Source organism: Perissodus microlepis, chromosome 9 (assembly GCF_051167445.1).
Source record: "Perissodus microlepis isolate ML-2025 ecotype Zambia chromosome 9, ASM5116744v1, whole genome shotgun sequence".
In the NCBI taxonomy this organism is placed as follows: domain Eukaryota; kingdom Metazoa; phylum Chordata; class Actinopteri; order Cichliformes; family Cichlidae; genus Perissodus; species Perissodus microlepis.
In genome coordinates, this window is record NC_140469.1 from 4,368,469 (window position 1) to 4,512,647 (window position 144,179).

General features: G+C 40.5%; 3 protein-coding genes across 3 annotated transcripts; 1 reads left to right on the plus strand and 2 right to left on the minus strand.

The window, feature by feature from the left end:
* Positions 1–5,324: 5,324 nt before the first annotated feature.
* LOC146379896 (uncharacterized) lies at positions 5,325–8,481 on the minus strand. Its single transcript, XM_084938706.1, has 5 exons — positions 8,335–8,481; positions 7,351–7,459; positions 7,094–7,213; positions 6,715–6,793; positions 5,325–5,809 (listed from the first exon to the last, which is right to left on the minus strand). Exons 1-5 carry the CDS (start codon positions 8,430–8,432, stop codon positions 5,718–5,720), a joined length of 498 nt encoding a protein of 165 aa, XP_084794832.1. The 5' UTR covers positions 8,433–8,481; the 3' UTR covers positions 5,325–5,717.
* A 26,558-nt stretch (positions 8,482–35,039) lies between these two features.
* Positions 35,040–88,890, plus strand: pde1ca (phosphodiesterase 1C, calmodulin-dependent a). Its single transcript, XM_084940355.1, has 17 exons — positions 35,040–35,124; positions 39,897–39,947; positions 40,115–40,274; positions 58,876–58,989; positions 60,012–60,194; positions 61,211–61,277; positions 61,559–61,675; positions 61,955–62,095; positions 62,572–62,672; positions 65,191–65,319; positions 70,948–71,049; positions 71,399–71,519; positions 80,519–80,600; positions 82,583–82,703; positions 84,786–84,946; positions 88,048–88,347; positions 88,730–88,890. The coding sequence occupies exons 1-17, from the start codon at positions 35,040–35,042 to the stop codon at positions 88,888–88,890; spliced, it is 2,196 nt and encodes a 731-aa protein (XP_084796481.1).
* A 3,302-nt stretch (positions 88,891–92,192) lies between these two features.
* Positions 92,193–97,753, minus strand: LOC146379898 (uncharacterized). Its single transcript, XM_084940404.1, has 4 exons — positions 97,679–97,753; positions 97,152–97,499; positions 93,290–93,805; positions 92,193–92,528 (listed from the first exon to the last, which is right to left on the minus strand). Exons 1-4 carry the CDS (start codon positions 97,751–97,753, stop codon positions 92,193–92,195), a joined length of 1,275 nt encoding a protein of 424 aa, XP_084796530.1.
* Between the last annotated feature and the right edge of the window lie 46,426 nt (positions 97,754–144,179).

Genomic DNA, 144,179 nt, shown 5'->3' on the forward strand with positions numbered 1-144,179 from the left:
TGAGACACAAATTTCTTCTTTATCACTGTAACCTTTTAAAGTAATCCAGAGTGAAAGCACGTTTTTGGACAATTAGTTAATGTCCGTCATGCAACTCTCTTTTGCAGTATGCAGAAGATTTCTGAATATAAATGTCATTTTATAGACTGCCACTAACAGACATTTTAAGAGACGTGACTTGTGAAATGCCATACAGTCATGTTCACTCTGGGTGTCACACCTTTCTGCTTCAGCTGGCTATGAACTAACCAGATGTTTCCTAGATGTTCATCATCTGAAATTAGCACTGAGCTCTTTCAGTCCACTTCACTTTAAGCAGATCTAGCCAGTGTGTGTATTGTCTGTGCATTTGGGTCGGTGACAGTTCAAAAAAGGAGATTGTTTTTGTTCCATTTCAGCTCCTGATGATGACCAGGTATGCTTAATTATTATATGCTTTGTTTGTTAGCAGGGTACAGTTACTGCTTACATTATGGTAAAAGAGTCATTCCTGAACCTGTGGTTGGTTTTTACATGTGTTTTTCTGTCAGAAACAACATGGCAAGTGAGATCAATAAAAGGTAGCTAAGGAATAATATTTTTTTGATATAAAACTCTTTTGCTGGAAAATTGCTGGGTTACTGCTGGGCATTCTCTGTATAAATCTAACAGCTTACGTGGAGCAAAAACTGTGGCACGACGTATAAAACTGTATACAGTGCAATTTGCAGTAAGTTGCCAAAACTTATTAAATAAATGTGGATATAATATAGTTTACAATAATGTTACCGACATATGAGTTAATATGTTAACCCATATCCAATTTCTTCCACCTATGCAGGTTGCAGGGGCAGTTTTCTTTGCAAAAATGCTCAGACCTATTCATTACTCATTGACCTACTCAATGCTCAAACCTACCCACGCTACTCATTACTGAGTTCATGTTTGTGACTTTGATTTCTGTTTTGGGGGGTTTAAGGGGTTTTTGGGGGTGTGGTCCTAAACTTTTGATCAACTGTTAAACAGCTTCTTTGAGTTTAAGCTTTGTTTCCAATAAAGTCCATACTCAAAAAATGTTTTGTCCGACTCCCATTTCCTCTTGTTGCTGAAGCTCTACTACTACTATTACTTTGAACCTTGTTAAGATCCAACCATGCAAAATATGATTTTTTGCCATTTTTCAAGTGGTCTTAAACTTTTGATCAGGACTGTATTACAAGGCCCGGGAGCCAGAGTGAGCGGGAGATGGATGAATGGTTGAGTTTTCCTTCCTGTCCTTAGATGGGGGTGAAACAGGGGCGAGCAGGGGGCAGGCAGGCGAAGTGAGGGAAATCCGTACTTTTTGGTGGAGGTGAATGAGAAGCCGGCACGTGGCTGCAAACAGTGACAATGATGAGAGTGGAGGTGATGGAAGCTGCAGGCACAACCAGAGGACACAATTGTCGAAGAATAAATCAAAAAGCGTTGAAGCCGTGTTGTCACCATAGGTACCTGACAGACCGGTGAGGAAGAGATGGCCATGACTTAAATGCAGCTACGCTGATTGCTGCTGACGAGCGGCGGATGGGTGAGAGTGGACTGTGTTCCGCCCCGGATCGGATCCAGGAAAACACAGGCAGGGACAGAAAAACACTAGCCGGTAACTTAGACCTAGACACTCGAGGCAGATGCTTCAGGTTTGTGAACCTTGAAATTATTTGCAAAGTAAAATGAGAAAAACGGTGCAAACTGAGGTGTGAACAGTTTGAGACTTACCTTAAAAGATGCTGCTATTTTTGCAAAAATATAAGGGATCTATATAATTAGAAACAGTCATTACATTATCTTACTACTACTATTGCAGGAGGATTTTTTTTTTTTAAATTGAAGTTTATTATTAGTTTTATATTAATTTAGATGCATACAAATATAGGACTTATAAATACAGGCCTCAATACATATTTCATTTATGCACTTTACAACTCTATGGACATTTTGCTAAAATACCATGTTTGTTATTACAGGTGCCTGCTAGTCAGTTGGAGTCTGAAAGAAGAGATACACAAGGGTGAATGGTTGGAGAACATTTGACTTTGGTGTGTGTGTGTGTGTGTGTGTGTGTGTGTGTGTGTGTGTGTGTGTGTGTGTGTGTGTGTGTGTGTGTGATGTTGCAAGGGGTACGGGTGGGAGTGGGGATGGGGGGTAGTGATGGATGGCAAAGCCCAGCTGAGCATATTGCTCCCTTAATAAAAGCTGCCCTGCAATCCACATGCAGCTGAGGGTGTATTTTCTCTCTGTGACTCCCTCCTCACTTCACCATCATTTTTAAGAGCGAAAACTGGTTTAAGTGTCAGAAAGAATGATGCCCCTCGTCATACTGCACCTCACCTCTGAGCAGTATCAACAGCTATATTCACACCATGTGGCTCTCTATTGGTGTGTGCTGTTTTCTTTTTTAACTCCTGTTTTTACCAAGGGTCCAGAACAGGCAAGTAAGACAGAAGACAATGTCAAACTTTCATCAAATAAGTTGTTACCCAAAAATAACGTTAGTCTTTTCTTTAAGACGACTTGGTTGGTAATAGATTTTTATTTTTTAAATGTCATCAGTTCTAGAGAGGAATTGTGACTTTGGTTAATATTAGCCCTCATTTTGAAGTAAGCTTACTGAGTAGCTAGTCAGGTTTTGTGTACATAACTTGACACTATAAGCGTAACAAAAATATGTGTTGTGTAAACAACTGAATCACTGAATTTACATTGACTATGACACCAGTGCCTGCATGTCAGCTACACAGAGGGCCAGAGAGGAGAGAAGCTGAATAAAAGTGACTGGAGTGACTGAGATAAAAAAATAAAATAAAATAAAAAAATGTTGTTGTCCTTTATAGTGCTTCACCTTTCATTCATTGATTTACATTCAATTTGATACCTACTTCTTTGTGTAATTTTCAAACACATACAGATGTCAGTGAAAATGTGAAGTGGCATGACACCACGATTCAGAAGAATTTTTTCTTTTAAGCCACGTATATAGTGTCAGATATCTGTTGAGCCTTGTATTGTTTTAGCTCTCAATGGTCATGACTTCTTTAAAAAAAATTATATAAAAAACATCACATTCTCTCCAATTGGTATTTTGAGATGAGACAAATTAATAAAATGCATTTCACTATGGGCTATAATAAAGTACAGTCAGTGAAACTGAGTAAAATCAATGTCAAACATTTTAGTAGACTTGAATAAAATAACTAGCATCTAAAATCAAACTGTAAGACTTCAGTTTGTGCATGAATTTGGACACTCAAATGTTATTAATTTGGACATAATTAGCTTTTCTGTGTTTTAAAACTATAAACTGCTTTTCATATTTAGCCTTCAACAGTTTGTCCACATGTGCCTAGAAGTCCCATAGGATGTTAGCTCGGTCATTCTCATTCTCTTCCAGGCCATACTCACCACAAATGTTCCAGTATACTATGCTAGCCATTTGGTTATGGCATCTCACTATGACATTGTACGCTAGGTGAAAGGAAGGTGGCTAAGGACTGATGCTGGCTGCACTGTCTTGTTTTTATGTCAGTGTCTTCTATCTATTCCTTTGGCCTGCAGATCTGATGACTGTCAGGGTGTAGGTGTTGATTGCCCAGATCTTGTTCTTCCCATTCAACTGAGTCTGCAGGACTTGGTGGTTGAGGCATTTCTAGTGGTCCCCTCATGATTCCCAGGTACGTATAGGTGTCCTTGATGTCTGCAATGTTGCCTTGCCTACTGAGGGGGTTCAGGCCTATGCAGAACAGTGGGGACAGAGCATCTTCTTGGTAGATCCTGTACTTGACGGTGACTTTTACTGTTGGCTTGAAGTTGGCCTCTGGTGTTGCACCAGCCCTTTGTGCTGTCTTGAGCTTGGCCTCTAGTCTCCTTCGTATGGAGTTCAACTCAATTCAATTAAATATTATTTCTATAGCACCAAATCACAACAGCAGTTGCCTCAAGGCGATTTATTTTGTAAGCTAAATATCCTACAATAATACAAAGAAAAAAAGAAAAACCAAACAATCATATGACGCGCCCTATGAGCAAGCACTTTGGCAACAGTGGGAAGGAAAAACTCCCATTTAACAGGAAGAAATGTCCAGAGAGACAGGATGATAAGTTGTGGCTGGACACTGGGTGATTAAATATCAACAACAGTGACTGGATGTCCAGAGAGAATTGATTTTATAATTTTTGACTTTTCCTCCCCCCCTTTTTTTCCCTGTCAGATTATAATTTCAAGAGGATTCGGAATTCCATGGTCTCCTACTGGATTACAACTTCCAAGGACTTGAATCCTGTCTTATTGGGTCATATCTACACAGAAGGGACAAGGCATGCCTATTCTCTCCAACCTCTCTCCTCTAAAAGATCAGAACAAAGTGAGCAATACCACAGAGTAGGTTAAATAGATAAGTATAATTCAAGTGATTTTATTATTTGTTATTACCATAATTATTACTTTTTATTTATTGCTTTGTTCCTGGGAAAATTGCTTTGAGAAATTATCCCACATTCAAAACTCTAAATTGTGTACATTACCTTCTTAACCCTTTGATTTTTACCTTTACTGCTTCACAGAGCATTAGTTTACATCGGTATCGATAGCACTTCCAGGTTACTCCAACCTTTAAAAGTAACAGACCCCAGGGACTATTTTCCAGACCACTAAACCCAGTCATGTTGCAACGAGCGTGGCTGGTAAAATTTGCAAGGCTGCGCAGGTTGAATTTAATGAATGAATGAATGAATGAATTTAATCCATCCAAAAAGGCTGTAACAAGAGAAACTATGGAACAGGTGAAGCACTGTGAATAGTTTCCAGATGGACTGTGCAAATAATAGAAGAACACAAAACATTAATTGTGATACTGTTAGTGTGCAATGTATGTAAATGTGAACGTGACTCTGTTTTTTTCTGCAATATGAATTGCAGAAATTCATATTGGAGAATTTAAATGACACAACTGACCATAAATTGCCACAGTCAGATTTTTGTGTCAGCTTTGTGTACAATATATTGGCAATGAATCTGCATTTATAATTACATTAATTGCAAATTGGTGATTAATTGCAAATCTTTGTCAATCTGTTTGAGAGTGATTACAGTCACAGTTACAGAGTGGAAGTGGGACAGGTTGCCACCCACTCTAAGTGATCTTTGAGATTGAAGGTGGTCACTGAGAAGTCAAGGGTGTTGTGTGCAAAACCTCTGGGTATCCAGCTGGCTGCTGCAGCTGGTTGCTGAGCAGACAGCAATAAATAAAACATAAAATAAATAAATGTGATAACTCACCAACCACTGTTTATTTGTACTTGTGTGACTGATATCTCAGGTATTGTTTTACATTGACTATTATTTTATATATAAATCCTTTATTACTAAAGCAAGACTTCATTCTGAAAGATTTGGAAGCATGTCATTAAAAGCTAAATAAAAAATATTTAACCGGGGGCCAGCCTTTGTTCATGTTTAAACAGGGTCCATTAAAACTATACTTGAATAAACTGAACATCTAAATGCATGCTATACATAAATTGTATAAGAGTTACAGATAATGAAAATCCTCCTTTTCAACAGTAGCAAACACGTAAGGGCACACTGTATAGATTCTTATACAATCTGCAAATGACTTCTTTTTGTTGTCAATAACTAAGAAGATCAAAACTGGGTGATTGTCCTTGCTTCACAATGATGATCTCTGTTTATTGTAAATATTCAGTCAGTAGACAGTACAATTAGCAGAGGAACGCTGGGTGCACAGGAAGTCACTGGTGACCTCTTTATAACCCCTGGATTCAGTTAGACCACTTCCTGTTGAACAAATGAGAAGAGAAAGAGGTATGAGCACACAGAACACAAAAGGCCTGTAGTACCTTGATCATTAATATGCAAATTGCAGAATCAACTTTTGGGAGACTTGCTTGAGTTCTGCTGTCCTTTCATTTTCATTTATAAATCCTTTATAAGGTATAGATCAGGGGTCCCCAATCCCAGTCCACGGGGGCCGGTGTCCCTGCAGGTTTTAGATGTGTCCTTGACCGATCACAGCTGATTTAAATGGATAAATTACCTTCTCAGCATGTCTTGAAGTTCTCCAGAGGCCTGGCAATGAGCTAATCATGTGATCCAGGTGTGTTGACCCAGGGTGAGACCTAAAATCTGCAGGGACACTGGCCTTTGTGGACTGGGATTGGGGACCCCTGGTATAGATGGTCATCACTTTAGATGAGGTCATAGAAAATACTGAACTAACAACTTGTAAATGCAGAAATAACAATTAATTACAATATGAAATAAGACATTATAACACATCTTTTAACACACAAACAACAAGCTCATCTTAATCATTATATGTATAAATGCAATGACTAGAAGAACTTTGCTAATGATTTCCTTGGCTTTTTAAAATGATACTATGAACCATTAACAGCTCCTAAATAACTTGTTTGTAGTGGATGTAATATTTTTTATAAACTTTATGTTTTCATTCAATGTTATATATGAGCTTATTAAGCCATTAATATCCATTCATATCCATGTAAATGACACAGTAAGGAGTGATGCTTTCTAGATGATTAATTATTTAATCAAACCTTACTTACCTTATTGCCTCCAGTAATATGTAATTACTTTTAACATGTTACCACTTGTAGGACAAACTTATCAGTGAAGCCCAGGAATTGCAAAAGGCTGTCACAATTTTTATCAAACCTTACCTTCAATCAGGTTATAAAGGTTGCAGTAGTTGGTGCCATGGTCTTTAATGGCATACCAGGTTTCAGAGATAGACATGCCCTAGAAATTAAGTAGATCAATTAATTAATAAAAAAGGCCATATTTGTTAAATAAAACATACAGATTGCACAGGCAAATGCAAAAGGTAAGCAATAACAAAAATAAACAGAAGGTGAGGTGGTGAGAAAGACAGAAAAATAAAAATGAAGACAGAAAAGAAAGGATGCATCAGAAGAGAAAGGGGAGAGCATGGTACAGTGAACCAAATATACAGAAACCAAAATTATTGACAATAGACAGTTTGCTAATTTTGTTTCTTTAACCTGTCATATAATAAATCAGAGAAGAGAGATAACCTACCGAAACATGACAGCAAGTGTAGAAGTGAAAGGAGACCAATCGAAAGTTAATGTCATACACATTCTTCTTAAAGGGAGTAGTGTGCTTGGCAGATATGAAGTGAACTGAGGCAGAGTGCAACTGGAGGCAGACATTAATTAATTTGTTAATCTATGTATTGTTTCTACAGAACAGAATTAAGGTTAAAGAGAACTCAATAATACAATTATATAATATTATATGTGTGTGTGTGTGTGTGTGTGTGTGACTTCACATACCTTGTACAGGCACTTTTCTCCTCCCATAGTGCAGCTAGCCATGGTTTCCCATTTCTTAATCTGTGAAACCAGGGATTCATAAACTACCTGACATGGTATCCCAAAGTACCTGCATGGCATAAAACAAGCATAGCTACTTTAGTGTAGTAATTGCTAGTGTTGCATCACCTTGGAATACTAAAACAAATGGGCCCATCTAGTGGAGATGGGTTGTGAGTGTTACTTGAGACTATTTGGAATTTGTCCATTGTAAGAAACAAAAGATGGGCTTTTTTTTTTTTACTGCTGACAAAAGGTAATTAGCACTATTTACTTCTTTTTGATTATTAAATCTTACACCATATATTTTTATATCACAAGGAAGCTTTATATGATGAAAGATCACCTGTATTTCATTTAATTAAGGCATTTTAAAAGTTTGCAAGTTTGTGTTATGACATTTTTAGCCAATTAAGAATGACGGAAAGGTGAGACCAGTGCTCTTTATGAAAAATATTGCCTCAATCCAGTTTATAGTAAACTATGGCTAAGCTCAAGAAGTTTCCAATTTGCACAATAAATTACATTTCGGTGGCAGCTCAGTGATTTTACAGGCCAGTTCAGTTGTTACTACCGAGAAATGTGATCTCATTATTTTTCTATAAAGCATACAGAGTTGTTTCAATTACAAAATAACCATTACATATGCTTTAATACTTTCATATAGAAGAATATAATATTTATACACATATTAATTATTGCATGTCTTAGGTTTACATATTGATATAGAAGATACTTTCCTCTATTGAGATTGCATTGACGACAAAGAAAGAAACGAAAGGCGAATTAGTGTTTACATGCAGAGGCAGACTAACAGTACGATGCATAAAAGAATATTTACTAAGCATTACTTCAGACACATGTTTATCACATTATTTTAAGGCAAAGCTAGAAGAACAACAGCAACAAAAAAAACAAATTGTATACAGAGAAAATACATCATACCATTCTACTTTGCACTGAGCATGGAGAGGTCCTGCATAACAAATCTCAGATGAGCCAACTGCCAGGAGAACTGCAATGACCCAATAAACTGAATGCATTTTGCCATAAACTAAATGAACAAGTTTAGTTTGGAATTCCACTGCCTGTAGTTCCAGTGACTTGGATATATAAAAGGATGAAAAAAATGGTCACAGGATGGTCATGTGCCTTTCTGAAAAGGAAAGAAGACCAAATTAGATTAACTTCTGAGGAATAGACAATAAACAGAAGCTTAAGAATCACTTGGCTTAGAGAGACATCTAGTGTCAGTATCTAATAGTGCAGGGGAAACACCTATTTTATAACCACAATATGGCCATTCTGTCTACTCTACCCACATACAGCTTTATTTATTATTAAGTAATCAGCACTTGGAAGAATCTCATTTTGATAAAAGATAATGTTACACAACTTGTCAACTATTTGACCTCTGTAACTTTATTTTTCTTTAAGCCTGTCCTGTCTGGCAGCTTTTGCAATCTGAATGTGATGTTCCAAAAAACATTTGCTTTACCAAGATGAGCTCTATTCTCATTAGGCTCTAATTCTCTATAGGCTCCTCTTGTTTATGTGTTACATGTGTGTTACATTTTTTTTGTTTATTTATTAGGTTAAATTTGTGTCACGTCCATTATTACAATTCATTTCCAATATAGCAATGTCCAAGCGAGCAGGTAGGGGAAAAAAAAGAGAAATCATTAAATAGCGTACAAGAGTAGAAATAGAAATGTGCAATGGATCTCTTTGGCTGCACCTGCAAAATAAGAAAACAAAAACAAAACAAATAAAACAACAAAACCTGGAACGGGAAAAATATAAGAAAGTATGCATACACAAATTAACAAGAGAGCAGCCAGCCCCACCACCACCATGGCACGAGCTGAGAACATGGCCCCAGGGCCCTAGGTGCCCAAGAACTGACTGCACCTGGTGAGACAGGGTATCTAGCTGACTTTTTTTGGGTTTTTTTGTATGTCCTTTCTGGCACTGTAGCAATCAGAGTTATTGTCTGAAGGCCAAGACAAATGCCCAACAGATTTACTTTCCCAAGTGGGCCTTTTGCTATACTGGTCCACTTGATTGTCATAGTTTATTTGATCTTTATTAGTTATTTTTATTCTAAGTTATTGTAATCAGGCCAGACTGGACTCGGGGACGGGAAAGAAAAACAAGAAGAAAAGTTCAGAAGAAAGTTAACAGAAGGAGAGGGAAAGAAAAAGGAGAAAAGAGATGAGAGAAAAGACAATGAAAATCTGCTTCATCACCTTTGTCTGTTTTTTCTTTTTATCTTTTTCTTTTCCTGGATCACCTGTTAAGAAAGAAAAAAGAAAACAAGCAGAAGAAGACTAGAGCAATAGCATAAACAACATCACAATGATATATGGGAATATAACAGTAAATACTAAATGTTAAACATTATTGTGCAGCACATAAGATCGACAGCGCAGTGTGCTTTAAGGTAGGAGCCAAAAAGGGTGTAGTTTGTGTGTGTGAGCACCCGTGTGTACACCTGTGAGCATGAACGCGCTTGTTTTTAAAAGGTTCCTACATGTAATGATGTGTTAGAGGGTGTGGGGAGCCACATCCCCGTCCACCAGGGCATGAAGCAGGTATGGAGGAGATCAAAACTCCAGACATCCGGAGGCCCTCAGAACACAAGAGACCAAGGAAGACCAACAGAGGGGCAGCTGCGCCACTATCCCAGAAAGAGCTGAGGAGAGTCCCAGATGAGGGGTCACTCAGCTGCCACGGAGCAGAAGCCAGGGGGGGTTGCAGTGACGTGCCCGGGAGCTCCGCCGGCAGCCAGCTGCGCCAGAGTGACCGAGCCCCAGGCCGAGAGGCCGAGGGCACCTGTCCCAATTCGTGATTGAGGTGAGAGACAAACGACCACAAGTCCAAGTACGTCAAAACAATGATTTTATTAAACACACGTGTGGAGGAAATACACCATCACAATCCTCAGCATAAATCCCCCAAAGAAAGCATACTCAGAATGTTTTATACGTCAGGGTATTATTACGCCCCTTCACGTGTCAAAGCAGATACATGACATGCATAAGTTACAATAACCACAACCTTTGACACATTCAAAAAGAACATTTTCTCCATCTCGACGCCAGATTCTTCCTGTTGATCTTCTTACTCTGCTTATTTCTGGAACATCAAAACCACATCCTACAAAAAACGGTCACTTCTGCAGGCACAAAATGCAGTTACAAGTAAAATATGTCTGAACTCTTACCTAGAAACGAGTCTGTATACTGTGTATGTGTGCAGGCAAACTGTGTCGAGTGCACTGAGGTCGAGACACCTCAGTGCACTCTGTCTCACCTCTCACCTCGCCAACTCGAGCTCACAACCAGACAGAGGCCACTCTCATATGTGTAGGAATCTAACTGAAACTATATATGTATATAATGAATAAATGCTTTAATCAAATGCCACTACTCAAAGCTTAATAAAAGCATATAAACAAATGAAAGGATATGAATGAATAAACATGAAATTAAAAATGATATAATCCCCACACACCCCACCCCCGAAGTGGCCCGAGCGAGCCCCAGGCTCCAGGCCCCGATAAGCAGCCACCAAGGAGTGAGCCGGTGTGTACCTGGACGCCCATCCCCGGACACAAAGACCCACCAACACACCGATGTCTGAGGGCGTCTGCCACTGGCAGGGGAAGTGGTGGGGGGGAAGATAGGCCTCCATACCTTGGAGGGCCTGAGATGTCCCCAGAGAGGTGGCGTCTGATACCCAACCTGACATATGGACACAGACATACAGGCACACACAGATACAAACATCCATTCCCACCCTCATGCTCTCATATGCGATTACTCAACACTCACCCAACGTGGAGACAGACATAAAGAGACACTGTACACACAATCACACTCCCCAAGCCCCGGGTCTAGGTACCCTTGCCCCTGGAGGGGGAAACTGCACCCAGACCCAGGTGGTGTTACCCTTTTCCCTGCGGTGGGGAGATGCAGACCGCCCCGACTCCGCAGCAGCAGGGAGGCCCCACATTCCAGATCCCAGTCGGACGGCCAACTCCTCCCCCTAGCCCCCCCGCTCCAGCAGGCTGCAGAGAACAGGGGTGTGAGAAGACTCCAAACCTCCCTCCGCCCGCTCATATGTAGTTGATGCATGTGTGTTCTAAGGTGCATTTAAAACCCAGGAGGGCATGGAGCTACCTGCCAGAGAGCAGCGGGTAAGTGCATAGCCCCTCCTGATAGCCCTCAATGTCTACATGTATTTAAAATTGAGAGGTGGGCAACGACGCCAAGGGTGAGGTGTACACCCTGATGGTAATTTGGAGTCCGTGTAGCATGCCCACCCCCAAGATCCTATATGTATGTGTTATGAGAGTGTGAATAATGTGAATGTCTAAGTTGTGAGATAAAATTGAGGCACAGGCAGCCAGAAGGGGACAGGGGGGGATGCCTCCCCTGCACCCTGGTGACACACCTTTACCCCAAGGCCCTGCATGTGTGGGTGATTGTGGTGGAGCGGGAAGAGGGAGGCAGCTGGAGATGGGGAGGGAAGGAAGGGAGGGGCAACTGACCCCTCCCTGAGGCCAGCTCCCCCGCTGACGCCAGTAGGCACCCCCATACTCCGTACAGCAGCGCCGCCCGGCCCCACAGAGCCCGGGACAGCCCACCCTACCCCACCACAGAGAAAACTGCACCCACCCCATCATCCACTCATCTTCCAGACTACACGAGACAATAGACGCCCAGGCTGAGATCTTCCTCCACCTCTCCTGTATCTCCCCCTCCTGCAGAGTGAGTATCTATCTGGCTTGGTGTTATGGGAGCCTGGGTGGTAAGAAATAGAGAAGTCATACTGGGCAAAAAACAAAGAACAGTGCCCCTGACATCCAGCTTTGCTAGCAGCAGTTCTGCTCCGCTAGGGATATGCCGTAGGTAAAAAAAAAAGGCACAAGGTTGTATCTTATTATTCCCTCTAAGATAGAATCACACCTACCCCAGTGTCGGAGGTGTCAACCTCAATGATGAGTTAACAGCTGTACTATAATTTCTGATAAAACGCGAGTAGAAGTTGGCAAAAGCCAAAAACTGCTGGAACCGTTTCAAGAAAGCAGGCATGGGCCAGTTCACGCCAGCCTGAATCTTGGGTGGGTATGCCTGAATTTCACTGACTTTGATCACATACCCCAGGAAGGAGACTCTCTGGACATGACATTCATATTTTTGTCATATTGACAGACAGTCTGTTTTCTAGGAATCCTCTGGGGAACTTGGTGAACAAGGCTCTGGTGTTCCTGGGAGTCTTACTTGATGTTCAGAAAATCTCAGGGGATGTCATTAACAGAGGCTTAGAAGATGGCTGGGGCATTAAGGAAGCCAAATGGCTTCACCAGATATTTGAAATGCCTCAGGGGAGTGTTAAATGCCACCTTCCACTCATCGTCATCCCAAATAGGGGTAGGTAGTAAGTATTTCTTAGGCTGAACTGGATGGAGGACCCGTGCAGGAGTTCAAAAGCTAATGCGATCAAAGAAAAATGGGGTAATCAATTTATGGGCAGAGTGTTTTGTCTTTCTTTTCCACATAAAATGAAACCTGCAGCTAATTGTGAGGAGAAGGAACAGTTACCGTTTACAGAGTCGTGAATGTATTTTTCCATAGCTTCCCTCTCTGACTTGGACAAGCTCTACAGGGAGTGCAGAATTATTAGGCAAGTTGTATTTTTGAGGAATAATTTTATTATTGAACAACAACCATGTTCTCAATGAACCCAAAAAACTCATTAATATCAAAGCTGAATGTTTTTGGAAGTAGTTTTTAGTTTGTTTTTAGTTTTAGCTATTTTAGGGGGATATCTGTGTGTGCAGGTGACTATTACTGTGCATAATTATTAGGCAACTTAACAAAAAACAAATATATACCCATTTCAATTATTTAGTTTTACCAGTGAAACCAATATAACATCTCCACATTCATAAATATACATTTCTGACATTCAAAAACAAAACAAAAACAAATCAGCGACCAATATAGCCACCTTTCTTTGCAAGGACACTCAAAAGCCTGCCATCCATGGATTCTGTCAGTGTTTTGATCTGTTCACCATCAACATTGCGTGCAGCAGCAACCACAGCCTCCCAGACACTGTTCAGAGAGGTGTACTGTTTTCCCTCCTTGTAATTCTCACATTTGATGATAGACCACAGGTTCTCAATGGGGTTCAGATCAGGTGAACAAGGTGGCCATGTCATTAGTTTTTCTTCTTTTATACCCTTTCTTGCCAGCCACGCTGTGGAGTACTTGGACGCGTGTGATGGAGCATTGTCCTGCATGAAAATCATGTTTTTCTTGAAGGATGCAGACTTCTTCCTGTACCACTGCTTGAAGAAGGTGTCTTCCAGAAACTGGCAGTAGGACTGGGAGTTGAGCTTGACTCCATCCTCAACCCGAAAAGGCCCCACAAGCTCATCTTTGATGATACCAGCCCAAACCAGTACTCCACCTCCACCTTGCTGGCGTCTGAGTCGGACTGGAGCTCTCTGCCCTTTACCAATCCAGCCACGGGCCCATCCATCTGGCCCATCAAGACTCACTCTCATTTCATCAGTCCATAAAACCTCAGAAAAACCAGTCTTGAGATATTTCTTGGCCCAGTCTTGACGTTTCAGTTTGTGTGTCTTGTTCAGTGGTGGTCGTCTTTCAGCCCTTCTTACCTTGGCCATGTCTCTGAGTATTGCACACCTTGTGCTTTTGGGCACTCCAGTGATGTTGCAGCTCTGAAATATGGCCAAACTGGTGGCAAGTGGCATCTTGGCAGCTGCACGCTTGACTTTTCTCAGTTCATGGGCAGTTATTTTGCGCCTTGGTTTTTCCACACGCTTCTTGCGACCCTGTTGACTATTTTGAATGAAACGCTTGATTGTTCGATGATCACGCTTCAGAAGCTTTGCAATTTTGAGACTGCTGCATCCCTCTGCAAGATATCTCACTATTTTTGACTTTTCTGAGCCTGTCAAGTCCTTCTTTTGACCCATTTTGCCAAAGGAAAGGACGTTACCTAATAATTATGCACACCTGATATAGGGTGTTGATGTCATTAGACCACACCCCTTCTCATTACAGAGATGCACATCACCTAATATGCTTAATTGGTAGTAGGCTTTCGAGCCTATACAGCTTGGAGTAAGACAACATGCATGAAGAGGATGATGTGGACAAAATACTCATTTGCCTAATAATTCTGCACTCCCTGTAGTAAAGGTGACCAGTGGCAAGAGACAGCCCTGAGGAGGTGGTCTATGGAGGCTGCAACCTTGCAGACGCTGGCGGAGGACCATCTGACAGTGTTGCTGGCTGTTATGGGTGGCACTTCAATGGACCCAGAAGCAGACACAATGCACAAGAGAAAATCGAGGTAGATGTAGGTTTATTGAAAACATAGTACAGGGGAACCCAAGGAGAATTTTGTGGGGCAGGATGTCTGGAAAGGGAGAGATTAGAATTAGCGGAGAGCGGCATGCACAGTAAGTTATGAATGAATAGTGAAGTGAATTTGTCTTACTTGTGATGTGGAGAAAGAATGCAGCGAAGGAAGTGGAGAGCTCCGTGGGGATCAGCAAATTGAGGTAGATCGAGGGGAAGCTTTAGGGGTTCATGAGCACGAGGGCAGGCAGGTATGCCACGTTTTCCAGGTAAACAGGTGAAGTGAGACAGGTAACCGTGCAGGTGAGTGGCAGCGCGGGAGGCAGGTAGCAGCTACGGAGATAGTGAGTATAGAGAGAAAACAAGGGAGTAGCCAGGATGCTGGTAATTGAGGAGAACAACAGAGAATTATTCCAAGAATCACACGAGGAAGTAATGAGGCAAGTAGGGCCGATTTAATGCCATAGATAGGCAGACGAAATCCTCTGTCGGATTAATGTTATGGGTTGCAGGTAGAGAGAGGTAGGTAACAGCCCAAGAATCAACGCCCCAAAGAGAAGAGTTGTTGAACGCTGATACCGTGAGCATGACAGCTGGCAACGCCACAGGGGCACCCACGGAGGAGAATCAGCTCGTCCCAAGGCTCGATGACATGGCACCCTATTGTTTCCCTGGCTTGGGCCACTGCTGCATAACAGGGGCCACAGGCCCCCACTAATCAGAGAAAAATCTCTTCCTGTCAGAGTTTGAGTGTCTTTTGATGGAGAAGGAAGCTGTACACTGACACCTTGACTTCCTTTGCAGTTTCTCTGTAGGAAAGACCTACATTTTTAAGTGTTATGATGCTCTGACTCTCTTCTATTGTTAATAGCCTTTTCTTTTTTTGTCAGTTTTGTAGCAACACACTGCTTTATGTAATACAATACTGTTCAACTGATGCTTACAAGGGTATGGTACAACAGTGTGTTCCAGCACTGCTTTTATGCAGACACAGGGGGTTGTAAGTAATCCAGAAAAGTTGAAACACCTGCAGGAATTAGTAGCACCAGCTTTCAAGGTTTGATCAACCTCCATTGCTGCAGAACAGCTTTAAATTTTTAACCCATTTTGTGTTCCCTAAAAAAGCTGTTTTTGGTATAATTCTGAAATGTACATTATTTTTCAGTTGTGGGTAACCTCACCTTTTTTTAACCTCTGGCAGTTCACCACTTAAATTTGTACCATTTCACTTGAAAAACAAATTCAAGTGGACTTGAAAGAAAAATTGGGGTGTTCTAAAACTTTTGACCACCAGTGTAGCTGTAACACTGTCTGTGAAGCTGGATTTGAAAAATAAGTGCCTAAAGTTAAAGTTTTACAAATATGTTTAGTGCCATCTTCTGTTAGTACAAAAATGTGATTGGTTAGTTGGCTGGTTGCTGCTAATAGACCTTTGTGACAGATTCGATAACTCCATGGCAAACTATAACTCTTCCTCTGCCAGCTCTCATTCCTCAAAGCTACCTCCTCACTTAATTATTGACTCCACTCCTGTGTCAGGCAAAACGGAAATGCCCAGTTGTTTTAATAAACACACTGTTACTTTTTATTCTTTGTTTATCACAGTATCTGATGGTAAACCTCTTGCATACAAATCTGCTAGCAGTTCCCTGGTTACAAATACCTTTTCATTTACACATTTCACGGTAGAAGAGGTATATAAGACTTTCAAAAGCCACAACACCAAAAAGTCAGCTGGTCCTGATAATCCTTTTCTTTTTATTCCTGGCTGCAAATATCATAGCTGAGCCAGTGTCTTATATTTTTAACCTTTCTATACAACAGAAAACTTAACCAGAGATATGGAAGCGTGCCTTTGTCCTCCCCCTACTGAAAGGTGGTGAGTCTTCAATGGTTAATAATTACAGTACGAATTCCAAATTCTCTGTCCTAGCTAAGGTTCTTGAAATGCTGGTAAATAATCAATTTAAAAGTTATCTGGATGAAAATAGTTGGAAATAGGTTGGTTCTCTAATTATCTTTTGGACTGTAAAGCAGTTCAGTTCAGTTTTTTTAAATGTCACTCATGGAGTACCGTAGGGTTCTGTCCTGGGGCCTACATTATATACTATTTCTGTCAACGGTTTGTGACAAAATCTAGATGCATATGTTCATTTTTATGCAGATGATGAAGTAGTACGTCTAATAGTACGTCCGTATCTCATATCAGCTCAAGGCATTTCTATTGAAAATTGTAGCCTCATACAAATGCCTAAGTACTGGGATTGGTGAAAATCTTAATAGTAATGTAATAATAATAATGTATACTTTATTGATCCCAGTGGGGAAATTCTCTGCATTTAACCCATTCACTCTGTGAAGCAGTGGGCAGCCATTAGTACCTTGCTCACGGGTACCTCAGGGTAGCCATTCAGTGGATTCAAACTCCTGACCTTCCGATTATGGGGCCACCACACTACCTACTGAGCTATCCCTGCCATCATTTAAAGCACGCATTGACCATCCATTATAAAAACTGAGGCTGAAGTTGGAGCTCTTTCTTAGAAACAGATCATGTTTTTACCCCTTCTGGATTATGGTGACATAATTTACAAGAATGCCTCTGCTCACGCTCTTCATCTGTTGGATTTTGTCTATCATGGTGCATTAAGATTTATAACTTGCTGTAAACCTTTAACACACCGCTGCACTCTATATTCTCTGGTTGAATGGTCCTCATTAGACTTAAGCAGCATGATTCATTGGTATTATTTTATCTATAAATCTATTTCTGGTTTACTCCCCGATTATTTATTAGAGTACATGCTATACAAACAGTTTAGTCATAGACTGCAGTCTCAGAACATCATTACACTAACCATTCCATCAGTTCGTGCAGAGCTTGGAAAGTATGTATCATGTAGCGAAAGGCGCTGGAGGGTTTGAAAATGCTGTGCCAGGAGTCCGCGCCTTGACCAGGGTGGGTAACAGGCATCTCTGAAAACGTTAGAGCACTTTTGCAAATATTTGATGTCTTGATAAATCGAGTAGATATTTGAAGTTTACACAGCAACATTCTAGCCTAAAAATATCTTAAAAATTTATTTTGTGATCCAGAAAGAGTAAAATTTTAAACCCCGCCACTCTGTACTCCTCCGCAATTGCCTCGTTTGAGTTTTGGACCAAATGCATTCTAGAATATTTGCCTGGGTTTGGCTACAGTAAATAGCGAGCTGATTGGAGACCAAAACAGCCAGTCAGAATTTTTGCATCCAACTCTGTGATTGGTTAGTTTTGTCGCACACTTATAACGGTGTAGTCAAGTACGCATAAAGCAGAGATGTTGTGAGCACGAACGACATACTGAGAACAGGTGTCTGTGAGCATCTGAGCAAGAGGAAATGCTAACAACTGAGCGAGAGGGCAGCAGCCTAAGCAGAGAAGCCCAGACCTCCTTCTCCCCAGCCACCTCCTCCAGCTTATCCAGGGGAACACCAAGGCGTTCCCAGGCCAGCCAAGAGATATAATCTCTCCAGCGTGTCCTGGGTCTGTCCCGGGGCCTCCTCCCAGTGGGACATGCCCAGAACACTTCACCCAGGAGGTGCCCAGGATGCATCCTTGTCAGATGCCCGAACCACCTCAGCTGGCTCCTTTCGATGTGGAGGAGCAGCGGCTCTACTCTGAGCCCCTCCTGGATGGCTGAACTTCTCACCCTATCTCTAAGGGAGAGGCCAGCCACCCTTCGGAGGAAGCCCATTTCCGACGCTCGTAGCCGCAATCTCGTTCCTTTGGTAACTACCCACAGCTCATGGCCATAGGTGAGGCTGGGCGTAGATCGACCGGTAAATTGAGAGTGTCGCTTTTACACTCAGCTCTCTCTTCACCACGACGGACCGGTGCAGCGTCCGCATCACTGTGGCACCTTCTTAAAAATGGGTACCACCATCCCGGTCTGCCGGTCCAGGGGTACTGCCCCTGATCTCCACGCAACATTGTAGAGGCATGTCAACCAGGACAGCCCTACAACGTCCAGAGCCTTCAGGAACTCAGGGTGGACCTCATCCACAACAGGGGCTCTGCCACCAAGGAGTTGTTCAACTGCCTCAGTGACCTCGCCCCCGCAAATTGGCGGGTTGTCCCCGTCATCCCCAGACTCTGCTTCCTCCTCGGAAGACCCGAGGATTAAGGAGGTCCTCGAAGTATTCCTTCCACTGCCCGACAATTTTCTCAGTCGAAGTCAACAGCGCTCTGCCAGCACTATATACAGTGCAGGTAGAGCACCACTTTCCCCTGCTGAGACGCCTGACAGTTTGCCAGAATCTCTTCGAGGCAGTCCGAAAGTCTTTTTCCATGGCCTCTCCCCGAACTCCTCCCACTCCCAGCTCAATGCAGCAGCTTCGGCAATAGAGATGCTGAACATGGTCCATTTCGGACTCAATGTCCCCAATCTCTCTCGGAATGCTGTTGAAGCTCTACCGGAGGTGTGCGTTGAAGATCTCACGGACTGGAGCCTCTGCTAGGCGTTCCCAGTACACCTTCACCCTCACGTTCAGGTGCACCGGGTTTGTCCAGCGTCCTCCCCCGCAACCTGATCCAACTCACCACCAGGTGGTGATCAGTTGACAGCTCAGCCCCTCTCTTTACCCGAGTGTCCAGAACATATGGTCGCAGGTCTGGTGATACGATTACAAAATCGATCATCGACCTGCGGCCTAGAGCGTCCTGGTGCCATGTGCACTTATGCACACTCTTATGTTTGAACAAGGTGTTTGTTATAGCCAAACTGTGATTTGCACAGTCCAATAACAAAACACCACTCGGGTTCAGATCAGGGAGGCCGTTCCTCCCAATCACACCCCTCCAGGTCTCGCTGACGTTACCCACGTGAGCATTGAAGTCTCCCAATAGGACAACAGAGTTTCCAGGTGGAGCACCTTCCAGCACCCCACCCAGGGACTCTAAGAAGGCTGGGTACTCTGAACCGCCACTCAGCGCATAAGCGCAGATGACAGTCAGGACCCGTTCTCCAACGCTAAGGCTCAGGGAACAAACCCTCTCATCCACCGGGAAGAACCCCAACATACAGGCAGCAAGCCAAGGGGATATTAGAATACCCATCCCAGCCCGCCGCCTCTCACCAGGGGCAACTCCAGACTGAGACAGAGTCCAGCCCCTCTCCAGGAGACTGGTTCCAGAGCCCAAGCCATGCATAGAGGTGAGCCCGACTATATCTAGCCAGTACCTCTCACTAACTCAGGCTCCTTCCCCACCAGAGAGGTGACATTCCATGTCCCAATTGCCAGTCTTGGTAGCCGGGGATCAGTCCGCCATGGCCTCTGCTCCTGGCAGCCGCCCGGCACACAATGCACCCGACCCCTACGGTGCCTCCTGCGGGTGGTGAGCCTGCAGGAGGCCCATCACCCCTTTTTGGGCTGTGCCCGGCCGGGCCCCATGGACTAAGGCCCGGCCACCAGACGCTTGTCCTCAGACACCTTACCGTTACCTCATAAGGGTCTTCTTAATCGCTCTTTGTCTGGTCCTTCACCCAGGACCAATTTGCCATGGGAGACTCTACCAGGGGGCAAAAGCCCCTAGACAACATAGCCCCTTGGGTAGCGATTCACAGATTTGAAACTCTCTCAATTCATTTCACTTGCCGATTTCAAAAGATGTACAAATGTTTTTGTGAAATCACCACTGGGAACTTGTTCTTGTTGTTAGTATGACTGCATACATTAGACAGATTTAGCTATTTGATTGGTTTTTTTATCGTTGTATTTTTTTTTAAAATGTTTGTCTGGATCAGGTGTCCCTTGTAAATGAGACAATGGGTCTCAATGAAACTACCTGTATAAATAAAGGTTAAATAAAAAAAAACCTTGAGAAATACATATACTTAGAAAATTGGTGACAGATTTAATGCTTATTATTCCCACTGTATGTATCAGACTGTTATGCTGAAGTGTGTAATGTTATATCAAACTTAAGTTATGAAGTTGTTCTTAAGTTCACTTCGTTCATAAAGATAGTTATATGTCATAAACTTCAATGTTGGGGTTTCCATCCTTCCATCCAATGCCCACAAGACAGTTCAGAAACTGCAAATTATTATCCTTTGTATCTTCCTCAGTGAACTTCATGTGTCTATCTACTAAGTTGATGTGAACAGTACTTGAATTTTGATTTTGATCAAGGCGTCACAGTTCGAGGCTGTGGTGGTAGTCAGTGAAACCACCGCTCCCTAGTGTTTCATCTCACCAATGCCAGATCCCTTGTCAAGAAGACTGATGAACTGAGGCTACAGGTGGCAACAGATAACACCGTTAAGAACAGTTGCATTCAGAATCCGGGCTTCATTCACTAATCCCGGACTTGGCTATCCAGCTAACAGGATACACAGTACAGCACCACGACATGACCAGTCACTCAGGTAAAAAGCAGGGAAGGTGGTGTTTGTGTATACATCAATAAAAGCTAGTGTACAAACACTGTCAAATCTGTGCTTCCTAAATTGCCATCTGTGCTTCCTAAATTCCATTAGTATTACTGTATTAGTATTCCATTACACTTACTGACACTGTCACTTTATCAATGCTTCCTCTGAAAATTGTCGGGCATACTTCTAGGACCTCCTTAATCCCAACACACGTCTTCCGAGGAGGAAGCAGAGTCTGGGGATGACGGGGATGACCCGCCAATTTGCGGGGGCGAGGTCACTGAGGCAGTTAAACAACTCCTTGGTGGCAGAGCCCCTGGTGTGGATGAGGTCCGCCCTGAGTTCCTGAAGGCTCTGGACGTTGTAGGGCTGTCCTGGTTGACATGCCTCTACAATGTTGCATGGAGATCAGGGGCAGTACCCCTGGACTGGCAGACCGGGATGGTGGTCCCCATCTTTAAGAAGGGGGACCGGAGGGTGTGTTACAACTACTACTCCTCAGCCTAGTCGAACCTCGGATACAGGAGGAACAATGCGGTTTTCGTCCTGGTCGCGGAACACTGGACCAGCTCTTTATCCTCTCAAGGATACTTAAGGGTGCATGGGAGTTTGCCCAACCAGTCTACATGTGTTTTGTGGACTTGGAGAAGGTATTCGACCGTGTCCCTCGGGGTGTCCTGTTGGAGGTGCTGCGGGAGTATGGGGTGTCTGGCCCATTGCTACGGGCCATTCGATCCCTGAACAACCGTTGCAAGAGCTTGGTTCGCATTGTCGGCAATAAGTCGGACTCTTTCCCGGTGGGTGATGGGTTCCGCCAGGGCTGCCCTTTGTCACTGATTCTGTTCATAATTTTTTATGGACAGGATTTCTAGGCGCAGCCAAGTGGCGGAGGGCTTTCACTTCGGTGGCCTCAGAATCTCATCTCTGCTTTTTGCGGATGATGTGGTTCTGTTGGCTTCATCGGGTGATGGCCTCCAGCTCGCACTGGAACGGTTCACAGCTGAGTGTGAAGCAGCGGGAATGAGGATCAGCACCTCCAAATCTGAGGCCATAGTTCTCAGCCAGAAAAGGGTGGAGTGCCCACTCCAGGTCGGGGATGAGTTCCTGCCCCAAGTGGAGGAGTTCAAGTATCTCGGGGTCTTGTTGGCGAGTGATGGGAGAAGGGAGCCGGAGATCGACAGACGGATTGGTGCTGAGGCCGCAGTGATGCGGACGCTGCACTGGTCCGTCGTGGTGAAGAGGGAGCTGAGTGTAAAGGTGAAGCTCTCAATTTACCAGTCAATCTATGTCCCTACCCTCACCTATGGCCATGAGCTGTGGGTAGTGACCGAAAGAACAAGCGGCGGAAATGGGCTTCCTCAGAAGGGTGGCTGGCCTCTCCCTTAGAGATAGGGTGAGAAGTTCAGCCATCCAGGAGGGGCTCAGAGTAGAGCCACTGCTCCTCCACATCGAAAGGAGCCAGCTGAGGTGGTTCGGGCATCTGACAAGGATGCCTCCTGGGCGCCTCCTGGGTGAGGTGTTCTGGGCATGTGCCGCCGGGAGGAGACCCAGGACACGCTGGAGAGATTATATCTCTCGGCTGGCCTGGATAAGCTGGAGGAGGTGGCTGGGGAGAGGGAGGTCTGGGCTTCTCTGCCTAGGCTGCTGCCCCCGCGACCTGGCCCCGGATAAAGCGGAAGTGGATGGATGGATGGATGGACCATGTGTACATAATTTCGTTCCACCTCATGTAAACATGTGATGAGAATGACAATAAAGCTCCTTGAATCCTTGAATTAGTGCATTAATTGTGGGACCAGAGGAGCCAATACACTGGATAAAGTCTACATGAACACCAAACAGGGCGGCAGGGTTAAACCACTACCATACATGGGGCAGTCTGACCACACTGTTTTTGATCCCGGCACACATTCCACTCAGTAAAACATAGACAGTCAAAACCTTTACACAGAGAGCCTATCAGCAGTTACAGGACTGTTTCAGCAGGACATACTGGGATATGGAGGTGTTTTGTGGCAGCGTACTGTGCTACATCAAGAACTGCACAGGCATTCTCACAGTGGATAAACACATTTGAACCTATCCCAACCAGAAGCCTTGGATTACCAGAGAGGTCAAGAGGCTGTTGAAAGGAGAGAAACACCACCTTTGGTTTGTAGTGACATGGCTCTCTGCATCACAGCTAGCCTTAAGAGAAAGATTGAGGAGCACCTGGACAGTAACAACAGCAAGCAGATGCGGAGGGGTATCGAGTGCTTTGCCAACTACAGGACCAATGTGATTTTCCACTGGCAAAGTAACTGAACCACTACTTTGCCCAATTTGAGGTTGAGAAGTTCATCAGAAACCACATAACGTGGTTCATCAGGTGGAAAATATCAGGACGATGCAACATCAGGCAGAAAACATTCTCTTTAACCTCCTAGGACCTGCCGTCCACATATGTGGACATCACATTTTTGGGTTATTTAGACAAAATACTCAATTTTGCTCTACAATGGCCTGATATCCACTTACGAGGACATTATACTGCTACTGTTCTATCGAAATTTTAAACGAATATCCTCATATGTGGCTCTCATTTTTCTTAGAAACAAAAATCAGGTAATTCTTTGTTTTTACATTCATCAGTCCCAATATGCCCAAATATCAAAGAGAAATTAAAAAATGCATGCCGTGGAAGAGTTCGGATCTTAGGAGGTTAAGCTAGGAGAGAAAGGAAAGGAACACAAAATATCTTAAAACACATGATTATACCAACTGGGCCTTTATCAAATGATGGTAAGGAATGGTCAGACACCAAGTAAGGAGAAACAGAATGACAAATGGAACAACATTGTCATCTCAGAAACACGGGAGAATTTTCTCCAAGTACAACATCCACTTCAACTCAGCATTTTCCAGGGGCCCAAATGGAGGGCACTGGAACCGGTGACCCTGTCCTGCGAGCTGTTAGGCGCTGGGCACCCCTCAAGAACCGCAAAATCAAAGCGGCGTCGGCATCGCTGAGCGACCACGGCGAACGGCCTTAATCACATCCACCAAACTACAGAGGGTAACAGCGGCTCTGCCTGTCTCTAGCTGGGACTGCATGAACTGCAGGATGGCATCTACTGTCGCACCATGGGGGTCCAGCCCGTGGACCGCGCACCAAGAAGTGAACAATCCCCAGCAATAGCAGTAGGCAGCCCTCTTGGATGGTGCACTGCATGGTGTTGATGACCAAGGCAGGAAGTCCTAAGGCACTGAGCCTCTTCCTCTCAGGTGCCAAGTCGTCAGCCACAGCCCTGCGGGGAAAGGATGGAACAGCGACCCGCCCGCCTGGGACAGGAGGTCCCTCCAAACTGGGAGCTCCCATCAAGACGGGGCAGGATTGCTGAGAACCAGGGCATGTGGGGCCAGAGAGAGGCCACCAGGACCAGCTGCTACCCCTCGGTCTGAACTCGGTGAAGGACCAAGTGGAGGAGGGAGAAAGGAGGGAAGGCGTACAGGAGGGGCCAGGGGTGGATCCACTGGGGCAAGGGGGGCACAGGCAATCTGCTCCCAGCCATGCATGGCAGCAAACCATTGATGCAGGGCGGCAGGGGCCTGCAAACCAGGTCCTGAAAATTGGGCAGCAACGGCACATATGATAAAAGGCGCTGTGGCAGCATGACATACTCGAATCTCAAGGTACCTTTAGAGGCAAAAAACTGAGCACGGACCTCATCATACCCATCCTCTAAAGGCATGGAATTGCCACACTCCAAACAATTTTGGGAAGTAGGGGCTGCCATACTTCTTGGCCAAAACAAGAGCCACCCGCTAACCTGGAAAAACACTGCTGCTAACAGGTACGCCAGCACGAGCTGCCACCTTATTTTCCCCTTCAACACAGTGTGTTTGCCCTACCACTCTGTTTTTTGGGCGTGCGTTCCCCCCCCCCCTTGCCTGTGTGTGGAGGCTTAGAACATTAGGCAACTTCATTGCCGAGCGAATGAGTGGGTCCCTGTGAAGTAGTCAGACTCGAACGTCAAGGAACTGCATGGCCATACAAGAGCCATACAAGAGCTGGAAAGGAGAAAACCCTGTTGAAGCTTGAGGTACCTCTCTATAAGCCAAGAGCAAGAAAGGAAGCCACTGGTCCCAATCCGCTCCTGTATCTTTCACAAACTTCCTCAACATAGCTTTAAGGGTTTTGTTAAAACGTTCAACAAGGCCATCTGTTTGTGGGTGGTAGGGAGTTGTCTTGATACCTTTGATCCCCAGCAATCTATAGACTTCTTTCATGAAGTTAGATGTAAAGTTGGACCCTTGGTCAGTAATGATTTCTTTTGGGATGCCTACCCTCGAGAACATTTGTATTAAGCAGTTGGCAATCTGACGAGCTTTAACCTTTTTTAAGCCTCGGGATACCTTGTAGCATAGTCACACACTACCAAAATATACCTGTGCCCTGCGCTGCTCCTCTCTAATGGGCCTATGATGTCCATCGCAACACGGGAGAATGGGGTGTCTATAACTGCCATAGGAATCAGGGGAGCCCTCTCACCTTTCCTTCCTGGTGCTGTTAACTGACACTCTGGACAAGACTTGCAAAACTGCACAGTGTCTGTAAACTGCTGTGGCCAGTAAAATCTAGTTGACATACGAGAAAAGGTTTTGGCTTGACCCAGGTGTCCTGCCCAAGGGACTGAGTGGGCTAACTGCAGTACTGTGGATCTTAAACTCTTAGGCACAACCAACTGGTCTCCCACCCTACTGCGGCGATATAATAGCTCACCCTTTAGGAAAAATAGCTCTCTGCCTCTCTCAGTGACCTCTATTGCGTTTGTGACACTTTTTGAAAACAGGGGAGTTAAAGATGGATCCTCTCTTTGAAGCTGAGCTATTTCACCAGGTACGACTGGTAATTCGTCACATTGTGGTACTGGAACTGGTTCAGTGAACTTTGTCCCCCTCACCTTAGCCTGTCGCCTCTGGGCTCTGCTCTTTCTTATGCGACCCTGACTTGATCCTTCAAAATCAGGAACATCACTGTTAGCGAATGGAAATTCACCCCAACCTAAACCTTCTCCTGCGTGATGCTTATGTTTTGACCTGGTGACTGCTACCATGGACTCAGCTGCAACACTTGGGTTGATTTCCCCTCCCCTATCAGATCTCGCAAAATGGGAAGATCACAGCCCAACACAACCTGATATGGCAGTTTACTCATAACTCCCACTGAAAGTAAATACAGCTTGCCGTCAATCTGAATATTAATGTTGGCAATTGGGTAATCCACATCATTACCGTGAACACACCAAACTTTTACCTTGCCGCAAAACGTAACATCCCTGGGAAGACATTCCTGCCTAACCAAGGTACGGCTGCTTCCTGAATCCAGAAGAGCCACACATGGCTTTTCCTCAATAAAAACGCATGTGGTGCGCTCATGCTGAGAAGAGGGCACTAAAGACTCAACTTCATGTTCCTGACTGTCATGGTCCTGGGTCGGTGACCCAGCACTTTATCATTTTTCTAGTTCATTCTGATTTTGTATTTGTTCTTAGGGTTTGAGTTGTGTGTTTCTATCATCCCTACCTGTGTCTCTCCTCTGTGTTCTGTTCGTGTCCCCAGTTGGTTGTGTAAAACAGTCTGTGTGTTTCCTGTTTTAGTTTGTAGGTTTGTGTCTCGTTATGTCCATTAGTTCCAGCTGTGTCCCCGCCTGTCTGCCATTTCCTAATTACCTGGTGTGTGTATTTATACTGCGTGTCTGCCTGTGCTCCTCGTCGCATCGTCTGTGTTCATTCCCTATGTTTCTCTACGTCTCCCTGTTCTACCGTCCTCATCTGCCATCTCTGAGTTTCTCCCGCTGACCTTATGTTCCAGGTTTGTTTGTTAGTTTCACCCAGTTTAGGTTTATGTTCAGTCCTGCCCTCACTTCTGTTATTTTCACTGTAAATAAACCTCCACTCGCATCTCCATCACCATCTGCATCTTGGGTCCTCATTTATTCATCACACGACTGCTGCCCCAGTCGTGACACTGACCTTCGACACCCCTTGAAGAAAAGCACATATGTTTTACTAACAGTCTGACTTGGACAATCTGCCCTAAAGTGACCTGTTTGACCACAAGAGTGACACACTAAAGGCCCGCGTTGCTTGATTTCCCTATCCCGACTGCTAGTGGAATTATGGGGGCCTAGTTTTTTGACTGTTCCCACTCTCCGTCCTACCTGCTATTACTGGGGCTAATTGTTTGGGACTTGCATAGCTCTTTAGTGGCCGACGGGCTGCAAGAAAAAATTTAGCCAGCTCTGCTGCTTGCTTAGACGTGGTTGGGTTTTGTTCCTTTATCCACGTGCGCAGTTCAGGATTGAGAACTCTCAGGAACTGCTCTAAAACAATGACATCACCAATTTCATCTTTGGACTTTTCTTTTGGAACTATCCACTTATCATACAGTTTTTTCAAGCGTGTCCTTAACTCTTTAGGTGTCTCGCCATCGCCCAACGTAGTGGAGCGAAATCTGAGTCTGTAAGTCTCTGCACATATTTCAAACTTTTCAAGAACAGCTTTCTTCACCTTTACATAGTCCATAATCTCATCAATGTCCATGGCTACAAAAGCAGCTCATGCCTTACCAGTGAGAAGTGGAGCAAGATGTAGTGCCCAATCCTCGTGTGGCCACTGGCACCCGGTTGCAATCCTCTCAAAAGTTGTTAGGTAATGCTCAATGTCTTCATCATCGTTATGAGGCTGCATTTTAGGCCCTTTCCAAGCTGGTGGTCTTGTTAAGGAGGCAGACTGAGTTGCTGTTGTGGCCTCCATGAAGTTAGATTGTAGCTGAGGCATTGCTGGATGCTCCACAGTAGGCCTCAAATGCGTCTCTGTGTCAGCTGTTGCACCTTCCAACAGCAGCTGGTGCTCTCGACGTTCTGATTGCACTTCCTGCTGGAGCTGAGTGAACTGGTGCTGAATTTTCCACCAGCGATCTTCCTGCCGCTGCTTCTCCAGTTTCCATCGGGCCTCTCTGTCACTTTGTTGCCTCATAAAACCACGCAGGAGGTTAGAAAGTTCAGCAAAGTTATGCGGTCAATACCTTGCTCTTGCTCTGCTTCCTCTAGCTGATTGAGCACTGGAGGCTCCTCACTTGCAGAGTCCATTGGCACTTGGTGCTTCTTTGGTCTAGTCCCTTTCTGCATTGCTGCTACCTACTGGCCTGGAGCCACTGCTGCCACCATTTGTGAAGTAGCCAGACTCAAACGTAAAGGAAGGTGGTAGGGAAGCAGACTACGCAGACATTTCAGATTTCCAGAGGTGAGCAATTTATTTACAGTGAACTTAATTTAATGTGTAACTTAACAAAACTTCCCCCCAAATCAACTCAATTAACAAACCTCAACAGACCATGGATCTGGTAACGCAGCTCACCTCTCCTCTCTGCTGCATCTGGTAGAGACTGGCTTTAAATAGGGCCATCAATTTCCCTCCAGCCAGTACCACTCACTCAAACTGAGGGATCTAAAACTCTACACAGATGATCTAAAAACACAAAACCTCTACACACTTCTAATATGCACATTTACACAACTAAATGGCAGTATTAACGAAAGGAAAAACATTCAACAAATCCCTTTAAACCTTAACACAAACAAAAGGAAGCATCTCTATGGAAAAAGAAACCCCTCCACTTGGTTTGACCTGCTGATGTCATACGTGACATCATCAGGACTTTAAAATGAGGAAATGCCAGGCGGGCGTTTCCCCACACCTGACCCTCATGAAGACTGAAAAGACAAACAAAGTAAGTATGAACAAATTACTTAATCCGTAACATAATAAAATATAAAGAAACATGTACCTGAGTATTTGCCTTAATTTGCAGAATGTTTGATTTGCTGGCAACAAAACGTTTACACAAACAAACCCGGGATAGTGAGTGAAGCAATGTTACTTGACAAATAGCAAATCATAGCAAATACATAGAAACAGAATAATGTGTACAATGTGCAAAAAAAAAGGTAAACACATATGGGACAAATGGAGAGCATTGCAACTGCTCCTCCACTTTGTCACAGTCCCCGCTGGCCGTATAAACCCTCGCACTGTGGGTAATACGCCAGACAGAAACCCGGCTAAGTAGACTGGAGAACTCTCACTCGCCGCAGTGAGGTCTGACTGGCGCATAAGCTGCTGAAACACCGGCAATATGCCAGGGGAACACAGCCTACCATAGCCACTTGAGCACAGCAGCTACAATTGCCTTTGCTTACTAAGTGAGATAGGGGGCTAGGAGATAGGCAGCCTCCAGGGAGGATGCCAAGACAGGCTCCCACGAGCGGACACCACTGCCACTGTCACACACAGAAACACACACATAGTACCAAACACAGGTACCACCTGTCAACCACACATGTACAAACAAGTGGAGATCAAACAATAACCGGTGTCACGTTTGCACAACTGTTTTATACGTAGCTATGGGGTGTGGCCGGGCTAGTCGGAGTGTCTTAAAGAAGTATCCACACGCCACTACCGGGAGTATTGAACACATCACCCATTTGTAAATACATTTCTAAAGATGCTACTGACTAGAAATTCTAACCACATTTCAGTAAATAACCCATCCAATTTTTACATGCAAGAAATCCAACCATAGATCATAAATTGAATTATGTGTAAAATTGAGAAATGATATGGAAAAAGTATTGAACACATGAAGAAAGGGAGGTGCAAACTAGATGAAATCTTTAAGTTCAAAATTCACACAGATCAGTGAAAACAATTATGACAAGAGTTGCTGAAGAAGAGAGCTGAAGAAAGACCTGGAATCAACAGGTACAATTGTTTAAAAGAAAACAAAAAGCAATGCACTCAACCACCGTGACTTGTATACACCACACAAAAAGAAATAAAAAAAGTATGTTGAAGTATGTTTAAAGTTTGCTGAGCAATATTTAGAGAATCATGTGAAATTCTGGGAGAATATAGAGTTATTAGAACAACTGAACTCTTTAAATGCCATAAGGTACACCATGTTTGGAGGTCAAAAGGCACTACATGTCACCCTAAAAACATCATAGCCTTTATTTTACCATATAGTACTGCCATGCTTCATTTAACTGAAGGAAGGATGAATGGAGAAATGGACCAGAAATCTGCTGCGATTAACCAGTATAATGAAGTTTTAACCAGGGTGGATGTTTTAGCAGGAGAATCATCCCAACACACAGCCAAGGAAACTCTCAATTGGTTTCAGGAAAAAAAAAAGGCTTCTTGAATGGTGTAGCCAATCACCTGACCTGTATCCAATTAAAAAGCTATGGAAAGAACTAAAGCTGAAAGTTTATGAAGGTACCAGTGAAATGTTTAGGATTTGAAGACTGCTTGTGTGGAAGAATGGGCCAAAATCACACCTGAGCAATGCATGAACCTAGCTTCTCCATACAGGAGGCGTCTTGAAGCTGTCATCACCAAGAAAGGCGTTTGTATGAAGTATTAAATAAATTTAGGTAACCGTGTTCAATACTTTTTCCCTGTGCCATTTCTCACTATTACACATAGCTTATAACCAGCAATGGTTTGAATTCTTTGCATGTGTGGATTGAATGGGTTGTTACTGACATCTAGTGAGAATTTAGTGTCAATAGCACCTTTAGAAATATATTTACAAATGGGTTATGCGTTCAATACTTATTTTACCTGCTGTATGTGAAAATTCTGGAAGAAAAACCTCAAGCAGTCAGGAGCACCATTTTCTCTTCCAACATGACAATGACCCTAAATTTACTTAACACTTGGTGAAGAACTATGTCCAGAAGAACAAACTGAATATTACTTACTGGCATGCACAAATCCTTGACTTGAATCCCACTGAAAATATGTGGGGTGAACTAAAGGCCAAGGTCCATGCCAGAAGACCAGCAAATCTAGAGGAGCTTGACAGCTTTTCCAAAGAAGAATCAGCTAGAATTTCTTAAACATTTTTGAGACTTATTGATAACTAAAACAAATGACTGCAGGCTGTTATCAGTCAAAAAAGGATACACAACTGACCATTAGCATCTGGGAGCCTAATTGTTTTAACTTGTCATTTTTAACTTAACAGTCTTTTTGTAGAAAAAAAAAAGAGTAAAATTAATTAAAACTTTGGAAAAGCTGTGTTAAAAAGTATTTGCGCTGTTCAAAAGCACTGAGGAAATACTTTTAAAAAATGAAATTTTCATAGGAGGGCTACTATTTCTGTCATCTGTATCATAAAGTCTCAGTGAAAGACACTTTTGTTTACATTCCAATTTTGGAAACAATAAGATATATCTGTCATAATTCTTATAATTGTAATCTGCCCGTGGAACTGTATTATAGCTTCAAAACAAAAAATTGGTACTCTCAATTTTTTTCTCAGAAAGGTGCCTTAAAATGTCTCATGCAGAAGATATGACAAAAATATGTTTTTTTTTATCCTATTTTACAGATTCTGATTAATAACATCAAATGGTATTGTGCTGCCTTTCTCATCTGAAAAAATACAATATGTCAGGTAACTGTGGACCACTTGGGGTTTATGGGTTTTAAAGTGGACATTACTTCTGTTCTTGTGTTTGAAAAAAAATGATGCCCAGAATGTTTACACTGAAGATAAACCCCAAAATTATCTTTGTGAAATGCACTGTAAGTAGCAATGTAACAGAGTAGCAGAGTGGCAATCATAAAAGTGTCATGTTTCGCTGTGTAGCAGGCAGGAAATAGGGTGCAAACGCAGTACTCATACATTGGGAGGAATGAAACTCAAAACGGCAGCTTTATTGCAGGGATCATACTAATACTGAAACTGAACACAAGGAACTACAAACATGAAACTCAAACCAAAGAAAAAAGCTAAACTGGGCACAAGGAACTAGGAAGCATGGAGGAAAACACACAGTGTGAGGGGACAACGAACGGAGGTGAGCACAAATAATAAATACACAAGGAGAACACGGCAAACAGGGAACAGCTGGGGAGACACGGCTGAGGGCAATTACACACGTGACAAAACGGGGAGGACACAGAGACAGCCTGGAAGGGGAGAGAGAGAGAGAGAACACGGAGGGGCACGAGAGAGAGCATGGACATGATGGGATGAGGGAAACATGGAACATAACATAACATTGTGCTAGAAAAAAAACAGAACTAGACTCCGTTGTTGCTTTTACTGCAGATAATTAACACTGTATTCTCTTTATCTGTTAAGTTGACTGCACATTTAAACCATTTATTAATGCAACATTATGACTTGTTCAAACAGTCATATCCAATAGATTCTGAAACTTGATTTTGAAACATCACTTAATAATACACTTGCTAACTCGTATGTATCCGATCTTTAATATAAATGCTTACTATGATATTTGAGGAAAAAACATGGCTTATCAAAAACATTCTAAAAAACTGGAAAAATATTGCAATATCATTCACTGACAACATTGTCAGTTGTCAGCCATTGAGCAAGTGGTTTTACAGCGAGACCTATCCTACAGTCTTTTTATCTACACATAAACACTCCAAGCACTTCATCATTAAGCAGGGGCAACTCGAAGTTCAGTATTTCACTACAGCAAATAAATTGTAGGAGCTGGGACTGAAACAATGACCTTGGGGTATCTACTGATGGGTAGAAAACCTGTTCCAATACCTGAGTCTTCAAGTCAAACACTGTTGCATACAGTTTAATTTTTGCTTAATGCAATGTGCATAAAGTTAAAAGATTAAAACTAGTGAAACAATTTTTAAGAAGAGGCTTTTTCATTTGATTCAGTTTCACATGGTGGATTATGCAGAAAAAAAAAGAATAGGGCTGAAAGGTCGAAGGACAAGAGAGGCATTATGGACAAAAACAAGACATCCCCCCATAATCTTTTAGTTACAATATTATATTTGGTTAAAATGGTCTGATTGTTCAAATATATTATTTTCTTTGGTTGTTGTAAAATAATGTGTGCCTCAGTCTCCAATAAGACATAGTGCGGGAAGGGTAGTTATTCCTTTGTTACACCACAAGAGGGAGTATCCCCTAAAATGAGCAGCTCTAGCAGGAGTAAATAAGCCCAGCCACTAACCATAATGCAGTGCTTCCTAAAAGAGCTGTGTGAGACTGTGTAAAACAAATGTGTAACAATGCACTGTCTACATTTGCAGACACAGTAAAGGTGAACTCACAAAGCTACACTGGTTGCAATTCCTTTCAATCCAAATGTGCAACAAAGGTCTATTACTTTATTAAGTATTCAGGTTGTGTAACATGTTTTTTAAATAGTAACTAAGTAACTAATTACTTTTGAAAATAAATAATTACTTTTTCAAGTAACTTGACCAACACTGGCTGTTAATAATAGCAATAAAACAGAAGTGAGTGAGAAAGGTGCTATTGTGAATACTCTTCCAGGATCAGAGTGGCTTTGAGAAATGAAGAGAAAAGAGTTAGGCAGCACGTGAAAACCTCCATTCCTTTTAAAAACTGTGGATTGGTGCCAGCAGAACTACCTCCAGATCAACACTAAAACCCAGGAGCTGGTGGTAGACTTCCGCAGGCACAAACATCCTCCACTGCAACCACTGAACATCCAAGGTATGGACATTGAGGCTGTGGACAGCTACAGGTACCTTGGTGTTTATCTGAACAATAAACTGGACTGGACTCATAATTCTGAAACCCTCTACAGGAAAGGGCAGAGCAGGCTGTACCTGCTGCAGAGACTCAGGTGTTTTGGAGTGAAGGACCCACTCCTTAACAGGAAGAGACTGAACAGGCTGATCAGGAGGGCCAGCTCTGTTCTAGGATGCCCTCTGGACCCAGTGGAGGTGGTGAGTGACAGGAGAATGGTGGCTAAGCTGTCATCCCTGTTGGACAACATCTCCCACCCCATGCAGGAGACTCTGACAGCGCTGAGTAGCTCCTTCAGTGGCTGCGGCACCCAAGATGTGGGGCGGAGAGATTTCGCAGGTCTTTCCTCCCCTCTGCTTTAGACTCTACAACAGCGGTCCCCAACCCCCGGGCCTCGGACCGGTACCAGTCCGTGAGTCGTTTGGTACCGGGCCGCGAGAGTTGAGGCTCAGGTGTGAAATGTATAGTTTTCAGGGTTTTTTATCGGTTTTCAGTGTTATTTTGTTATCGTTTTTATCGTTTACTCGGTTTTCCTTGGTCTTTTCACGTGTTGTGAATAAATTTTCTTTTTTTCGGTACCGGTACTAGTTTTATTTTGTTGTATTTATCCGCGACACCTTAAAGGCCGGTCCATGAAAATATTGTTGGGCATAAACCGGTCCGTGGCGCAAAAAATGTTGGGGACCACTGCTCTACAACAAAGAATTTGCAGCTGATCAAACACACAAACCCACAAATGTGCAATAAGACTAAGTGCAATACTCTTTTTCTGACAAAGTTGTATTTTTACTCAGTTGAATATAGCATTTGTATTCTATTTTTATCCTATTGTATATATTATTTTATTTTATTCTATTGTATATAGTATTTTATTTTACTCTATTCTATACAGTATATTATTCTTATTGTATTCCAGTGTTCTCAAATTTTTGCTATATAAATTTGCACTGTCCACTTTCTGCTGTAACAAAACAAATGCCCCACGTGTGGGACGAAATAAGGTTATCTTATCTTATCTCATCTTATCTTAAAACAACTGCTCAAAGCTCAGCACCACCTCCAGCATCTGAAATGACTATAAGCAAAGCCAAGGTTACACCCACTTGAGGGGAAAAAGCCTCCTGGCTCTCAAGCCTCCTGGGAAACAGTGATCTGCTTTCAACATTAATCCACTCACAAACAAGGTATTACAGGAGTGTACAGGAGAATCAAGAGTCACGATGGCAGAATCCAAATCTAAAAAACATGGATTTAAAAAATGTCGGAGTGCCACGTTCAGCATTGATGGCTTCAGCTTTACAATTGGTAAGAGACTTTAAAAAAAACCCATACATATGTGTATATATGTATGTGTATATATGTATGTGTATATATATATATATATATATATATATATATATATATATATATATATACATATATATATTTTTTTTTTTACACATATATACATGTGTATATACGTGTGTGAGCGGGTGGGGGGGGGCATAGAGCATTTTTTATTTGATGTTTTCAATATTTGACCTGTTGTTACTCATTTTTCTCCTTGCATGTTTTTCTCCACTGACTATGACAGATGGTCACTGGATGGTCTTTTCATTTGATTCAAAATAATACATGAAAAATGTTGAGTGCTGTGATTTGTCCTGAAGGCAGCATTATTTTTTCTAAATTTTCCTTTGTTCTGTCAAATTATCTCTAAATGTAAAGTTACATGATTGTGAAATTTAGTTGAATATGAATCATGTATAATGGGAAAAATTGCTATTTACAATCTCTTTTGCTAAAGTGTGCTGGCCCAGGAATCTGTGGTTCCAGGGTTTTGTTGACTTCAGGGTTCTTGTTAGACTTTACTGCTACTCTTACAATTGCTCTTGATGATGTAATGTTTTCAGTTTTCTGATATTAATGTTTTTTGGTTTCTGTCTTGATTTTTTTTCTCAGTGTCTCCGCACTGTGTCCTCCTTTTTGCTTCTCTCCAATTTTTCTCTGCCAGGCTGTCATTGTCCTTATGTCTTTCTAATTTTAATTTTCATGTATTGATTATGTTTACTTCAGCAGATGGTTTTCTTTTATGTCTTGTTTATGGTAAAACTCAGAATACACAACGAGATAAGAGAAAAACAAATAAAATTCGTGGACTCCTAAATCTCCTCAACCTTCCTCAAATGTTGGTTAGTGCAACAGAACCACCTGCAACAGCAGTTTCTGGGGCACTACAGTAGAACTCCCTTATTTCTTGTGTTATTTTGTGAAGCACTGATGGTTTACATTCAAATCAAGGAGCATATTGTACTTCTGGGATTTACACATTTACAAAAACTTCGGGCATGGGTAGCACGATTCCAGCCAGTCCCACTGAAATGACTGCAAAGCATAGGCGTTTGCCTATGCTTTGTCATTGTTTTTGCCTGTCATTCATAACTTACATTCCTTCTTGTTATCTGCCATTCAGACCTCAATATACAGTATGTCCTGTATGAACATCCCTTTGTCCTTTGCCAAGATGTTTTTTTTTATAATTCCCTGTTGTGGTACCTGTTTTGGCTCATGAGTTTCTGTATTCCTTGTCTTAATGCTTTCCTAGTTTCACAGCCTGTCGTTTTGGATTTTTATTTTTCTATTTTTTATTGTTATGTACGACTCAGATTATGATCTTTTTTATGATCTCTTCTTCACTCATAACTATTACGGGCATGGCTATATATCCCAAGAGCCTCACAGCCATTACCAGATGTGTGTTAGCACAAGTGCAGTCATTTCAGTGGGAAATGAGGGATTCTGTTGAAACCAAGCCACGGTTAGGTAGGCCACCAAACATTTCAACCACAGCTGCCAGAAAAATTTTTGGGGATGCAAAGAAAAACCCACAAACAACGTCAGCTGAAAAAAGGTGCTGTGACTGTTTCAAGATGCACAATAAGGAGGCACTTTAAGGCCTTTGTGGTTGAGTCGCTAAAACAAAACCATTACTATATCGATCCCACAAAGTAGCTCACTTTCAACATTCCAAACAGCACAGAGACAAGCGTCAAAACTTCCAGAACAAATTTATTTGGAATGATGAGACCAGAATTCAACTTTTTGGCCACAGAAAACAATTGCTACATTTGGAGAGGATTCAGCCAGGCCTATGATGAAAAGTACACCATCCCTACTGTGAAACACAGAGGTGGACTGCTGATGTTTTTTGGGATGAGTGAGCCACACAGGGAACTTGGTCAAAATTGATGAATGAATGCAGCATGTTAACATAAAATACTGCACTGTTTGGCTCAGAAGATGCGCATGGGACACACTTGGACTTTCCAACACAACAATGATCCAACACACAAGGCCAAATCGACCTTACATTGACTTTAGTATATAGTCATATAGTTTCATATTGTGTAATATACTGCAAAACAAACAGAAATATACTGATTTGTGTCATTCAAAGTTTGGATGACAATACTTGGCAGTTTATTGCAGGATAAACAATTTAGCTTGTTGTAGTTTCATTAAGTTGCTTATGTTGATTATTTTCCATGCTGAGCCTCTACAACAGATGCTAAACAATATAGGGACCGGTACTTAAACTCACATGGATGTATCAGGAGCAACTTGGGGATACTTGGGTGAGATATGAGCCACAGCTGCCTCTGATTAGGTACCTTTTCTGTATGCAATACAGAATAAAATAAAATAAAATAAAATAAAATAAAATAAAATAAAATAAATAAATAAATAAATAAATATGCACAAATTAAATCAGAAACATGTTTCTTTGCTACAGTTGAAATTATAAGAGAAATTCAAAATTGAAAAAAGTCAATAAATGTCAATAAATAACAATAAACTGATTTTGTAGAACTTCATTTTGATATAGTATTTTTCATAATTAGTTTCTAACGCTAAATTTGTTCTAGTTTTGTTTTTCACCTACCTACCATGCAAATTTTTTTCTGTTGTATCTTACTTCAAATGGAAAAGAAAAGCAGGTCTCTTGTTAGTGATTTGAATTTGACCAGTTCCATAAAGTAATAGAATGATTCCTAATATTTTAAGAATCTTATCATTAGAACAATAACTGGAACCCCTGATTGTAATTTAATGCGTAATACACGGTATGATCTCATATTTAGGTCTATGCAACACTGAAGCATAATTTCTGTGTTAATGCTTAGTAGTTTTATATCTAGCTTATGAATTCTTAAATGACTACTCTTTAATCAGAATGTGATTATCACAACCTTTTCAATATGAAAATTTTGAGATGAAATTATATTGTGAATGAGGTACTGCCTATATTTACATTAACAGAACTAAATCCCTCTGTGTGTGTGTGTGTGTGTGTGTGTGTGTGTGTGTTTGGTCAGGGTATAGATATTAGGGAATTTGTCAAATGAATGTAAGCCAGTATATTTTTCTCTGAATTGATGAAAACTACAGCAGAAAATGGTCACAAAGGATAATTTGCCTGTTCTTTATCTCTGCCTTCACTGCCTCACAATTAGTGATAATAACTCCCTGAGCTCAGTATCCTAACAACTGACAACACATATTTAATTGGACCAGTCAAAATGATGACATAGTCATTTCCCATGCCTTCTGGTTCCCATGGATACTGCAGTATGTAAACACAAACACACACAGAGATGTGTGCTTGAACACACATACTCACATAGACACATTTGGGGGCACACTATATTACGTATTCACTCATTCATCCACAATACTGATTCAGATTAGTTTGAAAACAGTGTTTGGGGAGAGCTTCATTAAATGGCTAAGCAGCTGCATCCAAGCCTTAGATCACCAAGCAGAATCCAAAGCATCAGATGCAGTGGTGTAACGCACCACACTACTGGAGTCTAGAGCAGTGGACACATGTCTTCTTGAGTGACGAATCACGCTTCATCATTTCGCAAATTGGATTACAAGTCTGGGTTTGGTGGTTGCCAGGAGAATGGTACTTGTCTGACTGCATTGTGCCAAGTGTAAAGTTTGGTTGACGGGGGATTATGGTGTGGGGTTGTTTTTCACAAGTTGGGCTTGGGCTCTTAGTTCCACTGAAACGAACTCTGCTTTAGCATAGCAAGACATTTTGGGCAATTTCATTCATAAATGGTATATGAACTGGTTCACTTCTCTATTCTACCTGAGCACTCAAAGCGCTCTATACAACCTGCCTCATTCAGCAATGAAAAAAGGCTTTGCATAGAACACACACACACACACACAAAATCACAGTGTTACCATTTTGTAAAACAAGGTTTAGACAACAAACAATAAACAACCCTCTGGGTTCTAGGGTAAAATTAGCTGTTCTTGATTCATTTTACCTCTATACAATCTCACGTCTGAACTTGCAGTTATTTTTTCAAGTTGACATACGGTATTAAGACAATTGAACTAAAATCAGACACCCCCCCCCCCCCCCCCCAAATCTGAGTATGTCTTGACACACACACAAAAAAACGAGTACACTACACACTAACTAGACACTTCAAACACACTAGATGTCACAAATCTCTCACATCTCAATCCAATAGAAAACAGGTGGGTTTTTTTGTTTTTGTCTTTTTGCTCACAAGCAGAGTGCTTGCTAGCGCTGTCCTTAGAAAGCAACTTTTTAAACATTTGTTCCTGCATTAAACGTGATGATAGCTTTTATGTGCGTTCCTCGACCCCACAGTTAAACAGCAAAAGCCTTTCTCTGTGTAAGGTAGTATTATGATTTTCATAAGATTTTTACTCCAAGCAAATTAGTTAGAAGTTTCATGTTGATACAAAAACGCTTTTAAGACAACTTGCATGTGTCTTCCAACATCTTTCATAAGACAAAGCTGTATCTTAGTATATAACAAAACAGTCTTCCGCAGTCAAAATGCATTGGTTAAGGTGTATCCATTTTTTTTTTTATAACAGACTACAAATTATACTTAATTTATTGGATGAATCTTGGACAGAAGGTCTGAACAGGCAGGAAAAATAGATTCAAATATCTGAATTATGAAAGTTTCAAACTTTTACATTTCTGATTTATATTAATTAAGAATTACAATTTTAAGAGTATTTATTACAATTATGCTTCACAGTTGCAAATGAGGCAGGGGACAACAACCAGCGCCCACTACCCCTCTTTTCACGTAAGTTCTGCACAGTATATGTAATTTTCTATATACTTGAAAGTGTCTTCAGGCCATGATGAATATATGTATTTTGCTCACTAAAATACATAAATGTCTCTGGATATTCAGGAGTTACGTTAATGTGGTGTGTGTTACTGGTAACAATCTGTATTAAAATTGTCCAGGCTCACGGTCCCAGAATGCACTGTGCACCGATGTCACAGCTCGAACAGGTGTCACTGACTCCAAAGAAATTCTGATCGACCCACGCAGTGCTGATGAGATCCTGGCTGATGAACTGCCAATCCTTGATGCACCAGACAGCATTGAGAAGACTGCTATAAGGTCAGATTTGGACACATACATAAAAATAACTATCAAATAGATAGACACACATCGTTTATTTCTTTAAATGGTCTTAAAGAATGTTTTTCTTGAACGGCATTCAAATCTCTTCTCTTCTTTCTTTGTTGGCTGCCTCTTCTTCCATTCTCTGTCTCTGTCAGATTGCTTCAGTAATATTGAAAATGTGTCGATGTGGTTTTTCACCCAGGAATAATGCATTGGCAGTGTGTTTTGGATCATTGTCATGTTAGATATTTAAGATACTGACAAAAAGATTCTTTCCAGTCAGTAGAAGTGTGCCTCAAAAATGCATTACAATATTTTTTAAAAAAATGCAATAACAATATTTTTGAAAATGTAGAAGAAAGAAATCCTGAAAAATGTTTTATTGATGCTTGTAGGCAGCAGCATTTAGAAATAAAAAATAAAGGTAGAGCATTTCTATTCTTTTTCTACTGAGTTACTGTCAATGATTCAATTTTAATCAGTTCAATTTATTTATTTATACAGCACCAAATCACAACAACAGTTGCCTCAAGACGCTTTATATTGTAAGGTAGACAGAGAAAAAAAACAACAATCATATGACCCCCTATGAGCAAGCACTTTGGCGACAGTGGGAAGGAAAATCCCTTTTAACAGGAAGAAACCTCTGGCAGAACCAGCAGGGCCATCTGCTGCGACCGGTTGGGATGAGAGAAGAGACACTACCCAATTTGAAGAGCGACTCTGTTGAAATAAGATGCCTGAAATTTTATATTTTGGTTCAGGCTTTTAAACCAGCTGCCTAAACCACTGCTTTTGCAACATGTAACCACATCAGTAATTTCTATCAACTTACTTTGCTATTCTTATTCTTTTGTAGTGCAACTAGGGAGTACTTCAGGAGCAGTTGGTGTAGTTGTCTTTACGTTTGCTTAGGACATCACCTCGTTCTTCATAGCCAAGTTTTACTCAATGGTGTTTATGCCTTAAGTGGTGAAACAAATTTGTTGTTTATACTTTTAACAGGAACCTTTTTTTTTTTTTTTGCATATTTTAGAAAATACTTGGTTGGCAGTTGTTAAAGTAGTTTCCTTTTAGTTACTACATTGTTGAAAAATGGCACATGACATTTGCTATCAGTTATGCCTGGGCTTGTTTCATTATTGTGAAACCTAGGTAACATAGGTTACCTAGGTTTCTTGGTGTTGATATGGCACTGATGTTGTAATATGACATTTTAATGCCACATAACATTTTTAATGAGTAATATTGTAGATCAGCCCTTTTTGCCATTTTCAAATTTTATGAGGTACTGTTACAGAAAAGCACCATCAGATTGGACAGGAGCTCTTCTCTAAATGGTAAGATAATAATTGATCATTCCAAATCAATAATTCAATAATAACCCATCTCATCTTAAAGAGCTTATAGTAAGTATGGTATCACAGATGTAGATCTTTACTCAGACTGCTGGCTCAGTTGTGGCTCAGGATATTTAAGTTAAGTTTAGTTTTGCTTCTCCTTCAACTTTTTTCACTCACCATTTCTTTATGCAGCACAAAGCATTCAGTCAACAGTTAATATTAACCTCTGGCTCTCTGTGGATTCTCATGTGTGTTTTCATGTTCTTGCTCAGATATGGTTGGATTATAAAAATACTTCCCTTTTTTGAAAATATGTCTTTGTAAGGAACTTAGCTTTAAATGGACACCCCCACTCCTGTTCTGTGCAACTGTTACAATGAACTCTATTTCTTTACCACCTATAGAATCTTTTTTACTTTGCATGACCTGTGCTATTTGATCAAGAAATAAATCCACAGTATAATCATTATCAGCATTTAAAACAGGCTGAACATTGCTGGCTACACTCCCAGATTGGGAGTCTTGCACTACATGATCAATGACATTTGCAATCCTTTCTCTCACTCCAATGGATACTGATCTGGATTATTAACAGTGATCAATGTTCCCTCTAATTTTTCACGTGTCTGAGCGAACACACAAACTCCCTGAGCGATCCCTTGGACCACTGTGAGCAACATCAGACGTGTGCACTGTGGTCACGCTGGCATCGAATCCATCCAAGTTACATGGTTTATTAAAATAATCAAATTACAGCATTTACATTTATGTTAGACTACTTTTAATTAACTGCTTTAGCCAACTTACAATGAAAATGTAAAAAAATCTAGTCGTTGACCTGTGTAGTATGTTAACACTATTGGAAGTAAAAATAACTTGAACTCCAATTTCGAAGACACAACTTTCTTTTTTCTTCTTTTTTTTTTTATAAAGCTCTGACTTGTATTATGAGTATGAGTCTGTGGTCTGGGAGAGAGTCCTGTCTGCAAAATATAGTATATAATGACCAATGACCAACCTTCTTCTTCAAAAAAGTAACTCAGTTTGGCAAACAACAAAGTTTTTTGCAGCTATTTTTTTTAAATGCAGCCAAGGCATTTTTAAATAAACATTTCAAACTATTTACAGAACAATCAGCTGTTCTGCATCAAATTTGATGCCACTCCAAAAAATAATTTCTGTCCACTATGAGATAAAGGAGAACAACAGCCTGATACCTGCAGGCCTGACAACAGGAGATGTATCATTCCTGTAACACCTGTAACATTCAGCAGTCGTCTCATTGTTCTGACACACAACAAAACGAAACTACACACTAACTACACAAGATTTGCGCTAAACGTCTCAAATCTCTCACATCTCAAAGCACTGCCGTCACTCCTAAAACTTCCCCCCGTTTCTTAACAACTAGATGCCACGTTGCCATATCATTTTTTGATTTGGTCGACATGGTACTTTTTTCAACCAATAGGAAAGGCTGGGGGTTTTTGGTTTTTGGTACTTTTTTGGACAAATAGGAAAGGGAGAGGGGGGTGGAGTTTGTTTTTGCTCACAGGCGGAGAGCGCTTTTGAGCCTTTTTTCTTATAAAATGCAGTTTTTACCGTTTATTCCCGCAGTAAATATAAACAACGATAGTATTCAGCAAGGAAACCAAACATTGCAGATATTTTTATCGTAACTCTGGTTTTACGTGGCCTATCAACACAATTTAAAAATTGGTATAAAGTCCACACTTTTTCCGTCAATTGTTCCATCTGTCCTGCTCACATCTCCAATGGTTGTACACGTTGTCATTAACGTGGCTTCACTCCACATCAGCCACGCCGCTTTGCTTGCTAAAACACCAGTGTCGGCACATAAGGACGCTGTCATAGCCTGTCAGCGACGTTGATTAGCTGCGTATATACGAATGTAAATCGCATTATTGGCTGGACTATGGGATAAGGTGGCATCGTTCTAATCCCATACGGGAGCAGCCAGTCACTCACTGACTAACACTGCAAAAACAGAATTGTTAAAGTATTAATTTTAATTTCAATTAAGGTTAGATTTTTTTTTGTGCGCAATGCAGATTTTCTGTGCGCAGAGACCGTGCCAGCAGTACGCAATTGCGCACGTGCGCAGCTTAGAGGGAACATTGACAGTGATGTCTCTTCAATCAATATGTGCATGCAGTTCTTACGTGATAAAAGAGGGTATATATTGCTGATCTGTGTGCTGCCTAACCTATTATGAACATCTGGAGGGTAAGGACATTAACTATTGCCACCACCTCTCTGCACACTAACATCTGTAGCTAATAATATTAGTGTAACCAGTATGGTGATTCTAAGTGCCGTTCAAGATAACGCCACTCCGGGGTAGCAATGCAGAGTCAACATCAGAAGTACTATAACCAGCAAGGTGAGACTTCGAAACAATACTGTGGTTCACGTTATCGAACCACACACACACACACACACTATTCCAAAAAAAAAGCAAAATTTTTATTTGCAACTTTACACAAAGTTGGTTATGAAAATTCTTTCATAAACTGGCTAAAAAATGTTATACAATTCCCCAACAGCTTGTGTCAGATCAAATGACCAAGCATCCTCCAGCTCTGTCTCCTGAGGGGCACCAGGGCAGGGATGCCCACTCTCCTATTCACAGTTGGCAATTTTTATCGAACCACTAGCAGCAGCAATTAGACAGGCTACAACAATTAAGGGCATAAAATGCAAGAAAGTAGAATATAAAATCAGTCTCTATGTGGATGACGTGTTGCTTTTTCTCCAAAACTCACAAACCAACCTTTCTGAGGTAATTACACTAATAAACTTGTTTTCAAGAGTTTCAGATTATTCAATTAACTGCTCAAACTCAACAGTTCTTCCAATTAATTGCTTCTTCCATAATTCTTCTTCTACCCCACTACAATCTGGAAATATTAAATATTTAGGTATTATTGTCTCTCCTAAGCTTGCAGATTTAACTACATTAAACCACATCCAACTTATAAAGACAGTAGAAGACAATCTGGCTAGATGGAAATCTCTACCCATATCACTCATGGGAAGAGTCGCTGCTGGGGCAAGAGTGGGCAATGCCTCCTTAAACAAACGTCCTGCCCCCTTAAGTCGAACTTTAAGAAGCTGAGAAAGAAAACAATATTGCCCACAAACTGAAGATGGACAAGATTTACTACAGTAGCTGAAAGATCCGCTGGAAAAGGCACAAATGAGATGATAGGTTTCACGTCTTGTTCTCTCTTTGCCTCCATGCTAGTGATGTGCGAATCATGAACGAATTGTTCAATACTCGAGAATCACTTTACTGACTTGTGAATCATGATTCACAAGCCCAACTGACTCTTTCACTGACTCATCCCTGTTGCTGTTAGCAAACTAATTGCATTAGTAGAAATATATTTAGCTTATAATTAAAATTGTGGGGGGGAAAAAAACAACAGCCATTTTCTTAACAGAAACATTTCTGCTCTGAACTGGAAGAAAAAACCTTGAGCAGAAAGCTCACATCAAGACAATAGACCCTGTGCACGAGAAAATGCTAACTTCCTGGTTTGAGACCGGATGTAGGCTTGTACATTTCCGGTAGCTTTACTTTGCGGTCAATCGCTACTGCGAAGATATACTCCAAAATCATGTCCAAAACTCGAAAACAGAAAGATCGCGTTAAGTTACAAAGAGGGGAAGGTGGGAACACTCACCACTGTTGTGTCACAAAAAAATCTAATGATCAATTTTGACGTTTAAAGAGTTTAGCTCGATCAGTTGTTTACATCACTCAACACAAGCAGAACTGCATTACTGCAGCAGATGACACATCGTCCACATTCAGAAGCACATCTCTGTATAGTGACTGGTCTTATGATTTAAACAGGCAAATGTTCAGCATTCAAACTATAGGTGAAGAATAGTCAAACCAGATGTTTCCCCGTTATGTTGATATCAGCTAGTCAAGTACACACCTACACAGCATTAGTGATGGGATTTCCGGCTCTTTTTAGAGAACCAGCTCTTTCGGCTCGGCCCACTAAAAAGAGCCGGCTCTTTCGGCTCCGAACTGGCTCTTCAGGTTGTTTTGTTGCGTTAATTAATTTATTATTAACAATAATATAAAATTATGCACAAAAGGAATTACTAATGTAAAAAAAATGGTTTTATTTATATATGTTTATATATAAATATATGCGGTGGCCCCTAGAGACAAAACACATACAAACTGCAAAACACATTTCTAGCGTTAACTGAACTTCCAAAACAGAGCTGCCTAGATCACTTAAATTACACAATTGAAAGCATATGTGTATTGTTTGTGTATTTATACACAAGCACTCATATATATTCAAATAATTTAAAAAAATATGTTCATTTACCTGTTACTACCACACACCAAATCCGGTCGTTGGTACTTGCTGGCTTGTGTAGCCTCTAGGTAACAAAAGCTCAACACTGCGCCCTAGCATCCTGGAGCACTTCTGTTGTGTTTTGTACGTGTTTTGGAGTTTTTACGTGGTTTGGAGTTTTTATGTGTTTTAGAGTTTTTACGTGTTTTGGAGTTTTTACGTGTTTTGGAGTTTTTATGTGTTTTGGAGTTTGTACGTGCTTCAGGGTTTGTACGTGCTTCAGAGTTCAGAGGGCCACCGTAAATACACTTTTATTTATTCACTCCACATAAAATGTAATAAATAAATCATATAATACAAAAACCAACTAGTCACATTTCAACTTTTAACTATTTAAATTTTCAGCTTTTTCCTTTTAAACAAATTTAAAATGAAACAACACAAAACACTGCAAACCACAACACAATTAAATATAAATTGAAATATGAAAATAAAAAGAAGATGCATATTCTCTGTCATATGGGCCTGCATGAATAAACTTTCTGAATCCTTTATCATCCGCAACTGAAAATAGTTGTGGATGATTACTATACCTTTCTAATGTGACAATGTTGTTCCTGGCTCTCTTTCTCTCGCTCTCCCTCCTGCTCTGTTCCTGTGCTACTGCGAGTGTAGCTGTGTCCCAAAACGTCGGCTGCAGCCTTCGCGGTCTATGTGGGCCGGGTCCTTCGAAGACCGGAAGTGCGAGGTTGTGAAATGGGACGGTCTGGCCTTCAGATTTGAGTCCCAGAGGAACCCACTCGATGGATTAATAAAGTTTTATTTAATATAATAATCTAATAACTTTGATCTCAGCCAAACCGATTTACTCCAGAACAAATAAAACACCGAAAAAAGGCAAACAGTTAAATTTTTAAGTTATCCGAGTGACTTATATCATGTTCAACCTGAGTAGCGAAAGAGCAGGGGTCTGAAAACGATGAAGCCGGGAGTCTGCTGCTCTCGCCGGCTGGAGTGACCATTTAACCCCCAGCTTGCTATCGAGCTGGTGGGTAACAGACGTCTCCGAAAACGTCGGCACACTTTTGCAAATATGCGATGCCTTGATAAACCAAGCAGATATTTGTAATTTACACAGCTACTTTCTCGCCTTAAAATATGTTAAAAGTTTATTTTGTGGCCCAGAAAGATTAATAAGAGTAATTTTAAAACTTAGTAGCGGCCGCCATTGTTGGCAGCTGAAATTTGGCTGGGCCGCGCTATGAATTCTGGGATATGGTGGGCCACAAAGGACACACCCGACCCATCCTTCAAATTCAGGGAAATGAAGGATGCATTTGTCAGAAGGAGTCAACGAATTGGGACAGCCTTCGTTGCCTGGCTGTGACGTAATCGGCCTTCAAATGCGGCCTCCAGAGGATGCAGCCGACGTTTTGGGACACAACTTGTAACTACCACCCCTCCCCCCTCTGCTCAGCGAAAATCACAAGGCTCGCATGCAGTGTGAACCAGAAAAAAAGAGCGAGAGAGAGGGTGAGAGAAAGAAAAAAAAACACTGCTTGCGATAAGGAGTCGGCTCGCGTCGTTCACGTCAAAGATCCGGCTCTAAGAGCCATTTCGTTCGCGACCGACACATCACTACACAGCATGTTAACAAACCGTGAAAAAAAGCCACACAAAAAATGAATGATTGCTGGTAACGGTTTCTATACATTAGTATTTACGAAGGGTATGTTGTGACTTACCTTCAAAATTACAGTGGTCCCTCGCTACAACGCGGTTCACCTTTCACCTCGCTATTTCGCGGATTTTTTAGTGCAAGTTTGCATGCTTTTTTTTTTTACATCACATTGTGGCCTGCGTCCTGATCACTGCAGACGATCTCCTCCGTGACGTCTCTCCTGTACAGTACAGAATCGCTGCATCAATCGCTAGCAATGTGACTCTGGAGTGCAGTACTGTATGTCGACGAAATGTTTTGCACCGTCAAAAAATAAAATTGGCTACTTGATTTCACCTATCGCTGGCTGTTTTTAGAACATAACACCCGCGATAAACGAGGGACCGCTGTTTACAGATCCTGAGAAATATAACATTTGAATCCCTTTTCTCTTTTGCTCTGAGGTGCGGGGAAAAATATCGACAAGTCGATGAACATCATTTACGGATATATTGGGTAAATGCCCAAGACATCTATAGAAATGTAAATCGCCGCTTGATTCATTCATTTGCTGAACTTGTTTTGGACCCCAAATATCAAGCGTGGTCCGGTGCACGTTTCGTGGTCCCATATATCCCACAATTCGTAGTGCGGCGGTGGGTGTGGATAATTTTGCCGCAAAATACGGCAGAAGGGAGCGGCCGAAGAGTGAACTGTCAAAAGTAAGTACTGAATATGATGTCACTTATTTATGTGCGAATGTTTAATAACGAAGAACATTAAAACATTACTGTTGGCCACATGTCGGCAAAGTTGTGTGACATTAGTGATGTTTGTACTTTCAGCGTTAACTTGGTTTTAAAGCCTCTACTTATATATATATATATATATATATATATTAGGGGTGCAACAATACTCTTATCGATATTGAACCGTTCGATACAGTACTTTCGGTTCGGTACGCATATGTATTGAACAATACAAAATTTTTAATTTATTTTATCAACTTTCCTTCTGATGATGCTGTCTGTGTTGAGCGCTCAGTGGATCTGCGCTCGACAGTGCAGCCTAGGCGGAGTAGTCGAACGCAGATTCACTGAGCGCAGGGCAAGCTAGAGAGACAGAAGTTAAGCTTTCCTTGCAACATGGCAAATTGAACCTCCCCCACCCTCATTCAGATCTGGCGTTTGGAACTATTTTGGTTTTCATGTGACGTATGACCCTGAAGGTAAGCGCTTCATGGACAAAAGTAAAACAGTATGTTGGATGTGCCACGTAATGCTCAATTACATTGGTGGGAACTAGTGCATTAGCGCAGTTAGCTCGTTAACGTGTTGACTCAGTCCAGCCCCACGCAGGGGGCAATCCGCGGTAGCTCGTTAACGGAGATTTGCCGTGTTGTGGCGTTAAGGTCATTTCAACGAGATTAACGCTGACAGCACTAGTGGGAACACAATGAATATGACTGCACATTTATGCCGACATCATCCTAGTGCAAAGACAAGTGGAAGCAGACAAAAACAACAAGCACGCATGCTACAAACTTTACCCGAGTCATTTAGACAGCCGTTAGCACATGATTCTCCTTATGGGGACCTGATATGTTTAATATGCTGCTGAGAATATAACCCAGAAGAAGCATATAGTATAGCTTTTATTTTGGAAAGAGCCATTTCTCTGTAATAAACTCTCTTTTCCAAAGATGAGTGAATACCTCAATCAGATACAGGGCTCGCAAAATCGCTAGCCCGACGTCCCGGGGCTAGCGATTTTTCCAGTCGGGCTACCAAAATCTATCTCAGCCCTGCCCGTCGGGCTATCATAGGAAGGAAAAATATATGTCAGTGCTTTTGCATTCTTTCAGAAATGTAGCTGGGTAATTATGTCATTGGCATCGGTGAGCCACTGTCAATATGTGACATATTGAAATCGCGTTTGAATTTGCGCTTGTTTTTTGCTGTCACTTTGCAGTCGCGCGAACTGTGTATAGAGAGCAACAGTACTGAGTGACGATAATTTGCGCACCAATTCCTCTGACATCGTCTTATCAATCGTTAGCTTACTATGCAAACATGACATGTGAAATCTCCCGCAGCAAGCTTAAACATGTGAGAGGTTGATCGCGCAGAGAATCGCTGAGCGTTATGTGAGTGCGTGTGTAAAAGCAGCAGGATATATATTTTAGTTCTGCTGAGCCAAATAAGACAGGTCAGGGTGAAGAAGTGACAGCCAAAGAAAAGCTTACCACAAAACGGAAAAGTTATGACAAATCAGACTATAAGGCAAAAAGAAAGTGCAGCTTTATGGTTTCATGGACAAAAGAATTTCTGTGGCTGCAATATGACGAGCTATATAACCAGGGCTGCACATAAGTGGTCCGCAGGTGCACATTCGCTGTCAAAATAAAAAACGCGCACAAGATAAGAAGTTGCAACGCGTGTTTGCGTACATAAGATTTTCTGTTGGAGGACAGACATTTGTTTAGAACTCTTAAAGATGTCGAAGAAGCTCCTTTAAGCAATTACTTTGGTGTTCCTCCACCTCCAAAGAAATGTCAGAAGGAGTCCGAACCACAAAAGAAGCGCGTATTCTCGGAAAAGTGGTTGCAGGAGGTGAGCTGGCTTCAAACAAATGATGAACGCACAGAGATTTGGTGCGGAATGTGCCGTGAAAATCCCACTCTAGCGGACAAAAACAGTGCCTTTTATATGGACGCAAACGCGCGTTGCAACTTCTTATCTGGTGTGCGTCTTTTTTTTTGAGAGCGAATGCGCACATGCGGACCACTTATGTGCACCCGTGTAAATAACATAATGTTCTGCCGGGTGTGTTGTTGGTTTTCCCTCGATTTCTGAGTCGACAAGCGCCTTTGTTACTGGGACCAGTCATTTTAAGAAAACCCCATTAGAACCCATTAGAAATGCAAGAAATGCATTATTGCTCAGTCTGCAATATCTTTCCCAGAACAAACACCAATTGCAAATAACATACTAAAAATAAACCTGAAAATCAGTTTAAAACAGCGTACTATGTTGCAAAGAGTGAACTACCACTGGCAAAATTTAGCAGTCTTTGGAAACTTCAAAAAGCAAATGGCCTTGATCTTGGCTCCACTTGCCTCTTACCCGTGACTTCAGTGGAAATTTCAAATTCAGGATCTGACACAGGCTGATTCATGTTCTACACCAGCGGTCCCCAACCCCCGGGCCTCGGACTGGTACCGGTCCGTGAGTCGTTTGGTACCGGGCCGCGAGAGTTGAGGCTCAGGTGTGAAATGTATAGTTTTCAGGGTTTTTATCGGTTTTCAGCATTATTTTGTTATCGTTTTTATCGTTTACTCGGTTTTCCTTGGTCTTTTCACGTGTGTTATGAATAAACCTTATTTTTTCGGTACCGGTACTAGTTTTATTTTGTTGTATTTATCCGCGACACCTTAAAGGCCGGTCCGTGAAAATATTGTCGGGCATAAACCGGTCCGTGGCGCAAAAAAGGTTGGGGACCGCTGTTCTACACAGTTCTTACAAGTTCATAGAAATTTCTGTTCAATTAGAACCAAGTATTTGAGTTGATGATTGTAATTTTTATACAATGTTGTAATTTGTTTTTCAACAATTTTTTGATTAATGTTTTGTTTCCTTTACAATATTATACTTTAATTTATAATATTGTAAAGGAAACAAAACAGGAAACAAAACATCAATCAAAAAATTGCTCTCTTTTTTATTCGGGCTACTTAAATTTATTTTGGGCTACCAAAAACTGAAGAGTCCCTGCCCGAAGGGCTACCAGAGATTTTGAAATTTTGCGAGCCCTAAGATACATTTTTTTTTTTATTACTTTTTTGTTTCAGCAACATTAAATTTAAAAACTGTACTTTTGAGTTAAAATATATATTTATAATTTTAATAAATGACAAATTAAAAAGGCATGAACATTTTTTTTGTATCGAAAAAATGTCGAACCGTGACACCAAAGTATCGAACCGAACCGTGAATTTTGTGTATCGTTGCACCCCTAATATGTATATATATATATATATATATATATATATATCATAATAATCTGACAATACTATAATATTGGCCATATTATATTTACATTACCACAGTGAGATGATTTTAGTCTCATGAACAAGATTAGGTAATTGTTATTTACTAACTAATCTTAAAATGACTGTTCAGTACAGAAATGAAGCCCAACAATCATGTTTTACAGTCCCGTGGTCTCAGCCTCAGATACTCAACTAATCAGTGATGTCATGACAAAAATGAATGACCAACAAAACATTTTTTCTCCTTCATTTCTGTCAAACAATGCTGTATGTAATGTTTCTCGCGGTTAGTATCGTGGTTGCTAGGCAACCTGAGCAGCACGACGAAGGCTAGACCGTCCCATTTCACAAGCCTCTCACTTCCGCACTTCTTGTACTTATAGTACGCACCGTACGTAGTACGCGTAGTGCGTGTACTTCAAGCGTGCAGACCCTGAATTGGGACACAGCCATCGTGGCCCAACATATCTCAGAATGCATAGCGCGGCGGTGGGTGTGGATAATTTTGCCGGGAAAAAAAAAAACGGCGGAAGAGGGGCGGCCGAAGAGTAAACTTTTAAAAGTAAGTACTGAATATTATGTTACTTATTTATGTGCGAATGTTTAATAACAAAGAACATTAAAACATTACTGTTGGCCACATGTCGGCAAAGTTATGTGACATTAGCGATGTTTGTAGTAACTTGGTTTTAAAGCCTTTAATTTAAAATATACGCCGTTCAATAGTTGACGTTAATCTTACAGGCTTTGAATCCATGGGTCTTCCACACAAAACTTGAAGAAATAATATCTTACTAAGCCTGCAAAGGCCTTTTATACATGTTATTTTTCTCTACGCCTTCCCTTGTTAACACCATCATCCCCCCGTGTGACATTCACATTGTCCAGTGTTAAGCCACACCCAGGTTTCCCCCTCATTAATGTTCCACACAGATTAACTAGGGCAGAATTAAACCATTATAATTATTTCATCACAACAGTTACACTTTCTCAGTCATATACCACATGTACGTATATATGCTGCAGCTCAATCTCATTCTCAATCACTGTTATGGCCCTGCTAGGGCCGTAACAATCACAATGAATGATTAAGAAAGGGTGGATGTTAAGTCTTTTCATTTTTGCACTTTTGGGTAAATATGACCAGGGACAGGACTGGGAAGACAGAGGGGGATACATAGAAACTCAGGGTATACAATATAAACTGAAACCAAGAACAGAGTCAATAAATATAAATATAATGAAAACCAGTAAATGCTGTAAAAAGACTTGAATGTCACGAGCATAACGACATATAATATTTCCACCCTGAAACAAAAGTAGTAGCTGGAATAATGCTCATAATGAGTTAGTTCAAATGTAAACTGTAACCCAGTGAGTCCTGGGTATGCCCTTACATTTGATAAATGGACTGGTTCCTTGTGTAGCACTTTTCTTCTCTTTCTGAGTACGTAAAGCACTTTATACAACTCATCCATATATGTGCTTTTTTCTACATCATTCCTTTGTATCTAACATTCACACTCCAATTAATGCATCAGAGGGCAACTTGGGGTTACAACCTAGTAGAACAACCAGGGATTGAAGACCAAACCCTTGGATTATGCCCTTCTCTACCTCCTGAGCTACTTTCTATCACATTAGTGTATTTTCACTATTTTTCTTGCTTTCAAGTCACCAAATATTGGTTAACTATTTTCTATTTGGAAAGTCTTGTTGTGAAGGGGCGAAGAATATTGCAGTAAGAGACTTAATATTTTCATAGTTTATTATTTATATCTCAGACTTTACATCAAGTTTAAGAAAAATCTCATAAAGCCATTAAAATTTGTATGTGACCTTTAAGTACATGCAGTATACAAAATATAAAGGGATAAAAGTGTATGCTCCCCTATTAAATTTGGATTCTGGGACCTAATGAGATAGCTGTGTGGTGTGCAGAGCTCTAGGAGGCAGCTAAAAAGCTGCACAAACTAAATCAGAATCTAAATACTGTATTAATCTCTGAAAAAAATTATGTGGCCACAGATGGTCCAAGACAGTAAGAACTGATTAAAATATATTAAATCATACAATATATTATAAGTTACAAAATATAACAAAATTGCTTTAATATATACAAATAGCTCAATTATAAATATTCAAGTATATAGCACAAATTAAATGTATGAAGTTGAAATTGAGCTGCCCATCTTATCAAACTGTAAATTGTGCAATAATATGTGCAGCACATGTTAATAAACTTCAGCTGCCCCATCCCCCCGCCACCTGTTCCTAGATCAAAGACTTCCTAACAAACTGGCCTTGATCAGTCTCAGCCCCCACCTCTCCTCGCCACTCTCACTCAGCACCGGATACCCACAGGGCTGCGTTCTGAGCCCTCTACTGTACGCCCTGTACACATATGACTGTATACCAACCCAGCCAACCAATGTCATTGTTAAGTATGCAGATGAAACCACCATGGTTAGGCTTATATCTGATGTAGATGAGACAGCGTACAGGGCAAAGGAAGAAAACTGAACGTCCTTAAAATAAAAGACCTCATAATGGACTTTGGGAGACACAGACAAGTCCACGCACCTCTCATCAAAAATCGAGAACATGTGGAATCTGTGTCCACTTTCAAGGTTTCTGTGCACCCTCATCTTATCTAAACTCACCTGGACCCACAACTCAAATGCCCTTGTAAAGAAGGACCAACAACAGCTGCGCTTCTTCCACGTCATTAGGAAGAATAAACTGGAATACAAGCTGCTGCTGGCCTTCTACTGCTCCTTAGTTGAGTGAGTACTCTCCTAGTGCATGATTGTTTGATACGCAGGGGCCACAACTGAAAACAGGAAGGCTGCCCAGAGGGTAATTAATACTGCCCAAAAATTCCTTTCTCAGGATAACCAGGACCATCACAGTAGACCACTTGCACTTGCACCACCTGTTTGACCCTCTACCTTCTGGTCGGCGGCTCGCGTCAGCTAGGCCCTTCTTGACTGTATATATTTCTCCAGTTTGTTATTTACCCAGCGCTCTGAGTGTATTTTTCTATTCTTCTCATGTTTGCTTTGTGATCATGTGTTATTCCTATTATTCCTATTCCTATTTAGTTTGGGTTAAAGGCAGCCATTATTTATTGTTTCCTTGGTTTCAATGTTTGGATTCTTGTCTAATTCATCATGTGTTTTAGGTCTGTGAGCCTAGTGTTGTCATGTCTAGTTTCTTGTTTTATTTTGAAGTAGATCGTGTGTGTTCTGTGTTCATGTGGTTAGTTTTACTCTCCCCTGTGTTGTCATTATGTTTGATTCTAGTCAGCTGTGTCCTCATGTGTCTCCACTTCCCCTGATCACCTCATGTGTGTATTTAAGTCCTGTCTTCCTGTGTTCAGCATCGCATCATCTCGTATCTCTCAGTCATAGAGTGTCATGGGTTTTTGTCTTCACTGTGTTTTATAGTTATTCAGTGTTCATGGTTTCTTCATAGTTTTTTCACTGAGTTTTATAGTCTTTTAGTTACACAGTGTTCACAGTCCTCTTTGTTTTCTTAGTTTCATGTTTTGTCTGCAACCAGCTAAATAAAGCTCGCTTTTGGTTAAAGTCACTTCACGTCTCCTGCAACGCCTCTCTCTCTGCATCTGCATCTGGGTCTTGAAGTCAAAACACTCCGGCGCACCTCACTGTGACAGTATCCCTGCTATCTTACTATTTATATTTTATTCCTGTACATTTAGTGTGGAGCTCCCATAATTTCGCTGTACATACAATTTTGATGATGTTTGATGACAAAAAGGGTAGGGGTGCAACGATACACAAAATTCACGGTTCGGTTCGGTTCGATACTTTGGTGTCACGGTTCGATATTTTTTCAATTAAAAAAAAAAATGTTCATACCTTTTTAATTTGTCATTTATTAAAATTATAAATATATATTTTAACTCAAAAGTACAGTTTTTAAATTTAATGTTGCTGAAACAAAAAAGTAATAAAAAAAAATCGATCTGATCGAGAAATCACTCATCTTTGGAAAAGAGAGTTTATTACAGAGAAATGGCTCTTTCCAAAATAAAAGCTATACTATACGCTTCTTCTGGGCTATATTCTCAGCAGCATATTGAACATATCAGGTCCCCATAAGGAGAATCATTTGCTAACAGCTGTCTAAATGGCTAAAGTTTGTAGCATGCGTGCTTTTTGTCTGCTTCCACTTGTCTTTGCACTAGGATGCTGTCGGAGTAAATGTGCAGTCATATTCGTTGTGTTCCCACTAGTGCTGTCAGCGTTAATCTCGTTGAAATGACCTTAACGCCACAACACGGCAAATCTCCGTTAACGAGCCCCCATGCGTGGGGCTGGACGGCCAACACGTTAACGAGCTAACTGCACTAATGCACTAGTTCCCACCAATGTAATTGAGCGTTGCGTGGCACATCCGACATACTGTTTTACTTTTGTCCATGACGCGCTTACCTTCAGGGTCATACGTCACATGAAAACCAAAATAGTTCCAAACGCCAGATCTGAATGAGGGTGGGGGAGGTTCAATTTGCCATGTTGCAACGAGAGCTTAATTTCTGTCTCGCTAGCTTGCCCTGCGCTCAGTGAATCTGCGTTCGACTACTCTGCCTAGGCTCCACTGTCGAGCGCAGATCCACTGAGCGCTCAACACAGACAGCATCGTCCGAAGGAAAGTTGATAAAATAAATTTAAAAATTTGTATTGTTCGATACATATGCGTACCGAACCGAAAGCACTGTATCGAACGGTTCAATATCGATACGAGTATTGTTGCACTCCTAAAAAAGGGCTATTCTATTCAATTCTGTTGATCATAATAAATGACTGCCTGGTATAATAAGAAGCCTTGTTTAGAAATGTGGAATGCTTCTCTGAGCCACTAGTTCACTGAATATCACTATCAAAGTTTGAAGCCTCAGTACAATTATCCAAAGCAACTGCTTTGGACATTTCATCCATTCATCCATCCATCCATCCATTCATTTTCTTCCGCTTATCCGGGGCTGGGTCGCGGGGGCAGCAGCCCAAGCAGAGCAGGCCAGACCTCCCTCTCCCCAGCCACCTCCTCCAGCTTATCTGGGTGAATACCAAGGCGTTCCCAAGACAGCCGAGAGATATAATCTCTCCAGCATGTCCTGGGTCTGCCCCGGGGCCTCCTACCGGTGGGACATGCATGGAAAACCTCACCCAGGAGGGGCCCAATGGGCATCCTTGTCAGATGCATAAACCACCTCAACTGGCTCATGAACAAGACCCACTTGGGACAGGGTCTTGTCACTGACCCGGAGTGGGCACTCCACCCTTTTCCGGCTGAGGACCATGACCTCAGATTTGGAGATGCTGATTCTCATTCCCACCGCTTCACACTCGGCTGCCATCACTTAATAAAGCCAACAGGACCACATCATCTGCGAAAAGCAGAGATGAGACAGGGGCCTCTGCTAGACGTTCCCAGCACACACCCTCACTATACGTTTGGGTGTGCCAGGTCTGTCCAGCGTCCTCCCTCGCCACCTGATCCAACTCACCTCATCAGTTGACAGCTCAGCCCCTCTCTTTACCCTAGTGTCCAAAACATATGGCCTTAGGTCTGCTGATACGATTACAAAATCGATCATTGACCTGTGGCCTAGAGTGTCCTGGTGCCATGTGCACTTATGGACACTCTTATGTTCGAACATGGTGTTCGCTATGGCCAAACTGTGGTTTGCACAGAAGTCCAACAACAAAACACCGCTCGGGTTCAGATAAGGGAGGCCGTTCCTCCCAATCACGCCCTTCCAGGTCTCACTGTCGTCTCACTGACGTGAGGCATTGAAGTCTGCCAGTAGGACAACAGAGTCCCCAGGAGGGGCACCCTCCAGAGCCCCACTCAGGGACTCCAAGAAGGCTGGGCACTCTGAACTGCCGCTCGGAGCATAAGCACAGACGACAGTCAGGACCCGTTCGCTGATCTGAAGTCGAAGAGAACAAACCGTCTCGTCCACTGGGAGAAACCCAACATACCAGCAGCAAGCCGAGGGGATACCAAGATACCCACCCCAGCCCACTGTCTCTCACCAGGAGCAACTCCAGACTGAGACAGAGTCCAGCCCCTCTCCAGGAGACTGGTTCCAGAGCCCAGGCCATGCGTTGAGGTAAGCCCAACTATATCTAGCCGGTACCTCTCAACCTCACGCACTAGCTCAGGCTCCTTCCCCACCAGAGAGGTGACATTCCATGTCCCAATTGCCCGTCTTGGTAGCCGGGGATCAGTCCGCCAGGGCCTCTGCTCCTGGCCGCCGCCTGACTCACATTGTACCCGACCCCTATGGTGCCTCCTGCGGGTGGTGGGCCTACAGGAAGATGGGCCCATGTCCCTTTTTGGGCTGTGCCCAGCCAGGCCCCGTGGACTAATGCCCGGCCACCAGACGCTCGCCCTCGGGCACCCTCCCCGGGCCTGGCTCCAGGGCGGGGCTCTGGTAACCCTGTCCCGGGCAGGGTGAACTGTTCCCTCGATGGTCTTTTCATAGGGTTCTTCTGAACATGGACATTTCAGTGTTTCACAAATAAGAAATACAATTTTGTTTAATTCTGCACATCCCAGTTCTAGTCATAATACTAAGCCATAAAATTTAATCACATCTGTTTTCAATACAAACAATTCAATTTTATTTATATAACACCAAATCAAAATCAAAGGCACTACTACAGTAATACAGAAAAAACACATCAGATGACCCCCTTTTGAGCAAGCACTTTGGTGACAATGGGAGGGGAAAACTCCCTTTTAACACCTTCAGCTGAACCAGGTTCAGGGAGGGGCAGCCCTTTGCTGCAACCAAATGGGAGTAAGGGGAGGGAGACAAGACAAAAGACATACTGTGGAAGAGAACCAGAGATTATTTATAAATTTGGCCAGATTTCTGCAGATGAGAGCTGCTCCATTCAAACTGAAATGGATGCCACTTATCCTAACAAGACCAAGGTTTTCTCAAAATTTCTCAATTATCTATAAAGCCCACATCATTTTTGGGAGGTTTGGAAGAAGGTTAACCCAGCACTATCTTCAAAGGAATACTCCAGACCTTTCTCCCATTTGGTTTTGGCAATAAGTGATTTGTTCTCTGGGAGAGTTAAGATCTCAAGCACATGGTGTGTTAATAGTTTTGAGGTGATACTGAGATATGGGCTATTTGTTCTAGGTTACGATGTCTTGTTAAACAGCTGGAGAAGGGAGAAGCATCTGTGGTGGAACTGAAGAAAAACCTGGAGTTTGCTGCCTGTCTCCTTGAATCTCTCTGTTCTGAGGAAAACAGGTAAGGAGCTTTTAGCTAATTTCCCCATGTATAGACTTTAATCAGTGGTGGAAAAATAAAATAGTCAGTATTTCAATAAGACAATGTAATACTCACAATGCAATAAAGCTTTTTTATATGTTGCGCTATGCCAAACATATTATGAGGCCTGGGAGCTTGAGGGTCCTGCGCAGTATCTTTGCTGTTCCTAGGAGTGTGCTCTTCTGGACAAAGATTTAGGATTTTGTTCCTGGGATTTGCTGGAGTCAGTCACCTAGCTTTAGGGTCAGTGCACCAAATGCTCAAATTACCACAGGGACCACTGTTACCTTCACCCTCCACATCTTCTTGAGTTCTTCTCTGAGCCCTTGGTACTTTTCCAGCTTCTCATGGTCCTTCTTTCTGATGTGTCTGTCATTTGGTATGGCTACATCTATCGCTACAGCCATCTTCCTCTGGTTGTCCACCACTATTATTTCCGGGTGGTTAGCCATCACCAGCTTGTCCGTCTGTATCTTTAAGTCCCACAGGATCTTAGCTTGGTCATTCTTGACTAGCCTAGGGGGCGTCTCCCATTTTGACCAGTTTTCATGGCCTCAGGTATGACAGGTATGACAGTACTGCTCCTTGTGGCTGTCTATCTTGTATCCAAGCATCTACTGTTCACTGTGGTGTGGTCTTGGTTACATTGGGGGGTCTAGCCTAGGGAACTTTTCTGGATAAAGATGCTCTGGTTGGGAGTTGAACCCCTGACCTGACCCTGAAGTTTCAAAGGTGTCTCTTTTACCAGCATAGAGGATGGCACTGGCCACAGCATACTCATAAAAAGTCCTGAGCATTGTCACTCACAGGTTTCTCTACAAATTATTTTATTTTATTTTATTTTATTTTGTCCTTAATGTGAAGCTCTTTGGTCACAACCATTTTAAAGTGCTGTTTTAATTAAACTTGGCTTGGCTTGGTTCATTTAAGATGAGGATGATAGATTAATTATTTTAGAAGATGAAAATGTACATTCAGTGTTTTTGTGAATGGTCTTGCAGACAACTGGGGCACCAAGATGATGAGCTGAGTGATATCCAGTCAGACTCTGTACCACTGGAGGTTCGTGACTGGTTGGCCTCCACTTTTACACGGCAGAGAACCCTGTTGCTGCACCACAGTGAAGACAAACCACACTTCCGCAGCATCGTCCGTGCAGTACAGGCTGGGATCTTTGTGGAGAGGTTTGGCTTAAGACAGCTATAAAAAATACAAGTCAGTTTAACAAGTCAGCATAGTAACAGGACAGAAGCCTAGGTAGCAATAAAAAGAGTGTACATTTGTTTTTCTATTTTCTTGTCTATTTATTTGAAAAAAAAAGCATCACACATTTCTGTAACTAAAACATATGTTGAGAAGTTCGGCCAAATGGTACTTTTTTCTTGTAATGGTTTCGATTAACATACAGTGAACAATTTGGATAAGGCCCTGAGATGCATCATTTTGTTTCCATGGATAAGACACAAACAATAGAAATGGACTGGCATATATATTATTTCTCTAGAGTTGATGAACACTTGTTGCACTACCAGTCACATCCACCAATTAGAATTAATCTTAAATCTATCTTGATGTTCTTTAGCTATCTTACATCCCAAAAGTTAATTAAGAATCAGCAGTTAACCTAACAACTTGTCTCTGAGCTCTTGGGATACTGGAGTGATCAGAGAAAATCTATTTAGTATCTAGTAATAGCTTTGAATTACCCTTTTACCTTTGAATAGCATATCATGGCCGCAACTCAGGTCAACAGATATTATATTAGAATGGCTTAGGAGCCAATCTGAACCACTCAGTACACATGTTATTCTCAAAATAAATTACGCAGATTATAGAAGTAATGCCAGAAATATAAACATTACTTTATCAATATAGAAAATGAAATGGTAAAAAAAAATTGAGGTTGACAAGGCTTTTATAGAATATATTTATTTTGCCCCTTAGACTGAATAACAATTTAGAATAAACAAAAGTTAATCTTTCTTTATTATTTTGCCTAATATTGCAGTACTGCTTCAAAACTCTGGGGATCTTCTATTTTGGGGATGGATTTTTAAAAAAAATATTGCCTTTGATTATTCCTTCTCCAAAATAAATGTAACATATTCAAATTAATAAATGAGTTACTATACTGGGCATAGTGCATTAGTTCATTTGGTGTGTGCTTGTGTTGCTGTGTACTTTTGTCTGTGGGTTACAGGATGTTCAGACGAACCTCCAACATGACTGGTCTCAGTTATTCCCTAAATGTCATCACTATGCTTAAGGTATAAATGCACATGTACTTGGTGATTTCTTTAAAAATAAAATCAGTGACATGTATGTGATTCTGCATTCAGTTTTAATCTCAGTATTAAAATGTCATGAGCAAGTTATACAATAGAGAGTTAACAGATTAAGGCCAGGGAAAAAGTTTTCTATCTACCATACTAATATGCAGGAACAAAAACTGCCATTTTGTGTATGACTTAGGTAAGACAAGGTACACAAGGACACACTCGTTTATGTTATTCAAATGATAATAAAACTGGTTTCTATGTGTCTGTAGCATGTAGATATGTGGTCGTTTGATGTGTTTGCACTGAATGATGCCAGCGGAAACCATGCTCTGAAAATTGTCTTCTTTGAACTGCTCAACAGATATAACCTGATTAATCGTTTCAAGGTAAACTGAAATAAATACAGCTTCCATGTATCATTTAAATGATTGACCCTCATATTATTTTAAGTTTTAAAGGGAATTTCTAATTCTAAAACAACACGGTCTGCATTTTTGTTTAAGAAGTGCAATACTTTAATAACCTTGTGAAAAAAATTTCCCATACAGACTATAAATGACTTTTTGTTTTGTTTTTTATGTGGCGTTATCTTTCAAAGTAATGTAATCATATACGACTTAATTTAGCAGTCATCATGCTTCTCTCCTGCATTGTCTCAATATCAGATTCCTACCTCTGCACTCACATCATTTGTGGAGTCACTGGAAATGGGATACAGCAAATACAAAAACCCCTACCACAACTTGATACATGCTGCTGATGTCACACAAACGGTCCATTACCTGCTCATTAAGAGTGGAATAATGGTAAGTCTTGCTTGGTTAATGGTGATTTAAAATGTAACCAGGAAAACTGCTTTGCTTCTTTCGAGTTCTCGAAGAGAGACTTTTTCATATCTTGAAGTAATGGACTCTTTTTTTTCTTTACTGTTATGACCTGCTAGCAAGCCACAACATTTAAAACCTTAAAACTACCCCACATCCAGATAAAACATTAAAGGGGAAACACTGCTGCAATCCAATAGTCGGTATACCTTTGTCTTTTTTGTACAGATTTTGATCATTCTTTAGGTTTGTCTTTGGGGAGTCCATTAATCTTGCAGTTCAAGAAAGGCCAGTATACTTTTAAAGCAAATCTAAACACAGAACTCCTGAAGCCTTAGATTTAAGTGGCTATTGAATTTTTTTTTATATTAACAATTGTGTAAAGCAATATTATGTACATATTTATTGCTTGTTTGTTTGTTACTACATACAAAATGCATCATTTCACTTTCTTTCAGCACTGGCTAACTGAGCTGGAGATCTTTGCCATTATTTTTGCAGCTGCCATCCATGACTATGAGCATACAGGGACTACTAATAACTTCCATATTCAGACCAGGTAATTCCTACTGAGCAACATTCAAATTATTGCAGTTTCTGAGGGGATCTAGTGTTATTTAAAAGTCGTAAATAATTTTACTTGTAAAACGCCCTCCCAGGGAGGCCCCCTCTTCCTGAAGGACCAGAGAGGGGTCTCTCTAGCCGTCTATTGTCTAATGTTGCCTGGGTGTCCCTGTCTATATCTAACCTACTCTACAATACTTAACCACGTGGAATAAAGTGGGTGATCGTGGCTCAAGAGTTGGCAGTTCGTCTTGTAATCGGTTCGAGCCCCGGCTTGGACAGTCTCGGTCGTTGTGTCCTTGGGCAAGACACTTCACCCGTTGCCTACTGGTGATGGTCAGAGGGCCCGGTGGCGCCAGTGTCCGGCAGCCTCACCTCTGTCAGTGCGCCCCAGGGTGGCTGTAGCTACAATGTAGCTTGCCACCACCAGTGTGTGAATGGGTGGATGACTGAATGTGTAAAGCACTTTGGGGTCCTTAGGGACTAGTAAAGCGCTATACAAATACAGGCCATTTACCAAAGCACATACCTATAGTTTCAGGTATATATGCTATTGTCAGAACACGTTATCAATACATAAATTAAAAAGGAATTTCCATCACATATGATAATCTGATAATCATAATATTGTTTTTATAAAAAAAAAAAATTCCCCGCTCGCCCCTGTGGGCGGTCAATCCTTCAAGCTCGGGTCCTTGGGAGCTTGAGGGACCTGCGCAGTATCGTTCCTAGGACTGTGCTCTTCTGGACAGAGATCTCCGATGTTGTTCCCGGGATCTGCTGGAGCCACTCGCCTAGCTTGAGAGTCACTGCACCTATATATATATATATATATATATATATATATATATATATATATATATATATATATATATATATATATACAGGGAGTGCAGAATTATTAGGCAAATGAGTATTTTGTCCACATCATCCTCCTCATGCATGTTGTCTTACTCCAAGCTGTATAGGCTCGAAAGCCTACTACCAATTAAGCATATTAGGTGATGTGCATCTCTGTAATGAGAAGGGGTGTGGTCTAATGACATCAACACCCTATATCAGGTGTGCATAATTATTAGGCAACTTCCTGTCCTTTGGCAAAATGGGTCAAAAGAAGGACTTGACAGGCTCAGAAAAGTCAAAAATAGTGAGATATCTTGCAGAGGGATGCAGCAGTCTCAAAATTGCAAAGCTTCTGAAGCGTGATCATCGAACAATCAAGCGTTTCATTCAAAATAGTCAACAGGGTCGCAAGAAGCGTGTGGAAAAACCAAGGCGCAAAATAACTGCCCATGAACTGAGAAAAGTCAAGCGTGCAGCTGCCAAGATGCCACTTGCCACCAGTTTGGCCATATTTCAGAGCTGCAACATCACTGGAGTGCCCAAAAGCACAAGGTGTGCAATACTCAGAGACATGGCCACGGTAAGAAAGGCTGAAAGACGACCACCACTGAACAAGACACACAAGCTGAAACGTCAAGACTGGGCCAAGAAATATCTCAAGACTGATTTTTCTAAGGTTTTATGGACTGATGAAATGAGAGTGAGTCTTGATGGGCCAGATGGATGGACCCGTGGCTGGATTGGTAAAGGGCAGAGAGCTCCAGTCCGACTCAGACGCCAGCAAGGTGGAGGTGGAGTACTGGTTTGGGCTGGTATCATCAAAGATGAGCTTGTGAGGCCTTTTCGGGTTGAGGATGGAGTCAAGCTCAACTCCCAGTCCTACTGCCAGTTTCTGGAAGACACCTTCTTCAAGCAGTGGTACAGGAAGAAGTCTGCATCCTTCAAGAAAAACATGATTTTCATGCAGGACAATGCTCCATCACACGCGTCCAAGTACTCCACAGCGTGGCTGGCAAGAAAGGGTATAAAAGAAGAAAAACTAATGACATGGCCTCCTTGTTCACCTGATCTGAACCCCACTGAGAACCTGTGGTCCATCATCAAATGTGAGATTTACAAGGAGGGAAAACAGTACACCTCTCTGAACAGTGTCTGGGAGGCGGTGGTTGCTGCTGCACGCAATGTTGATGGTGAACAGATCAAAACACTGACAGAATCCATGGATGGCAGGCTTTTGAGTGTCCTTGCAAAGAAAGGTGGCTATATTGGTCGCCGATTTGTTTTTGTTTTGTTTTTGAATGTCAGAAATGTATATTTGTGACTGTGGAGATGTTATATTGGTTTCACTGGTAAAAATAAATAATTGAAATGGGTATATATTTGTTTTTTGTTAAGTTGCCTAATAATTATGCACAGTAATAGTCACCTGCACACACAGATATCCCCCTAAAATAGCTAAAACTAAAAACAAACTAAAAACTACTTCCAAAAACATTCAGCTTTGATATTAATGAGTTTTTGGGTTCATTGAGAACATGTTTGTTGTTCAATAATAAAATTATTCCTCAAAAATACAACTTGCCTAATAATTCTGCACTCCCTGTATATATATATATATTACCAAACAAGAAAAAAATTCTGTGATGACTAATGTTCTGTGGCATTTGCAGGTCAGACACGGCACTATTTTACAATGACCGAGCTGTTTTAGAGAACCATCACGTCAGCGCTGTCTATCGCCTTCTACATGATAATGAGGAAATGAATATTCTCTCTAATCTTTCAAAGGAAGAGTGGAGGTAAACAGTAAACAGTATTCAAATATTCTCAATTTGTGTAGCTGCTCCACATCTGTCATGGTCCTGTCCCAGTTTTTGAGTTTCTGTTGTGGACTTTTCAATTTAAGAAACTTTTCTTCAGTGCTTGTATTATTTGGTCTTAATTTTGTACTTCATAGTGCTTTTGTTATCTATATTTCTTGTTCTTGATTCTTGTTTGATTGTGTTAGTACCCTTATGCCTCCAGTCTATCCTAATCTCTTTTCTCTATTATGTCAATGCCTCCTGTGCCAGTCAGTCATGTCTCATTGTCTAACTCTAAGTCAAGCTCATGCATCTTAGTCCTGGTCCTTGTATTTCAAGGATCAGTTACCTCCTGTTACCTCCTGAGAGTTTACTTTTCTCACGTTTCCCAGCGTTTCCTATTCCTAGTTTATATTTCCAGTTCAGGTTCCATAAGTTTCAGCTTTTTTGTTTTCCTTTTCCTTTGTTGGAAGTAAACTTCATACTGCATACATCTTAAGATATGGCTAAAGTCAACAAAGAGCAGCCTGGTGTTACTCCCCTGTTGTTCCAGGTGGGATATGGTGGTGTGGAGCGTTGTAGCAATAGCATCTTCAGTTGATCTATTATGCCAACTGAAGTAGGTCGAGTGCAGGTGGCAGGCAGGACATGATGTGGCGTCAGACCAGTTTCTCGAAACACTTCATTACAACGGGTGTTAGAGCAACTGGTCGGTAGTCGTTGAGGCTGCTAATGTTGGTCTGTTTAGGCAGTGGGACGATTGTGGACTACTTTAGGCATGGCAGGATTGAAGCATTGAAGATCTTAGCAAAGACTTAGGCCAGCATATTCCTGCACCATTAGGCTTGGGCTGCTCCTGCCTTCCAATGTTTGCATTCATGTAGATGCATACATAAGCATAAACCCTCTCCTCTGTTCTTACTGGAGTGGCTGTTTCTGTCTGGACAGTGCAGCATGCTAACTCAGTAGCCAAGTCTGGTATTGATTGCTGTAGCCAAATCTCTGTGAGTAATACAATGCTACTGTCCCGTACACAGTTGTTGACTGGAGCCCGTGTTCTCAGTTCATTGATTCTGTTGATTATGGACTTAATGGAGAGGAAAATGCTCAGAAGCAGTGGCTTTCTTTAGCCTTGCTAGTGGGCCCACCCTGCGGCCTCGCCTTTGCCTCCCGTGTTTACACTTCCTCTGCTGGCCACTGGGAAGAACCAACCATGGACACTGTGGAGTTCTTATTATATCCTCTGGAATGCTGTGGAAGTGATGATAGTCCCACTTGATGTTCCTGGCACAGTGTAATCCCAAACTCAGAAGGCCCTAACGACCTTGCCAGACATACAGTAGTAAAAAGCCACATACACCCGCACATATACATGTATAAAATATAGAAAACAAAGCATCAAACATGAAGAACAGTAAGCCGCTGCATCTATGCATGCTGTCATCTTAACTGTACTTTTCATTCATATTTATCTATAAAGTGTCCCTGCACTTGCCCAACTTCCCAAGAGGAATGGCTGAAATCACAGCATCCTCTTTTTCGACAAAAGGCGGTGGCACTTTTCTCCTCTCCTCCTCCTCCTCTCCCTTAGCTTCCCTGCTTAGCCTCTTATGTCCTTGTCTAGTCGCGTGTTTTTTTGTATTACTTTTCCCTGGAACACTCTCTCACAGTCTGTTCTCTAAAACCTAAAAGAGGAATTATGGATTTGATCAACTGGTCCCTGAATGCAATTGACACCCCTTTCTCAACGAGAAGTTTGGGCTTGGGTGAGCCTGAGTGCTGAAGATATCTACCTATTCGGAACTATGGTAACAGGGTTCTTGCTGATCGGAGCTGGCTTGGCCCTGACTTATCGAAGAATTAAAGAAGCGGAACCGGCTGTTCAAACCCCCACAAGGCTGCCCGCGGGGATTGAGACGATGGGAGAGGCGTGAGTTTCTCAAAATGGGCTCATTGAGTGCAGCACGGATAAGATCTTGGAAAGGCTACGGCTGCTGTGAATACTCAGAATAAGATCTCTGAGTGCAGACTGGATTACATCTTGGAAGGGCTCGCTCGGAATAACATCTCTGAGCGCAAATTCAATTCAATTCAAAATTTTATTCGCCACATGCAGTGGCAGGTTGCCCTGCAGTGGAATGAACCCGCCCCCCGACCTTACACACACAACACAGACATCACATGGGGATACAAGTCAGAGAACGGTTGCATTACAGAAAAACCACTGAAATGGACACTACAATGGGAAAAGTACAAGAGGAAAAAAAGAGACCTCTACTCATGCTGGGCTACAGGAGGACAGCATGAGAACAGGAAACAAAAAAACTCCTCTGCACAGAAAAGCACATAAATGTCCACAGTACAACATTATAGAGCACGTGACCACCAACAGGGTTGGGTAGGGGATAAGGAGTAATCCCAGGCAACACAGCAGCCATCCTGCCACTGCCCCGACTTTCCAGCGCGGGCCCAGACCCGCCTCGTGTTCCCAGGAGGCAATAAGCATCGAAGGCATTGGAAGGGGAAGGGGGATGTGTGAATGCTTATCAGTGTAAGTGTATGTGTGTGCGTGTCCATAGTTCAGCCGAGACGGTGTCCTTCACCCTATCAGGCTAAGTAAACAGTCTGCTAGCCAACCCAGGTGGCCTTGCATGGGATGGGAAGAATAGTCATCACACAGTCGTTATCAGGGAGTTTTTTTTCGGCTCCAGCCTTGGGCCCGTGCAGCTGGCGCCGTGGTGTCCGCATGTTGATGTTGTTGATTTTTCTTTTATGCGAGCAGCTCAGGAGAATTTTAAAGCTCTTCTTTAACACTCCGACACTGGTCTCTCAATCTCCCGTTGGAGAGCCGCGAGCCTCCCCGTGATGGTATCAAACTTCTGTTCCGTGGTGTTGTCATTCTTTTGATTCTGAGACCCCACAACTTTCGCTCAAGGGTCTCATTTTGAGCAGGCCTCTCTTTGATGTATCCCAACATACGCTCAATGGTGTTATTTTGAGTCTTCACGGCAGCTGTAAGCGTCTCCAAGGTGTTAACCATGCTGCGTTCATTGTGAGAGGTCGCGCCTCGTCCCATCGCTTCGATTCCAGCGGGCAGCCTTGAGGGGGTTTGAACAGCCGGTTCCGCTCTCTTAATTCTCCGATAAGCCAGGGCCAAGCCAGCTCCGATCAGCAAGAACCCTGTTATCATGGTTCCGAATAGGTAGATATCTTCAGCGTCCTCGATCGACAGTCCCGCCAGGCACATGACCCTCCAGTTCTGCCACCCGTCCATCGTGTATCCGGCAGGGAAAGTCCCTCCAGGGCACTCGGGCTCTCCCGAGCCCAGACTTCTCGTTGAGAAAAGGGTGTCAATAGCATTCAGAGACCAGTTGATCAAATCCATAATTCTCTTTTAGGTTTTAGAGAACGACAGTGGGAGACTGTTCAAGGGAAAGTAATACACACGAGACAAGAAAAGGACACAAGAGGCTAAGCAGGGAAGATAAGGGGAAGGAGGAGAGGAGAAAAGTGTGACCGCCTTCGCCAAGAGCCAAGAAGAAGAAGAAATTGGATGACATCTTGGGAAGGCTCACTGTGGTCGTGAGTTCTCAGAATCGGCTCTTTGAGCACAAGAATGACAACATCACAGAGCGCAAGTTTGATAACATCATGGCGAAGCTCGCGGCTCTCCAACGGGAGATTGAGAGACCAGTGTTGGACTGTTAGAACTGCTTTGAAAGTCATATGAGCTGTTCGCACTAAAGTAAAAAGCACCATCATTTCATGCGGATACCCTTTCGGCGCCAGCTGCGATCGCAAGGCTGGAGCCGAACAAAAACACCCTGATAACGACTGTGTTTAGTCTGTTCCTTCCCATTCCATGCAAGGCCACCTGGGTTGGCTGGTAGACTGTTTACTTAGCCTACATACATATACACTGATATGCACACACTCATCCCCCTCCCTTTCCAAACGCCTTCGATGCTTGTTCCCTCCTGGGAACACGGCGGGTCTGAGCCCGCGCTGGAATGGTAGCGCTGGGCAGGATGGCTGCTGTTTGCTTCGGATTACTCCTCACCCCCCACCCGACCCTGTGGCTTGTCACGTGTTCCATAATGTTGTGCTGTGGACATTTATGTGCTTTTTTGTGCAGAGGAGTTTTTTTGTTTCCTGTTCTCATGCTGTCCTCCCAGGAGCCCAGCATGAGTAGAGGTCTCTTTTTTTCCTCTTGTACTTTCCCATTGTAGTGTATATTTCAGTGGGTTTTTTTCTGTAACGCTACCGATCTCCGACCTGTATCCCCATGTGATGTCTGTGTTGTGTGTAAGGTCGGTGGGGGGGGTCCTATTTCACTGCAGTGCAACCTGAACGTGGCGAATAAAGCCTTGATTAATTGATTGATTTTTTTCATGTAAATAGACTGCGGACTTCACAGTCCATTTACACCTACAGGCCAGTGGTCACTCTTTTAATGATGAGGATTTGTGAGGAGGAACACTGGTTTGAGCAGCTAGTCAAGAAGGCCATATATGTGAAAAGGGAAAGACCATCTCTGAATCGAGGAGGGGGCCTAAGAGTACATCTTTCAATGCTGTGATTCCAGCCCTTCCCCAACTCTCTGTCAATGGCACTCATGGCCATTGATCACTTTGATCAATGATCAATGGGCTTTGATCAGTCGTTGTAGATGGTCATGAGAATTTGCAATGATCAAGGAATTGACCTCACAGCCCATTGTTCATTCAGTGGGCTGGTTTCAGTTATTGTGCAAATGTATTGTTTATAAGAATGGGGAAACCTGCAGTCAGCTGAGACTGAAGAAGTCACTTGGATGAGTGATGAAACGTTTCTCCCACTGAAAACTCTACGTCCAAAGGAACAAAATCAACCTTTTGGGATTTACTTAACTGTATGATTGAGCATGCATCAAGACATAAAATAAGGTGATATTTTAAAAATAATAATGATTATGTATTTCTATTTGTATTATTTTTCTGTTATTTTACCAATTTTGGTAATATAGCATACACCATTTATAGATTACCGTAGTTGTACCTTTTGGCATTTTACTAATTCTAGTAGATGTTATATACTCTTGAAAAAAATCATTCATATCATTTCCCCACCAAACTTCTATAATTTCACAACATACCTGTTAGTTAACAAACCCACATAAAATTACAGAAACTTCACTTCTTTTAGTAGCATTTTGGGGTCATTTTACGCTCAATGCACCAAATGTGCATTTGAATGTGTATTTACTGCACAAAATTAGAATTCAACAATTTTATCTTTTAAATAAACAAGGTAAAAATATATGAAATTATGTTAAACTTGCAACTGTATTTTTGCACTCTTTTTCTGTGTAAAAAGTTTATTTAAAAATGTAAAACATGTTTATTTACAGGTACAGTTTTTTTATTTTATTTTTCATTACTCATGTTAATTTACAGACTTTGACAGTTTTTTTAAAATAATCGTGTTGATATTTCACATATTTAAAAATAACAGGAAAATACTGTATCATTTATGAAAAATTCTGTTAAATGACAGATTTCAGATTCAGTTCCTGAATCCTAATCCTTTCAGGTTGCTATTATTTCTATTTTTGGAATATTTTACTTTCTACATTTATTTTTTCAGAGAACTGCGAGCCTTAGTAGTGGATATGGTATTGGCCACTGACATGTCCTGCCACTTTCAGCAGATCAAAGCCATGAAAAGCCTCCTGCAGCAGTCTGAGGCGTGAGTAATGGCTTCCAAACTCTTATTATAATCAGCAGTAATGTATGAAAGACTGGGATAAAGATATTTTTGTTAAATACTGTCAGCAACGTTAATGTGTAGCTATCATATTTGATGGATGTTTGCTGAAAATCAGGAAAATTCTGATCTTATTTACAGAGTCTCTATATCCAAAAGCCAATGGCCAATCTTTAGCTTTACTTTCAATAATTCTTTTTTCCCTTGGAAAAGATGAAACTGATTTAGCAATCATGGTTTCTCTCTAGATCTTACTCTTGGAAGTTTCATTGCACTCGAAAAGTACCAGTAGTTAGTCAACCACCAGTGACTAACTACTCTTTATTCACAGGATTGACAAACCAAAGGCTTTATCATTGCTGCTGCACACTGCTGACATCAGCCACCCTGCCAAATGCTGGGACCTCCATCATCGCTGGACAACATCCCTGCTTGAGGAGTTCTTCAGACAGGTAGTCACCTGAAAAATTAGCACCTACCTCCTAGTCCCTCTGTATAAAACCCCTAAGATTTGTGTATATAGACTGTTCCACGGACCCCCTCTAACCACTGCTAAGATGGTACATTCCTCCCATCCTTTGTTTGTGTTTGCGCTGGTTCACCGTGATAGCGCTGGTGGAGCTGGGCTGTTGTACTGAACATGTGTCGTGCGTGTGCGTGAATGATAAGTAAGTGCCTTGTATTTGTTTGTTCTATGGTTGTAACTTATCATATACTTGCCTATGTACATTGTGTGATGCTTTTATAGAGTTTTCCAGCGGTTTGTGTAGCCACGAGACACTGTATATTCACGCTGATTTGACCAAAATGGCGCCACCCTTGGGAACTGAGCTGCCCAAAGTAAAGATGGAGTCTATCCCTGTGCAGCAGCCCATTTGTGTCCACCAGGGGGTGGTGTTTAGTCATTTCTGTTCAACCCTTTCTGTATTATTTAGACCAGTTTGGTTGACTTTAATTGTTTGCTAATTGTAATTTCTGTTATTTTACAGAACCACACACATATATATACTCACACAAATTCACTTCTGGAGATGCTTTGGATTAAAGGAACCCTAATTATCATTGCTGTGGACCCTCTCTTTCATCATATAAATCACCTGTGCCTTCTGACCGAGGATAGGAAAATCCTGCTGTAATTTGCCAGTTTATTAAGCACACACATGTCCAGTTCAAGTGGTCCTTCGAGCCGGATTAATTACAGCTTTTCCTAACATGGCGACATCCCGATATGATGAAGAACAACAAGGTGCCCGGCCCAGGAGACCACATAGGGCTCCAAGATATCTGGATGACTTCATCTGGACCTATCCCCCACAGCCGACTAACCCAGTTCCACCGAATACTAACGCAGCTACTCCAATACACCAAACCGCTGGCATCGACGGCTCACCAGAGATGGAGAGAATAAGGAGGATGGAGCAGTGTGTTACTCAGGTACAGGAGCAGATGAGGGAGATACAGAGCGCTATACAAGTGTCTTTGAACTTTGGCCAAAGACCCCCCCAAGTACAGTTACAAACCCAGGTCCGGAGCCATAGTATGCCTTTACTAACTGTGGATAATAATCCTACACAAGCTCCTCCTATGGGCGGACTAGAAAACATCCCTCCCATATCTCCAGTAATACCTGGCCCTCAGTTTCATACTGTACAGCAGACCTCCCCTTCCACAGCTCATCATGTTGATAACCCTCAAATATTACAGTCAACAGCTCCTACTCTCCCTGTTAACCGACCTATTCCTCAGCCCCCTCTATACGTCCACTCTTCTATGCCATCAGCTGCTCAGCCAACACCAGTCGTACCCCGGTCTGCATTTACAGCAACAGATCAGCCACATCCTCCCTGGTATCAACAAAGAGACCTGAATCGGCAGTCATCAATCCCACAGTGGTCTGTGCCACACAGTGCTGCTCAGTTTAGTATCCCTGGCACTATGCAGTACCCTGTCACGCTGCCGCCTGGCATGCCCTCTCCAGGTTATCCGCCTTGGAATTCAGGCCCACCTCTCAGTCAGCCATACGTTACACCAGTGCTGCCACCTGCTGTTAGCTCACAGTATACCTATCAGCATCCTGCTCCAGCTGCACCGCCACCTGTCAGTTCACAGCATGATGTAATTCAGAGCAGCCCACAACACTCCTCATCCCTGCTTTCCTCTCAGAGACCGAACTTGATGGAGATGGCTATTTCCTCTTCTTATGGCATCCCTAAACCCAACCTGATCCGCTTCACCACAGGAAAAGAGAGTGATTTCCTGCTACTGAAGAAAGGTCTGGACGGAGTTTTGGGACCACACCCACATCTGTCTGAGGATTACAAATTCCAAGTACTGCTGGATCATCTAAAGTTTCCTCCTGCGTTTCAGCTTGCAAAGAGGTATGTGCATGACCCTATGCCCTTCACTAAAGCAATGCAGGCTCTACAGCAGCGCTATGGACAACCACGCCAATTAGTACAAGGTGAAATTAACAACATTTTGAGAGCTCCTACAGTGAAAGCTGGAGATGCACAGGGGTTTGAAGACTTTGCTCTATCAGTTAGTAGTTTGGTGGGACTACTAAACTCCATGGAAGGAGCTGCTAAGAGCGAACTAGAGTGTGGCTCCCATGTGGACAGGCTTTTGAGTAAACTCCCCTTCTCCTATCAAGACAGTTTTGCTGAATATTGTCTTGCAAAGGGCATCTTGCAGAGTGACTCAGCTAACACCTATACTCTCCCTGACTTTGCACAGTGGTTGGAGAGGAAGTCACAGGCCATACAGATATCACGAAGGGCTACAGAAAGCTACATATCTGATAAACCCCGCTCAGATCGTAGAGACAAGTCATGGGGCGACCGTGGCTCAGGGGGTTGGGAAGCGCATCTGTAACCGGAAGGTCGCCGGTTCGATCCCCGTACTCTCTGTCCTGGTCGTTGTGTCCTTGGGCAAGACACTTTACCCTACCGCCTACTGGTGATGGCCAGAGGGGCCGATGGCGCGATATGGCAGCCTCGCTTCTGTCAGTCTGCCCCAGGGCAGCTGTGGCTACAACCGTAGCTTGCCTCCACCAGTGTGTGAATGCGAGAGTGAATGAATAGTGGCATTGTAAAGCGCTTTGGGTGCCTTGAAAAGCGCTATATAAATCCAATCCATCATTATTATTATTATTATTATCACGACCATTAAAGACATCCTCATCAGTCTACTATGGCACTGACAAGCCTACAACACCGACGGCTAATACCACTTCAGCCCCTACTGACAGTAAAGAACCTATGAAAGGGAAGAAAAGAGAGAAATTTAAGCCCTACTGCCCCTTCTGTAGCAGTACAGAACATTACTTGAGTTCCTGTTCTGACTTCAGTAAGCTGAGTACTACACAGATTATTACGTGGATTAATGACAATAAGAGATGCTGGAGATGTGGTCGGAGTCACCAGCCTGACAGTTGCAATCTGAAGAAACCTTGTGCCACCTGTGGAGAACAACACCTGCAGATCCTTCATGAAGCTGCCTCCAGCTCAAACAGGAGTATCCTGACATTGAGTACAGCCTCCAGCATGGTGTATTTGGACCAAGTCCCTCATTCAGTTAGAGTCATGCTTAAAGTGGTCCCAGTTACCCTCCACAATAATGGGCGATCTCTGTCCACCTACGCCATTCTTGACGATGGATCAGAGCGGACTATTGTTCTATCTGCAGCGGTTCATTACCTGCAATTAAATATCACAGAGGAGTCCCTCAAACTACGAACCATCAGGCAGGAGGTGTCAGAGTTACAAGGCGCATCCGTTTCTTTTGAACTAAGCGCACCCAGCTCTCCCCAAATCAAACATCACATCAGACGTGTTTTTACTGCTAAAGAACTTAATCTGGCAAAACAATCCTGTCCAGTGGACATACTCCGTCAGAGATATCCACATCTGGCCGACGTTCCCATCAAAGCATTTAAGGATGTGCAGCCTATGCTTCTTATAGGCTCAGATAATGTCCAGCTCATCACCCCTCTGTCACCTGTCAAAGTTGGTCCACTAGGCAGCCCTGTTGCTGTCAACACTAACCTCGGTTGGGCCATCCAGGGCCCGGCTACCTTTCTACATCTACCTACTGAAGCTTCATGTCTGCACACATCCCTGTTACCAACTCCCTCTCAAGCGCTAAGACAGAACGTTGAGAAGCTGTGGCAGTTAGATGTGCTCCCCTTTCGATCAGAGAAAGAGGTAACTCGCTCTAAACAAGACAAAGAGGCACTGGAGTTACTGCAGAAAACCACAGAACGTGTACAGGTGGATGGAATAGCTCGCTAAGCTACTCCTCTGCTCCGCCGCAGAGACTCCACTAAACTACGAACTGACCATGACGCAGTGATGGCTCTCCTTCGGTCCACAGAGAAGCGCCTGATTAAAGATCCCGATCTAGCGGCTGTGTACAATGCAGAAATACACAAACTGGAACAAGCAGGTTATGTAAGAAAACTCACTCCCGAAGAGGCAAACCGCACAGATGAATCCTGGTTCATTCCCCATCATATTGTGCATCATAACAATAAGCCTAGGATAGTTTTCAACTGTTCCTTCCAATACAGGCAAGACTGCCTTAACGATCAGCTGCTACCAGGTCCAACTCTCGGTCCATCCTTAATAGGTGTCCTGTTGAGATTTAGGGAGCACCCTGTTGCTGTGAGTGGGGACATACGAGGTATGTTCCATCAGGTGCGGCTTCTTCCGCATGACCGGCCCCTGCTGAGATTCGTGTGGAGAGATATGGAAAGAGATCGGAGCCCGGACATTTATGAGTGGTGTGTCCTGCCCTTTGGAACCACATGCAGCCCCTGTTGTGCCACGTATGCCCTTCAGCGCCATGTGCAGGATCATAAAGATGGCAATGAACAAGTACTAGACTCCGTGCTGCGCTCATTTTATGTCGATAACTGTTTGCAATCTCTGCCCTTTGCTTTGCAGGCACGACCACTTGTCGATAACATCAGAGAGTTGCTATCTACTGGTGGTTTCGAAATCCGACAGTGGGCCAGTAACTACCCAGAGGCCATTGCTCATCTCCCCTCTGAAGCAAAGTCCCCTACCTGCGAGCTGTGGTTGACTGAACACCAACCAGATCCCCAAGAACCAACCTTAGGCTTGGCATGGCACTGCTCCACAGACCAGATCGCCTACAGATGTCGGCCAGTGGTTCCTCAGGAGTCAACCATGAGAAACATCTACAGCATCCTCGCCTCTCAATATGACCCACTGGGTTTCATCATCCCCTTCACGACCCGGGCAAAGGTTATTGTTCAACGTCTGTGGCAGAACGACAGGAACTGGGATGATCCCATCGAGGGCGAGTTACTCCAGCGGTGGCAAGAGTGGGTGAGTGAGCTACAGTATCTACCAGAAATCTGTCTGCCTAGATGCTACACAGCCCCAGCAACCCAAGAGGGAACTTTCCAGCTGCATGTATTCTGTGATGCATCAGAGAGTGCTTACGGAGCAGTGGCATATTTGAGATTTAAATCAACAGAACATGAGGTCCATACTGCCTTTATCATGGCCAGATCATGTGTAGCCCCCCGCAAGAAACTGTCAATTCCCCGTTTAGAGCTGTGTGCCGTACTGGCTGGCGCACAACTGTCTAGACTCCTCCTCAGTGAGCTTACTCTGCCCATTAGTGAGACTACTTTATGGACCGATTCTACCACTGTGTTGAACTGGATCCAGTCCGAGTCCTGCCACTATAAAATGTTTGTAGATACTCGTATTGCCGAAATACAGGAGCTGAATGAGGCCGCCAGCTGGAGGTATGTCCCCTCGGCTTTGAACCCAGCAGATGACATCACCTGGGGAAATCCATTACGTGAGCTGTCAAAACCTAGCCAGTGGATGGATGGGCCCCCCTTCCTGAGACAAGCATCCGAGCAGTGGCCAGCACGACCTACTGTGAGTACAGACACTGAAGATAATACTGAGTTAAAGAAATCAGCTTTCTGTGCCTATGTCACTACAGATTTGGCACAGTCTGATCCTGCATACAACACCTGGGCTGATTTGGTGCAGGCCACCTACCTGTCTTCTCACGGGGCGGCTGTCCTCCCTATGTCAGCGGCACAACGACTAGAGACAGAAGTTCAAATTCTCAAACAGGCACAACAAGATAGCTTCCCTGTTGAAGTACACACACTTAAATCTGGGAAAGAGGTGTACAAAGACAGCAGACTGAGCAACCTTTCTCCCGAATATGACAGTCAGCTTGGCCTCATACAAGTAGGTGGACGTCTCCGGCGAGCAGAGCAGATGGATGTTGACACTCTGCATCCTATCGTGTTGTCACCAGACCATCCTACTACTCAGCTCATCATCAAAGACTATGATACACATCTCCTGCATCCTGGCCCAGAACGTGTCTTTGCCGAATTGAGACGCAGGTATTGGATTTTAAGAGGCAGACAGGCCATAAGGAAGCATCAGTATCGCTGTTTGGAGTGTAAGAAGTGGAGAGCCAAGCCTGTTTCACCGAAGATGTCTGATCTCCCTGCTACCCGCTTGCGATTAAATCAGCCGCCATTCTGGTCCACAGGAATTGACTGTTTTGGCCCTTTCACTATAAAGGTAGGGAGGAGACAAGAGAAACGGTGGGGCATTATATTTAAATGCCTTACGACCCGCTGCATTCACCTCGACCTTCTCACTGGTATGGACACTGACTCCTTTCTCATGGCTCTGCGCAGATTTATTGCTCGAAGAGGAAAACCCTTTGAAATACTGAGTGATCAGGGCACCAATTTCAGAGGAGGAGACAGAAAGCTGCAGGAGGCATTCAAAGCGATGGAGCCACGACTACAGGAGAAGCTCAGTGAACAGGGCATCACTTTCCACTTCAACCCTCCGCATGCTCCACATTTTGGGGGAGCCTGGGAACGGGAGATCCGTTCAGTCAAATCTGCACTTCAAGTTGCTCTCAAAGGTCAAGCGGTGCCAGAGGATTTGTTGCTTACTGTTCTTATTGAAGTAGAGGGCATACTTAATTCCAAGCCACTGGGATACGTTTCCTCGGATATTGCAGATGTTGATCCGATCACGCCAAATATGTTGCTCATGGGGCGGCGTGATGCTTCCCTTCCCCAGGCAGTTTATGGCAACAGAGAAGAACTTGGACTGCAGCCTCGCCAGAAGTGGAACCAGACTACTCCACCTTTGAGAGTGGGACAGACTGTCATGGTGGTGGACTATCAGCTCCCACGGGCTTCCTGGCCCGTAGGACAGGTAACACAGGTGTTTCCCAGCCCGGATGGACAGGTGCGAGTAGCTGAAGTCGCCATTGGGGAACATAAATACCAACGGCCTGTGTCAAAACTTATCACTTTACCTGAACTGTCAGCTGAATGTCCTTAGTTATATTCACATGGTTTTTTTTAATGTTTACTAATGTGCTATACACATTAGGGGGCGGCTGTATAAAACCCCTGTGATTTGTGTATATAGACTGTTCCACGGACCCCCTCTAACCACTGCTAAGATGGTACATTCCTCCCATCCTTTGTTTGTGTTTGCGCTGGTTCACCGTGATAGCGCTGGTGGAGCTGGGCTGTTGTACTGAACATGTGTCGTGCGTGTGCGTGAATGATAAGTAAGTGCCTTGTATTTGTTTGTTCTATGGTTGTAACTTATCATATACTTGCCTATGTACATTGTGTGATGCTTTTATAGAGTTTTCCAGCGGTTTGTGTAGCCACAAGACACTGTATATTCACGCTGATTTGACCAAAATGGCGCCACCCTTGGGAACTGAGCTGCCCAAAGTAAAGATGGAGTCTATCCCTGTGCAGCAGCCCATTTGTGTCCACCAGGGGGTGGTGTTTAGTCATTTCTGTTCAACCCTTTCTGTATTATTTAGACCAGTTTGGTTGACTTTAATTGTTTGCTAATTGTAATTTCTGTTATTTTACAGAACCACACACATATATATACTCACACAAATTCACTTCTGGAAATGCTTTGGATTAAAGGAACCCTAATTATCATTGCTGTGGACCCTCTCTTTCATCATATAAGTCACCTGTGCCTTCTGACCGAGGATAGGAAAATCCTGCTGTAATTTGCCAGTTTATTAAGCACACACATGTCCAGTTCACCCTCCATTGACACTTTATTGTGTAAAGGAAGTGGGAGCCATACTATAATGATGATAACCTTTTATCGGACACATAAAATAAACAAACCAATATATACATATACACAGATAGCTGGATATACTTGTACACACACATGCTCAAACAAAATTTCTGTGACATGAAATAACCACTCAATCATCAAGTCAAAAATGGAACAGAAGTATGTACAGACTTATTTACACCTTGCCCATCTACTGAAGTAAGGACCCTAGAAGTTTTCATATGCTGCCAAAAAAGAAACAAACAAATAAAAAAAACCTTGAGCTTTGTTTTGCTGTAATCTGCATCTGCAATTACACTATAGTCACACACAGGAAAACAATTAATGTTTAGGACTGACTGCAAAAATAGGAATATTAATCTACTGCAGTTCTTTAATTAAACTTAAACACTTCACATGTGCAAGTTGTATTACAGCTGAATATGGTATTTCAGAAAGCTATGAGTAATGTTATTGCAACTTAATTATTTGACCACAGTAGTTTACCATGCAGATAACATTACTCTTCAACAGCCAACTAGACATAGGGTCTCCTATTGTGGTGGATTCTGTTTCCCATTTCAGTCGATGTGGTTTTCAGAGGAGGCTTGCATTCCGTCTCAGTTCATAGTGTCTAATAAAAGGCATAAAATAAAAGAACTTTTATTTTATAAAGGTTTTTAAGTCACTTCATTACTTTTCTAATTCAATAGAATTAAAAACAGTGTTTCAGGGAAATTGCATTGGTTAGTTGTACACATAATAACTCTTACATATACACATGCAGATATACATTCATCCCCCCTCCCCTTCCAAACGCCTTCGATGCTTATTCCCTCCCGATGCAGACGGTGGATCAAAGGGGACAAGCGCATATGCTGCAGGCCCGGATGCGCTGTCTACACTGGCTGTCTCTCACCTTTTACCTTTCCCTGTTGCTTGTCATGCGTTTCAATGGTGTATTAAGATTTTTTCATGTGCTATGCGCTGAGGAGGTTTTTTTTCTGTTCTCAAACTGATCTCCCAGTAGGAGCTCAGTCTGGAGGGAGTTCTTTTTTCTCCTTGTCCTTCCTGATGTTGTGCATTTTTCCATTGTTCGGTTCCGGGTCGCTGCTCGTGCGGCTGACCGGCCAGCTAAAGTAACAGCTGTCTAGCCTGACCTGTCTCCCCAATGTGATGTTTGTGTATTGTATGTACGGTCGGCAAGGTCAGTCTCTCTTAATTGCCCCTTGGGGATAAATAAAGTCGTCCGAATTTGAATTACAGTGTACATTATTGAGGCCAACTGTCTTTGTAAACATAGCGGTGTCATTTGTTTTCAGGGAGATAGGGAAGCGGAGCTGGGTCTACCTTTCTCCCCTCTTTGTGACCGCAAATCCACCATGGTGGCCCAGTCCCAAATAGGTAAAGTTCTTAAATACAGTTAATGCTTCTTTCTAAAGGATTAGCATATTTTGGATACATTTTAAGTTTTGTCAAGTAGCAGTCAGTGACCAATAACAGCCAAGTGAATATAATAATATTTTTTCAAGTTCGTTTATGGAAGAATTGCAGTGCCTACAGATAAATGTGGAATCTGAATATCATGAAACAAAAATACTAGTAAGTCAAAAGAGTTAATATTCAATTCAGTTTCAATTTTCAATTAAATTGTATTTATACAGTGCCGTATACAGTATACAGTTATTTATACAGTCTAAGACTGTCTAAGACTGTATAAATGTAATGAAATTTATAAAGTTATGTTTATGTGTGTCAGTCCAGTCTGTGAGTGTTCAAGAGTCTGGGAGAAGAAACTGTTTCACAGTTTGGAGGTAAGAGAGGCTCCAATGAGCTTCTCAGCTGTTCAGCTGAAATATACCATTTATAAAGCTCTCACCGTTTTTTGGACAGCCAGCAATTTACCACCCGCTGCAGCTTCCTCTTATCCTCCACAGTATAACAGTTGAACCACAGTGTGCAGCAGTAGGTCAGAAGGCTCTCAATGGTGGATTGGTAGTAGTTAATTAGCAGTCTGCTACTGCATCAAGACGTAAGCACAGTAGAGTCAGGAGGAAGGGCTGATCAAAGTGCGCGTACGTTAGATAAGCAATATTTTTGACAGACATGTTTCTGAACAAGAGCAACTCACTGAAAATAATGCAGAAAAGTAAAATATCAGTCCTATAAAAGTAGTATAAATACACCCACCGCTATTACTTAGGCCCCTGTACTCAGTGGAGCTGAACAGAAGCCCCTGATACACCACCATTTATGTTGTAAATTGTTTTTCCCCACCCGGCAATACTACCTTGTAATAACCTCTGGTTATGGACAATGTTCCCTCTAATTTTTCATGTATCTGAGCAAACACACAAACTCCCTGAGCGGTCGCTTGGACCACTGTGAGCAACAGCAGACGTGTGCACTGTGGTCACACCAGCATCGAATCCATCCAAGTTACATGGTTTATTAAAATAATCAAATTACAGCATTTACATTTACGTTAGATTACTTTTAATGAAGTACTTTAGCCCAGCGGTCCCCAACCCCCGGGCCTCGGACCGGTACCGGTCCGTCAGTCGTTTGGTACCGGGCCGCAAGAGTTGAGGCTCAGGTCTGAAATGTACAGTTTTCAGGGTTTTTATCGGTTTTCAGCGTTATTTTGTTATCGTTTTTATCGTTTACTCGGTTTTCCTTGGTCTTTTCACGTGTGTTATGAATAAATTTTCTTTTTTTCGGTACCGGTGCTAGTTTTATTTTGTTGTATTTATCCGCGACACCTTAAAGGCCGGTCCATGAAAATATTGTCGGGCATAAACCGGTCCGTGGCGCAAAAAAGGTTGGAGACCTCTGCTTTAGCCCACTTATGAAAATTTAAAAAAAGTCTTCTTCATGACCTGTGTAGTATGTTAACACTATTGGTAAAATTAACTTGAACTCCAATTTTGAAAACACAATTTTCTTTTTTCTTTTTTTTTTTTTATAAAGTTCTGACTTGTATTATGAGTAAACGTCGCAAATCTCTCATATCTCAAAACACCGCCATAACTCCTAAAACTTCCCCCCCTTCCTAAACAACTAAATGCCATGTTGCCATATCATTTTTTGATTGGTCGACAGTTTGCATTACAGGTTGTAATTATACATGATCAATTTGTCGTTCTCTTAGGGGCTGCTAATAATTGGTACTTGATCAGGAATTCTTGTCCCTAACTTCATAGGTTTGAAAATGTGATGAATCTATGATTCTGCTTCCTTCTTCCATGTGATTATTCACATGATGAAACTAACTATAAATGTCAATTTTTGTGTGTAATATAGAAGGCTCTAATAAACATTTGTTTCTTGAATTAAGTGGAAGAATTTAAAAAAACTGTGCCAATTATGAATGTCTGTTTTTGTAGGATTCATTGATTTCATTGTGGAGCCAACATTCACTGTGTTGACAGAAATGATCGAAAATATTGTGACACCACTTATCGAGGAGACCTCTCGCTCTGAATTGCCTGTCTTCAGACAGTACAGGTGATCCACACAAAATTCTCACTTTCAGTGCAGTCTCATTATTTGTTAATGTGTGTGAATCTGTCTCAGTTACTGTGTGTACTCTATATAAAAACCAGTACAACTACTCTGAATCTATATAAAAGTATTGTCGGGCTATAGGCCAGAGAAAAATGGAGAGTAATACAAACTTATAAGGCACCTGTGCTACCGGACTTCTCTTCATCCAGAATCCCCTAAAGTGGACATTAGTGTGAAATGCCATTGTGGGGGTTGATGCCAATTCAAGTATAGGCATCAACCCCCACAATACCACAATGCCCACAAAGCCTCTTTTTGAAATGCAAGAGCAAAAAGTAGAACTGGTTAACTTAAAATACAGTTCTACCACCTAAAAACATTTCTGTTTAGCTTTTACATTAGGTCAATAAACATTTATTTTTAATTGAGAACATTTGTCTCTCAATGGTGTATTAACAAAGAGACTGATTAATATATAGTACCATTTGACTCTGAGCACTTAAAGTGCTTAATACAACTTGCCTTATTCACCCATTCATACAAGAACTTCTTCTATGCTTGCTATCTAATGTTCACACTCCGATGGATGCGTTGGAGAGTATCTTGCACAAGGATATTTGCAAACTCCAGAACCCAGGGATTGAACCAACAACCTTCCAAGTAGTAGAGCACCTACTCTACCCCCTAAGCTACAGCCACCACTGTAGCGCTGGGGCTCTTACATGTAATCTTTTTCAATATAATAGCTTTTAACTCAAAAGTACAGTTTTTAAATTTAATGTTGCTTAAACAACAAAGTAATAAAAAAATAAATCTATCTGATCGAGAAATCACTCATCTTTGGAAAAAGAGAGTTTATTACAGAGAAATGGCTCTTTCCAAAATAAAAGCTATACTATGCCCTTCTTCTGGGCTATACTCTCAGCAGCATATTAAACATATCAGGCCCCCATAAGGAGCATCATGTGCTAACGGCTGTCTAAATGACTCGGGTAAAGATTGTAGCATGCGTGCTTGTTGTTTTTGTCTGCTTCCACTTGTCTTTGCACTAGGATGATATCGGTGTAAATGTGCAGTCATATTCATTGTGTTCCCACTAGTGCTGTCAGCGTTAATCTCGTTGAAATGACATTAACGCCACAACACGGCAAATCTCCGTTAACGAGCTACCGCGGATCGCCCCGTGCGTGGGGCTGGATGGCGTCAACACGTGCGAGCAAACTGCACTAACGCACTAGTTCCCACCAATTGAGCATTGCGTGGCACATCCAACATACTGTTTTACTTTTGTTCATGACGCGCTTACCTTTAGGGTCATACGTCACATGAAGACCAAAATAGTTCCAAACGCCAGATCTGATTGAGGGTGGGGGAGGTTCAATTTGCCATGTTGCAACGAGCTTAGCTTCTGTCTCGCTAGCTGGCGCTGCGCTCAGTGGATCTGCGCTCGACAGTGCAGCCTAGGCGGATAAGTCGAACGCAGATCCACTGAGCTCTCAACACAGACAGCATCGTCAGAAGAAAAGTTGATAAAATAAATTAAAAATTTTGTATTGTTCGATACATATGCGTACCAAACCGAAATCACTGTATCGAACGGTTCAATATCGATACGAGTATCGTTTCACCCCTAATATATATCTATATCGCTCTATATATACCTAGATAGATAGATAGAGTTACAGTTAAATTTACCATTTACTAAAATGCATTACTTACTTATTATTTTTTGTCTATGTAGGCAAGACAGTTGGCGTCGTAAGCCACCTGTTCAAAGATGGTCATTCACAGTGGACCTTTAAAACCTACTGTCTTCTTGGTCTAAAATGTGAACATTGGCATCCTCAAAAGACTGATCTTTTTCCTTTAAACGGGACAAGACTTGGCTGTCCATCTGAATCTCAGATGAGAGATGAAATGTTTTCGAGGAAACTTAAAGAAGTCCAGACGCTTTTCTTTTCAAGCTCCCTAGACTCCGTCCTTTAAGTTTACTGTTGGCTAATTTTTACCATTAACTGCAGTAACTAACAACTACTCACTATGTTTAACTATATTTAACATTACACTTATGTCCTGTCATAGTTTCAACAGTACTGGAAGTGACGGAAAGCAGTCCAGCATGAAGAGTACACACTCAGAAGGCAGCTGCTCTCTGACCACAGTGGACTTCAAAGGTTTCAGGTGTACATGGAATCAAAAAATTCATCAAAACAGGGAGACATGGAGGGACCAAGCAGGAAAAGGTAGCTGGAACACAATATAACTGATCTTTAGAATACACTTCCATTTTTGCCTTGAAATCCAGATTTTCTAATTCAAATTTATGAACTGCAGGTTAGGCTGTCTTCTTCCCACCGTCCAAGCACAGGATGTTCAATGTACTGTCATTCATAGGGTTTCAGACACTGTGGTTTTAATTAGAAGAGGCTGTGTGTGAACATTAATGTTATATACCTTATGCATTTAATCTAAGATAAGTTTTCAGGAGAATGGTTTTTCCTCCACTTCAAAAGCATGCACAATGCAGAGCAGCTACTTTTAACTTTACTCCCGAAAAGGTTGATGATCTTGTTAATAGTGTTATATGCTCACTGCATACAAGCTTGGATACTGGGGCTCCTCTTAAAAGGAAGGTAACAAACCAGAGATGCTTGACTCCCTATAGCTCAAAAATATGGACCTTAAAAGAGATGATTCATAAGCTAGAGAGGAAATTGTGTTGCACTCTTTGTTTGGCCTGTAAAAATACTTTTCCAGGCTAGGACATCTTACTATTTGTCTCATATTGAGGAAAACAGGAAGAACCCCTGTTTTTTGGCAGCAATTTAGACAGTCAGTTAACTCTGTTGAGCCAAATACTCCTTGAACTTTAATTCAGTTTTATTTATATAGAACCAAATTCCAACAAGTGCCACCTCAAGACACTTTATGTTGTAGGATAAAAACCCTACAATATTCGGGAGAAAAACACAACAATCTGATGAGTCCACTTGGCAACAGTGGGAAAACCTCTAGCAGCCTGAACCTTGCAGCCTAACTAGAGAGAATTTAGGTCACCTGATTCAGCTTTATCAAAAAGGACGGTTTTAAGCCGAATTTCCCATTCTAATTTTAAATCCTGCAGTTTCAGAGCAAAGACCTCTGTCAAGTTGATATGGGACTATGGGGTCTTTAAGAGAAAATGGGGCCTGTTTATTCAAGGCCCTGTATGTGAGGAGATGGATTTTAAATTTGATTCTGGATTTAATAGGGAGCATATAGAGAGAAGTCAATTTGGTACAAATATGCTCTTTCGAATCCCTGTCAGACAAGATGTCTATAATTTAAGAGATTATAGCAACACAACTCAGCAACTCAGCAACACACTTCCTGTACAATGGGTGGAGCCCTCCAGAGCGCGGCCTTGAGTTAATGGTGAAACCGCTCGCACAGCCCATTGGCTTGCGGGTGGTAAGCCGTGGTTTGATGGCCTGACGGCCTAGGCCGTCAGCCATGGCAGACCAAAGCTACGAAACAAACCGGGGGCCCATGTCCGAGGTAATGTCAGCGTGGGAGGGCCTCCGTCCACCATGTTGTGCGGGCCAACACAATCAAAAGGTGTGTGAAATCTTGTGACTGCGGCAGAGGGCCGACATGATCAAAATGCCTACCAGGGACACGGAAGGGTTCGAGGGGCTCCTGTGTGTGTGTCTATCAATCTTTGCATGTTGGCATGGAGCACACGCCGCTGCCCAGTCCTTCACCGATTTGCGAAGGCCCGGCCAAATGAACGTGGCACTCACCAGCTTAAACGAGGCCCGGACGCCTGGAGGAGAGAGGGCATGTATTGAGTTGAAAACACAACGACACCATGAAAGGGGATCCACTGGGTGTGAGCAGCCGGTGGAAACGTCACAAAGCAGGTGAGGACCTCCCTCCCATATGGACCTGCCCTCCAGCACGAGGCCCTTTCTCCAGCTTTTCGGCTCGCTCCATGTTGGAGAGGGCGTAGCGCCGAAGAAGGATCTCTTTAAGGGTGGGTGGGTCCCAGAGGAGGGTCATCGCACGATGGTTAGCTAGCGGGTTGAGCGAGCCCACCACATGGTGATACTTTGTATCATCAGTCAAGATGCCGCGAAGGGCAAACTGAGCCTCCATGTGCACGAACCACGACGGGGGATCATGGAGCCAAAAGTCCGGCAGCTTAAGCGCCACAGCAAACACAGCTGCAGCAGGAGGCGAAGGGCCGGCGGTCGCTGATGCATCCAGAGTGGAGCGGGCATCATCTTCATCTCGTAAGATGTTCAAGTCAGGGGTCACCAATGTGGAGGTAAACACAGACAACACGAGAGCTCGCACTTTATTCCAACTCCAACTTTATTCTTGTCCTAACAACAACTAACTACATTGTGCCACAAAACTCAGCAACACAATTTCTGTATCTGATTTCTTATTCAAATAATCAACCACTGAGGGAGTAAGTGTTTAGTTAGCTGGTCTGCATTGTGTTGACACATGATATTAAAGGAAGCTAACAGTGGAGAAATTCCATCCTTATTTTTTGCTACAGGACTTTCAGAAAGACTGCTACTGTAATGAAATGTATTCCCCACTGTTATATAATCAATTATTGTAAATATTATTAAGAAACAATCACACAAAAAGATTTTCACTTAAAGATTTAACTATATACTGTATTATTTTCTATGCTGTATATCAGAATAAGGTCTGGAGTTCGTGATGAGTGGTGGGTTCGCATTTTGAGACAAGCTAAATGATTATAACAATAGAATCATTAAATCCAAGGTTAGGGCTGTTGTTTTTAGCATCTAGATGGATGTTAAAATCACTTACAATAATTTTTTATTTTTTAGAACAGAGCAATAAATCGGCAAATTGTCTGAGAAATCAGATAGAAACCGAGTACAAGGTGGACAATCAGTAGCAACTGAATTTAGCTGTTGTTGAAGTGTATTCTGTTTTCACAGCGATCCCAATGATGCATCCCAATGATGCTTTAATAAGTGCTGATATTTACATTCGCTTTCTCTCCTCTTGATCTTTCTAAATTAACATAAATAATATATTTCTCTAAACCATAAATATGTCTTCTAGATCCATTCCTACAGGAATGTTCAAATAGGTTTTGCTACTACTAAAAATTAGATGCAGATTATTGTGTAGGTACATAGTGAATGTAGGATCTACTGTTGTTGTGATTTGGCACTATATAAAAAAATGAATTGAATTGAAAAAGGTAAGTGAACATGAAATGCTTATTGGATTGTAATGAAATTGAACGGAATATCTGTCAGTGTCAAGCCGTCTGAATTAAATGAAACACAATTTTGTTTGGGTATATCAGTTGTAGACGTGGAGGTAAAGGTCACCGAGATGCCAGAGGAACATAGCCAAGAAGACAAAGAGACAAACGGTGGAAAAGACACAAGCACAACTGTTGACGGAGCCAACATGGGACAGGGGAAAATGAAAAAAGAATCCGTGGGACAAGAGGTGCAGAACAGGAGACAGCAAGAAGAAAGAAAGACTAAAGATGAAAGAAACAATAATCAGGCTCAGTCTTCAAGCATTCTGCTGAAATCAGTCCCTGATGCCATAAAGAAGTCACCTGATGGACACATGAAGAAGCAGCAATCCCAGAATGGTACACACCTCTGAGTTTTATTGTTATTTTTTATATTGAAAGCACCTAATTAAACTGATAAGAATAGATACAACTTTACCTTTAATTCACAAAATAAATTCTATATGTATTTATAGTATATATTTTACACCATATTACATCTACATTAAAATTTAATGTTAATGATATTATGTTAGTCTGATTAGGGTTAATCTCACAAAGTTTCTATAATTAAAAATAATATGAATAATAGTAACATCCGGGTAAAGGTCTATTAAGATTGAAGTTCTGTTTTTCAAGAGTGATCTGGCTAAGAGGCCATTTAACAATTTGTTTAACATACTGTTGTTACACATAAGTGCACACAAACGCCTTGAGTATGAATTATATTTTGCCTCCACAGACCCTCAAACTGTTTTCCCTCTGATTCATTATTGCAAAACACCCACCTATTGTGCCAGCTCCTACAGACTCATCAGGGCAAAAGTCATAGAAATATGGCCTATTGATGCCAGGACAAAAGCCAGGAGACTGCAACGCTTCTACTTGCATCGACGGAAATAACTTTGTAAGTTTGAAGTGTATAATAATGGCATATTGTGTGATGTACTCCTTCATCACTCTGCTTCAGTTTTTCCTTTGTGAATAAACTCAGAATTCCTTTCTCAGTACAAATATAATTATTTGCACTTAGTTTCCTTATTTGTATTATTGTAGGGTCTTTGCCTTATATTAAATGAATTTTATTATTATTATTATTATTGTTAAGAACTTAAGTTATTAAGATCCAATGAAAAAAAAATTATGCTGCAATTTACACCATGGATACTATGTTTTTGTTTTTGTTGCTAATAAATTTCCCTATACCACATCCCATAGCTTGTGAACTTTCCTTTTTGGTAAAGCATATAGTTAAGGCTGGACCAGATGAGCCTGAATCCTCCCTTAGTTATGCTGCAATAGATGTAGGCTGCCGGGGGATTCCCATGATGCATTGAGTTTTTCCTTTCCAGTCACCCTTCTAACTCACTATGTGTTAATAGATCTCCCTGCATTGAATCATATTTGTTATTAACCTCTGTCTCTCTTCCACAGCATGTCTTTATCCTGTCTTCCTTCTCTCACCCCAACCGGTCGCAGCAGATGGCCCCGCCCCTCCCTGAGCCTGGTTCTGCCGGAGGTTTCTTCCTGTTAAAAGGGAGTTTTTCCTTCCCACTGTCACCAAAGTGCTTGCTAATAGGGGGTCATATGATTGTTGGGTTTTTCTCTGTATCTATGAAGCGCCTTGAGGCGACTTTTGTTGTGATTTGGCGCTATATAAATAAAATTGAATTGAATTGAATTGAATTTCATCTGAGGTCAATATCAAAATGTTGTTACCAAATGGAGAGCTTGAACAGGGGGAAGGAAGTGGTGTTTTGCGGGACTGCCTGACATAATTTTGGATGGATTTCTATGACAGCTGCACATTGGGAGTTGAGGTGAAAGCCCCATTCATCCGGCATGACTTTCAGTGTGAAGAATGGCAGGCTATAGCTAGAGTGTTTGTTGTAGGGTGGAAACAAGCTGGTTACTTCCCAGTGAAGCTTGCAATACCCTTTCTGGAGGAGATATTGTACGGCTCGACAACCAGTAGTTTAAAAGATTCCTTTCTTTTGTACGTCTCACAAGAAGAGCGATCTGTTCTCCTGAAGGCTTTGGATGACTTCAATTCAGTGGATACAGATGAATTGCTGGAAGTACTTGGTGCACATGAGTGCAAGCAGGTTCCTACCAAGGACACACTGCTCCCTGTTTTGGCACAGATAGGACACAAAGTACTTATTCAGGCCCCAATGTTTGTAATCAAGTGCTGGCATCCCGTTGTGGGTTCTGTAGCTGGTTTACTCCCACCAGAAGGACTGCATCATTTCATTGCAGAAAAAAAACCAACTGTAAAAACAGTGAAGGAGCTTCTAATCTATCCAGAGGAGATGACAGCTGCCCAGTCAACAGTTTCTCGTTACCTGAAAAGGTACATTGGAGATATTGATTTCAATTATCTTCAGCTTTTCCTGCGGTTCTGTACAGGATCCTATCTGTTGGATAAAGCCATACTAATTGAGTTCATAGAAACTACAGATTTCCTCCACAGACCACAATCCCACACATGTGGATGTGTACTAAAGCTGCCCCTTGGTTATCACAGCTATCCAGACTTTCGCAGTGAATTTAACAGCATTCTCACAAGCTCTATGTGGGTGATGGATGTGGTGTAGGTCAGTGTTACCCAACCTTGGTCCTCAAGGCACGCTGCCCTACACGGTTTTCCACCCTAACAGTTCATAGAAACACGGGTGTAGTTAACAGTAACATGAAGGAATGAATGTGACTGTTCAATAGACTGGGTGGTTAAGTTCTCTTAACAGTGTAGCCCATTGTGCCTTTTTCATGTGCAGCCTTTTTTTCATCTGGTCTGTAAGTGCTTTCTTAGTTTCTCCCCCCAATTAAAATAGTAAGCTAAAGGGAATGTTCAGGTTTTTTGAAGTGGAGTTACCTGTAGTAGACAGCACTTAGCACTCTCTGACTTTGCAGAAGCAGCAGTGAGTGTTGGGGACAAAATAAGGCAACAAATTGCTTGGGGAATGAGACCACAAAACAACACCAGTTGAAAATACATATACATATTTAAATAATATTTTCAGTGCTTCACCTGGTAGGAATCCGTACACTAAACATAGAAGTGCATCTGTTCCTGCTGCACACATTGTTACTGTGTTTTTGGCTAGTGCCAAAATAAATTACTAATTTTAACATTCTAATGCTTTTTTACTACAGGAAGAGTAACAAATATTTCCAATATAGCATACAGTAACAGTTCTACAAACTGGAAGATTGCTGAGTGCTGTCTACTGTATATACAAACATAAGTACAACACCATTACAAATACTATATTCCAACCGATTAAGCATGTTCTATATTAAAGTATTTCAGATGTTTGCAGAAATCTTAATAGAAACAAGAATGTGAACCTTTATGTTCCTAATGGGTTTAGAAGAAAAGTTGTCAATTACAGAGATTGATTACATTGTAAAGAGGTTTGTATAACATTTTAGAAATAACTGTTATTTTATCCTGTTATTATATGCAAAATACAACCTGTTTTTGAGTATGGTGTATTTTGAAAGACACCAGTAAACCATTCTCATTTGTACAAAACATTGTCCTCTCTGTTACATTCTATACATCTTTAAACATGAACATGTCTAATGACACCGCTGAAAGTTATTTAACTACTCATTCTATAATGTCATACATGTGCTGTGATTTTTAAGAAAAGAAGCCGTTCTTTATCAAACCTGGGATTGCTTTAATCTATTCCACAATAACAAAATTATAGGCTCAAGAAACATTTGGAGCATTGGTGACACAACTATGATTCTACACTTTAGCCTACTTGGTCTTCTTGTCTAATTGATCACAACATTAGATTGCCAGTCTATGTGGTTGTTATCCAAGGTGCTCTTGTTTTTGTTAGAAATGAACACATTTTTGCTACCAAAAACTATTCTGAACAACTTTTGATGCTTTAACAGTGTGATAAGTTTAACTCAATCCAAAAAGGATTTTTTTCTAACCTGTATCATATTTTAGTTTAATACTTCACGCTTTGTAGCTACCAAGAGCAAGCAACACTTCATGATGAGTTAATTTACTGACATGGATAAAATTAAAATTATGTTATACAGTCATTTCTGATAATTTTGATACAAAGACAAGATAACTACACACTGGAGAAAAAATAATTACTTAATAATAAGTACATTAAGCTGTAGGAATACGTACTAAAGTACAAAATGTACTAAATTTGTATGTTTGTGTCCATTTAAGTAGCCTCAAATAACTGTGAACGAACTGTATCCCTGAGATGAAAATATAAATCAAGGGCCTGGGACATGGTAGATGGGAATTCCAAGCTTGATTCCTCCATTATTATTGTGCACAAATCAAACACTTGCACATCACATGGGACTGAACTAACAAAAGTGCAGCTATTTTTACACAAGGTCAAATCTTCTGTCAGTGGAACGAGACAGTCTTCTGCACCCCAAAGGTGAGGGGCCATGTGCATGACATCAGGTATCCCACAGGGCACTTTGTTATTCTTTGAGGGCCTTATACGGTGAGCATTCCAAACACTCCGGATGTCATTCAATACCTCCTGATGAAGAAACAAGAATTAGGTCAGAGCTGTAATACAAGGCATTTTTAAAATGTCATTATGGCCTAAAATAAGTGTGGTGCATCCTTAAATGAATTGAAAAGCAGCAATGTTTGGATGCAGTTTAATGAAAACCAAAGGAAGAGGGAGTGATGGCAAAAAAAGAAAAGAAAGAACCACACCAGGCAAACCACTGAGTTGTGGGATCTGGGCTTTATACTAATACTAATACTAATCTTGGTGCGGATGCGCAAAGCTTTTCAACTTTATGCGCATAATACAGGTGACAATATTTTTCAATCCCATGAGGGGATCCAATATCATCTCAGACCTGAATGTACCAATGATACAGCGCTGAAGAGTTACTGATGCGTGAAGCCTCTGACTGCTTTTGACAGACTGGCAGTGACAGATCGGTAGCTGCAGCATAACTGCTGATGCAGAATGAGCGCAGACAAGGATAATGTCCTCCGATCAGAAAAAAACAACATTTTAGTTGTGCTGACTTCTGATCAGTTCAATTGGCAATGTGTTCCCTGATTTCAAAACTTTGGCTGGGTTGATGCTTCATCCTCCATTACGCACATACAGAGCGCAGTTGACCTACTTCCACAACGTTAGGAATACATTGCATTTACCGTTCGGTAAAGGTAACGTCGTTTTAACGATGTAAACGGTAATTTTCTTACCCTTACTGCTAAAACAGCGTAATTTAATGTAATTAATTACCACCACTGGTTATTATAGTATGGGCCATTTACCTGAATGATTGGCATGAAGCAGAACTGTGACAGAGCTTTGTCAATGAAATCCCCAAAGAAGAATCCTTCGTCCTTCAGTTCTCCTAGAAGCGTGATCCATGGCTCGACTCCTTTTCTCATCACTCCCCACCAGCTCTCAATTCTCTGGTTTGTGGTACTTGCTCCTGTGACGTATCTTCTGTCTCCTGCTCTATCATGCCCGTCATTTCTCCGTAAATAACGCTGGAGGTCTCTGACCAACATGTTCTCAGTGCCCATGTCCGTTCGTACGAGCCTGGGGAAACCCCCACGACTCTCCACTGCTTCCACAAAGTAACCTCCGATAACCTTTGGGTCACTGTTACTGTGTGCGGCCCGCAGCCAAATGATGTTGTGTGAGAAACCGTCGATGCATCCATTAATACATATCCCATATGGCTTCAGTTTGTCATAAGAGTCTATGGGGCCACACAAAGTTAGGCCCCTGAGCAAAATATTGCCTCCTTCTGAGACGTCTGGTCTGGTGAACCTGGGAACCTACTGGGTCCAGTAAAGAGATGAGGATCCTGATGTCTTCTTTCCTGATCGCAATGCCGTGTTGTTTGCACTTTGTAAACATCCATAACTGTGATCCTTCCCAGGCCCTTGCAGTTGGTTCACAATAAAATCTATCCCGGCGTCCAGGTCGTACTTACGTCTGTAAAGCGACTTGGCTCTCAATATCCGGTTTAAATGTTTCTCCGTAATGATGGTTCCTTGCATTGCCAGGCTTTTCAAAATGCATTTGTAGCTCATTCCCAGCCTAAAATAAAACTCAATCAGACTGTCTCTGTCCATAGTGTATAGGTTTAGCCTACTTTTATGCTTGTGTCTCTACGCAGCTGTCCAGGAATTGTATCAATATGATGTGCGCACGTTATCTATTTCGTGGTCACAAATGCATAATTTGTTGCCACGTTATACCCAATTCGTGCCCACAAATTAGCATTTCATGCGCACGTTATACCTATTTCGTGGTCTCGAAGTAGTATTTTGTGGCCACAATTTATTTATTGTGTCATCAGAGGGGCTCCGTACTCTCTCTCTCCTCGCACTTTTTTTCGCTTCACTCCGCAGCCTTGTGCTTTGTGCTGGGAGGAGGGGGGTGGGGCGGTAGTTACACTCGCAATAGCACAGGAACAGAGCTGGAGAGAAAGAGAGCCAGGGACAACAACGTCACATTAGAAAGGTATAGTAATCATCCACAACTATTTTCAGTTGCGGATGATAAAGGATTCAGAAAGTTTATTCATGCAGGCCTATATGACAGAGAATGTGCATCTTCTTTTTGTTTTCATATTTTTATTTATATTTAATTGTGTTGTGGTTTGCAGTGTTTTGTGTTGTTTCACTTTAAATTTGTTTAAAAGGAAAAAGCTGAAAATTTAAATAGTTAAAAGTTGAAATGTAAATAATTGGTCTTTGTATTATATGATTTATTTATGACGTTTTATGTGGAGTGAATAAATAAAAGTATATTTACAGTGGCCCCTAGAGACAAAGCACTACAAACTCCAAAACACGTACAAAACACAACAGAAGTGCTCCAGGATGCTAGGGGGCAGTGTTGAGCTTTTGTTACCTAGTGGCTACACAAGCCAGCAAGTACCAACGACCAGATTTGGTGTGTGGTAGTAACAGGTAAATGAACATTTTTTTTAAATTATTTGAATATATATGAGTGCTTGTGTATAAATACACAAACAATACAAATATGCTTTCAATTGTGTAATTTAAGTGATCTAGGTAGCTCTGTTTTGGAAGTTCAGTTAACGCTAGAAATGTGTTTTGGAGTTTGTACATGCTTTGGAGTTTGTACGTGCTTTTTGGAGTTTGTACGTGCTTTGTCCCTAGGGGCCACCGTATGTATTTATATATAAACATTTATAAATAAAACCACCGTTTTTTTTTTACATTAGTAATTCCTTTTGTGCATAATTTTATATTGTTGTTAATAGTAAATTAATTAAAGCAACAAAACAACCTGAAGAGCCGGTTGGGAGCCGAAAGAGCCGGCTCTTTTAGTGAGCCGAGCCGAAAGAGCCGGTTCTCTAAAAAGAGCCAGAAATTGCATCACTAATTAAGACTCGACTGTACACCGTGTTCTTGTTTTCCTCCGAAACAATAAGTATCGTTGGAGCAGGCTTTCAACGCCTCTCTCTGTCTCTTGCTAGCAAAGTTGACCCAGACCACAAAGTAAAGCTAATTTTCAGCTAGCCAGAGGTCCCTTTACTATGGTTCGGAGCCGCAGACCTTCAGTAATAGTAATAAATCATATTCATGTAGTTGTAAACAGCATGATAATATATTAAGTAATCCAAAGTATTCAGAATACGTTACTCTCATTGAGTATCGTAACGGAATACGTTACAAAATACCTTTTGGGGCATGTATTCTGTAATCTGTAATGGAATACATTTTAAAAGTAACCTTCCCAACACTGGACATCTTATGCTCACCAGGAGCATGTATCCCCAACTTCAAAACCTTAAGTTGTCAAATTCACAAACCCAACATGGGCTCATTCAACACAGGGGCCAGAAGTGCATGTTGGCCTTTACTGACACACTGTAAATAAGTTCAATACAGGGAAACGCGGCTAACAGCCTTGGAAACGCTTTACATGAAATAAAACTTTTTATAAAACCCTTTACAAGAATAAATGTGATGATCTGTTTTACCTGAATTAAATGTATTAGTTTGTTTACTTGAAATAAAACTTATTTTGGAAACCCCGTACATGAAGTAAAAAGTATTGTGTTGTAAGTTCTGGCTTTAATATTTCCAGCTGATAAGGAGACGTATTGCATTTCAAATGCTTCATACAAAAGACTTTTAAACATCCACTTTGTCTGTAACAACAGTATCAAGCTACAAAGCATTGTTTTTACTAAAATTCAACATTTTCAGATGAAAATTTTCTGCTTTTTACAGTTTTTCTCAGTCGCTTTGGTGCGTTCCTCAGAACACCATTAACATTTGCACAGCAGTTAGTGCATTTCCCAAAACAATTAGTGCAAACTGCAAAACCTAGTGGATAGCCTGCAAAAGCACGTCACATGCACAGAATTGATTATCCATACCTCAAAAGCAAGTATCCATGTCAATGAAACTGTCAGTGCCATCAAAATGAAAAGTCTTGACACCATCTTTATGAACAAGATAGTCAAATGGCATTGTCATGTTTCCACTATGACAGTTTATAATTTCAGTGCTTCCCATTGCAAAAACAATTGGTGACACCTGAAAATGCTGACGACAGCACTATGGCCTACCTGTACAGCCATCTGAAATGTGCAGTAAAGTCACTGTAGATGTTATGGGAGTCTTGGGAGTAACTGAGACACTGAATACGTACGTTTCACATTTCCATTGTGTAGAAGTGTTTGTAATCCTACAGAATTGTGCAAAAGAAAAATATGCTACAGTCACTTGTTCACTGTAGAATACATGTAAACATAAAATCACCCATTTGGTAGAGCTGTGCACTAATGTGAACAATAAACAGCACATGTAACAGTACAGTAAATCATTCTGGCACATCCAGACGTTCCTGTCTGTCTGGCCACATATTTTCATCTACATCACAACACATGTTATCCCTCGCAATGCAGCGAGGAAAGTATCTCCTGGAGTGGCGAATCCATCCTCTGCAGGACCCTGCTGTGATGTCGTCACATGCTGCATCCATGGCTGCTAGCAGGGCCATTTGCTCATGTGGATGCCGGTCATAAACTTTCCACCTCCAGGCAGAGAAAAACTCCTCTATTGGATTAAGGAATGGGGAATATGGAGGGAGATATTCAACCAGAAGTCTGTCATGTGCTGCAAACCACTCTCTGACCTGATGGGAGTGGTGAAAACGGACATTATCCCAGACAACAACATACTTGCTGAGTTGGCCTCCACCTCTCTCATTCTCAGGGACTAGGTCCCTGTAAAGAGTGTCTAAAAATGTCAGGAGATGTTGGGTATTGTATGGACCAAGAAGGGGGATATGGGTGAGGACGCCGTTGTCTGAGATGGCTGCACACATGGTAATATTCCCTCCGCGCTGACCAGGGACTTCAGTGGTTGCCCTCTGTCCAATGCGATTTCTTCCACGCCTTCTGCCTTTGGCCAGATTGAAACCTGCCTCATCAACATATATGAATGTGTGCAGTGTTTCCCTGGCTTCCAGCTCCAGTACACGCTTTAGAGAGAGACAGAAATGCAATGTCACAATATGCCTGTGTACAGTAACAAACAGTAATGCATGCATTTGGTAAAACACATTGTAGAGTATGTGCTGTGGAATTGCAAGTGTACTGCATGAAACTACGAAGTACTGTAAAACAGTTTGCAGTGCAGAACATAGAAGACTAGCTTTACCTGCACATACTGGTGACGGATCTCCTTCACCCTGTCACTGTTTCGTTCAAATGGCACCTTATACAATTTCTTCATGTGGATTTCATTTTTCTTGAGTACTCTGTCAATTGTTGAAATTGAAACAGATTCAATATTGCCAAATACCGTGTGATTCTCTATGACAGCGCTTTGTATTTCTCTCAGCTTTATTGCATTGTTTGCAATGACCATTGCACAAATGGCTTCTTCTTGCTGTGGGGTAAAAAGGGGCCCTCTTCCGCCTCCGCGAGGTTGTCTTACAATCCTATGTGGTGCAGAGTGAACTTTTTGTGAAATTGCAAATACAGTACAGTAACATGTGATGTGTCTGAGATGGCACAGTACAGTACAGTGTATTACTGTTTGCATACCTGTTTTCCCTACGGAATGTTTGGATGATTGAACTGACAGTAGTTCTTCCAATATTGGGTTGCACCCTTCGACCAGCCTCCTCCATGGTGAGGCCGTGATTGACAACATGGTCCACAATTGTAGCCCTTATTTCATTAGGAATCCGCCTATATCTGCCTCTTCTCCCTCTTCCCCTTCCCCTTCCTCCCCGCATCCTCACCCCTCTTCCACGGTGCTGACCTTCCATTTTGTGTCACAGAAGTGTAGAAATGGTACACACTAGCTCCTGCGCAGTTTATATATGCTTGCCAATTGGGGATTCACAGGATTCATCCATAATTGACAGTGAACAAGTTGTTTGTCATTGGTTACAACTAAACTTTCACACGCCTCCTCATGAGTGACAGCTGTGATTCACCTGAGATCAATTGTTCAGTTTCGGAGACATTTCCAGGAAAAATGATACAGAAAGGTATAGGATTTGCTTGACAGATGGCCAATATTTGGCATGTGATAACTAGTTCAACAATTTTGTGTGTGATGACTCAAGCAATGGATGTATGACTATTAGTTTTATTGGGAACGACTATTCAGCATCCATAGGTATGATTACTTTTGACTGACATGACATAAGCAAATGGAAATGTCAGAAAGCAGCAGGGAAATGTATGGAAGCAACTGATTCATGTCCAAAATCATTTGCAGTTTGTTCAGAGAGAGGAGAAATTGCTACTATGATGTGCACAAATGACTGAGTGTTGTGGAGGTTGAACTAATAGTTATGAGAATTTCAATTCTGATCTGAGAAACGCACCAAAGCGACTGAGAAAAACTGTAAAATAAATTTTATTTTACTGTAACAACCCGCTGAATGCCATTTTAGGATGATATTCTTGGAGATTCCATATATATAGATATATGCTTTTGGAGTGAGGGTATCTAATACACAAGTTGTCACTGTGTTTTGTATTACCAGCTGTGAGGGCACTGCTTTTAATTTGTCTCGTGAGTATGTATTTTTCAAAGGAGATCTTCATCAAGTTGATTTGGTACCGCAGTCTTGTTGACAAGATTAAAAGACACGTCCATCAGAGTTCAGCAACATTTCATTTTGATTAAATTAAAGTTTTTTACAGTTTTTCTCAGTTGCTTTGGTGCATTTCTCACAACAGAATTGATCTCTGCACCACTACTAAGGCTCTTCTCAAAACAATTAGTGCAAACTGCAAAACATGGTGGATAACTTGCAAAAGTGAGTCACTTCATCAAAAAGAAAAGTCAGTTGTTCAAAAGCAAGTCAGTTGCTCAAAATAAGTAGTCAATGCTTCAAAAGCAAGTCCCTTAATCAAAACAGATAATATATTCATCAAAAGCAAGTACTTATATCAATCAAAGTGTCAGGGCTGTCACAATTACAAGTCATTACACCAGCACCTTTGGTCACAAAATCAAATGGTTTGAACATGTTCTCATTGTGACGGATTTCTTTGTAGGTGCTTCCCAATGACATGTCAAGTCTGGACAGCATGCATGGCATGTTGAAAACCATAAATTGTAAAGGAAAATCAAGACACTTCATATGCACTCTTGATAATATTTAATTGAAACTGTTCACAGCATTATGCAACTGGGGAAATACAGTAAATCAAACATTTTACAGCAAACAAACTCACTTAGACAGTAAACCTTACTGCAGTAGTTATGAAACAAAAAAAAAAACCCCTGAAAAACAGACACTGCTGCATATCAATCATTGATATCTAGACGCTCCCGTCTGTCTGGCCACATATTTGCATCAACATCACAGCGAATGTCAGCTCTATCGATGCATCGGGGAAAGTATCTTCTGGAGTGTCGAATCCACCCTCTGCAGGACTCTGCTGTGATGTCATCACAAGCTGCATCCATAGCTGCTAGCAGGGTCATTTGGGTATGTGGATGCCTGTCATATACCTTCCACCTCCAGGAAGAGAAAAACTCCTCAATTGGATTTAGGAATGGAGTGTAAGGAGGAAGAAACTCCATAAGCATCCTGTTGTGTGCTGCAAACCACTGCCTGACTACAGCAGAGTGATGGAAGCTAACATTATCCCAAACCACTACATACATTGTCCGATTGTCACCAGGATCATCCCTTTCATTTTGTGGGATTAGGTCCCTATAAAGAGCGTCCAGAAAAGCCAACAGGTGTTGTGTATTGTATGCACCAATATGAGGAATATGGGTGTGAACGCCATTTTCTGAGATTGCTGCACACATTGTAATATTTCCTCCTCGTTGGCCTGGGACATCAATGATGGCTCTTTCTCCAATGTGATTTCGTCCACGCCGTCTGCCTTTTGCGAGATTGAATCCCGCTTCGTCAAGATATACAAACATGTGCAGGGGTTCCCTGGCTTCCAATTCCAGGATACGCTATACAAAGGATGAGAATAAAAAAGTCTGTAATGGTGCATTTGGCACAACAGATTGTACAGTTTGAATTGTAAATAGGATTACAGTAACATGCATAAATGTAAGTGCAGTACATGGCCTAAACTTTTACAGTAAACAGAGGTACATATGCAAACATGTTTTACCTGTACATACTGGTGACGGAGCTCCTTCACTCGATCACTGTTCCGTTCAAATGGTACTTTGTACAATTGCTTCATGGACATTTCATTCCGTCTGAGGACTCTGTCTATGGTGGAAATTGATATTGACTGAATATTTCCGAAGATGGTGTCATCTTCTACGACAGTTCTTTGTATTTCTCTCAGTCTCAAAGCATTGTTTGCAGCCACCATTGCACAAATTCTTTCCTCTTGCTACGGAGTCAAAAGTGGACCTCTTCCACCTCTTCTAGGTTGTCTGGCAGTCCTTTTTGAGATGCAGATGAAAAAACACAAACATAAATAAGCGCAAACATGCTTACAGTAATTGTTACAGGACTATCATTCAAAACTCCTTTCTTTACAGCATTACTGTATTGTACCACAGCACACTATGCCACACCTGGGCCAAGTCTGCGCTTCAGTTACAGTACGTCTATATGTAAAGATCTATAAGGTCATGTCCTAATGCAAGTCTCCTGTATAACTATGAAAGTGCAGAGCAAATTAGTTTGTGCTGAATAACTACATTACAGTATGCTCACCTGTTTTCCCGACGAAATGTCTGAATAATAGAACTTACAGTAGTTCTCCCAACATTTGGCTGCACCCTTCGACCAGCCTCGGCCATTGTGAGGCCATGGTTTATCACATGATCCACAAGTGTTGTCCTGATTTCGTCAGGAACATGTCTATGTGGTTGGCCTCTTCTTACCCGGTTTTGTCCTCGTCCTCCACCGATCCTCACCCCTCATCCACAAGGCTGACGTTTCATGTTCTGCAGTTTTGTAGATTCAGTATGCACCTCATGCCAATCCTGTCTGTTGGTTTACATTATATATATATATATATATATACACTTGTAGAGTAGGGGATACTGTAACGCGATTCACCTGTGACTGGGTAGAAGAGGCTTTTCATTGGTTGCAAGTAAGAGTAACACACACCAATTTTTATTAGTGTGAGATAAGGTTCACCTGAGAAAAGTAATTTATGGAGATTTTCATGGAACCTCCTTAAAAATAGGGTTTTCAAAATGGGTGTACAAATTGTTTGACAAGATGTTCAACAATTTTGAGTGCACTGACACAAGCAATGAAATGAAGACTATTAGTTGTAAGGACAATGACTATTCAGCCGGTACAAGTATAAATAATTGTGACATTCATGATAAAAGCAAGGAGATAGTGATGAATAGCAAGTCAAAAGTGACCATTCTTTAGATATTTGTACTTACTCAACTGCTTCATGTACAAAGGCATTTGCCTTTGGACGAAATGAACATGAAACCGCCACAAGGTTGTGCCAAAACGACTACATGTTGTGGAGGTTGAACTAACTATTGTGCAAAGTTTAATTCTGTTGTGAGAAATGCACCAAAGCAACTGAGAAAAACTGTAAACTACACAGGGATTTATTTTCTCATCCGATATAGTTATCATATTGAACATGTCAGTGATGAAAGCAAGAAAATAAAGAAAAATAGTAAACGGCTGTCTAATTAAACTGTTCCTGTGAACCTTAAGCCCAAAACAACCTTAAATCATCCTTTAATATGTTCGGTGCTACAAACTTGAAGAACCACAGAAAAGGTAATCAGAAATTAATCTAATCAGTTTTCAGCCTTCAATCATATTGAAATGTTGAAATCTTTGCTGCTAGACCAAATTGCAGCATCTGATACTGCTGACCATAACATTTTAACATTTTTTATTACAGCTATTATTAAATGGAGAGTCCACTTCACACACACTGAGGTTAATTATGAAGCTCCAAGGACTTCTGTGCTAATACCAGTTCTGTTTACATTATACATGCTTTAGAAGACATAGCACACATTTTCACTGCTATGCAGATGATACCCACTTTTATTGGTTAAATGGTTGGGATGTTTTAGATACATAATGAGCTTTCATTTTCTGCTTCTAAGTTCAGATAAAACTGAGGTTATTGTAACGGGACTTGAAAATCTTGGAAACACTGTGTCTAACAAGATTTTAAAGTCCCGTTGATTGTCAGTTTGCTGGGTTTTTAGAGACACTGAGAGTGAGAGAGATCATGTTCTACATTACTTTAAAAGTCATTTTCAGAGCTGTTGATGTATGAAACAGTGTCCATAGAGACATGGATCAACTCTGTTTATGGCATTGAGTGTTAAATTGTGACAGTTTCAATAAAGCCTGCAAAATTCTTGCATTTATACTGGGGAGCAAAGAAAAATTAGACGTTGGTTATACTATTGAAAATCGGTTTCATAAAAAAACAATTAAACAGATATGAAGAAGAGGCCGGGTCGCGGGGGCAGCAGCCTAAGCAAAGAAGCCCAGACCTCCCTCTCCCCAGCCATCTCCTCCAGCTTATCCGGGGGAACACCAAGGCCAGCCAAGAGATATAATCTCTCTAGCGTGTCCTGGGTCTGCCCCGGGGCCTCCTCCCAGTGGGACATGCCTGGAACACCTCACCCAGGAGGCGCCCAGGGGGCATCCTTGTCACACCAATTGAGCAGGGCCAACTATAAGGTCACCGCTATTTTTCAACATCTTGACCGAAATCTCGTCCAACCCTGGGCCCGGCCAACCTTCATTGACTGAATGATAGCTTTTGTCTCCGCAACGGTAATTGGACCAACGTTAACTGGGAGGTCATCCATGGGGCGGAGGCGTCTTCGGGTTTCGTCGACAAGCGCCGGTTGATTCAGGATTTCCTTGAAATGTTGGACCCATCATCGGTCTTGTTCCTCTGTCGTTGTTAAGAGGCGGCCGTCCTTGCCCTTGATTGGTACTTGTCTGCCGCTTAGAGCACCGGTCAGTTCGTTCTTGTTCGCTGCCTCTTGCGCTTTTTGTCCTTTCCATTCGATCCAATCCCGTTTATCTTGACGGTAATTTCGTTTGACCATCCATCAGCCGATAACGCATATCCGCTGCATCCAAGACTTGTCCCGGTGGCTCTTGATCACGTACTTGCTTTGCCTTATTCCGCTCATCAATAAGGTCCCACGTGTCTCTCTGGATCCATCGTTCTTGAAACATGCCACGCCTGCGACCTATCAAGGTCGCGGTACTGTTGACCACGGTGCTCCGGAACCGGTCCCACTGGCTTTCCACAGAGTTGTCCTCCTCTTGTGCCAGGGCCTCAAAATGGATCTGAAGCTCCAATCAAAACTGGCTGGCCATTTCTGAATCCTTGAAACGAGCAACGTCAAAAGGCTTCAGGCGTTGACTGTCGGACACTGTTCTCATGAGCCGGAGTCAACGCTTGGTGCAGATTTTTGACCCTTTTCAGTCTGGCTTTCAAAAGCAGCACTCTATGGAGACCGCTCTCTTAAGGGTCAATAATGATCTACTAATGGCATCTGATGCAGGAAATTGTTCCGTGATCATTTTGCTAGATCTTAGCGCAGCCTTCGATACCATCGACCACAAAATCCTACTCAACAGGCTGAAGGTTCTGGCTGGTATATCTGGCACCGTCTTAGACTGGTTTTCTTCCTGTCTGATAAAGACAGGACTTTTTCTGTTAGGACTGATAGGTTCACCTCTAACACTGCTGCCCTAACCTGCGGGGTTCCACAGGGTTCAGTTTTGTGTCCATTATTATTTTCTTTTTATATGCTTCCTTTAAGCTGGCATTATTCAGTTTTTTAGTGACCTGTCTTATCATTTCTATGCCGATGACATTCAGCTGTATATGTCCTTTAAGCCTCATCAGCTGGATAGGCTGTCCACCCTAGTCCAGGCTTTAACTCAAATCTCTGATTGGCTTTCTAACAATTACCTTGTTTTAACATGAACAAGACAGAGACAATGATCATAGCTCCTCCTGATCTATATTCTAAAATCAGTCAGGTTCTTGCCCCTTTCTGTTCTTCTGCTAAGCCAAATATTCGAAATCTTCGAGTAATATTTGACTCTTCTTTGGGCCTCGACTCACACGTAAAATCTCTGTCTCGTTCCTGTTTCTTTCATTTAACCTCCTAAGACCCGAACTCTTCCACGGCATGCATTTTTAATTCCTCTTTGATATTTGGGCTGATTGGGGCCCAATGAATATAAAAAAAAAGAATTACCAGATTTTTTTACCTTATTTTTGTTTTTAAGAAAATTAAGAGCCACATGTGAGGATATTCGTTTAAAATTTTGATAGAACAATAGCAGTATAATGTCCTTGTAAGTGGATATCAGGCCCTTGCAGAGCAAAATTGAGTATTTTGGTCTAAATAAGCCAAAATGTGATGTCCACATATGTGGATGCCAGGTCCTAGGAGGTTAAGGAATATTTCTAAACTGCGACATATGGTCTCCTTAGCTGAACTGGAAAAAATTGTCCATGCATTTGTGTCATGGCGTCTAGATTATTGTAATTCCCTGTTTACCAGCTTGGATAAATCATCTCTTTCTCGCCTCCAAGCTATACAAAACGCAGCAGCCAGACTACTAACTCGCTCTAGCAAGCGAGCTCACATCACTCCTATACCTATACTTTGTGTCGGGCGAGAACTCCATTCAAATGCATGGGATCGTAAGAAACGCACTGTCTTGGCGAAATAAAGCATTTTTCATCAACTTCATAGAGATAGCTGTAACTTTTGATAGAAGACTCAGACACACATATTTATGGCTTTGCCTTATAGAATTCAGCATCTCCGTGCTGGGGAAATAGGTTTTGCAGCTCCCAGAAGTCTAGGAAGGTGTGGGAGTGTGAAAAAACTGCCAATCAGACGTTTGTGGAGTTTGCCCGTGAAAAGAGTCGCTTGTTTGAACGATGGTTGCAGGCCAGTAAAGTCAAGGATCTTGAGGGACTGAAAGAGCTTCTTTTGTTAGAGGAATTCAAAAAATGTTTGCCGGACCAAGTAGTCATTTATCTGAATGAGCAAAATGTGACGTCACTTGCTAAAGCGGCAGTGATGGCTGATGAGTTTACTCTCACTCACAAAACTATATTTTCAGCCGCTGTCGCACAAAATATCAGGGTGGGACAGGAGAGGAAAATAAAATCACCAAAGGTAGGACTGAAGGATAGACAGGAGGATGGTGGTAATCGCGACTGTTTTTATTGTCGCGAACCCGGACATCTGATCGCTGTCTGTCCCGTGCTCCGGAGGAAGGAGCAGCGCAAAGGCTCTAAAAATCCAGCCGGCGTAGGTCTTATTAAAGTTGTCCCTTCGCCTAAAATGCATTCCACCCGTGATTTGCACCATGCGGATGCTGAAATAGAGCCACGTTTTAAACCATTTATCACCAAAGGCTTTGTTTCTGTGACGGGAGAAGAGAGGGATAAAGTGCGTGTTACTATTCTTCGGGACACAGGTGCGCATCAGTCATTTATGTTGGACAGTGTACTGCCATTGTCAGATAAAACTGCTTGTGATTCAGATGTGTTAGTCTGGGGAATTAAGATGAGCGTTCTTCGGGCGCCGCTACACAAGGTGCATTTGCATTCGCCCATAATAACGGAGCATGTTAAAGTTGCCGTGAGTTCCCAGTTGCCTATTAAAGGGGTTTCATTTATTCTGGGAAATTACTTGGCTGGTGGGACAGTTTTTCCACCGCCTGAAGTGGTGGAAACGCCTGTTGCCTCTGTCACTGATGCTGCCACCCCTATATCAAGTGTGTTTCCTGTTTGTGCTATTACTCGTGCGCAATCGCGCAAATTTGACGATGTTATGGATGTCGCTGACACATTTATGGCGACGCTAGATGAAAGAAAGTCTCCCAGCTGTGAGAGTGGAAGGATAGGAAGCGGCCATGATGTGACAAAACTGATGCCAGAGCTGGATGAAAAGTTAAGTAGGGATGCATTGATAACCGCTCAGCAGAATGACTCGTCACTGGCTCCCTGTTTTATATCCGCAGCCGCGAGTGCAGAAAGTAAATCCCCCACTTCTTTTTTTTTGTGCAAGATGGAGTTCTTATGAGGAGGTGGTCCCCTGACCGGAGTGGTTTGCGTGGTGCTACGCAGGTGGTGGTGCCGAAGCCACATCGAGGGCAGGTGCTTGGCTTAGCGCATGATGCCAGCATGGCTGGACATCTCGGGGTGAACAAAACTTATCATCGGGTGTTGTGCAACTTCTTTTGGACGGGGCTGAAAGCTGATGTGGTGGCATATTGCCGTACCTGTACCACATGTCAGATGGCGGGGAAACCTAACAGACCAATCCCACCTGCTCCGCTACATCCTATTCCAGTAATAGATGAGCCGTTTGAAAAAGTAATATTGGATTGTGTGGGCCTCCTGCCAAAAACTAAATCCGGTGTTGTGCCAAAAAGTGATTGTCTGCCAGAAACTGATTGCCGTCCGCGGGAGCGTGCGCAGCTGCTTAAAGCTGCAGCGCCCGGATTACTTGCATTGCCAGCTACTTCCGTGCAACTGATATAACGGGGGGGGGAGGACAAACAAACACATTTATGCCTTTGTTATTAGGCAAAGGTATGCATTTATGGAACTTTAACGCTTCTTGTAACCGAATTATGACGCTTATCAGAAGGTTGCTTTCAGTGTGTAGCGCAGTCACGAATGACTACACGCATCACGATGGAATAATTAATGCCTACAGGTTTAGTATGTCTACTCTCGTTTTTCATATTTGTTATAATACTGTAGTTAAAACAATAAAGACCTATTGTGCCAGTATCACCATGACTCTTTCTTGTTTGTTCAGAATAACGACTGAGAACATGGCATTTTAGCACTACCAAGAAGTGATTGTGGCCTATAACTTGTCACTGAAACAATATTTCGGCTTCAAACTTGTTGGATATATTCCAGAAGGGTCACATGTGATATATTATATCCCAAAAACTCTCCAAGAACTGCTGAATAACTTTTAAAAGAACATTAATACCGATAATATGCCATTTTCAGCCTGCCAAAAAGTGATTGTGGACTATATCTTGTCATTGAAACAATATTTCTGCATCAAACTTGTTGGGTATGATCCAAAAGGGTTATATGTGACACATTATATCTCAAACAGTCTCTAAGGACTACTGAATAACTTTTACAGGAACATTAATACCCATAATATGACATTTTCGACCTGCCAAAAAGTGATTGTGGACCATAACTTGTCACTGAAATACTATTTCTGCTTCAAACTAGGCGGATGTCATTCAGAAGGGTCATATGTCAAATATTACATCTCAAACAGTCCCTTGGAACTGCTGGATAACCTTTAAAGGAACGTTAACATTGATAATATGCCATTTTCAGCCTGCCAAAAAGTGATTGTGGCCTATATCTTGTCACTGAAACAATGTTTCTGCTTCAAACTTGGTGGATGTCATTCAGAAGGGTCCTATGTGACATATTATATCTCAAACAGTCCATTAGAACTGCTGAAAAACTTTTAAAATAACATTAATACCGATAATATGTCATTTTCGACCTGCCAAAAAGTGATTGCCGCCTATAACTTGTCACTGAAACAATGTTTCTGCTTCAAAATTGTTGGATATCATCCAGAAGGGTTACATGTGACATATTATATCCCAAATACTCTCCAAGAACTGCTGAATAACTTTTAAAAGAACATTAATACCGATAATATGCCATTTTCAGCCTGCCAAAAAGTGATTGTGGACTATATCTTGTCACTGAAACAATGTTTCTGCTTCAAACTTGGTGGATGTCATTCAGAAGGGTCCTATGTGACATATTATATCTCAAACAGTCCATTAGAACTGCTGAAAAACTTTTAAAATAACATTAATACCGATAATATGACATTTTCGACCTGCCAAAAAGTGATTGCCGCCTATAACTTGTCACTGAAACAATATTTCTGCATCAAACTTGTTGGGTATCATCCAAAAGGGTTATATGTGACACATTATATCTCAAACAGTCTCTAAGGACTGCTGAATAACTTTTACAGGAACATTAATACCCATAATATGACATTTTCGGCCTGCCAAAAAGTGATTGCCGCCTATAACTTGTCACTGAAACAATGTTTCTGCTTCAAACTTGGTGGATGTCATTCAGAAGGGTCATATGTGACATATTATATCTCCATCAGTCCCTTAGAACTGCTGAATAATCTTTAGGGGAACAATAAAACTGAGAGTATGCAATTTTCAACCTGCCAAAAAGTGATTGCCGCCTATATCTTGTCACTGAAACAATATTTCTGCATCAAACTTGTTGGGTATCATCCAAAAGGATCATATGTGGCACATCATATCCCAAACAGTCTCTAGGAAATTCTGAATAACCTTTAAGGGAACAATAGAACTGATAATATGCAATTTCCAACCTGCCAAAAAGTGATTGCCGCCTATATCTTGTCACTGAAACAATATTTCTGCTTCAGACTTGCTGGAAGTCATTCAGAAGGGTCATATGTGACATATTATATCTCCACCAGTCCCTTAGAACTGCTGAATAACTTTTAAAGGAACAATAATACCCATAATATGCCATATTTATGTTGCCAAAAAGTGATTGTGGACCATAACTTGTCACTGAAACAATATTTCTACTTCAAACTTGACTGATGTCATTCAGAAGGATCATATGTGACATATTATATCTCAAACAGTCCATTAGAACTGCTGAAAAACTTTTAAAATATCATTAATATCGATAATATGTCATTTTCGACCTGCCAAAAAGTGATTGCCGCCTATAACTTGTCACTGAAACAATGTTTCTGCTTCAAAATTGTTGGATATCATCCAGAAGGGTTACATGTGACATATTATATCCCAAACACTCTCCAAGAACTGCTGAATAACTTTTAAAAGAACATTAATACCGATAATATGCCATTTTCAGCCTGCCAAAAAGTGATTGTGGACTATATCTTGTCGCTGAAACAATATTTATTACGCACATAATGACATGACATTTCTTTTTAAAAATAAAAATAAACAACTTTTAGATTGTATACATTGTCTTTTCTAAATATAAGGATAATTTCACGTTTTGGAAGGTTTTCATTCATTCTTTCATAAAATATTTCTGATGTTTTAGAATATTATTTTTTCTTTTCCCTTTAAAAAATGTTTTTCCGATTTAAATTTACTCAACATCCTGTTGTTTTGCTTAGAGCTCAATTGGTAGGGCTAAAGTGCTTCAATTAGCCGAGTGTAAGCAAAGCGTTACAGAGTCATGGACCCCACTCTTTATTCCGATATCCTGTCGTTTAAAACCAATGGAACCTTGCCTAGTGGGTTTTCCACCACACAAAAGTGCAATTTTCGTCAAAAGGCAAAGAACTTTGAGGTTCAAGGTGAGTTTGTCGAATGTTTTACGTAATTTTTTAGCTTTCCACTGTTTGCCAAATTTGAGTTTAATTAACAGCTGCGCACAACAGCGAACAAAAGTAGGGCATCCTAGTTACGTCTCTTGAGGAATACATAATATTTGTCCTAAAACATGTATAGTGTGTGTTCTAATTCCCAAGTGACCAACATCATCGCCATCACCGCCATTACTAGGTGTGACGGTGTTGTAACTAGTACTGACTAGCTTTGGAAGTTCGTAGTGTTTACAACTTAATTCTGTTTGAAAAATTAAAATGGGGATTTTGTTAATGACACCAACAACATATTATTGTTGTCTTGTAATTTTTCTAAAATGAAAAGCATAATTTGACAAAAAGGAATAATTTAGAAAAAAAGGAATTTATATCGTGAGGTCACGTGTTCTGTTCGTGTGTTGTTTTTTATTTTGCTGTGCTGGTAATACACGTGTCAGCAATACAACAGTCGCTCCCCCTTAATGAAGTTTTTAATTTAAAGTAAACAGAAAAATGCCCTGCTTTTGATTTTTAAATGCGTGCATTGGCTCATAACTGTAATTCATAATGAACTATGGTGTGTTATTCAGGAAATATTTATAATTAACCATTAACTCTTTGGTGTGGTACATTGATATTGTGGAAATAATTCTATTTACAAATACACATCATGTGTTTTTGACCATGTTACAGTACTGTAATAATTCCACATTTATGACTATATTATAGCTGATTAAAACTACTCATGTATTTCTTTTATTTCTTACAGATGGCGAGTTGTACTACATAAGGTACAAAGGCACAAATCACTGCATTAAGGCAAAAGTGCTGTGTGGGCCCAACAAAGCCAATGAAGTTTTCCTTGATTTTCATGCCAGCAGTGGTGGTTCGCACTGTGGCCAGAAAAAAACAAGAGAAGCAATCTCAAAAAGATTTTATTGGCCTGGAATGTCAGAGGACATAAATTTATGGGTCTGTATACAACTTGATTATACATGCATATTGTTTGTCTCGCAAAATGTCCTTTATTGTCTTAAATTTCAAGTTAACAAGTGTACTAGTTAGCTGTCGATGTCTTATACGTTTTGTATCAGAAAAAAATTAAAAGTCTTTTTATTGAGATTTATATGATTTAAATTATTATACTGATTATATTATAATAATATTATTTTATTTATTTTGTCCTCCTTTCAGGTGACTCAGTGTGTGGCATGCCAGGCCAGCAGTGTCATCATTAAAAAGGAGGTGGAGTACACACCGATACAGGTAAACATTTTATGTGTATTTTTTCCTGTAAATGGTTTGTGACATAATACATAAAATAAAAAACATTGATTAAAATTCAAATTACTATATTGAAAATAAGGAATTGCTAATGATTTCTGTGTTTAATAGGTCAACCAGCCATTTGAGCTTATTGGAATGGATTTAATTGGTCCACTAAAAATGACTTCAAATAACAACCAGTACATATGTGTACTTATTGACTACTTGACAAAATGGCCCCAGGCATATCCGTTGAAGTCCAAAAGTGCTGAAGAGGTAGCAAAATGCATTCTGAAGTTCTTTTACCAGTTTGAAGCACCGAAGCGCATTCTAACGGACCAGGGGAAGGAGTTTGTGAATGACGTAAGTAAGAAACACCTAAAATCCATTACTCAGAATTAAATTAACTGTCTAACAAAGTGTCATCTTGTTTTACTAGTGTAATGTGGTTATTTCTTTCTGAATTCAGATCAACCGAAATGTTTGCAAAATCCTAAACATTCAAAGGAGTCTCTGTGCCTCATACCACCCACAGACAAATGGGTTGGTAGAAAGGATGAATGGGACCATACAGAGGTATAATGTTATTTACGCTTTTCATATGTTTATATTTTTAATTTGGTTTTCCTTCATATCCCAGTAACTGCTTTGTTATTTAATTTTGTAGAGCACTTTCCAAGTTGGTAAATGAAAAGCCAGAGGAATGGGACAAACATTTGGATCCTGTCATGTTTGGCCTGAGAACCAAGCGCCATATGACCACTAAGTACTCACCCTTTTTTTTAATGTTTGGTAGAGAGGCGAGGTACCCTACTCAAATCCCAGATGAATACAGAGTAAGTTATTTTAAATAACATTGTTGGATTAAATACATAAGACTTTAAATGTCTTTTCTTGAATTTTTTTTTGATTGTCATATAATAACACATCCCTTTCCTACATCTTACAGGTGGACAGCAGTGTGGAGGACATTTTGTCTGTTGAAGAGGCAACAGAAGAAATTCTTAAGCTGGATGAAGTCCTTCAGACTGCTATTTCCAATAGCAAAAAAAATACAGTCAAAATATCAAAACAAAAATAAAGGCAGACCTAGTCCAAGTTTTACAGTCGGCATGAAAGTGTGAAGGATGAACACGAGGAGCCAGCAGAGGAAAGGGGGCAAGTTAGATCGCAATTACCTCGGCCCCTACACAATTGCTGCGATAGCAGGAACAAGTGTGGATCTTTTGGACAGCAAAGGTGTGACAATACCAAAAATTAACATTGATCATTTAATGGTGTTCACAGAGGAACAGCCAAGAATTCCACATAAGTTGTCTAATGCTTCTTCTTCTGAGCCATCCACCACTACCACATCCACAGTCGGGCCCCCAACCACCACGTCAGCCTCTGAACCATCCACCACCACGTCAGCCTCTGAACCATCCACCACCACGTCAGCCTCTGAACCATCCACCACCACGTCCACCTCTGAACCATCCAACACCACCTCCACCTCTGAACCATCCAACACCACTTCCACCTCTGAACCATCCACCACCACGTCCAGTTCTGAACCATCCACCACCACATCCACCTCTGAAACATCCACCACCACGTCAGCCTCTGAACCATCCACCACCACGTCCAGTTCTGAACCATCCACCACCACATCCACCTCTGAAACATCCACCACCACGTCAGCCTCTGAACCATCCACCACCACGTCCAGTTCTGAACCATCCACCACCACATCCACCTCTGAAACATCCACCACCACGTCAGCCTCTGAACCATCCACCACCACGTCCAGTTCTGAACCATCCACCACCACATCCACCTCTGAAACATCCACCACCACGTCAGTCCCTGAACCATCCACCACCACGTCAGCCTCTGAAACATCCACCACCACGTCAACCTCTGAACCATCCACCACCACGTCCACCTGTGAAACATCCACCACCACGTCAGCCTCTGAACCATCTAACACCACGTCCACACCTGAAATTTCCACCACCATGTCCACACCTGGGTCAGACACCAATGCATTGTCCAGTGCCGCTCTGGGCATGATGCATGCCTCCACTGCCTCTGTAAAATCTACAGTAGACCCCTCGATCATCAAGAGTATGTTTATTCATTTTAAGAAGAGCTAAAATTATTGGCGTTTTTGGAATAGCATTTACTGACTACGTAGTCTTTAACTGTTGATGCAGAATGTTTAGTTGTGGGCTCATGTATTCAAAAGTTCTGTCTATCTTTTAGTCGTAAAACAAGATTGATGAACAATAACATACAGCTGAATAGCCCTGAGGATGTGTTCCTTAAACCTGGAACACTAATTTGCAGTTAGGTAATACTGTCACTGTCACTTTTGCATTAGTCTAAATCACAAAGCATTCTGAAATATTCATAAAATATTTAACTTAATGTGCAAACTGACATGTAATAACCTAAGGAACACTAAAACTCATCTAATATTATCTTCTTATCATGTCTAAAAATAGTCAGCTGAATTATTTTACAACAATTTAGAGTTGTTGTTGTTGTTGTTGTTTTTTGTGTTGTATTTTTGGTTTTGTTTTTTGGTTTTTTTGGGGGGTTTTTTTGGGGGGGGGGGTATTTTTTTGTTCTACGGTCCATCCAAATACAACATTATTTTTTGTAAACACTTCACAGATGTGAGAGATGCGTGGGAGGGAAATAAGACGTATGTACTCCTGTCAAAAATCGGACCATACAAGATATTCTTTGATGACATTTACAATACAGCTCCCCAAAGGGAAATAGAAAGTGAGGTAAAGTGACATTTCTTTCTTTTTGTTTTTATGCTTACTGTTTCCAACAAAAAATTTTGTAGGATAACTAACTTTATTTAATGTATTTAAAAATTTAAAGCAATTATTGTGAATCTCTTGTTGTAATTCCAGGTTATTAATGCTTATCTGACTGTCTTGGTAAGCAAATTCAACCAAGACAGTGCTGAAAGAGCATTTGTGGCTGACATCTATGAAATGACACGGGTATGGAAGCGGAATAAGCCAAAAATTAAGGTATTAAACAATATTCTGTCATTAAGTTGTCCTTAAAAGCTTTGCAATATGTATTATCAGTGAGGTGGGTCTATTTAACTTGGTTGTTGTTAGGGTCAATCTGTAATGTTTTACAGATTGACCCACTCTTCTACAAGTGTATTTTGGGAGTTGTCAATGAAGGGCATCACTGGATGCTGGTGGTAATAATTTTTTCATACTTCATGGTCATTTGTGTATAGACTAGTGGGTGACCAATTAAAGGAACAATATAAATACATTTTAAAACATTCTCCAAATTGGGCAATTGGAGAATCATTTGCAATTAAGAAGAGACACAATGTATAAGAGCATATTACTAAGACATTGTATGTCTTTTTAAAATTCATTTCTCACCCATCTTGATCTTATGTTCAAGCATAAATTAAGTAGTGCATTCAGTGTGCCTTGCGAGACACAAGTACATCGTCAATTTTATTTATTTGTAACTCTAGTGCTTCAACATTTAGGTGATCAAACCTGCAGAAAAGAGAAGCGTGTTTCTCGATCCACTTGGTGAAAGCAAAAGGAGAGTCAAACAATGCCAGGACATTTCAAGGTAAATTTGTCTCTGCATATATGTTAACACAATGTAAATCCAGTAGATGAAAAACATCTAAAACTCAGAAAGTGACATTATAAGTTACCTTAAAATTGTAGTAGTTGCAATGATCTTTAAAATAATCTGTCTAATGCATCCTCATCTCACATTTTGGAGCTGCTGGATGTTGCCAAATATACACAAGCTGACACATTCCGTTTATTTTTAAGTCTTTGATGTAGAAGTTATACGCTCAAAGACAATCATTTTTTAAAATATATTTTAAAAAGTATGAATTCCAAGCATATTACTTTATTGTATTCAACAATCTTGTTGAAATATCACAAATCTCTCAATTAGAAAACTCAACTTTTTCTTTTTCGGAGCACTGCACCTTCTGTGTATACAGTATTTTAAAATGAGTTATGTAATTACATTTGTAAGTTATGCCTCATTTAATCAAAAACACAGTTTGTTGGGATCCTGGGTCTATCGACCAAGTGTTTTGAGTTGTCTTGTGTCCCTGTGATTTTGTATTATGGCTTATGTTCAAAGCTCATTTTGTAACCCTGAGTTTATTCTATAGAGAAAAGTGTCATATTTTGGGGTTGTTGGATTATATTTGGTTCCCAGATTATTTAGTAATTTCCTCCTGTGTAGCTGTCCTCTGTGTATCCCACTGTATGACTGTTCATGTAGTTAGGTAAGTTCTTGTGCCTTGTTTACCCAACTGTAGTACAGTTTCCACCTTCTGGTCAACAACACTGGTGTTTTGTTTTTCTAATTTGGCCAAGATGTCCGCTGGATGTCCTTCCCCTGGCTTGTACCAGTACCCCACACGCACCTTACATGTCTAGGTTTAACATGTAAATCGTTTATACAGAACAACTTATTAATCCTTACTACATATGTCTTTCAGGTTTTTCATGAGACACAGAGGGCTTAATGCATCAAGATGGGCATGTGACACACTGCCTCATCCTATTCAACAGGATGCAACTTCATGTGGTGCCTACGTATTGAAGGTATGTGTAAGAGCATGACTGAAATAAACATAATGAATAAAAGGCATGCAGAATCTGCAGCAATAAAGACCAGCTCTTGGACCACAAATTATGATAAATTATATGATCAAATATACATATTTTTCACAATTACTTACATTAATTTCCATATGTTAGTGGCAATGAGGTTAACTTCATAACTACTTACATGGTGTAAGAGTAAACGTTTATAAGATTTCAGCTTTCAATATTTTATGTTCTGAGTATGTAACCGTCCATGGACTTCAAATTTCTTTTAGAAATTCCTCAATTCTTGGAGCAAGATGCTCTATTGCCATCCCTGGTTGTAAATGGTCAGTTATGTTGTGTTTATGTAGTCCCCCTACCAGCTGTAGCAGTCAATGCACTCTCTGGTATGCATCAGCTAGACAATTTGTCCCGGAGAACTGCCACTCACTAAATTAATTGTTTTTTTGCAACCATTCTGTTGTGAGATGTTTGTGTGAAAATCTCAGTAGATCATTAGTTCCACAAATGCTCAGCCCAGCCTATCTGCAAGTAACAACAATGCTACGCTCTAATTCAATTCAGTCTACTCTTTTCCCATGCTGATGCTCAATGACAACCTCCGAAGTTCATTTTGACCTTGTCTACATGCCGCAATGCATGTCTGCCATGTGATTGGCACGTGATTAGGTATTTCTCTCTACGAGCAGCCTTTTAGGTGTAACTAATAAATTGTCCAGTAAGTGTATATGCATATGTCAGCTACGATGTCTGAACATTTAGCATAAAGCTTTGTCTTTGACTTAGAATTAATCTTGTATTTTCAATTTGTCATATTATATAAAAAATATGTTAAGTCTTGTGTTAGTAAGTAAGTAGTCAGTTAGGAATTACTTGATTGATTGATTGATTAATACTTTATTTATCCCGAAGGAAACTACTTGAGTGTTATGTTAGTTAATGTTATCATCAATAGCCCATTGTGTAAGCCAGTTCTTGTCATTTAGTTAATATGACATGTATTTCTTGTCTGTGTGTTTCATGTTGTCAAGCCTCCCTTGTTGGTTCATGTCATGTCTGCATGTTGTTATACTTGCTGTTTTACTTTGACAGTCCTGTGCTTCTTTCTTCTTAGTGCTTAATTTTACTCTTCTACTGTGATGTCATAATTTTCATTTCATTAAGCTGTTTCCCTATATGTTTCCAATTTCCATGATCACCTCCTGTCTGTATCTCAGACCTTTTTCTTCCTTTGTTTTGCTGTCAAGTCATCTGTGTATTTTACCTTCACGTCTCATCACAATACTCATTGTAGTCATCATAGATAAGATAACATAAGATAGGATAGGATAAGACTTTATTGATCACACAATGGTGAAATTTTTGTGTTACCTCAGATCAAGTAGGTAAAGTAGGTACAGGAGGAAGATACAAAAATACCAATAAATACAAACAAATATAAAATACACTTTATACAACGGTAGCATACAAAGTATGTGCTTATGGATGTGCTTGTGGAAATATCCAAGACATAAACTATATAGCTTAACATAACTATTCTACCATTACTGTTCCTGTGAAGTAATAGATATCTATACGTATAGACATGTACATGAACACACACGTAGACAATAAATATACATATGTATACATACATATATACCTGCACACCTCCATAAACAGAGATGGTGCATTTTGCATTCATTTTGACCATGGATGTCCACAAAGTCCAGTGAATTATGACATCGTCATTGAGGAGTTATAGAGTTTAACTGCTGTTGGGATGAATGATCTGCGAAAGCACTCCTTCCTGCAGCAAGGATGTTTCAGGAAGGAGCTGTGATAGTTGTCTAAATTGGTTCATATTTAGCATAGTTTCATAACAGTTTTCATAATTATTTTCCCACTTTAGTTGTTACTCCTGTTCCATCTTTGCTTGAGTTTTGTTCATGTTTACCTGCCTTAATAAAATCACTTGCTTTTGGTTCTAGTCTCTGCTCTGTCTCTTCCAGTGTCTCCATTTGTGTCCTCTTTCTTGTTCAACACAAGCACTTACTATGATTTTCTAAAAATAAATATGATTCCAATTTTTTGAATAGCAAATGTTACTTCAAATAATGACTGCATTGTTATATATTTTATTCACGGTTTGCAGAGTGCATCTTAAAAGATGTTCCAGTAGAGTTTGAGAACTCTGCTTCAAGTATTGCAAGTCTGAGACAACAGATTGCAATATGTATTCTTGAGAATACAGGTATCATTACAAATATAAATTAAATAGTAAACTACAAACTGTTATATTGAACGTGTTTTTAACATTGTTCTTTTATTGCTATAATCTTATTATGTAGTCATGCAAACAGAGTTCATTATTATTAAAATTAAAGTAATTGCTTCTTGTTGTTGAAGATGACCTGACTGACCTATGCCACTATTGTGGGAACCACGATGGTGACACCGAATGGGTAAATGCTTATGTTTTACATGTCCATAGCCCATTCAGTCTAAAAAGATGATAAAAAAAAAATCACGAAACAAAAATATAATTTTATATAAAATAAATGAATAAATGTCACAAACCATGTGAATACATCATCTGACTTATTGTAGTTGTAATGAATGGTGGACTGCTTTATGATCTGAGTATTTTGCAAAATTGTTATTTAAATACTTCTTTGTATAACACTATTAACATAATACTTGTGTTTCCTTGTTTTGTCTAATTCAGATTGGCTGTGACATTTGCCCACGGTGGTACCACAGGGGCTGTGCAAAGAAGCCCCGCAAGAGCACAGAAAACAAATTTGTCTGTGAAGCATGCTGGTCAGACAGTTAGGTTCTCTGGCAATTTTTCTAAGGCTTTGAAATGTGTGTTTTGTATCGTTGTCTCCAATAATATTAATTCGTTGTTTATTTATTTATTTATTCATTCATTCATTTATGTTTGTGTTGCTGTGTGTGCTTCTGTATTGTTAACAACATTAAAATTCAGCTTTGATTTGAATTAGTTTGTAGGATTATTCAATTATTTCCTGTTTCCTAACATGTTAACATTATAGTTACTGTGGGAAAAGAATTAATATATATATTGTTTCATGGTTTACTGGTGTTCAGCTTCCACTATACCCCCTGTTTCTGGTATATTTGTTAGTTTATTTAAATTGGTGGTTTCTTCTTTAATTGGATGTTATTGTTATTGTTTTTTGGTTTTCGTTAAAATTAATAAGTGCTGTATTGGAATGACATTTTTTTACCTTTTGTTTTCTCTTTCCTATTACTTATTGTTCCTAATTTGTTTGTGCAGATCACCTCCCAGCTGTTTCCATTTGGTGTTATATTTGGTGTTATATTTGAAATTTGACATTTTATGAGCTGTCCAATAAAGGCTTTATTTAAATTTTCAGCAGAATGTGTCACATATGATCCTTCTGAATGACATCAGTCAAGTTTGAAGTAGCAATATTGTTTCAGTGACAAGTTATGGTCCACAATCACTTTTTGGCAACATAACTATGGCATATTATGGGTATTATTGTTCCTTTAAAAGTTATTCAGCAGTTCTAAGGGACTGGTGGAGATATAATATTTGACATATGACCCATCTGAATGACTTCCAGCAAGTCTGAAGCAGAAATATTGTTTCAGTGACAAGATATAGGCGGCAATCACTTTTTGGCAGGTTGAAAATTGCATACTCTCAGTTTTATTGTTCCCCTAAAGATTATTCAGCAGTTCTAAGGGACTGATGGAGATATAATATGTCAGATATGACCCTTCTAATGACATCCACCAAGTTTGAAGCAGAAACATTGTTTCAGTGACAAGATGTAGTCCACAATCACTTTTTGGCAGGCTGAAAATGGCATATTATCAGTATTAATGTTCTTTTAAAAGTTATTCAGCAGTTCTTGGAGAGTATTTGGGATATAATATGTCACATGTAACCCTTCTGGATGATATCCAACAATTTTGAAGTGGAAACATTGTTTCAGTGAAAAACTTATAGGCGGCAATCACTTTTTGGCAGGTCGAAAATGATATATTATCGGTATTAATGTTATTTTAAATGTTTTTCAGCAGTTCTAATGGACTGTTTGAGATATAATATGTCACATAGGACCCTTCTGAATGACATCCACCAAGTTTGAAGAAGAAACATTGTTTCAGTGACAAGATATAGGCCACAATCACTTTTTGGCAGGCTGAAAATGGCATATTATCAATGTTAACGTTCCTTTAAAGGTTATCCAGCAGTTCTAAGGGACTGTTTGAGATGTAATATTTGACATAAGACCCTTCTGAATGACATCCGCCTAGTTTGAAGCAGAAATAGTATTTCAGTGACAAGTTATGGTCCACAATCACATTTTGGCAGGCCGAAAATGTCATATTATGGGTATTAATGTTCCTGTAAAAGTTATTCAGCAGTCCTTAGAGACTGTTTGAGATATAATGTGTCACATATAACCCTTTTGGATGATACCCAACAAGTTTGATGCAGAAATATTGTTTCAGTGACAAGATATAGTCCACAATCACTTTTTGGCAGGCTGAAAATGGCATATTATCGGTATTAATGTTCTTTTAAAAGTTATTCAGCAGTTCTTGGAGAGTGTTTGGGACATAATGTGTCACATGTAACCCTTCTGGGTGATATCCAACAATTTTGAAGCGGAAACATTGTTTCAGTGACAAGTTATAGGCGGCAATCACTTTTTGGCAGGTCGAAAATGTCATATTATTGGTATTAATGTTATTTTAAAAGTTTTTCAGCAGTTCTAATGGACTGTTTGAGATATAATATTTCACATAGGACCCTTCTGAATGACATCCACCAAGTTTGAAGCAGAAACATTGTTTCAGTGACAAGATATAGTCCACAATCACTTTTTGGCAGGCTGAAAATGGCATATTATCGGTATTAATGTTCTTTTAAAAGTTATTCAGCAGTTCTTGGAGAGTATTTGGGATATAATATGTCACATGTAACCCTTCTGGATGATATCCAACATTTTTGAAGCAGAAACATTGTTTCAGTGAAAAGTTATAGGCGGCAATCACTTTTTGGCAGGTCGAAAATGTCATATTATCGGTATTAATGTTATTTTAAAAGTTTTTCAGCAGTTCTGATGGACGCTTTGAGATATAATATGTCACATATGATCCTTCTGAATGACATCAGTCAAGTTTGAAGCAGAAATATTGTTTCAGTGACAAGATATAGGCGACAATCACTTTTTGGCAGGTTGGAAATTGCATATTATCAGTTCTATTGTTCCCTTAAAGGTTATTCAGGATTTCCTAGAGAATGTTTGGGATATGATGTGCCACATATGATCCTTTTGGATGATACCCAACAAGTTTGATGCAGAAATATTGTTTCAGTGACAAGATATAGGCGGCAATCACTTTTTGGCAGGCTGAAAATGGCATATTATCGGTATTAATGTTCTTTTAAAAGTTATTCAGCAGTTCTTGGAGAGTATTTGGGATATAATATGTCACATGTAACCCTTCTGGATGATATCCAACAATTTTGAAGCAGAAACATTGTTTCAGTGACAAGTTATAGGCGGCAATCACTTTTTGGCAGGTCGAAAATGACATATTATCAGTATTAATGTTATTTTAAAGGTTAAACAGCAGTTCTAAGGGACTGTTTGAGATGTAATATTTGACATATGACCCTTCTGAATGACATCCGCCTAGTTTGAAGCAGAAATAGTATTTCAGTGACAAGTTATGGTCCACAATCACTTTTTGGCAGGCCGAAAATGTCATATTATGGGTATTAATGTTCCTGTAAAAGTTATTCAGCAGTCCTTAGAGACTGTTTGAGATATAATGTGTCACATATAACCCTTTTGGATGATACCCAACAAGTTTGATGCAGAAATATTGTTTCAGCGACAAGATATAGTCCACAATCACTTTTTGGCAGGCTGAAAATGGCATATTATCGGTATTAATGTTCTTTTAAAAGTTATTCAGCAGTTCTTGGAGAGTGTTTGGGATATAATATGTCGCATGTAACCCTTCTGGGTGATATCCAACAATTTTGAAGCAGAATCATTGTTTCAGTGACAAGTTATAGGCGGCAATCACTTTTTGGCAGGTCGAAAATGTCATATTATCGGTATTAATGTTATTTTAAAAGTTTTTCAGCAGTTCTAATGGACTGTTTGAGATATAATATGTCACATAGGACCCTTCTGAATGACATCCACCAAGTTTGAAGCAGAAACATTGTTTCAGTGACAAGATATAGGCCACAATCACTTTTTGGCAGGCTGAAAGTGGCATATTATCAATGTTAACGTTCCTTTAAAGGTTATCCAGCAGTTCTAAGGGACTGTTTGAGATGTAATATTTCACATATGACCCTTCTGAATGACATCCGCCTAGTCTGAAGCAGAAATAGTATTTCAGTGACAAGTTATGGTCCACAATCACTTTTTGGCAGGTCGAAAATGTCATATTATGGGTATTAATGTTCCTGTAAAAGTTATTCAGCAGTCCTTAGAGACTGTTTGAGATATAATGTGTCACATATGATCCTTTTGGATGATACCCAACAAGTTTGATGCAGAAATATTGTTTCAGTGACAAGATATAGGCGGCAATCACTTTTTGGCAGGCTGAAAATGGCATATTATCGGTATTAATGTTCTTTTAAAAGTTATTCAGCAGTTCTTGGAGAGTATTTGGGATATAATATGTCACATGTAACCCTTCTGGATGATATCCAACAATTTTGAAGCAGAAACATTGTTTCAGTGACAAGTTATAGGCGGCAATCACTTTTTGGCAGGTCGAAAATGACATATTATCAGTATTAATGTTATTTTAAAGGTTAAACAGCAGTTCTAAGGGACTGTTTGAGATGTAATATTTGACATATGACCCTTCTGAATGACATCCGCCTAGTTTGAAGCAGAAATAGTATTTCAGTGACAAGTTATGGTCCACAATCACTTTTTGGCAGGCCGAAAATGTCATATTATGGGTATTAATGTTCCTGTAAAAGTTATTCAGCAGTCCTTAGAGACTGTTTGAGATATAATGTGTCACATATAACCCTTTTGGATGATACCCAACAAGTTTGATGCAGAAATATTGTTTCAGCGACAAGATATAGTCCACAATCACTTTTTGGCAGGCTGAAAATGGCATATTATCGGTATTAATGTTCTTTTAAAAGTTATTCAGCAGTTCTTGGAGAGTGTTTGGGATATAATATGTCGCATGTAACCCTTCTGGGTGATATCCAACAATTTTGAAGCAGAATCATTGTTTCAGTGACAAGTTATAGGCGGCAATCACTTTTTGGCAGGTCGAAAATGTCATATTATCGGTATTAATGTTATTTTAAAAGTTTTTCAGCAGTTCTAATGGACTGTTTGAGATATAATATGTCACATAGGACCCTTCTGAATGACATCCACCAAGTTTGAAGCAGAAACATTGTTTCAGTGACAAGATATAGGCCACAATCACTTTTTGGCAGGCTGAAAGTGGCATATTATCAATGTTAACGTTCCTTTAAAGGTTATCCAGCAGTTCTAAGGGACTGTTTGAGATGTAATATTTCACATATGACCCTTCTGAATGACATCCGCCTAGTCTGAAGCAGAAATAGTATTTCAGTGACAAGTTATGGTCCACAATCACTTTTTGGCAGGTCGAAAATGTCATATTATGGGTATTAATGTTCCTGTAAAAGTTATTCAGCAGTCCTTAGAGACTGTTTGAGATATAATGTGTCACATATAACCCTTTTGGATCATACCCAACAAGTTTGATGCAGAAATATTGTTTCAGTGACAAGATATAGTCCACAATCACTTTTTGGCAGGCTGAAAATGGCATATTATCGGTATTAATGTTCTTTTAAAAGTTATTCAGCACTTCTTGGAGAGTTTTTGGGATATAATATATCACATGTGACCTTTCTGGAATATATCCAACAAGTTTGAAGCCGAAATATTGTTTCAGTGACAAGTTATAGGCCACAATCACTTCTTGGTAGCGCTAAAATGCCATGTTCTCAGTCGTTATTCTGAACAAACAAGAAAGAGTCATGGTGATACTGGCACAATAGGTCTTTATTGTTTTAACTACAGTATTATAACAAATATGAACAACGAGAGTAGACATACTAAACCTGTAGGCATTAATTATTCCATCGTGATGCGTGTAGTCATTCGTGACTGCGCTACACACTGAAAGCAACCTTCTGATAAGCGTCATAATTCGGTTACAAGAAGTTCCATAAATGCATACCTTTGCCTAATAACAAAGGCATAAATGTGTTTGTTTGTCCTCCCCCCCCCCCCCCCGTTATATCAGTTGCACGGAAGTAGCTGGCAACGCAAGTAATCCGGGCGCTGCAGCTTTAAGCAGCTGTGCGCGCTCCCGCGGACGGCAATCAGTTTCTGGCAGACAATCACTTTTTAGCACAACACCGGTGCCTCACTCATGTTATTGCCTGGCCCTAGACGGGTCGTAACAGGCTGTTTGAGCTAAGATTTTCAAGTTATTCACAAAATGAAAACTACTTTGTGTCGGGCGAGAACTCCATTCAAATGCATGGGATCGTAAGAAACCCACTGTCTTGGCGAAATAAAGCCTTTTTGTACAACTTCATGAAGTTACATGTAACTTTTGATAGAAGGCTCAGACACGCATATTTATGGTTTTATCTTATAGAATTCAATATCCCCTTGTTGAGCAAACAGGTTTTAAAGCTGTGTGAGGTAAGATTTTCGAGTTATTCACAAGATGAAAACCTATACTTTGTTTTCTGGCGAGAACTCCATTCAAATGCATGTAATAGTCAGAAACGCACTGTCTCTGCGAAATAAAGTGTTTTTGTACAACTTCATGAAGTTAGCTGTAACTTTTGATAGAAGGCTCAGATATACGTATTTATGGCTTTATCTTATAGAATTCTATATCCCCGTGTTGAGCAAACAGGTTTTAAAGCTGTGTGAGCTAAGATTTTCGAGTTATTCACAAGATGAAAACCTATACTTTGTTTCGTGCGAGAACTCCATTCAAATGTATGTAATAGTCAGAAACGCACTGTCTCGGCGAAATAAAGTGTTTTTGTACAACTTCATGAAGTTACATGTAACTTTTGATAGAAGGCTCAGTATTTATGGTTTTATCTTGTAGAATTTAATATCCCCGTGCTGGGCAAACAGGTTTTGCAGCTGTTTGAGCTACGATTTTCAAGTTATTCACATAATGAAAACCTGTACTTTGTTTCGGGCGAGTTCCCCATTCAAATGCATGTAATCGTAAGAAACGCACTGTCTCGGCGAAATAAAGCCTTTTTGTACAACTTCATGAAGTTACATGTAACTTTTGATAGAAGGCTCAGACACGCATATTTATGGTTTTATCTTATAGAATTCAATATCCCCTTGTTGAGCAAACAGGTTTTAAAGCTGTGTGAGGTAAGATTTTCGAGTTATTCACAAGATGAAAACCTATACTTTGTTTTCTGGCGAGAACTCCATTCAAATGCATGTAATAGTCAGAAACGCACTGTCTCGGCGAAATAAAGCCTTTTGGTACAACTTCATGAAGTTACATGTAACTTTTGATAGAAGGCTCAGATATACGTATTTATGGCTTTATCTTATAGAATTCTATATCCCCGTGTTGAGCAAACAGGTTTTAAAGCTGTTTGAGCTAAGATTTTCGAGTTATTCACAAGATGAAAACCTATACTTATACTTATACTTATACTAAGACTCAGACACACATATTTATGCATTTGCCTTATAGAATTCAGCATCTCCGTGCTGGGGAAATAGGTTTTGCAGCTCCCAGAAGCCTACCATCAAAAATTTAGGAAGTGTGAAAAAACTGCCAATCAGACGTTTGTGGAGTTTTCCCGTGAAAAGAGTCGCTTTGTTTGAACGATGGTTGCAGGCCAGTAAAGTCAAGGATCTTGAGGGGCTGAAAGAGCTTCTTTTGTTAGAGGAATTCAAAAAATGTTTGCCGGACCAAGTAGTCATTTATCTGAATGAGCAAAAGGTGACGTCACTTGCTAAAGCGGCAGTGATGGCTGATGAGTTTACTCTCACTCACAAAACTATATTTTCAGCCGCTGTCGCACAAAATATCAGGGTGGGACAGGAGAGGAAAATAAAATCACCAAAGGTAGGACTGAAGGATAGACAGGAGGATGGTGGTAATCGCGACTGTTTTTATTGTCGCGAACCCGGACATCTGATCGCTGTCTGTCCGGCGCTCCGGAGGAAGGAGCAGCGCAAAGGCTCTAAAAATCCAGCCGGCGTAGGTCTTATTAAAGTTGTCCCTTCGCCTAAAATGCATTCCACCTGTGATTATCACCATGCGGATGCTGAAATAGAGCCACGTTTTAAACCATTTATCACCAAAGGCTTTGTTTCTGTGACGGGAGAAGAGAGGGATAAAGTGCGTGTTACTATTCTTCGGGACACAGGTGCGCATCAGTCATTTATGTTGGACAGTGTACTGCCATTGTCAGATAAAACTGCTTGTGATTCAGATGTGTAGTCTGGGGAATTAAGATGAGTGTTCTTCGGGCGCCGCTACACAAGGTGCATTTGCATTCGCCCGTAACAACGGGGCATGTTAAAGTTGCCGTGAGTTCCCAGTTGCCTATTAAAGGGGTTTCATTTATTCTGGGAAATGACTTGGCTGGTGGGACAGTTTTTCCACCGCCTGAAGTGGTGGAAACGCCTGTTGCCTCTGTCACTGATGCTGCCACCCCTATATCAAGTGTGTTTCCTGTTTGTGCTATTACTCGTGCGCAATAGCGCAAATTTGACGATGTTATGGATGTCGCTGACACATTTATGGCGACGCTAGATGAAAGAAAGTCTCCCAGCTGTGAGAGTGGAAGGATAGGAAGCGGCCATGATGTGACAAAACTGATGCCAGAGCTGGATGAAAAGTTAAGTAGGGATGCATTGATAACCGCTCAGCAGAATGACTCGTCACTGGCTCCCTGTTTTATATCCGCAGCCGCGAGTGCAGAAAGTAAATCCCCCACTTCTTTTTTTTTGTGCAAGATGGAGTTCTTATGAGGAGGTGGTCCCCTGACCGGAGTGGTTTGCGTGGTGCTACGCAGGTGGTGGTGCCGAAGCCACATCGAGGGCAGGTGCTTGGCTTAGCGCATGATGCCAGCATGGCTGGACATCTCGGGGTGAACAAAACTTATCATCGGGTGTTGTGCAACTTCTTTTGGACGGGGCTGAAAGCTGATGTGGTGGCATATTGCCGTACCTGTACCACATGTCAGATGGCGGGGAAACCTAACAGACCAATCCCACCTGCTCCGCTACATCCTATTCCAGTAATAGGTGAGCCGTTTGAAAAAGTAATATTGGATTGTGTGGGCCTCCTGCCAAAACTAAATCCGGACACCAATACATACTTACAATAATGTGTGCAGCAACAAGGAACCCGGAGGCAATTCCACTACGCAGGTTGAAAGCAAAACCGGTAATAAAAGCACTAATTAAGTTGTGTTGACACTCCCGTTTTGTTCCTTTTTTCACATTGTAAATAAATCACATTGTAACTAACTGATTTGCTTGGGTCTTGGGGGGCGGGGGGAGCGAGTGCCTCACTCATGTTATTGCCTGGCCCTAGACGGGTCGTAACAAGCTGTTTGAGCTCATTCAAATGCATATAATAGCTAGAAACGCACTAACGTGGTGGAATAAAGCGTTTTTCATCACATTCATAAAGACAGCTGTAACTTTTGATAGAAGACTCAGACACACATGTTTATGGCTTCGCCTTATAAAATTCAATATCCCCGTGTTGAGCAAACAGGTTTTGCAGCTGTTTGAGCTAATATTTTCAAGTTATTCACATAATGAAAACCTATACTTTTTTCGGGCGAGTTCCCCATTCAAATGCATGTAATCGTAAGAAACGCACTGTCTTGACGAAAGAAAGCGTTTTTGTACAACTTCATATAAATAGCTGTAACTTTTGATAGAAGACTCAGACACACATATTTATGGCTTTATCTTGTAGAATTTAATATCCCCGTGCTGGGCAAACAGGTTTTACAGCTGTTTGAGCTAAGATTTTCAAGTTATTCACATAATGAAAACCTGTACTTTGTTTCGGGCGAGTTCCCCATTCAAATGCATGTAATCGTAAGAAACGCACTGTCTTGGCGAAATAAAGCCTTTTTGTACAACTTCATGAAGTTACATGTAACTTTTGATAGAAGGCTCAGACACACATATTTATGGTTTTATCTCATAGAATTCTATATCCCCGTGTTGAGCAAACAGGTTTTAAAGCTGTGTGAGGTAAGATTTTCGAGTTATTCACAAGATGAAAACCTATACTTTGTTTTCTGGCGAGAACTCCATTCAAATGCATGTAATAGTCAGAAACGCACTGTCTCGGCGAAATAAAGCCTTTTTGTACAACTTCATGAAGTTACATGTAACTTTTGATAGAAGGCTCAGATATACGTATTTATGGCTTCATCTTATAGAATTCTATATCCCCGTGTTGAGCAAACAGGTTTTAAAGCTGTTTGAGCTAAGATTTTCGAGTTATTCACAAGATGAAAACCTATACTTTGTTTTCTGGCGAGAACTCCATTCAAATGCATGTAATAGTCAGAAACGCACTGTCTCGGCGAAATAAAGTGTTTTTGTACAACTTCATGAAGTTACATGTAACTTTTGATAGAAGGCTCAGATATACGTATTTATGGCTTTATCTTATAGAATTCTATATCCCCGTGTTGAGCAAACAGGTTTTAAAGCTGTTTGAGCTAAGATTTTCGAGTTATTCACAAGATGAAAACCTATACTTTGTTTCGTGCGAGAACTCCATTCAAATGCATGTAATAGTCAGAAACGCACTGTCTCGGCGAAATAAAGTGTTTTTGTACAACTTCATGAAGTTAGCTTTAACTTTTGATAGAAGGCTCAGACACACATATTTATGGTTTTATCTCATATAATTCTATATCCCCGTGTTGAGCAAACAGGTTTTAAAGCTGTTTGAGCTAAGATTTTTAAGTTATTCACAAGATGAAAACCTATACTTTGTTTTCTGGCGAGAACTCCATTCAAATGCATGTAATAGTCAGAAACGCACTGTCTCGGCGAAATAGTGTTTTTGTACAACTTCATGAAGTTACATGTAACTTTTGATAGAAGGCTCAGTATTTATGGCTTTATCTTATAGAATTCTATATCCCCGTGTTGAGCAAACAAGTTTTAAAGCTGTGTGAGCTAAGATTTTCGAGTTATTCACAAGATGAAAACCTATACTTTGTTTCGTGCGAGAACTCCATTCAAATGCATGTAATAGTCAGAAACGCACTGTCTCGGCGAAATAAAGCCTTTTTGTACAACTTCATGAAGTTACATGTAACTTTTGATAGAAGGCTCAGATATACGTATTTATGGCTTTATCTTATAAAATGCTATATCCCCGTGTTGAGCAAACAGGTTTTAAAGCTGTTTGAGCTAAGATTTTCGAGTTATTCACAAGATGAAAACCTATACTTTGTTTTCTGGCGAGAACTCCATTCAAATGCATGTAATAGTCAGAAACGCACTGTCTCGGCAAAATAAAGTGTTTTTGTACAACTTCATGAAGTTACATGTAACTTTTGATAGAAGGCTCAGATATACGTATTTATGGCTTTATCTTATAGAATTCTATATCCCCGTGTTGAGGAAAACGGTTAAAGCTGTTTGAGCTAAGATTTTCGAGTTATTCACAAGATGAAAACCTATACTTTGTTTTCTGGCGAGAACTCCATTCAAATGCATGTAATAGTCAGAAACGCACTGTCTCGGCGAAATAAAGTGTTTTTGTACAACTTCATGAAGTTACATGTAACTTTTGATAGAAGGCTCAGATATACGTATTTATGGCTTTATCTTATAGAATTCTATATCCCCGTGTTGAGCAAACAGGTTTTAAAGCTGTGTGAGCTAAGATTTTCGAGTTATTCACAAGATGAAAACCTATACTTTGTTTCGTGCGAGAACTCCATTCAAATGCATGTAATAGTCAGAAACGCACTGTCTCGGCGAAATAAAGTGTTTTTGTAAAACTTCATGAAGTTACATGTAACTTTTGATAGAAGGCTCAGATATACGTATTTATGGCTTTATCTTATAGAATTCTATATCCCCGTGTTGAGCAAACAGGTTTTAAAGCTGTTTGAGCTAAGATTTTCGAGTTATTCACAAGATGAAAACTTATACTTTGTTTCGTGCGAGAAATCCATTCAAATGCATGTAACAGTCAGAAACGCACTGTCTCGGCGAAATAAAGTGTTTTTGTAAAACTTCATGAAGTTACATGTAACTTTTGATAGAAGGCTCAGATATATGTATTTATGGCTTTATCTTATAGAATTCTATATCCCCGTGTTGAGCAAACAGGTTTTAAAGCTGTTTGTGCTAAGATTTTCGAGTTATTCACAAGATGAAAACCTATACTTTGTTTTCTGGCGAGAACTCCATTCAAATGCATGTAATAGTCAGAAACGCACTGTCTCGGCGAAATAAAGCCTTTTTGTACAACTTCATGAAGTTACATGTAACTTTTGATAGAAGGCTCAGATATACGTATTTATGGCTTTATCTTATAGAATTCTATATCCCCGTGTTGAGCAAACAGGTTTTAAAGCTGTGTGAGCTAAGATTTTCGAGTTATTCGCAAGATGAAAACCTATACTTTGTTTCGTGCGAGAACTCCATTCAAATGCATGTAATAGTCAGAAACGCACTGTCTCGGCGAAATAAAGTGTTTTTGTAAAACTTCATGAAGTTACATGTAACTTTTGATAGAAGGCTCAGATATAGGTATTCATGGCTTTATCTTATAGAATTCTATATCCCCGTGTTGAGCAAACAGGTTTTAAAGCTGTGTGAGCTAAGATTTTCGAGTTATTCACAAGATGAAAACCTATACTTTGTTTTCTGGCGAGAACTCCATTCAAATGCATGTAATAGTCAGAAACGCACTGTCTCGGCGAAATAAAGTGCTTTTGTACAACTTCATGAAGTTAGCTGTAACTTTTGATAGAAGGCTCAGACACACATATTTATGGCTTTATCTTATAGAATTCTATATCCCCGTGTTGAGCAAACAGGTTTTAAAGCTGTTTGAGCTAAGATTTTCGAGTTATTCACAAGATGAAAACCTATACTTTGTTTTCTGGCGAGAACTCCATTCAAATGCATGTAATAGTCAGAAACGCACTGTCTCGGCGAAATAAAGTGTTTTTGTACAACTTCATGAAGTTACATGTAACTTTTGATAGAAGGCTCAGATATACGTATTTATGGCTTTATCTTATAGAATTCTATATCCCCGTGTTGAGCAAACAGGTTTTAAAGCTGTTTGAGCTAAGATTTTCGAGTTATTCACAAGATGAAAACCTATACTTTGTTTTCTGGCGAGAACTCCATTCAAATGCATGTAATAGTCAGAAACGCACTGTCTCGGCGAAATAAAGCCTTTTTGTACAACTTCATGAAGTTACATGTAACTTTTGATAGAAGGCTCAGATATACGTATTTATGGCTTTATCTTATAGAATTCTATATCCCCGTGTTGAGCAAACAGGTTTTAAAGCTGTTTGAGCTAAGATTTTTGAGTTATTCACAAGATGAAAACCTATACTTTGTTTTCTGGCGAGAACTCCATTCAAATGCATGTAATAGTCAGAAACGCACTGTCTCGGCGAAATAAAGTGTTTTTGTAAAACTTCATGAAGTTACATGTAACTTTTGATAGAAGGCTCAGATATAGGTATTCATGGCTTTATCTTATAGAATTCTATATCCCCGTGTTGAGCAAACAGGTTTTAAAGCTGTGTGAGCTAAGATTTTCGAGTTATTCACAAGATGAAAACCTATACTTTGTTTTCTGGCGAGAACTCCATTCAAATGCATGTAATAGTCAGAAACGCACTGTCTCGGCGAAATAAAGTGCTTTTGTACAACTTCATGAAGTTAGCTGTAACTTTTGATAGAAGGCTCAGATATACGTATTTATGGCTTTATCTCATAGAATTCTATATCCCCGTGTTGAGCAAACAGGTTTTAAAGCTGTTTGAGCTAAGATTTTCGAGTTATTCACAAGATGAAAACCTATACTTTGTTTTCTGGCGAGAACTCCATTCAAATGCATGTAATAGTCAGAAACGCACTGTCTCGGCGAAATAAAGCCTTTTTGTACAACTTCATGAAGTTACATGTAACTTTTGATAGAAGGCTCAGATATACGTATTTATGGCTTTATCTTATAGAATTCTATATCCCCGTGTTGAGCAAACAGGTTTTAAAGCTGTGTGAGCTAAGATTTTCGAGTTATTCACAAGATGAAAACCTATACTTTGTTTTCTGGCGAGAACTCCATTCAAATGCATGTAATAGTCAGAAACGCACTGTCTCGGCGAAATAAAGTGCTTTTGTACAACTTCATGAAGTTAGCTGTAACTTTTGATAGAAGGCTCAGACACACATATTTATGGCTTTATCTTATAGAATTCTATATCCCCGTGTTGAGCAAACAGGTTTTAAAGCTGTTTGAGCTAAGATTTTCGAGTTATTCACAAGATGAAAACCTATACTTTGTTTCGTGCGAGAACTCCATTCAAATGCATGTAATAGTCAGAAACGCACTGTCTCGGCGAAATAAAGCCTTTTTGTACAACTTCATGAAGTTACATGTAACTTTTGATAGAAGGCTCAGATATACGTATTTATGGCTTTATCTTATAAAATTCTATATCCCCGTGTTGAGCAAACAGGTTTTAAAGCTGTTTGAGCTAAGATTTTCGAGTTATTCACAAGATGAAAACCTATACTTTGTTTTCTGGCGAGAACTCCATTCAAATGCATGTAATAGTCAGAAACGCACTGTCTCGGCGAAATAAAGTGTTTTTGTACAACTTCATGAAGTTACATGTAACTTTTGATAGAAGGCTCAGTATTTATGGCTTTATCTTATAGAATTCTATATCCCCGTGTTGAGCAAACAGGTTTTAAAGCTGTTTGAGCTAAGATTTTTGAGTTATTCACAAGATGAAAACCTATACTTTGTTTCGTGCGAGAACTCCATTCAAATGCATGTAATAGTCAGAAACGCACTGTCTCGGCGAAATAAAGTGCTTTTGTACAACTTCATGAAGTTAGCTGTAACTTTTGATAGAAGGCTCAGATATACGTATTTATGGCTTTATCTTATAGAATTCTATATCCCCGTGTTGAGCAAACAGGTTTTAAAGCTGTTTGAGCTAAGATTTTCGAGTTATTCACAAGATGAAAACCTATACTTTGTTTTCTGGCGAGAACTCCATTCAAATGCATGTAATAGTCAGAAACGCACTGTCTCGGCGAAATAAAGCCTTTTTGTACAACTTCATGAAGTTACATGTAACTTTTGATAGAAGGCTCAGATATACGTATTTATGGCTTTATCTTATAAAATTCTATATCCCCGTGTTGAGCAAACAGGTTTTAAAGCTGTTTGAGCTAAGATTTTCGAGTTATTCACAAGATGAAAACCTATACTTTGTTTTCTGGCGAGAACTCCATTCAAATGCATGCAATAGTCAGAAACGCACTGTCTCGGCGAAATAAAGTGTTTTTGTAAAACTTCATGAAGTTACATGTAACTTTTGATAGAAGGCTCAGATATACGTATTTATGGCTTTATCTTATTGAATTCTATATCCCCGTGTTGAGCAAACAGGTTTTAAAGCTGTGTGAGCTAAGATTTTCGAGTTATTCACAAGATGAAAACCTATACTTTGTTTCGTGCGAGAACTCCATTCAAATGCATGTAATAGTCAGAAACGCACTGTCTCGGCGAAATAGTGTTTTTGTACAACTTCATGAAGTTACATGTAACTTTTGATAGAAGGCTCAGATATACGTATTTATGGCTTTATCTTATAGAATTCTATATCCCCGTGTTGAGCAAACAGGTTTTAAAGCTGTGTGAGCTAAGATTTTCGAGTTATTCACAAGATGAAAACCTATACTTTGTTTCGTGCGAGAACTCCATTCAAATGCATGTAATAGTCAGAAACGCACTGTCTTAGCGAAATAAAGTGTTTTTGTACAACTTCATGAAGTTACATGTAACTTTTGATAGAAGGCTCAGATATACGTATTTATGGCTTTATCTTATTGAATTCTATATCCCCGTGTTGAGCAAACAGGTTTTAAAGCTGTTTGAGCTAAGATTTTCGAGTTATTCACAAGATGAAAACCTATACTTTGTTTTCTGGCGAGAACTCCATTCAAATGCATGTAATAGTCAGAAACGCACTGTCTTAGCGAAATAAAGTGTTTTTGTACAACTTCATGAAGTTACATGTAACTTTTGATAGAAGGCTCAGATATACGTATTTATGGCTTTATCTTATAGAATTCTATATCCCCGTGTTGAGCAAACAGGTTTTAAAGCTGTGTGAGCTAAGATTTTCGAGTTATTCACAAGACGAAAACCTATACTTTGTTTCGTGCGAGAACTCCATTCAAATGCATGTAATAGTCAGAAACGCACTGTCTCGGCGAAATAAAGTGCTTTTGTACAACTTCATGAAGTTAGCTGTAACTTTTGATAGAAGGCTCAGACACACATATTTATGGCTTTATCTTATAGAATTCTATATCCCCGTGTTGAGCAAACAGGTTTTAAAGCTGTTTGAGCTAAGATTTTCGAGTTATTCACAAGATGAAAACCTATACTTTGTTTCGTGCGAGAACTCCATTCAAATGCATGTAATAGTCAGAAACGCACTGTCTCGGCGAAATAGTGTTTTTGTACAACTTCATGAAGTTACATGTAACTTTTGATAGAAGGCTCAGATATACGTATTTATGGCTTTATCTTATAAAATTCTATATCCCCGTGTTGAGCAAACAGGTTTTAAAGCTGTTTGAGTTAAGATTTTCGAGTTATTCACAAGATGAAAACCTATACTTTGTTTCGTGCGAGAACTCCATTCAAATGCATGTAATAGTCAGAAACGCACTGTCTCGGCGAAATAAAGTGTTTTTGTACAACTTCATGAAGTTACATGTAACTTTTGATAGAAGGCTCAGATATACGTATTTATGGCTTTATCTTATAGAATTCTATATCCCCGTGTTGAGCAAACAGGTTTTAAAGCTGTGTGAGCTAAGATTTTCGAGTTATTCACAAGACGAAAACCTATACTTTGTTTCGTGCGAGAACTCCATTCAAATGCATGTAATAGTCAGAAACGCACTGTCTCGGCGAAATAAAGCCTTTTTGTACAACTTCATGAAGTTAGCTTTAACTTTTGATAGAAGGCTCAGATATACGTATTTATGGCTTTATCTTATAGAATTCTATATCCCCGTGTTGAGCAAACAAGTTTTAAAGCTGTGTGAGCTAAGATTTTCGAGTTATTCACAAGATGAAAACCTATACTTTGTTTTCTGGCGAGAACTCCATTCAAATGCATGTAATAGTCAGAAACGCACTGTCTCGGCGAAATAAAGTGTTTTTGTACAACTTCATGAAGTTAGCTGTAACTTTTGATAGAAGGCTCAGATTTACGTATTTATGGCTTTATCTTATAGAATTCTATATCCCCGTGTTGAGCAAACAGGTTTTAAAGCTGTTTGAGCTAAGATTTTCGAGTTATTCACAAGATGAAAACCTATACTTTGTTTCGTGCGAGAACTCCATTCAAATGCATGTAATAGTCAGAAACGCACTGTCTCGGCGAAATAAAGTGTTTTTGTACAACTTCATGAAGTTACATGTAACTTTTGATAGAAGGCTTAGATATACGTATTTATGGCTTTATCTTATAGAATTCTATATCCCCGTGTTGAGCAAACAAGTTTTAAAGCTGTGTGAGCTAAGATTTTCGAGTTATTCACAAGATGAAAACCTATACTTTGTTTCGTGCGAGAACTCCATTCAAATGCATGTAATAGTCAGAAACGCACTGTCTCGGCGAAATAAAGTGTTTTTGTACAACTTCATGAAGTTACATGTAACTTTTGATAGAAGGCTCAGATTTACGTATTTATGGCTTTATCTTATAGAATTCTATATCCCCGTGTTGAGCAAACAAGTTTTAAAGCTGTTTGAGCTAAGATTTTCGAGTTATTCACAAGACGAAAACCTATACTTTGTTTCGTGCGAGAACTCCATTCAAATGCATGTAATAGTCAGAAACGCACTGTCTCGGCGAAATAAAGCCTTTTTGTACAACTTCATGAAGTTACATGTAACTTTTGATAGAAGGCTCAGATATACGTATTTATGGCTTTATCTTATAGAATTCTATATCCCCGTGTTGAGCAAACAGGTTTTAAAGCTGTGTGAGCTAAGATTTTCGAGTTATTCACAAGACGAAAACCTATACTTTGTTTCGTGCGAGAACTCCATTCAAATGCATGTAATAGTCAGAAACGCACTGTCTCGGCGAAATAAAGCCTTTTTGTACAACTTCATGAAGTTACATGTAACTTTTGATAGAAGGCTCAGATATACGTATTTATGGCTTTATCTCATAGAATTCTATATCCCCGTGTTGAGCAAACAGGTTTTAAAGCTGTTTGAGTTAAGATTTTCGAGTTATTCACAAGATGAAAACCTATACTTTGTTTCGTGCGAGAACTCCATTCAAATGCATGTAATAGTCAGAAACGCACTGTCTCGGCGAAATAAAGTGTTTTTGTACAACTTCATGAAGTTACATGTAACTTTTGATAGAAGGCTCAGATATACGTATTTATGGCTTTATCTTATAGAATTCTATATCCCCGTGTTGAGCAAACAGGTTTTAAAGCTGTGTGAGCTAAGATTTTCGAGTTATTCACAAGACGAAAACCTATACTTTGTTTCGTGCGAGAACTCCATTCAAATGCATGTAATAGTCAGAAACGCACTGTCTCGGCGAAATAAAGCCTTTTTGTACAACTTCATGAAGTTAGCTTTAACTTTTGATAGAAGGCTCAGATATACGTATTTATGGCTTTATCTTATAGAATTCTATATCCCCGTGTTGAGCAAACAAGTTTTAAAGCTGTGTGAGCTAAGATTTTCGAGTTATTCACAAGATGAAAACCTATACTTTGTTTTCTGGCGAGAACTCCATTCAAATGCATGTAATAGTCAGAAACGCACTGTCTCGGCGAAATAGTGTTTTTGTACAACTTCATGAAGTTACATGTAACTTTTGATAGAAGGCTCAGATATACGTATTTATGGCTTTATCTCATAGAATTCTATATCCCCGTGTTGAGCAAAAAGGTTTTAAAGCTGTGTGAGCTAAGATTTTCGAGTTATTCACAAGATGAAAACCTATACTTTGTTTTCTGGCGAGAACTCCATTCAAATGCATGTAATAGTCAGAAACGCACTGTCTCGGCGAAATAGTGTTTTTGTACAACTTCATGAAGTTACATGTAACTTTTGATAGAAGGCTCAGATATACGTATTTATGGCTTTATCTTATAGAATTCTATATCCCCGTGTTGAGCAAACAGGTTTTAAAGCTGTTTGAGCTAAGATTTTCGAGTTATTCACAAGATGAAAACCTATACTTTGTTTCGTGCGAGAACTCCATTCAAATGCATGTAATAGTCAGAAACGCACTGTCTCGGCGAAATAAAGTGTTTTTGTACAACTTCATGAAGTTACATGTAACTTTTGATAGAAGGCTCAGATATACGTATTTATGGCTTTATCTCATAGAATTCTATATCCCCGTGTTGAGCAAAAAGGTTTTAAAGCTGTTTGAGCTAAGATTTTCGAGTTATTCACAAGATGAAAACCTATACTTTGTTTCGTGCGAGAACTCCATTCAAATGCATGTAATAGTCAGAAACGCACTGTCTCGGCGAAATAGTGTTTTTGTACAACTTCATGAAGTTACATGTAACTTTTGATAGAAGGCTCAGATATACGTATTTATGGCTTTATCTCATAGAATTCTATATCCCCGTGTTGAGCAAAAAGGTTTTAAAGCTGTGTGAGTTAAGATTTTCGAGTTATTCACAAGATGAAAACCTATACTTTGTTTTCTGGCGAGAACTCCATTCAAATGCATGTAATAGTCAGAAACGCACTGTCTCGGCGAAATAGTGTTTTTGTACAACTTCATGAAGTTACATGTAACTTTTGATAGAAGGCTCAGATATACGTATTTATGGCTTTATCTTATAGAATTCTATATCCCCGTGTTGAGCAAACAGGTTTTAAAGCTGTTTGAGCTAAGATTTTCGAGTTATTCACAAGATGAAAACCTATACTTTGTTTTCTGGCGAGAACTTAATTCAAATGCATGTAATAGTCAGAAACGCACTGTCTCGGCGAAATAAAGTGTTTTTGTACATCTTCATGAAGTTACATGTAACTTTTTATAGAAGGCTCAGATATACGTATTTATGGCTTTATCTTATAGAATTCTATATCCCCGTGTTGAGCAAACAGGTTTTAAAGCTGTGTGAGCTAAGATTTTCGAGTTATTCACAAGATGAAAACCTATACTTTGTTTCGTGCGAGAACTCCATTCAAATGCATGTAATAGTCAGAAACGCACTGTCTCGGCGAAATAAAGCCTTTTTGTACAACTTCATGAAGTTACATGTAACTTTTGATAGAAGGCTCAGATATACGTATTTATGGCTTTATCTTATAGAATTCTATATCCCCGTGTTGAGCAAACAGGTTTTAAAGCTGTTTGGGCTAAGATTTTCGAGTTATTCACAAGATGAAAACTTATACTTTGTTTCGTGGCGAGAACTCCATTCAAATGCATGTAATAGTCAGAAACGCACTGTCTCGGCGAAATAAAGCCTTTTGGTACAACTTCATGAAGCTAGCTGTAACTTTTGATAGAAGGCTCAGATATACGTATTTATGGCTTTATCTTATAGAATTCTATATCCCCGTGTTGAGCAAACAGGTTTTAAAGCTGTTTGAGCTAAGATTTTCGAGTTATTCACAAGATGAAAACCTATACTTTGTTTTCTGGCGAGAACTTAATTCAAATGCATGTAATAGTCAGAAACGCACTGTCTCGGCGAAATAAAGTGTTTTTGTACATCTTCATGAAGTTACATGTAACTTTTGATAGAAGGCTCAGATATACGTATTTATGGCTTTATCTTATAGAATTCTATATCCCCGTGTTGAGCAAACAGGTTTTAAAGCTGTGTGAGCTAAGATTTTCGAGTTATTCACAAGATGAAAACCTATACTTTGTTTCGTGCGAGAACTCCATTCAAATGCATGTAATAGTCAGAAACGCACTGTCTCGGCGAAATAAAGTGTTTTTGTACATCTTCATGAAGTTAGCTGTAACTTTTGATAGAAGGCTCAGATATACGTATTTATGGCTTTATCTTATAGAATTCTATATCCCCGTGTTGAGCAAACAAGTTTTAAAGCTGTGTGAGCTAAGATTTTCGAGTTATTCACAGGATGAAAACTTATACTTTGTTTCGTGGCGAGAACTCCATTCAAATGCATGTAATAGTCAGAAACGCACTGTCTCGGCGAAATAAAGCCTTTTGGTACAACTTCATGAAGTTACATGTAACTTTTGATAGAAGGCTCAGATATACGTATTTATGGCTTTATCTTATAGAATTCTATATCCCCGTGTTGAGCAAAAAGGTTTTAAAGCTGTGTGAGCTAAGATTTTCGAGTTATTCACAAGATGAAAACCTATACTTTGTTTTCTGGCGAGAACTTAATTCAAATGCATGTAATAGTCAGAAACGCACTGTCTCGGCGAAACAAAGTGTTTTTGTACAACTTCATGCAATTACATGTAACTTTTGATAGAAGGCTCAGTATTTATGGCTTTATCTTATAGAATTCTATATCCCCGTGTTGAGCAAACAGGTTTTAAAGCTGTTTGAGCTAAGATTTTCGAGTTATTCACAAGATGAAAACCTATACTTTGTTTTCTGGCGAGAACTCCATTCAAATGCATGTAATAGTCAGAAACGCACTGTCTCGGCGAAATAAAGTGTTTGTGTACAACTTCATGAAGTTACATGTAACTTTTGATAGAAGGCTCAGATATACGTATTTATGGCTTTATCTTATAGAATTCTATATCCCCGTGTTGAGCAAACAGGTTTTAAAGCTGTTTGAGCTAAGATTTTCGAGTTATTCACAAGATGAAAACCTATACTTTGTTTTCTGGCGAGAACTCCATTCAAATGCATGTAATAGTCAGAAACGCACTGTCTCGGCGAAATAAAGTGTTTGTGTACAACTTCATGAAGTTACATGTAACTTTTGATAGAAGGCTCAGATATACGTATTTATGGCTTTATCTTATAGAATTCTATATCCCCGTGTTGAGCAAACAGGTTTTAAAGCTGTTTGAGCTAAGATTTTCGAGTTATTCACAAGATGAAAACCTATACTTTGTTTCGTGCGAGAACTCCATTCAAATGCATGTAATAGTCAGAAACGCACTGTCTCGGCGAAATAAAGTGTTTTTGTACAACTTCATGAAGTTACATGTAACTTTTGATAGAAGGCTCAGATATACGTATTTATGGCTTTATCTTATAGAATTCTATATCCCCGTGTTGAGCAAACAAGTTTTAAAGCTGTGTGAGCTAAGATTTTCGAGTTATTCACAAGATGAAAACCTATACTTTGTTTTCTGGCGAGAACTCCATTCAAATGCATGTAATAGTCAGAAACGCACTGTCTCGGCGAAATAGTGTTTTTGTACAACTTCATGAAGTTACATGTAACTTTTGATAGAAGGCTCAGATATACGTATTTATGGCTTTATCTCATAGAATTCTATATCCCCGTGTTGAGCAAACAGGTTTTAAAGCTGTTTGAGCTAAGATTTTCGAGTTATTCACAAGATGAAAACCTATACTTTGTTTTCTGGCGAGAACTCCATTCAAATGCATGTAATAGTCAGAAACGCACTGTCTCGGCGAAATAAAGTGTTTTTGTACAACTTCATGAAGTTACATGTAACTTTTGATAGAAGGCTCAGATATACGTATTTATGGCTTTATCTCATAGAATTCTATATCCCCGTGTTGAGCAAACAGGTTTTAAAGCTGTTTGAGCTAAGATTTTCGAGTTATTCACAAGATGAAAACCTATACTTTGTTTTCTGGCGAGAACTCCATTCAAATGCATGTAATAGTCAGAAACGCACTGTCTCGGCGAAATAGTGTTTTTGTACAACTTCATGAAGTTACATGTAACTTTTGATAGAAGGCTCAGTATTTATGGCTTTATCTTATAGAATTCTATATCCCCGTGTTGAGCAAACAGGTTTTAAAGCTGTGTGAGCTAAGATTTTCGAGTTATTCACAAGATGAAAACCTATACTTTGTTTCGTGCGAGAACTCCATTCAAATGCATGTAATAGTCAGAAACGCACTGTCTCGGCGAAATAAAGCCTTTTTGTACAACTTCATGAAGTTAGCTGTAACTTTTGATAGAAGGCTCAGATATACGTATTTATGGCTTTATCTTATAGAATTCTATATCCCCGTGTTGAGCAAACAGGTTTTAAAGCTGTGTGAGCTAAGATTTTCGAGTTATTCACAAGATGAAAACCTATACTTTGTTTCGTGCGAGAACTCCATTCAAATGCATGTAATAGTCAGAAACGCACTGTCTCGGCGAAATAAAGTGTTCTTGTACAACTTCATGAAGTTACATGTAACTTTTGATAGAAGGCTCAGATATACGTATTTATGGCTTTATCTTATAGAATTCTATATCCCCGTGTTGAGCAAACAGGTTTTAAAGCTGTGTGAGCTAAGATTTTCGAGTTATTCACAAGATGAAAACCTATACTTTGTTTTCTGGCGAGAACTCCATTCAAATGCATGTAATAGTCAGAAACGCACTGTCTCGGCGAAATAAAGTGTTTTTGTACAACTTCATGAAGTTACATGTAACTTTTGATAGAAGGCTCAGATATACGTATTTATGGCTTTATCTTATAGAATTCTATATCCCCGTGTTGAGCAAAGAAGTTTTAAAGCTGTGTGAGCTAAGATTTTCGAGTTATTCACAAGATGAAAACCTATACTTTGTTTTCTGGCGAGAACTCCATTCAAATGCATGTAATAGTCAGAAACGCACTGTCTCGGCGAAATAGTGTTTTTGTACAACTTCATGAAGTTACATGTAACTTTTGATAGAAGGCTCAGTATTTATGGCTTTATCTTATAGAATTCTATATCCCCGTGTTGAGCAAACAGGTTTTAAAGCTGTGTGAGCTAAGATTTTCGAGTTATTCACAAGATGAAAACCTATACTTTGTTTCGTGCGAGAACTCCATTCAAATGCATGTAATAGTCAGAAACGCACTGTCTCGGCGAAATAAAGCCTTTTTGTACAACTTCATGAAGTTACATGTAACTTTTGATAGAAGGCTCAGATATACGTATTTATGGCTTTATCTTATAGAATTCTATATCCCCGTGTTGAGCAAACAAGTTTTAAAGCTGTGTGAGCTAAGATTTTCGAGTTATTCACAAGATGAAAACCTATACTTTGTTTCGTGCGAGAATTCCATTCAAATGCATGTAATAGTCAGAAACGCACTGTCTCGGCGAAATAAAGTGTTTTTGTACAACTTCATGAAGTTACATGTAACTTTTGATAGAAGGCTCAGATATACGTATTTATGGCTTTATCTTATAGAATTCTATATCCCCGTGTTGAGCAAACAGGTTTTAAAGCTGTGTGAGCTAAGATTTTCGAGTTATTCACAAGATGAAAACCTATACTTTGTTTTCTGGCGAGAACTCCATTCAAATGCATGTAATAGTCAGAAACGCACTGTCTCGGCGAAATAAAGTGTTTTTGTACAACTTCATGAAGTTACATGTAACTTTTGATAGAAGGCTCAGATATACGTATTTATGGCTTTATCTTATAGAATTCTATATCCCCGTGTTGAGCAAAGAAGTTTTAAAGCTGTGTGAGCTAAGATTTTCGAGTTATTCACAAGATGAAAACCTATACTTTGTTTTCTGGCGAGAACTCCATTCAAATGCATGTAATAGTCAGAAACGCACTGTCTCGGCGAAATAGTGTTTTTGTACAACTTCATGAAGTTACATGTAACTTTTGATAGAAGGCTCAGTATTTATGGCTTTATCTTATAGAATTCTATATCCCCGTGTTGAGCAAACAGGTTTTAAAGCTGTGTGAGCTAAGATTTTCGAGTTATTCACAGGATGAAAACTTATACTTTGTTTCGTGGCGAGAACTCCATTCAAATGCATGTAATAGTCAGAAACGCACTGTCTCGGCGAAATAAAGCCTTTTTGTACAACTTCATGAAGTTACATGTAACTTTTGATAAAAGGCTCAGATATACGTATTTATGGCTTTATCTTATAGAATTCTATATCCCCGTGTTGAGCAAACAAGTTTTAAAGCTGTGTGAGCTAAGATTTTCGAGTTATTCACAAGATGAAAACCTATACTTTGTTTCGTGCGAGAACTCCATTCAAATGCATGTAATAGTCAGAAACGCACTGTCTCGGCGAAATAAAGCCTTTTTGTACAACTTCATGAAGTTACATGTAACTTTTGATAGAAGGCTCAGATATACGTATTTATGGCTTTATCTTATAGAATTCTATATCCCCGTGTTGAGCAAACAGGTTTTAAAGCTGTGTGAGTTAAGATTTTCGAGTTATTCACAAGATGAAAACCTATACTTTGTTTCGTGCGAGAACTCCATTCAAATGCATGTAATAGTCAGAAACGCACTGTCTCGGCGAAATAAAGTGTTTTTGTACATCTTCATGAAGTTACATGTAACTTTTTATAGAAGGCTCAGATATACGTATTTATGGCTTTATCTTATAGAATTCTATATCCCCGTGTTGAGCAAACAAGTTTTAAAGCTGTTTGAGCTAAGATTTTCGAGTTATTCACAAGATGAAAACCTATACTTTGTTTCGTGCGAGAACTCCTTTCAAATGCATGTAATAGTCAGAAACGCACTGTCTCGGCGAAATAGTGTTTTTGTACAACTTCATGAAGTTACATGTAACTTTTGATAGAAGGCTCAGATATACGTATTTATGGCTTTATCTTATAGAATTCTATATCCCCGTGTTGAGCAAACAGGTTTTAAAGCTGTGTGAGCTAAGATTTTCGAGTTATTCACAGGATGAAAACTTATACTTTGTTTCGTGGCGAGAACTCCATTCAAATGCATGTAATAGTCAGAAACGCACTGTCTCGGCGAAATAAAGCCTTTTTGTACAACTTCATGAAGTTACATGTAACTTTTGATAGAAGGCTCAGATATACGTATTTATGGCTTTATCTCATAGAATTCTATATCCCCGTGTTGAGCAAACAAGTTTTAAAGCTGTGTGAGCTAAGATTTTCGA

What these genes read in the sequence shown, in the direction of transcription:
- LOC146379898 (XM_084940404.1), bottom strand. Translation starts at nt 97,753, where the DNA reads ATGAAGAAATTGTATAAGGTGCCATTTGAACGAAACAGTGACAGGGTG. An exon ending in TCCGTCACCAGTATGTGCAG is followed by an intron (nt 97,500 to 97,678) that starts GTAAAGCTAGTC and finishes CTCTCTCTAAAG; the next exon opens with CGTGTACTGGAGCTGGAAGC. An exon ending in GCTTCATGCCAATCATTCAG is followed by an intron (nt 92,529 to 93,289) that starts GTAAATGGCCCA and finishes TTTCTTCATCAG; the next exon opens with GAGGTATTGAATGACATCCG.
- LOC146379896 (XM_084938706.1), bottom strand. Translation starts at nt 8,432, where the DNA reads ATGCATTCAGTTTATTGGGTCATTGCAGTTCTCCTGGCAGTTGGCTCA. An exon ending in ACACTTGCTGTCATGTTTCG is followed by an intron (nt 6,794 to 7,093) that starts GTAGGTTATCTC and finishes CTTAATTTCTAG; the next exon opens with GGCATGTCTATCTCTGAAAC. An exon ending in CCTTTATAACCTGATTGAAG is followed by an intron (nt 5,810 to 6,714) that starts GTAAGGTTTGAT and finishes TTTGTTCAACAG; the next exon opens with GAAGTGGTCTAACTGAATCC.
- pde1ca (XM_084940355.1), top strand. Translation starts at nt 35,040, where the DNA reads ATGGCAGAATCCAAATCTAAAAAACATGGATTTAAAAAATGTCGGAGT. An exon ending in TGGCTTCAGCTTTACAATTG is followed by an intron (nt 35,125 to 39,896) that starts GTAAGAGACTTT and finishes TATGCTTCACAG; the next exon opens with TTGCAAATGAGGCAGGGGAC. An exon ending in AACTTCCATATTCAGACCAG is followed by an intron (nt 62,673 to 65,190) that starts GTAATTCCTACT and finishes TGGCATTTGCAG; the next exon opens with GTCAGACACGGCACTATTTT.